The 121,896-nt window shown below is 40.3% G+C and overlaps 1 protein-coding gene, 2 non-coding genes and 1 pseudogene across 3 annotated transcripts; 2 read left to right on the top strand and 2 right to left on the bottom strand.

The window, feature by feature from the left end:
* Positions 1-39,696: 39,696 nt before the first annotated feature.
* LOC103695798 (vesicle-associated membrane protein 721-like) lies at positions 39,697-46,483 on the bottom strand. The gene is made up of 5 exons (XM_088714206.2): positions 46,128-46,483; positions 40,560-40,701; positions 40,352-40,472; positions 40,143-40,205; positions 39,697-40,053 (listed from the first exon to the last, which is right to left on the bottom strand). The coding sequence occupies exons 1-5, from the start codon at positions 46,315-46,317 to the stop codon at positions 39,907-39,909; spliced, it is 663 nt and encodes a 220-aa protein (XP_088570332.1). The 5' UTR covers positions 46,318-46,483; the 3' UTR covers positions 39,697-39,906.
* A 29,135-nt stretch (positions 46,484-75,618) lies between these two features.
* Positions 75,619-121,430, bottom strand: LOC120104806 (uncharacterized; annotated as a pseudogene).
* LOC113461394 (small nucleolar RNA R71) lies at positions 103,865-103,971 on the top strand. The gene has a single exon (XR_003383643.1). It is a non-coding gene; the product is annotated as a small nucleolar RNA R71 (small nucleolar RNA).
* LOC120110712 (small nucleolar RNA R71) lies at positions 120,805-120,913 on the top strand. Its single transcript, XR_005511852.2, has one exon. It is a non-coding gene; the product is annotated as a small nucleolar RNA R71 (small nucleolar RNA).
* Positions 121,431-121,896: the final 466 nt, after the last annotated feature.

Genomic DNA, 121,896 nt, shown 5'->3' on the forward strand with positions numbered 1-121,896 from the left:
ATCCCGAGATCCCAACTTCCTCCCAACCTCCGAATCCGAACTCCACCCCATCCTGTTTCTTCCACGCCGAATCTCCCAACGTCTTTCTTCTTTCGACTTTATCTTCCCAGGATTCACAGCATCCAAACTTCTTCCCTTCCGTATTTTCATTTCCAAAAACCTCCACGGATCACATCCACAAATAGAATCCCCTGTTTCAAAATTCCATCCTCTTCCAGCAAATCCAGACTCTTCCACATCCTCCCGTGTCCCACGAACAAAACCAGTCCAGCTAAAGCCGCATCCATTCCGGGATCCACCACATATGAAGTCTCACTTCCAAACTCCTTACAAGTTAATCCTTATCCCCTGCATCCCAGCAGAACAGAGTTCATCCACGGGATGAATTCAAATCCCAGCATCCCATGAATCTAGCTTACATTTCGTTGTGATCCATCATCATCCAAAGATTTCCTCCCAGCTGCTTCATCCTCCCGAACTCCACATCATCCCCTGCTTTAGCGGAACAACCTTGCATCCGTTCCCTTCCGTCCGCATGAACCCAGCAACCTTCTTCCGGATTAATTCCCAACATCCCAGCTCCCCTGTTCCCAGCCGAAGGAAGTCAAACATTCAAGTCCAAGCTTCCTCTTCTTCCGGATCTCATGGAGCAGCCCAACGTCCTCCGGATCACATCTCCCCATTCCGTGGATCACGCCCCAGCTCATCTTCCCCATATCCGCGATTCATTCTTCCGATTCTTCCGGCATCTCCACATAGCCGTGAGACTCATTCCATCGTCCACGTCCTCTAAAATCTTTTCCCCTGCTTCTGAACAAGAACCAAAATCCTTTCAATACCATGATAAAGCTTCCCACGGATCACTTTCTTCCGTGCGCTCCCAGCCATCCCAACTTCCAGATCACCTCTCAGCTGTCCAACAACTCCAACGCATCCGAAGATCAGCACAAGATCCCAGCAAGACGCATCTCCTCCGCGTGGAAGCAGCGTCGGTTTCTTCCTCCCAGCAGCATATCAACTTCCGGATCGGCTCCAATCTTTATCCTCCGTCGTCCAAATCCTCTACGCACGCGGCAGCCGTTCCTCTACCCTTATCTCTTCACTCGGGAAGGCTATAAGAGGGGAAGGAGACAGATCCCATGGCAGCTTTCACAGGCCAAGTCCCACGGAAATAAAAGGAGGAGACAGATCCCATGGAGGGGAGGGGTTCGGTTCCATGGCTTCTTAGGTGACTTCCCATATAGTGCATAAGAGAGATACTGGTTTGGGCATTTCGGGAATTTCCATATAAAAAATGAAGTGATGAGGCAGAGGAAGCCGATCGTGATGGAAGCCCGTTGCTGTGCTGCTACTGCCGTCCACAACTATATGCAAGGCTGATCTCCTCTCTAGGGCCGGATGCAGCCCTAACAAAGGGACACGGGTTTTATATTTTGATTTATATTTTTGGAGTTGTATAAACCTTATTTTGCTTCTAATGAATATTTTATTTCATCTCATATTTAATTTCTGTGATTTTAAATATGACGTTTATACAATTGTTTTTCATGATCACTAGGTAAATATAAGATAGTCTATGCTTAAGGAAGATGCGATGTGCTGGCACCTTAGATTAGGGTAGACATTTCATGCTAACTAAAGATGGATTATGCCTAAATTACTTTTGTGAATTTCTATTGAAATGCTTATTAGGCTTGTAGCCAATTTGCATGTTTATCCAAGAATAAATTAAAATATAATTAATCCTTGTTCCGATGTTAGTGGTGAATTCCTTGCCCTAGGTTCCCCCAAACTGATCATTTTAATTGCATTTCTTCTTAAATTGCTTAGTTTAATAGTCTTCACAAATTCTCTTTTTCAAATATTTTTATTTTTTAAGAAAAATAACTGTACCCCAATCTCTGTGGATCGATACCCGTAATCACTATCCTACCAGATACGTGCTATTGCGTGGTCTTTAAAGTTGACTATCAATTTTTGGCGCCGTTGCCGGGGATTGCTAGCATAGTTGTTTTCCTTTTTATAAAAAAAAAAACTTTCAAAAATATATATATATATATATTTAAAATAAAATAAAAATATTTTCTATTTTTGTTACTTCCCCAGCCGAGAGCTCCTCCCTTCCCCCCTTTGGCCCAACCGAGCACCCCTATTATATAGAACTTCCCCACCCCTTGAAGCCGGCTGAGGATCAAAACGGTCGCGGGATCGATGGGTGCTGATCACGGATGGCTGGCTGATTCGGAATGCGGAGGGGAATCACAGACAGTTGCGTTGGGTGCTGGGGTCCCTGGAAATGGAAGGAGCCGCGAACGGACGCCTCGATGCATAGGATCCGACGAACGGGAGACGAGATGCTGCTGGCTTCACGGCTTGATTGTTGGGAATGGAACGCCCGGAACGGCTGCGGCTGGAACGCGGATTGATTGCAAACGCCGAAGACGAATGCTGATGGAAGAAGAGGCGGAGGTGGGGTCATCCGAGATTTGGGAATCTCGAATCCGGAGTAGACGCGGACGACGCGGACGGCCGGAATGGAAGCGGGAGGCTTGATCACGGAATGCTTCACGGCTGGCCGCGGGATCACTGGAGGAGCCGGGAGCGTGATCGACGGGAGGAGGAAGACGTGGATGCTGGGATGGGTCGCGGAGGAGGCTGGAGCCTGCTTTGACGCGGATGAGGCGGACGGGCACGGGACCTGATCTGGAAGATGGATGGCCGTGATGCACTGCGGGAGGAAGAAAAAGAACAGTGAATAGAGTATATTTTTCGTAACACTGTTCATATGAACAGTGTCATCTCGGAACACTGTTCATATGAACAGTGATTTCAGCATGAATAGTAATTTCAGGAATAGTCTTTTCAGCTATTCTTCATGGGATTTAAAAAGTTCTTTTTCTTTGTGATGAAGTGAGAGTGGGAATCTCTATTCCGGAAGAGTACGGCTGCTAATCCGAAAAGGAGGGAACACGGGGATCACTGTGAGATTGCACGCAGGCTCAGATGTTTGGGTGCAAATGTGCTTGATCTGATCATGGCAGGATTGGGCCCGCGCGGTTTGGGCTGTTGCTGGCTGGCACGCTGGGATGAGCTGAGCTCAAACCTAATGTTATTCGGTCTCTTGGATTACTTGCACTCAAACACAAATACAATGTTAATTAGTTAATTTTATTATTAATGATTAACTATAATACTAATTAAGATGGTATGATGATTGCACTTTTGTGCTCTCATCAAGGGCCACGCCAAGACTTTTTCCCTTCTTTTTTTTTGGCTGAAAGGAGGAATGGAAGAGGACCCTTGCTGCCGTATTTTCAAGAGGAAAGGAATGAGAGGAGGGGCCGCACGCCCTCCTCTTTTAATTCCTTGCGGATTGGAATGAACTCCAAAATTTTAGGAGCTCATCCTCATCCGGTTGTTTTAAAAGAGAGAAGGGGCGTACGCCCCTCCTTTCTTTCTTCACATAAGGGATCTTGCTCATCCGATGAATCTCTTCAGATGTGTTGGGTCACATCTTCTTGGAGAGATTTATCCCATGCCTAAGGGATAATAATCCCCTTTTAGAGGTTTTTCATGCCAAACCTCTTCAACACTCCCTCTATGTACATATTCTATGATAAGGCAAGCATCCTCTTAGATCTATCTCTATAGACCTTAATTCTCAAAATATAGGATGCATTTCCAAGGTCTATCATAGAGAATTTCTTAGACAACCAAATCTTGACCTAAGTCAGTACGGAAACATCATTCCCAATTTGAAGGATATCATCCACGTACAATACAAGGAATGCAATAACCCTCCCACTAACCTTCTTATAATCATATGGTTCCTCCTCGTTCTTGATGAAAACAAACGATTTGATTACATCATTGAAACGAGTGTTCCAACTTCGAGATACTTGCTTTTTGATGAGAGCACAAAAGTGCGACCTACATGTCACTAAAATTAGTGTTATTGCTAACGGATAATGATAAATTCACTGGATTAATATTATATTTAGGTTTGACACAGATTATCATAAATTAGAGATAAAATGCACATTGAGTACAAATTTAACTTCAGAAGAATCCCTTTCCAGACCCAACCCGGTTGAAGATCGGGTCGGGTCCGGGTCCGAATCGGGTCCAATTTTTCTGTGCTTTTGGGAAAGAATTTTGGGCAAATCTAATTTGGCCACATCATAACTATGAGGTGCTGGGTGACCCATGACTTGAAAGACTTGCAATTGACCTCTAGTCAGAACAGATGACCCGTGACGAACTAAGTCCATCCATCTACAAGCCAAATTTCATATCATACTATTTTTTTAATTATTATCTATATGACTAATTGGACGGAACTTAGTGTCTCCCAGCTCCCGATTCATCTTTCGTGATCCAAGCAGCCGCTGCCTCACAGCCATCCGCGTTTCCTTCCTTCCGCTTCAGCTCCCAGCATCAAATCCCCCCTCCCAGCAAAGCAGATCCCAGGCGCCCATCAAGCCGTGATCGTCTCCTCCGGCTTCAGCCCATCCTCCGCAATCACCGGCGATCCCAGCCGTGGCATCCGTCCCATCTCTTCCGCCCGTTTCAAATGCAGCCCATGATCCCAGCAAGCCGTGATCGTTTCCTCAGCTCCTCCCATCGATCCCGTGCCATGAACGCCCCCAATCCGGCACCCAAAGAAGGGAAGAGCAACGATCTCGCATCCGTGAAGGAAGCCCCAGCATCCTTCCTCTTTCGTGTGCGATCCCGGACGATTCGCCTCCTTCCAGTGCCCGGATCCGCATCCCCACCTTCCGCATGCGTCCCAAAGATCACGCGCCTTCCATCCGCGTCGCTGCCAGCTCCTCCCGTCGATCCCGCAGCCTCCGACGCCGCATCCGAGCTCCGCGATCACCATTCCTCCTAGGCCTATAAGAAGAAGGAGGCTAAGAAGAGGAGAGGGCGCTCGGTAGTGGGGTTTCGGTGGGGTTTTGGGCTAAGAAACAGAGGAGCTCTCGGCGAGGTGGCCGGCGGGTCCAAGAACGAGGAGGAGTCGGCTGGGTGTTGAGCCAAAGAACAGGGGAGAAAGAGGGTGGTCGGCTGGTCCGGGGAAGAAGAAACAGAGTGTTCATGCTCTGTTTTCAAACAGAGCATGAAATTTAAATTTAAAAAAAAAAATAAATTTTTTTATTATTTTTGTTAGTAATTGATAGGGTGCAATCCTCCGAGGTTATCATACCTCTATTGGGGCTCCTCACGGAGTAATCTCCAGAGCTTATTCAACAGGCATTCGGAGATTGACTGACGCATAAGGATTGTGTTTAGTTTACATTCAAGTTATTGCTATATAAAAATTTAAATTAAAAAAATAAAAATAGTAAATAAAAAAAAAATTTTGCTTGCTCATTTAATCAGTACAACCTAATGACATTGCATAAACTTTAAAAAAAAATATTGATTATTTGCTGCATTTAGTATTAAGCATTTGCATAAAATAATTTAAGGGCAAAACTCATTAAAAAGATAAGGTCGGGAAGCCATTACCTGTCCTTAGCCCAAAAATCACCACCTTGCATACTTATCCTAAGCCAAATTAAATTAAAATCAAATTAGACGTTGGCCTTAGGGTTTTCGAGCTCAATTAGGCTCTTGGAAAGAAGCGGCTGAAAGCCACTCCAGTAAGAATTTAGTAATTGGTGATGTCTAGGAAAGTTTTACAACAGTGAGAACTGTTATGGGTATTGTGGTATCGGTGTATCCCTTCTGGCACCACCACACACCCCGAAACTTTTCTGGTCACTGGTTACTGGATCGCTTAACTGGTAAGCTCAAGCTTAATCTGAAAGGGAGATTAGGAGCTGTCTAATCTAGAAGAGAATTTCAGAAACTTTTTAACCTGATAAATCTCTGTGCAACTAGATCAAAAGCTACTAAACCTTACTTAATTCTAAGACTAATAGGGTCAAATTATTGTGTGGTGTTGGTTGTGGTCATCTGTGTCTAGCCCTTCTCTTCTCTTAGAATTTCGTTTATTTTAGAAGTCAAATCTAATGAATTGTTGATAATGTATGCATGGTAGAAGGTCATTAAGGGATAAGTTAACCCCATTCGATCATTAGATTGACAGAACTTTTCATCACAACCTGCGAACTATAAACCAACCGTCAATCTCTACAATGGGTAAACATATCAGAACTTTGAATGAGTTGTTTGCACCCGCATCCGCTAGTCCCCCTACTTGCATAGTATTACCAATTAATAATGCAGCCCAATTCGAGATTCGTGCTGCAACAATAAACATGTTACCCAAGTTTCATGGGTTCGAGAGTGAGCAACCCTACATTCATCTAAACAAATTTTTGACAATCTGTCAAACGTTTAGAAATCAAAACTTAAATGAAGAGGGTATTAAATTAAGGTTATTTTCCATGACTTTAGAGGATCGTGCTGCTGCATGGCTGTATTCCCTTGCTTCAAATTCCATCACATCATGGGAACAACTATCTAGGAAGTTCATGGCCAAATTCTATCCCATGGTAAAAACTGAAAAAATTAAGGATGCCATCAGAACTTTTAGAGAAAAATCTGAGGAGGAATTTTTTCAACTTTGGATAAGATTCCATGATCTTTTGGTCAAGTGCTCGCACCATGGGCTTGACAAGGCTGATCTAGTACATTTCTTTTACAAAGGACTACCTCCGGCATATAGAAACATGATTGAGTCCATGCACAAGGGTAGGTTCATGAACCAAACCCTGGATCAAGCCTATGAATTTCTTGTTGACTTAGCCGAGAATGCCCAAAATTGGAGTAGCTATGGTGAGGAAGTAAATAGAGATGAGTTCGGGTCTAGAAAACCAGGTAATTATGAAATGAAAGCAGACCCAGAACTCAAAAATGTCATGTCCAATCTGGTGACTGGAATGAACAACTTAAGCAAAAAGTTTGATGCTTTCACTGTTTCCACTAGCTCGAGTTCATACAAAGAGCTAAATCCCATCATGAAAGTGGATCACGAGTCACATAGTTTATGTATCTTGGGTAATAGTTCTGAGGATCTAGTGGAGTGTTGTCCTAGTTTACCTAACATTAAGGCTGAGCAGGCAAATGCTCTAAACTCATATAGTGCCTTCAAGAAGCCCACTCCCAATTCATTCAGCCCAGTCTACCACCCTGATAATAGGTTCCACCCAAATTTCTCATACAAGCAAAATGAACCTATTCAGCATCAAGGTGGTCCACCAGGTTTTCAGAAGAATTTTTTCAGGATAGGTCCATCACAAATAAACCAATCATTGGCTCCACCTATTCCTACTTATAGTGCCCCTATCCCTCAGCAAACTACATCATTGGAAGCCATGATGGCTAACATGATGAAGCAGCAACAAGACTTCATCCAACAGCAACAACAGACCAACATGGCTCAAATCCAGACTAACCAATTCCATGCGCAAGCGATTGCAAAACTTGAGGTTAGTCTAAGCCAAATAGCAAACTCTCTAGGGGATAGAAAGAAAGGTGAACTACCTAGTCAGCCAGTGCCTAACCTTAGTAGGCAACAGAATCAAGGGCCGAGAGGCCAGTTTCAGATTGATTCTAATGGAAACCCTACCCATGAAGTTCAGGCAATTACCACTTTACGGTCTGGCAAACAAGTGGACAACAAGGTCCAACTTTCTGTACAAGAAAAAGAAGAAAAGCATGAACCAAACCCCACTCAGAAAAAGGCACAAGAACAGGGAACACAAGGAATAGAGGAGAAACCAATAGAGACGTACACACCCAAGGCTCCCTTTCCTAGTAGACTACAAGACTTAAAGAAAAAATCTCAGTACGATGAAATCATGGAAATCTTTAAAAATGTCCAAATAAATTTACCCTTCCTAGATGCCATCAGACAGATCCCCTCCTATACAAAATTCTTAAAAGACTTAACCACAGTGAAAAGAAAAACCAGTATTCCTAGGCAAGCTGTGATGGCGGCACAAGCCTCATCCCTTATTCAACAACAGATTGCCCCAAAATACAAGGACCCTGGTTGCCCCACTGTTGAAATTAAAATAGGAGAAACCATCATTCGGAGAGCCCTATTAGACTTAGGAGCAAGTGTAAACCTGTTACTCTATTCTGTCTACACCAAACTAGGTTTGGAGGAATTAAAGCCCACAAATATTATTTTGTCATTAGCAGATAGGACTGTGAAGTATCCTAAGGGAATTGTAGAGGATGTAATTGTAAAGGTAAATGAATTTTACTACCCCGTGGATTTTGTAGTCCTAGAAACTGAACCAGTGAAAAATCTAGGTAGTCACATCCCGGTAATCCTTGGTAGACCATTTTTGGCCACTTCAGATGCTGTGATCAGTTGCCGAAATGGGATAATGACCTTAGCATTTGGAAACTTGACCGTCCAACTCAATGTCTTTCACAGTAGTAATCAACCATCTGAGATGGACGATTTAGAAGAATTTCACATGATTGAAAACATAATCAGCAAGTCCTTTGAGGAATCAAGTTATTCTGATCTACTAGAAAGATGTTTGGCCCAATTCAGTCAAGATTGTGAGGAAGGAGAGTCGAATCAAGAGGTTAATGCATTGCTAGATTCCATTCCTGTAATGGATACTAGCAGACGGGCTACTAAATTTGAATCATTACCTATACCTGAATCCCAGCTAGTACCTTCAAGTGTCAAACCTCCCCAACTTGAACTTAAAGATCTGCCTGAAAACCTAAAATATGCATTTTTAGGGGACAACAACACCTTACCTGTTATTATTGCATCAAATTTAACTGAAGAACAAGAAGAGAAGTTGTTAGATATCCTTCAGAAAAATCAAGAAGCGATCGGCTGGTCTATAACTGATATTAAGGGGATTAGCCCTTCTGTGGTCCAACATAAAATCCATCTAGAAGAAGATGCAAAAATCTCTAGAGAACCACAAAGGCGACTTAATCCAATCATGAAGGACGTAGTTCGAGCTGAGGTCATCAAGCTTTTAGATGCAGAAATTATATATCCTATTTCTGATAGTTAGTGGGTAAGCCCAGTTCAAGTCGTACCTAAAAAGTCTGGCATCACTGTGGTGAAAAATGATCACAATGAGTTAGTCCCTACACGAGTTCAAATGGGATGGCGAGTGTGCATCGACTACAGAAAGCTGAACGCCATGACTAGGAAAGACCATTTCCCACTACCCTTCATTGACCAAATGTTAGAACGTCTAGCTGGCCACTCTCATTACTGTTTTCTTGATGGTTATTCTGGATATAACCAAGTTCCAATTACACGTGAGGATCAAGAGAAAACCACATTCACCTGTCCTTATGGCACTTTTGCCTATCGTCGCATGCCTTTTGGGTTATGCAATGCACCGGCTACATTCCAGCGGTATATGATGAGCATTTTTTCCGACATGGTGGAGAAATTTTTAGAAGTTTTTATGGATAACTTTTCTGTATTCGGATCTAATTTTAATAAATGTCTCCATCACTTGACCCTTGTTGTAGAACGATGTAAAAAGAAAAATTTAGTTCTTAATTGGGAAAAATGTTATTTTATGGTCCAATCAGGTATTGTTTTGGGACACATTGTGTCACAAAGGGGAATCGAGGTGGATAAAGCCAAAGTAGAATTAATTGCCAAATTACCACCTCCCAAAACTGTTAGGAAAGTCAGATCCTTTTTAGGGCATGTGGGTTTTTACCGCTGCTTTATCAAGAATTTCAGTAAATTGTCGAAATCCTTATGCGATCTGTTGGCGAAAGATGCTATTTTTAATTTTTCGCCGATTTGTATAACTGCTTTCGAAAGACTGAAGTCTGAACTAACCTCAGCACCCATCATAAGGTTCCCTGATTGGAATCTGCCATTTGAAATCATGTATGATGCATCTGATTATGCAATAGGTGTCGTCCTAGGTCAGCGAGCGGGAAAGCTTCCCTATGTGATTCATTATGCGAGCAAAACTTTGAATGACGCCCAACTTAACTATTCTACCACTGAAAAAGAGTTGTTGGCTGTTGTCTTTGCTCTTGACAAATTTCGTCCCTATCTGATAGGATCCAAGGTCCTTATTTATTCTGATCATGCCGCCCTTAAGTATCTTCTCACAAAGAAGGATGCCAAGGCAACACTCATTCGTTGGATCCTATTGCTTCAAGAATTTGATTTTGAAATACGAGATAAAAAGGGATCTGAAAATATTGTAGCTGACCACTTGTCCAGATTAATTGTTGAATCATCTAGAGAATCCATGCCTGTATCCGAGACCTTCCCTGATGAACAATTAATGATGATTTTCCATACCAATGTTCCATGGTATGCTGATGTAGTCAACTATCTAGTTACTGAACGAATGCCCAGTTTATGGACCAAACAAGAGAAATTCCGCTTCCTAGCTCGTGTGAAGTGGTATTTTTGGGATGAACCATACCTATTTAAATATTGCCCTGATCAGATCATCCGACGGTGTATCCCTGAATACGAACAAAGGAAAGTCCTTTCCTTTTGTCATGACCACGCTTGTGGTGGTCATTTCAGTGGTAAAAAGACGGCTGCAAAGGTTTTGCAGTGTGGATTCTATTGGCCCACACTATTTCATGACTCACACAAGTATTGCAAATCATGTGACCGATGTCAAAGACTAGGAAAAATTTCAAGAAAAAATGAGATGCCCCTGAATCCGATCTTAATTGTAGAAATCTTTGATGTTTGGGGTATTGATTTTATGGGTCCTTTTCCTATGTCATTTGGGCACCAGTACATACTCCTAGCTGTTGACTATGTTTCCAAGTGGATTGAGGCTGTCGCATGTAAGACCAATGATCACAAAGTAGTGATCAAGTTTCTTAAGGAGTCTTCGCTCGCTTTGGCACCCCTCGTGCTATCATTAGTGATGGGGGGAAACATTTTTGCAATAGAATTTTTAAAGCCCTTGCTAGGAAGTACAATATCACCCACAAGGTCGGTACACCATATCATCCACAAACGAGTGGACAAGTTGAGATTTCCAACAGAAAAATCAAGACCATCCTTGAGAAAACTGTCAATCCATCTCATAAGGATTGGTCCCTTAGGTTAACAGATGCATTGTGGGCATATCGTACGGCCTACAAAACACCAATTGGAATGTCCCCATATAGGATTGTCTATGGCAAGGCTTGCCATTTACCTGTCGAGTTAGAACACAAGGCCTATTGGGCAATCAAATGCTTAAATTTCGATCTTGACAAGGCGGGAGAACATAGAAAGCTTCAGCTCGACGAGCTTGAAGAAATTAGGAACGATGCTTACGAGTGGGTTAAGAAGTACAAGGATCGCATGAAGGTCATGCATGATAAAATGATTACTCGTAAAGAGTTTCACCAAGGACAAAAGTTCTTTTATATGATTCTCGATTACATCTATTTCCTGGAAAACTTAAATCTCGTTGGACTGGCCCATACACGGTAGAGAAAGTGCATCCGCATGGTGCGGTAGTAATATACAATACTAAGGATGGTAGGTCGTTTCAAGTCTATGGACATCGTTTAAAACCATACCTTGAATATCTGAGTCCAGAAGTCGAGGAGATACTTTTGACCGACCCTGTCTATTATGAGTGAATCGGAATTATCTGGCTGAAGATATAAAACTTAGCGCTCTTGGGAGGCAACCCAACATATAAATATTAATAATAATAATAATAATTAAATAAAAAAAATTCAATAAATTACTAACATGCAGGTTTGGGGGTTTGTGCCCCAATTGTCATTTTACCAACCCATATCAAGTAACTTCTCCTCTGTCGTATTACTGGTTTAAATTTTCTTTAACATTGAGGACAATGTTAGATTTAGGTATGGGAGTGAGAATATTTTTGATTTTTTATGCAATTAAAAAAAATAAAAAAAAAAGAATTTCAAATTTTTAACTCAAACTCTAATCTTTTTGGCTGTACAAACTAGGAATTGCTTTGATAATAGCTTTGAGTTAAGAAATATGATAGCAGTTCTAGCTTGAGTTTTCGTCCCACCTATCTTCTGCTAACATGATACAAGATGATTTAGCACCTACACGTAAGCACATGAATAGTGGGATATGTATACTTGCAACTAATATGAAAACTTTTAATCTTCAGGATAATTTAAAGTTATATATGTGATGAACACCCTAAAAAAAATAAAAAAATAAAATAAAATAAAATAATGAGTTTATTTTAAGTCTTCTCACTGACTAACCGGGCCTCTTGCCTGGCAAGCAGCGAGTGTTCCCGTAAAAAGATGAGGATGATTGAGATTAAACTCTGATTGACTAATTTGGCCTTGAAGCCTAGTTAACTTGAGTTATTAAGCCTGTTAGGATGTCTCTACACCTAGTGCCCTGAGCCATCTGGATCGGGAGTCATTAGCCTAACACTCGCTACATGGGTCAGCTAGAAAGCTTAATAAGGCTAGATATTGCACAAGTCATTCTTCTTAGCATTCAGTCTGATAAAAAAAATAATATAAATAAATAAATAACTAAATATGGGGTGTTCATTACCATTTAACTCTAGAAAGTTTTGAAAATTAGAGTGATCATGTGGAAGTAAGTGAAAGCCACTCATTTATATGATACTATCTTGCACCTTACTACATTCTTGACTTATTAGCAGAAAGATGGGGAGTAAGGGAACTTGAGTTAGAGTCTGCTTATATATGATAGCAATAAGTCTTTATTGTCCTTGCAATTCTAAGTTCATACAATAAAACTTATTCAAATTTTGAGTTAAAATTTAGAAATCCCTGACTGATGTTGTGGGTAACTTCACTGCAAACCCTCACGAGACAACACTCGTCCACTAGGGTAACCTAGGGATTTAAAGGCTTGTTGCACGTGCTAAATGCAATCGTGATTCCCTACGAAAATGGGTACATATCTTAGTTTTGTGTATTTAGCTTAAAAAAAAAGAAAAAAAAAGAGAGAGTCATAAGTTAGACTACATTTTTTTTTTGTGCCCTCATTTTATCGTTTGCTTGTTAATTGCTAGAGACTAGCAATAAGCTAGTTGGAGGGTGTGATGAGAGTACAAAAGTGCGACCTACATGTCACTAAAATTAGTATTATTGCTAACGGATAATGATAAATTCACTGGATTAATATTATATTTAGGTTTGACACAGATTATCATAAATTAGAGATAAAATGCACATTGAGTACAAATTTAACTTTACAAGAATCCCTTCCCAGACCCGACCCGGTTGAAGATCGGGTCGGGTCCGAGTCGGGTTCGGGTCCGAATCGGGTCCAATTTTTCTGTGCTTTTGGGAAAGAATTTTGGGCAAATCTAATTTGGCCACATCATAACTATGAGGTGCTGGGTGACCCATGACTTGAAAGACTTGCAATTGACCTCTAGTCAGAACAGATGACCCGTGACGAACTAAGTCCATCCGTCTACAAGCCAAATTTCATATCATACTATTTTTTTAATTATTATCTATATGACTAATTGGACGAAACTTAGTGTCTCCCAGCTCCCGATTCATCTTCCATGATCCAAGCAGCCGCTGCCTCACAGCCATCCGCGTTTCCTTCCTTCCGCTTCAGCTCCCAGCATCAAATCCCCCCTCCCAGCAAGGCAGATCCCAGGCGCCCATCAAGCCGTGATCGTCTCCTCCAGCTTCAGCCCATCCTCCGCAATCACCGGCGATCCCAGCTGTGGCATCCGTCCCATCTCTTCCACCCGTTTCAAATGCAGCCCGTGATCCCAGCAAGCCGTGATCGTTTCCTTAGCTCCTCCCGTCGATCCCGTGCCATGAACGCCCCAATCCGGCACCCAAAGAAGGGAAGAGCAACGATCCCGCATCCGCGAAGGAAGCCCCAGCATCCTTCCTCTTCCGCATGCGATCCCGGACGATTCGCCTCCTTCCAGCGCCCGGATCCGCGTCCCCACCTTCCGCATGCATCCCAAAGATCGCGCGCCTTCCATCCGCGTCGCTGCCAGCTTCTCCCGTCGATCCCGCAGCCTCCGACGTTGCATCCGAGCTCCGCGATCACCATTCCTCCCAGGCCTATAAGAAGAAGGAGGCTAAGAAGAGGAGAGGGCGCTTGGCAGTGGGGTTTCGATGGGGTTTTGGGCCAAGAAACAGAGGAGCTCTCGGCGAGGTGGCCGGCGGGTCCAAGAACGAGGAGGAGTCGGCTGGGTGTTGAGCCAAAGAACAGGGGAGAAAGAGGGTGGTCGGCTGGTCCGGGGAAGAAGAAACAGAGTGTTCATGCTCTGTTTTCAAACAGAGCGCAGTGCTTTGTTTGGTTTTTTTTTATTCTTTTTCTTTTTCTTTTCATGTTTAGTTTTATTTTAATTAAGAGCAATGTGTTGTTTTTAGTCTGAATTTTAATTGAGAGCAATGTGTTTTGAGTTTGAGTTTTAATTGAGGACAATGTTTTAAGTTTTAAATTTAGAAAATTTTATTTTGGTGGAGAGTTTTACTTTTGAGATTTTATTTATGCTGAAATTTTAATTTCTTTTATGCAATACATTAAATCTTCTTTTATGAAATTTATGTTTGCTTCAATCCTCTTAGTTTCATCCATTTTAATTTATGCCAAAGCTCTTCTTTGATTAGTTAAATATATAAATGCTCTTTGAATCTAAGTACATGTCTTCTAGTTAATTTTAATTAAAAAAATATTCTCCGGTAGACTAGAAAATCTATCAACATCCCCGACGTAATATTTTTGTTCTAATCAAAAATCGATTTTTAATCCGAGTGAACATTTTTATTTTTAAGCAACTCCAATCGCCTCCTTGTGGATCGACCTCTTACAACCACTATTCTTCGAGTAGAAAAGGTAAGAGTAGAATTAAATTAAACTTTGTTTGTCGGTTCTAACAACGATCTGTTTAGCGTATTTTTAAGTAAACAGGAATCGCACAACACTTTTGTCCATGGATGGACCTTTGCAGCTTACATACTTTGTGATCACAATCATAATATCACGATATGCTGCAACAACAAGCAATATTTGAATGTACTTCAACAATGATACAGGTGAAAAGTATCCTTATAATCAGTGCCTTCGCACTGACTATAACCTTTCGCCACTAGCCTTGCCTTATAGGTCTCTACCTAGCCATCCGAACTTAATTTTCTCTTGTAGATCCATTTACACCCAATAGGTACTATACCTTCTGGTGGATCTACTAAGGTCCAAACTTGGTTGGAATGCATGGAGTCCATCTCTGACTTCATCGCTTCCAGCCATCTCTCGGAATTGATGTCTAACATCGCCTCGTTGTAGGTATTAGGATCCTTACCTTGATCCCTATCTCCCATGAGGAACACTTCTTCTACATCCTCTGTAAGCATACCTAAGTACCTTTCAGGCGGACGGAAGATCCTACTAGATTTATGAGGTAGAGGAGGTACTATGTGTACTGGCTTAATATGAATAGGTTCTATAGGCACAATGACTCGTTGCTTTTCAGAGACTTTCTCTTAGAGCTCATTTTTCCTCCCACTACCTCTATCAAGGATAAACTATTTTCATGAAGATAGCATGTCGGCTCACACACACTTTGTGATCCTTTGGGATGTAAAAATTGTATCCTGATGACTCTTTAGGATATCCTATAAAACGAGCATTAATTTTTCTATCCTCTAACTTGTCCGCCTGTTGTCGCTTGACTTGGGCTGGACATCCCCAAATCTTGAGATAACCAAGATTCGGCTTCTTACCATGTCATATCTCATATGGTGTGGTAGGAACGGACTTTAGAGGGAACTCTATTCAATAAGTAAATAGCTGAAAATAGGGCATCTCTCAAAAGAAATAAGGGTAAATCAGTGAAGCTCATCATGGATCGGACCATATCCAATAGAGTCTGTTTTCTCCTCTCTGACACTCCGTTGAGCTGAGGTGTACCAGGAGGAGTCCATTATGAAACTATACCATTCTCTTTGAGATAATCACGGAACTCTCTATTAAGGTGTTCACCTTCTCGATTCGATCGAAGAACCTTAATGAGTCTTCCTGTTTATTTTTCTACTTCATATCTAAACTTTTTGAACCTTTCAAAAGTTTCAAATTTGTGTCTCATACACATATACATACCAAAAAAAATCATCGATAAATGAAGTAAAAATTACAACCCCTAGCCTGCACATCGAATGGGCCACACACATCAGTATGTATTAGGATAAGTACTTCAGTGGACCTTCCCTTATCCTACAAAGGATAATTTGGCTATCCTTTTCTTGAAGGCAGAATTCACAAATCGAATATGACTCGAAAGTCAATGAGCCCCAAAACCCATGTTTCTCCAATTTGTTTATTCTATCTTCTCCTATATGGCTAAGTCTGAGGTGCCGCAAATACTTCTGATTTATCTCATCTTTAGATCTTTTGGATCATATGGTATTCACTGTTTGCTCAGATACATTCACAGATACATCCAAATGTATGTGATAGAAACCGTCAATCATAAAACCACGTGCAACCAATTTATTTCTCAAATAAATGGAACAGTAGTCTTATAAAAATCTTTCTGTGCTAAACAAGATACAAAAATCAAATTTTTGCTAGTAATAGGTAACGGTTCCTAAGTATCCTCTTAATAATGAGCATATCTGACATACCTTCTGAAGATCTGTTACCCTTCTTGCTCTTCATGCTTCCTATGTATGTAGGACAGTTCCTCTTCCAATGGCCGTCTATGATGCAATGGAAACACTTTCCCTTGCAATCGGCCCTTTTCTTGAAACTTCCTTACTTGGCCTTTTCTCGATCTTCTACTTCTTCGCAGGCTTCTTCTTCTTCCAGGTAGACTCTCTCTTAGAAGTAGAAACCAACTCGACAGCGAGAATAATGCCCCTTGAACTCTTGAAGGTCCCTACGGTAGTTACCAAGTTATTTAACAATTCTGTTTTGGTGCATATAATCTTGTTCATATGGTAGTTTACTATAAACTGTTCATATGAAGCCAGAAGGGATTGCGGGATCAAATCCATTTGCAATTCCTTGTGCATGGTCATGCCGAGCTTCTCAAGCTCCTCTAAGTCTTTTATCATGGTCAAACTATGATTATGGACAGACTGCCCATCACGCATCTTGGCCTTGAAGAGCCTCTTGGACACTTCAAAACATGCTGCATGACTCTGTTCACCATACAACTCTTGTAGGTGATATAATATGTCCCTGGCAATCTTCATGTTCTCATGCTGGCATTAAAGTTCATTGGACATAGATGCCTTTATGTAGCACTTAACTTTATTGTCATTGTTTGTCCACTTGTCATGCGTCATACACTGATAGTGATCGGACGGACTGGTAACACAGGAATTTCATGGTCTAGCACATACCCTAATTTCTCACAATTCAAAACTATTTTGTAATTGCAGAGCTAGTCTTTATAATTGGGTTTGGTCAAACGGTTGTTCTATAGGATATGAGTTAAGAGTTCAGAAGCTGAATTTCTAATCCTCAGAGAGTAAAGATTCTAATTAGAATTTTGTACTTAAACTCTATTTGTTTTAGGGCCTTTTTAAAACAAATATACCTCCCACTATTTCCTCGAATCTCTCACACTCCTCAGGTAGAGAAACGAAAACCTTGCGACTCTAGGTTTCATGTGGGGTGCTACGGTCCCACCAATTTACATGCCACCTCACCTAACAGTTATTGGTGGCAAATAAACGATGAGTGTACAACTCTTGTACAATGCTTCTCAAGCAAGTTGTAGCGCTATCCGGTCTCTAAGTAATGAAGACCTCACCTAACAGTTATTGACCACATTCCTAAGTTAAGTCGGACCCACCGTATAACCGCAGAAGGAAAGCCGTCATTGGGTCCCTCACTTAACAGTTATTGGGCCGGGCCCAACCCCATCTTTACCTCTACAACATCTCATGCCTAATAGAGAGGTCCAGTCCCCCAATGCAACTTGCCCACTGTATCCGGTCGAGACAAATCAACACCGGAATGATCTTAGCAACTCTACTACGGTGGATGACCGCTAGACTTAATATTTTCGAGAAGATTTAATTTAGGTCTCTTTCATTTAATTATCTACATCTCATGTATATAATTATCTACCTGCTATGCATAGACATACACATAAACATCCAGGCATAATATCAACAATAAGACATAATCACAAAATAACTGGTGATGATCATGGATCCAGGATGGGGTCATAGTATAAGCACATGCACGTCAATTGGTTAGATCGTCTTCAACTCTTAACTCGATCTTGAGCAACCTTGATCCAATTGCGATCAACTCCTTGATCCATCTCCAATCAACCCTTGATCTTGATCCATGCAAATCGTGCTTGTAGAGGCATGCACCGATCAACTATTGACGTGCAAACACATCACAGATTACATCCTAGATAACTTTAAAAATTAAATAAAATTAAATAATAATTACAACCATTTTTTATGAGACACGCAGGTCTCTAATACATCAATATAAGATGCACGCAGGCATCTGAAAAACTGAATTACATGCCATTACATAACATCACAGAACATTGCAGAACATTTCAGCACATGTATAAGGGTTCATCCATGATCATCACCATATGCATCACATGCACAAATTATAATTTACAGATCTGAATATTTCATAGATTATGTCATCTCATGAGTTGCTGATCATGCAAGATATAATTCTAAATATTTGTAATCATTTTAACAAAGCAATAGAATCATTAATCTAAACACATAAAAATCAGCATGCTGAAAAAATCAGCAAACTGAAAATTCGACATGCAGAAAAATTCAGCAAGCATAATCTTTAAATTTTTAGATCTATTATGCCTTGATCATTTAATCCTAATCTTAATCTAGAAAAATTCTACGGGCAACAGAAGACATGCGCGAGATCCCGTTCATCGCATGAACATATTTTAAAATCGTCGTTCGTAGATAGATTAGGATTAAATACTTTTTACATGATTAGGAAGATCAGATCTTCACCTTGTGCGGGTAGATGAACACCACAAATCTGATGATCGTGGATTTGTTGGAAGATTTGCTTGAAGCCGCACACGCGTCCGGCCTTTACGGTAATCCACACGAGGCAGAGGACCAATCCAAACACCTGAATCTCCCTAGGGTGCTAGCTCCCTTGTAGAGATTTGTTTTGATGGCTGAAATCTTCTCTTGATCTATCAACTCTTTGATTGATCTTAAGAGGAAGAAGAAGGATGGATCAAAAGAAAAATAAAAAGCCCTTGCAGCCTTTTCTTTTTCTTGGAACCAAAGAAAATGGATGAAAGAAGGGATGCACGCCTCCCTAGTTTTTCCTTTTCTTTCACGGCTGAAACCAAGAGGAATAGGATACTGTTCATGGCTCCTTGGGAAGGGAAAAATTTTATCTCACGACTGCCCCTTTATCCTCCTTTTTAAAGGCATATGGAGCTCCTAGTTTTTAGGAGCTCCATCCTTATCCTTTTTTTTTTTCATTGATGTGGCTGAAAACCAAGAGGAGGGAGAGGGGTTGCTGTTCACGTCTATCCTAGGAGGAGAGGAGAGAGTCCAAAAAAAATCTCTCACGGCAGCGCCCCCCGCACCCCCCCCCCCCCCCCCCCCCCCCCCGCCTTTTTTTTTTTTTAAAGATTAGGATTGGAGCTCCTAAAATTTAGGAGCTCCATCCTTATCTTTATGCCCAGAGCCCTCCTCCTTTTCTTCACGTAAAGAGCCAAGGGACTCATCCTCCATCATGCCCGCCCGCCCCCACTTGATCCAATAAGTGGGGTTTGGGGCCTAATCCAAGGTGGTTTAATCCTTTTCCAAAAAGGACTAGGTGCACCTATTTGCATCCTTTCAAATTCTAATCTAATTAGGATCCAATTGAACCATGACTTAATTAAATTCTTCAATCCTAATTCAATTAGGAATCTTTTAATTAATTAGATTAAAATCAATTTGGACTTAAGAACTTCCTAATCTAATTAGGACTTATTAAATTTCAGTCCTAATCCAATTAGGACTTTAGAAATCCTACTCCAAGTAGGACTTCAAAGTAATTTGCCTAATCCAATTAGGATTCTTAGAATCCTACTCCAAGTGGGACTCGTGTCTAATATGATCAAGTCTAATTAATTAAATCTAATTAATTAAATTAAATTACAATCAACTTGCAATTATTCCTTCTTCAACTCACTAACTCTTAGTGGGTTTACTAATTATCAATCAAATTGATAATTATAAATTATTTGTGATTCCAAATCACAATTCAACCATCGGATCGGTCAATACCTTTAATATGTGTGACTCCATAGGTTCTATTCTGTCTGGTAGTGAGATATATTGCGATCTCTATCACAATATCATTGAAAACTCCTTTCAATGGGTTGGAACAATTCCAACTCAACTCACCAGGGATCATTGATCGTCAAGATAGTTCCTGTGACTCTCACCATCCGCCAGTGACACTTAGCAGCATGTAGTGGCAATCCAGCAAAATGAAATGATGAACCTCTAGGTGCAGTTATCGTATGATACAGTACTTCTATCGTAGATCCCTACAGAACAGAGGTCATGGATAACTCGTCAAACCCTATCGTCTGTCATATGTCTAGATTTATTCGACTTAAATTCGAGAGTGAAAAACTCTTTCTCCACTGTACGTACTGCTCCGGCCGAGGTCTTACGAACTCGGTCTTATAAATCACATAGGATCACTCCTTATCTACCAAGGTCGATAGATTCCTTGTAGGTGCATACCCTACTCCTACGGTGAACCTACTGCAGCCAATCTATACTACAAGGGCCAATATGACTAGAGATCATGTATATGTGTAGTCAAACTACAGTAACCTCACTGTGTATAGCCGAAGCACCGTAGGTCAAAGGACCAGTCATACTATTGCAACATCAAGCAAGTCACTGACGAGTGGATAGACATCCAAGTGACTTCTTGTATTGGTCACGCTCAGTACCCTTATTCTCTAACAAGCACCTGCACTATCACTTCAGTGTCCCTACATTGTAGACTCGAGTCTCGTCCATCCATAAGGAAAGCGATCTGTGCACTGATCTCATCGGATCGATCACCATCCTCATGATGATCCATTGATCAGGAGCATTTAGAAATTAATCACCAATGATACATAGCTTAAATTTTCAACTCTTGAGAATATGTATCATCATCTTATTAATTTCTTGGACGATTCATAGACACATAAATAATATGAATGAAAAAAATGCCCAACTTAATAAATTCATAATTAGGTCAAGTACAAATTTATATCGCAGAATAAAATAATGGGTCGCCCAAATTGGTTTCTAGGGCATACTTCTAATAGTAGTGACATAGGAAATGGAGGAATTTACATGATAACCCGCATCACAATAGAAGTAGCAGTAGCCAATCCTCCTTGGACTTGCTAACGTGTGGAGAAACATCTATATTTGTGAAATGATACTAGGGATGTCAATGGACGCCAAATAACTCAACATAATCTTAAACTAAGCCAAAATATAGGGATTAAGACCAAAAAATAGACCGAATAAGCTATTGGGTTAGATTTGAGTCTTGAAATTGGACCCAAAGCCTTGTCATGTTGGATTTGGATTTAGATTAATCATTCCTAAAAACCCAAAACCGATCGGTGCACATGCATATAAAACAATATATTTACATATGTTATGTATGTATATATGTTTATGTGTACATACATACATACATACATACATACATATGTATAGAGAGAGAGAGAGAGCAAGACTTGTCTACATTCAAGTAGATCTCCATCTCCAATCCGATCAAATTTACATTAGATAATGAGGATCCCACATCGATGATCTAAACAATTAGATGTGATCTACTACATCTAAACTGCTTACATACAAAAAATTATGTAATTTAGAGATCTTTAGCCTATTCATTAAGTGATCAAAAAATTATGTAATTGTGTGTAATAATTTAGAGGTGGTAAATTATATCCAACCGCTCAGATTATCGATTTTGGTTCTTTATTATCTAATCTAAACCTAACCAAATCTAAGTAAAAATCTACTCGAGTGTAGCCAAGTCTAGCTATATATATATATATGTATGTATGTATATGTATGTATGTATGTATGTATGTATGTATGTGTGTACATATGTATGAAACAGTGTGTTTGTATGTATGTATGTATGTGGGTATGTATTTGTGTATGTATGCGTATGTATGTCTGTACGTGTGCGTATCTATATATGTATATATATATGTATGTATGTGTGCATGTGTGTGTGTATGTATGTATGTGTGTGCGTGTATATGTGTGTGTGTGTATGCCTATATGTGCGTCTATATGTATATCTATATCTACACACACACACACTCATACATATATATATATATATATATATACATAAACACATATATATACATATACACATATATATACACATATATACACATATACATACGTATATATCTACACATATACATACGTATATATATCTACATATACATACACATCCATATACATATGCATACACATCTATATACATACACACACACACATATATATATATACATGTATATGTATATGTATATGTATACATATACATGTATATGTATATGTATAGATATACATATATATATACACATACATACATACATACATACATACATACATACATACATACATACATACATATATATATATATGTATGTTTGTATGCATATACATATATGTAGATATACATACATACATATAGACACACACACACACACACACACACACACACACATATATACACATATTGTAACAACCCAGGACCTCACCCAAAATGGCTAGCCGGAAGATATTATTTGGGTTCCTTGATCCTATATAAATACCCAAGATCTACCCAGCGAATAACTGATGTGGGACTATATACACGCCCGCACGGATCCTCACATACTCCCTCCGTTCAAGCCTTGACGTCCTCGTCAGGCTAAGGATTCAAATCTATTCAAATCTAATCACAAACACCACGATTGGCCCGTGGTCAGCCCCAATGAATCCGTGCTGCAGTATCCCCTAGTCCACATAGGTTATGGGCCGGATCCGCTCTGATACCATTTGTAACAACCCAGGATCTCACCCAAAATGGCTAGCCGGAAGTTATTATTTGGGTTCCTTGATCCTATATAAGTATCCAAGATCTACCTAGCGAATAACCGATGTGGGACTAAACACACGCCCGCATGGATCCTCACATACTCCCCCCGTTCAAGCCTTGATGTCCTCGTCAGGCTAAGGGTTCAAATCCATTCAAATCTAATCACAAACACCACGATCAGTCCGTGGTCAACCCCAATGGATCCGTGCTGCAGTGTCCCCTAGTCCACATAAATTATGGGCCAGATCCGCTCTGATACCATTTGTAACAACTCAGGACCTCACCCAAAATGGCTAGCCGGAAGGTATTATTTGGGTTCCTTGATCCTGTATAAGTACCCAAGATCTACCCAGCGAATAACCGATGTGGGACTAAACATACGCCCGCACAGGTCCTCACATACTCCCCTCGTTCAAGCCCTGATGTCCTCGTTAGGCTAAGGGTTCATTTCTATTCAAATCTAATCACAAACACCACGATCAGTCCATGGTCAGCCCCAATAGATCTGTGCTGCAGTGTCCCTAAGTCCACATAAGTTATAGGCCGGGTCCGCTCTGATACTATTTACAACAACCCAGAACCTCACTCAAAATGGCTAGCCGGAAGGTATTATTTGGGTTCATTGATCCTGTATAAGTACCCAAGATCTACCCAGCGAATAACCGATGTGGGACTGACATCCTCGTCAGACTAAGGGTGATCTATTCAAATCTAATCACAAACACCACGATTGGCCCGTGGTCAGCCCCAATAGATCCGTGCTGCAGTGTCCCCTAGTCCACATAGGTTATGGGCCGGATCCACTCTGATACCATTTGTAACAACCCAGGACCTCACCCAAAATGGCTAGCCGGAAGATATTATTTGGGTTCCTTGATCCTGTATAAATACCCAAGATCTACCCAGTGAATAACTGATGTGGGACTATACAAACGCCCGCACGGGTCCTCACATACTCCCTCCGTTCAAGCCTTGACGTCCTCGTCAGGCTAAGGATTCAAATCTATTCAAATCTAATCACAAACACCACGATTGGCCCGTGGTCAGCCCTATTGAATCCGTGCTGCAGTGTCCTCTAGTCCACATAGGTTATGGGCCGGGTCCGTTCTGATACCGTTTGTAACAACCCAGGACCTCACCCAAAATGGCTAGCCGGAAGATATTATTTGGGTTCCTTGATCCTGTATAAATACCCAAGATCTATCCAGTGCATAACTGATGTGGGACTATACACACGCCCGCACGGGTCCTCACACATATATATACACATATATACACATATGTATACACATATATACACACATGCATACACATATATACACTCACACATAGAAGCCGAGAAAACGCCTGCCGTGACGGAGAAAGGGAGCCACCTCCTGCGCTCTAGGGTACCTGCACAAAGCCTTGGCCGGGGATTCTGGCGAAGGTCCTCCGATAGCTAAGTTAGCAGTGTTTTTGGAGAGATTTCTGAGTATTTTTTATCCCATACCAAGGGCCTTTTCCTACCCTTTTTTATGGGGTCATGATCTCGATCGTTACCTGAAGTCTCAAGCCGAGCTGTGATCAGCTGGCCATTAGCTGGAGGCAGCATGAATCACGGAGATCAATCCCACGGGTGGAGGATTCGGAAGATATCTTTCCAGATTTGTTCTGAGGATCCATCACGTCATTCCAAGCAAAAGTGGTTGAGGGAGTTCTTTAATCGTTGCGTGCGCGCTCCCTCTCGAGGCATTATCTGATGGTACGCAAGGGGCCAATCATCAATGCCCTGCTCCCCAAGGCGGCCATCATAATGACCAGCCTTTAACACTACGATCCAGAAAGATCTGCTGAAGGAGCTTCTGGATCTGCCACGTGGCATGATCTGACCACTCGGCCACCCGGGCAGGCCAATTAGAGCCGTTGAGGTAGGCTATATAAGGCATTGGGGAGGAACCATTCCTTTTATTTTGGGGATCCGCGGGATCTTCGATGGAATCAAGGTTGACATGGACGAGGTCGGCTCGGCCTCGGGCCGAGGTTGGCTCGGCCTTGGGCAGGGTCCAAGGTCGGCTTGGGCTTCGGCAGGGTCCGAGGTCGGCTTGTCGGCAAGGTCCGAGGTCGGCTTGGCTCTTAGCGGGACCCTGCCAAAGTAGGGCAATCCATTTTGCCTCCCATCAAAATATGTATATACATATATACGTACGTACGTATGGATGTATGTATGTATATGTACATATATATGCATGTTTAATTGTACACACGTGTACTTGTCTATATGTGTATAGAAGTATGTATATATATACCTAATAATTTCTCTTTTTAATTGCAATTTAGAAAAACATCTTAATTTATTCCATTGAATTTTATCGGTCACTAATGATATGATTACTCAAAACCAAACTTGATTATCATAGAAAAACAAAAGAAAAAACCACGTGGCATCCTGACAACTTTTTACCGTTTTTCTATATTATTATTTTTCTCATGGTTCATATTTCATGATATAGTATTTTGGGTATACCATGAAAAAACAGTTCAAAAATATAAGAAAAAAACTCATTAAATATCTAATTACTACCTGAAACCTGACTGGATACCAGAACCTTTTGGATCTAATATTGGGTATGTGTTTCGAATTTTAATTGGGTTTGAATTTGGATCTAACACATGCAATTTGGGTTTGACAATGGATATGGCTAACCCCAACCCAAACCTTACCAGCTGAAACCCTAAATGAAACACCTGAGACCAACTGTATTTACTAGATAATTCGTTGCTTGCCTCTTATCGCAAAGATTCTTAAAAAAAGGAAGAAAAAGCAAATCAAACTTGACAAATTCCTACAAAATGGAATATTTAAATGAGAAGTTGCACTTACCGTAGTAAATATCATAGTAAAGGAAAAAATTATTTTAGGGTATGTTTGGCAGATTCCCTCCAAGAGATGGATGGAGAGTGTGCTACCAGATCAGCAGGAGAGATTGTGGCCCCATCCTAGCAGGGGAAAAAAGAAAAATATCAGAAATTTTATTTTTTAAAATCCATCACCCACCTCCCCTTCCTTCACCCTCTTCCCTGCCGCTCTTGATGGGAACTTCTCAAACGGATGTTTAGCCAGGATCAATATCATATGATAAAAAAAATTTATATATGTGCAAATGAGCCGAGTAGCTCGCAAGCTGCTCAAGCTCGGCATAGATCCAAGCTCGAATGGATTCACCTATTACCGAGTTTGAGTCGAGCACAAAAATCTCAAACAATGTTTTGAGTCGAACTCAAACAACAAAATACTTGGCTTAAAAGAACGCAAACCTAGTCAAATATATATACTTTTAATAAAATTATATTTTATTTATAATATATATTATTAATTTAATACTTTAAAAATATAATATTATGTTATATTTTGTTTTAACCATATTTTTTAATTATGACTACAGCTCAAACTCGAACTCGAGATCGCTCGGTTGATATGCGAGTCGAGTCGATTGCTTTTTTTTATCATATGAAATTCAAGCTTGAATATTAAGGCTTGATTGATCTTGAGTTGAGTTTCGAAACCGAATATTTTGAATCGAATTGAGCTCAAATATCTAACTACTCAATTTTGCTCAACTCGGCTCGATTGCATCCCCGACACCGTACATGCACATACGAGGAAAACATAGGACTAAGTTCCCAAAGACAAACATGTCAATCAATATCAGTTGTGGCCACGGTCCATTCAGCGGCAGCTCATATTGTTGCAAATGGAGGACCACGCGCTGCATGTGAATGCATGCAAACTCCACTACATAGGCCAATCATACTTAAGCCCCGTTTGGAGGAGCTTTTGGAAGGTTAAAAAGTACTTTCTGGCCTTCCAAAGTATTTTTAGATAAAAAATAGTATTTTTGTAAAAATTTCGAAAAGCTATTTTAGCTCCTTCAGAAAGCTGAAAATAGTTTTTTAAAAGAAGCTACATTTTGGAGCTCTCCGAAAATGCACTTTTAAGTCGCGTCGGAAAGCTTTTTTTTGACAAAAATACTTCCATTTAAAAGTTCTTGTTCCTCCCAAAACACTCCATCCCGCCGCCTCTTTCTCTCCCACCCATCCCCCTCCCTCCCCCTCTTCAATGCCACCCTCAAGGCTCTCTCCCTCTTCCCCACTACCGCCCCCGACGCCCTCCGCCTCTTCTCCCTCCTCCTCTCTTGCTCCCTCTCCCCTCGAGGAAGAGCCCGAGGGGGCCGCTGGCGCCGTGATCTGAGGAGGGGTCCTCCCCATGGTGGTGATCGCCAAGGGTACTGTCGGAGCCCCATCCTCCTCCATCGACACCGCCAGAGCCGTCGGGGGGTATGTCGCTGGAGCCACCGACGATGGGGAGATCCGGGGAGGTGAGGCTTTGGGAGAGGTTAAGGTTGGAGGATCGAGGAGAGAACAGAGAGAGGGAGGCGGCGTTGGTGGCAGAGGGATGGAGGGGAATGGAGGCGAGCTGGGGTAGTCCGGCAGGGAGGTAGTAGAATTCGGCGAGGTGGTTGGTGGCAGATTTGGAGAGAAACTTCGGCAAGGAAGAAGAAGAAGGAAGAGAAGAAAAAGAAAAGAAAAGGAAGAAAAAAGAAATTAAAAAAGGAAAAGGAATAGAAAAAAAGAAAAGAATAAATAAATAAATAAAAATATTAGTAATTGTTTAACCAATTTTATCACCTATCTAGAAAATTTGTTAAATAGATAAATGGTCATCAGAAGAGAGAAAAATTAATTTACACTAATAATTATAATATTTTATATATTTATTATTGTATTATATTATAAATATAATATAATATTATATTATATCATTATACATTGATATGCTATGTCAAATAATTTAATATTATATTAAATTATTATGCTATAGTATACAATATTATATTACTATATTATAATAATATTATATTACATTACCATAATATTATATTATATCATATATTTATGTATTAATACATATTATATTTTATTATACTTTGTTATATAATACTATGAAATATCCTTTATAGCCATTTTGTCATACCAAAAGTATTTTCACACATGGCGAAATGATACAGTGTTGCCCAAGGTGACAAGCCAAGAGGGGGGGGAGGTGAATTGGTTTTCTAAATTTTTCAATCCCTTAATATAATCAATTGATAAGTGAGTGGTTTAGTTAATATTAATTGAGTGCGTGTAGTGAAGTTAGAACAATACACAATACAAACATACAAGAAGTATAGTGGTTCGGTGCTCTCCTAAGCACCTACGTCCACTCTCCAAGCGTCCCCCTGGAAATTCACTATAATCCTGCGGATTACAGTTGGATTGTTTTTCAGGCTCACAATCAAAAAACCTTTACACTTTGGTTTTCCGGGATCACCCAAAACCTATGTTGGTTTTACGGGCTCACCAACAAACCTTCACCGTTGGTTTTACGGGCTCACCAACAAACCTTACAAAGTAATTAAAAAGAAAGAGCTTGAAACTCCTAGAAGAGCAAATATAACAATTTTATACTAATAGAAGAGATGAAAAAATAGTTATCGCTTTGAGGATGCTCTTCTCTTCTTTGCCAAGGTTACTTCACTTCACAATGGTTTGGTGGAGCCGTTGAATGCACACTAAGATTTCTCAGCCACCTCCTTTTTGAGACTTAAATGGAGAACCTTGACGAAAGATGCTAGGGTTTGCTTTAACTTGAATGAACTATTGATTTCTTGGCAAAAGATGCTTCCTCTAATGAATAGTTCACTTTAAATACTTGCCCACCTCTATTGGTCACTTTCCATTGGTTAGATTTGAAAAACTATCCATTACTAGCCGTTGGGAGGTCAAAAAGCACTTCCGCAGAATTAGCCGTTATGCCCTTGCCCGTGCTGCAGTCGACCCAAACTTTTCTGGGGTCGACTCAACTTACTGTTCATTAGACTTGGGGTCGACCCAACTCACTCTGGGGTCGACTCAAACTTTACTGGGGTCGACCCCTGCTATAGTGGGGTCGGCCTTCTCAGGAACCACAGAACCTTGCATTTTCGACTATTTTCACTGAGGTCGACTCAACCTTTCTTGGGGTCGACCCATGCTACAGTGGGGTCGACTCATGCTCCATTGGGGTCGACCCTCTCAGGGATTCCAGAGACGTGGTTTTTGAGCACATATCCTTGGGGTCGGCTCATGTTCAGTTGGGATCGGCTCCATTGGGGTCGGCTCAAGTGTTCCTGGGGTCGGCTCCATCTGGGGTTGGCTCTCTCAGTAAATTTTAGAGAATTGTTTTCTTGAGGCTTGAAGCTGGGGACAACTCAAAGATACAAGGGGTCGACTCCACTTACTGTTCATCTGTGCCATTTTTGCAGGGGTGTGCCAGATGGTTCCAAGGTGTGCCAGGGTCGACTCCACTTAAGTTGGGGTCGACTCAATCCACACTTTCCTGCATCTTAAGGTTAGACTAATTCATATAATCAATGAAACATATTTCAAGCAATTTTGAGTGTATGCCACGATAGAGCTACAAACCCTTAACAATGAAAATCACTGTTTTGCCCTTAAGAGTATATTTTACTTGAAACTTTGCTGAATTAGAATTAAGAGTTCTCTATCCCTTTTCTACTACAAATTTTATCTCGTTGTTAATCATTGGAAGACGTTTTGATCTCATTCTCTTAATATATCATGAATATATCGAGAGTGTCATATTCATTAGTGATGTATCACGTTAAACTGTATTATTAATTCGATATTCCCTCAATGATTGTGTTAATCATCGAAATAATACTATCATCCTCAATCTTCCCCTTTTTGATGATTACAAAACATTGAGCATGAGCAGATTGACACTTATAATAAAATTAGGAGTTTTATTTTAGAAAGTGCTCAAGTTGCTGAATTTCAGCTTTTCAAATTTGAAAGTGAAGACTCCCCCTCTTTCATCCAAATATTGCCAATTTGAACTTTTGATTTTCTCCCCCTTTCTTTTGTATTTTATGAGACTTCAAAAATTTGAGATAAAGCAAGAGATTCAGGTTATGTATCAGGGCATGAGAAGTATGTGCCAAATTCAGAAATTTTGTTTGAAAATTCAGACTTTCTTGTTTTGAAAATTTTCATTGTTACATATTGCTCCTCCTTAAGTGAATATTATCTCTTGCTATAATTTTCAAACTTATTTCTCCCCCTATATCGCAACTTCTTTCTTTTCTTACTTCTCCCCCTTTTTGTTATCATCAAAAGAATGTATAGCACTAGATAAGTAGAAGCAATAAATGATAAAATCCAAATTTCATTGATCAAAATGAAACATTGTAGTACACTAAGGCCAAAAGTACAATGTTCTTCAATTAACGTACAAAGTACATCAACAAAGTAAAATGCATATGAGAACTAAATAAATCCTAGGCACTAATCGTGATGGACTCTTGTAGTGCTATCAACAGGCCTAGGGGGAATCTAAGGGATGTGATCTAGTCTTCATCCTCCTAGCATAAGTGGCGAGGGGAGGTCTGGCCTGATGGGACTGAGTCTGTCGTGGACCTCTGTGAGCTGGGTGACTCAGCGCCGAAACCTCTGACTCAGCTGCTCGGGGCACATATGGACCATGAGCCTCTCTCTCTCTCTAATGCTGCCACCTGGTCTCTGAGGCCTCTAATCTCAGCAGTCATACTGTCCATCCTGCGCATCATGCCATCAGAGAGAGTCCTCACTTGAGCTGACACAAGCTCAGTCATCCTACTCCAAAACTTCTCTGTACATCCCATAGGTGTGGATGACGAAGGTCCAGCCTCTGAAGGTGCTGTAGGATGATCCGCAGGTATCTCAGGCTCAGCGATAGAGTCTCCAATCTCTGGTGCATCACCCTCCGGTGCATGTACCCCTGCACCTCTATGCACCCACTGACCATCCACATTCTCATAACCCATGCGCACTAGGGACCGTGCAGTGTAGGTGTCGGTAAATAGCAAATGCCTGGATATCTCTCCCTCCACACATATGTCATGCTGCCTGAATATCAGGATGAGTATCATACCGTAGGGCAAGGAGACTCTCGATTTGCATATGGCCTCTCGCATCTGCCTAATCATCATAGCTGGAAGATTCAGGGGAATGCCTTGAATGACATGCTCCATAATGGCCAAGTCACACTCAGATACATGATCAAATTTTCCACTCTTCGGAAACAATATCCGACTTATGAAGTTGTACAATAACCTCATCTCGGCTGATAGAGAGCTAGCTATTACATTTTCTGAGTAGTCAAAGTCATCTCTCTCAAAAATTATCTGTAGAGCCCTCAACTTGCTCTCTGGTTTTTCTAGTGTGGCTCTTTCGCAGGGAAGATGAAGCAACTCACTTAGGCTTTCCTCTGAAACACGAACCCGTACTCCTCGGACCTCAGACACAAGCCCTTCTGGACCGACTTTTAGAAAAGCATAGAACTCACGAACTAAGCCCGGGTAGGTCACTAAATCTAGGGAGCAAAGATACTCCCATCCTTATCTTTGAATCCAACCACCCAACCGGAACCCTTCTTGATCCAAAAATTTGGAATGGATCCTTCTACCCGTGGTTACCGGTCTTTCCGCATATTTAGCAAGTTGAACTGAGGGGGAAGGAGGTGGAGGAGGCTCCGCACGTGTCTCACCTCATGAAGAAACTATAGAAGACTCTCTAGGGCGCCCTTCTACAATGGTTAGCCGTGAAACCCTCCCGGATCTCTTGGTAACAACTCGCTTGAGTCCCATTTTTACCAAACCCTCACTTAGGTCTTGATCCAACGGCTTGGGGAAGCAATCTACTATTGTTTGGAGATGATTGGAAGGGATTGGAAAGTGGAAAATAGGATTTTAGGAAGAGGACAAAGGGAAATAATGCCCTAAAATGGCTCACGGGTCCCCTTTTAAAAATGGGGTCCCGCCGTTGGGTCGACCCCAGATTTTTCTTGGGTCGACTCAAGGAGGGGTCGACCCCATTCTGGTTCGGGTCGGCCCCAGTTCAAGCCAAAAGAATTTTTTTTTTTTTTAATTCCTCCTTCTTTCTGATCCTTACCAAATCTTTATGGGACATTGATATATGAGTAAGGAATCTATAAATAAATAATTTTACTAATATTTCATGGAATTTTCAAAATGGGAGGAGAGTATCATGAGACAACTTGTTCCTTTCATTTTTTTTTTTTTTAATCAAAGGGATCACATACGCCTAGTTCCCTTCTAAGCATGCAGAATCTATCCTCACTTAAAGGTTTTGTGAATATGTCAGCTAATTGTTTCTCGGTATATACATGCTCAATACATACATTCCCATTTTGCACATGATCTTTAATGAAATGATACCTTATTTCAATATGCTTGGCTTTAGAGTGCTGAACCGGATTTTTGGTAAGGTTAATGGCACTAGTGTTATCACACTTTATAGGAATGTTGTCTAGTTTGATTCCATAGTCCTCTAGTTGTTGCTTGAGCCATAGTACTTGAGCACAACAACTTCCAACAGCTATGTATTCGGCCTCAGCCGTTGACAATGCTACTGAATTCTGCTTTTTGCTAAACCATGATACCAAGTTATTCTCTAAGAATTGACATGTTCTTCTAGTACTCTTCCTATTTAATTTGCATCCAGCAAAATCTGCATCAGAATATGCAAGCAAGTCTAGACAAGAGTCTCTAGAGTACCATAATCCTATGTTTGTAGTTCCTCTCAGATATCTAAGGATTCTTTTGACAGCACTTAGATGTGACTCCTTCGGATCTAATTGGTACCTAGCACATATTCCCACACTAAATACTACGTCAGGCCTACTAGCAGTGAGGTAAAGCAAAGATCCAATTAAGCCTCTATAGAGCTTCATATCTACACTTTTCTCTTTTTTATCTTTGTCTAGTTTACTAGTGGGGTACATTGGGGTGCCTATTCTCTTGTGATTTTTATTTCCAAACTTGTTTAGTATTTTCTTTGTGTACTTAGTTTGATGAATAAAGATGCCTTCCTTAGTTTGCTTGATTTGTAATCCGAGAAAGAAATTGAGTTCTCCCATCATACTCATCTCGAATTCTTCTTGCATTAATCCAGCAAATTCTTTTCAAAGACTATCATTAGTGGCACCGAAAATTATGTCATCTACATATATTTGTACTACTAGCCAATTTTTATCTTTTCTCTTGAGAAAAAGTGTTTTATCTACATTTCCTCTACTAAAATTATTATTTAACAAAAAATTGCTTAGTCGATCATACCATGCTCTAGGTGCTTGTTTCAATACATATAGTGCCTTACGTAATCTAAATACATGATCAGAAAATTCATGATTCTCAAAATCAGGGGGTTGCTCTACATATACTTCTTCTTTTATATAACCATTTAAGAAGGCACTTTTTACATCCATTTGATATAATTTGAAATTCATGAAGCATGCAAAAGCTAGAAGTAATCTAATAGCTTCTAATCTAGCCACGAGAGCAAATGTTTCTTCAAAATCTATTCTTCTTCTTGATTGTATCCCTTAGCTACAAGTCTAGCTTTATTTTTTATAACTACCCCATTTTCATCTAATTTATTTCTAAAACTCCATTTTGTTCCAATTACAAAATTATGCTTTAGTCTCTCAGTTAATGTCCATACATTGCTTCTTTTAAATTGATTTAATTCTTCTTGCATAGCATTAATTCAATTTATGTCATTCTCAGCTCTTCATAAGTCTTAGGTTCTATTTGTGAAACAAAAACAAGATAGTCATTTAAATTTCTAAGAGAGGATCGAGTTCTTACCCCTTGAGATGGATCACCAATGATTAAGTCTTTGGGATGTCCATGTGCGTACCTCCATTTTTTTGGCAAGTCTTGAGATTATGGTGGCACACGATCATCTTCCTTTTCTTGATTTGGCACGTCATTAAGATTTAATTTTTTAAACTCAATAATTCCTGCATCATCATCAAAAGTACTTTCTCTCCTAGGAGACTCACTATCAGACTCATCAAAAATAATATTAATTGGCTCTTCAACTACAAGAGTTCTTTTGTTGAATACTCTGTATGTCCTGCTAGAAGTAGAGTATCCTAAGAAGATACATTCATCTGACTTGGCATCAAATTTACTTAGATCCTCCTTGCCATTGTTTAAAATAAAACATCTACACCCAAATATTCTAAAATATTTAGCAGTTGGTTTCTTATTCTTCCAAAGTTCATAAGGAGTTTTCTTTGTTATAGGATGTATTAAAACACGATTTAAAATATAGCAAGCAATATTTATGGCTTCAGCCCAAAAGTACTTTGGAAGATTTGACTCACACAACATCGTGCGTGCCATTTCTACCAATGTCCTATTTTTTCTTTCAACAACCCCATTTTGTTGAGGCGTTCTAAGTGCTGAAAATTGATGAGAAATACCATTTTCATTACAAAATTATTCAAAGTGTTGATTTTCAAATTCAGTTCCATGATCACTTCGAATTGCAATTAAGGTGAGCTTCTTTTCAGTTATGATATTTTTATAATATTTCAAGAATGCTGAAAATGCTTCATTCTTATGTACAAGAAATGAAACCCATGTATATCTTGAGAAATCATCTGCTATAACTAGTCCATATTTTTTTCCTCCTCGATTTGCAGTTCTAGTAGGCCAAAATAGATCCATGTGTATGAGTTCAAAAGGTCTAGTGGTTGATACTACATTTTTTGATTTGAAATATGATTTTGTTTGCTTTCCTAATGAGCATGGTCCACAGATTTTGTCTTTTTCAAAAATAAATTTTGGCACATCTTTTATCAAATCCTTTTTGACTAGTTTTGATATTAAGTCCATACAAGCATGTCCTAGTCTACGGTGCCAAAGCCAACTTGTTTCACTTTTCCTTTCTTCATTAGTGATTAAGCCTAATCCATTTTTCTTGCCTAAGTTATGAAGATCTATCATATAAATGTTTTCATGCCTATGTCCTATAAGTACAATACTATTATCTTTAGGATTTGTGATTATGTATACTGAAGCTTCAAATGTGACTTTGAGATCTTTATCACAAAATTGACTTATGCTAAGTAAGTTATGTTTCAGACTATTAACTAATAAAACATTTTCTATAAAAGTGGATGGAGTAATATAAATTTTATTCTTTCCAATGATAAGTCCTTTTTTCATTGTCTCTATAGGTTACCACTCCACCCTCCTTAGATTTCAAAGTGACAAATTGTTCTATGTCACCTGTCATGTGTCTTGAATAGCCGCTATCTAGATACCATCATCTATCCCTCTTATTAGCTGTAAGACACTCCTACAATCAAAATCAAGAATGTACTTTAGGTACCCAAACTATGTTGGGTCCTTTAGGGTTAGTACTTGATGTTCCTTTTGGAACCCAAATTTTTTTAAATTTTAGCTTACTCTTTTCACTCAATTTGTTATAATTGAACTTTCTAAAATTACATTCATATGCTTTGTGTCCTACTTTATTGCAGCAATGACAAGTTATATTTTTATTTTTGGCTTTCACAAATATGTTCTTTAAGTATTTTTGCTTCCTATTTGTTTTATATTCTAACCCTATTTTATTATATACAGCTTTTTGACTATCAAGAATCATATTTAATTTAGTTGAGCTAAGTGTAAACTTGTCCACTAAGGATTTGTATTTTTCTGCATCTTATTTTAGCTTGAAATTTTCAGTAATTAGACTTTTAGTTTCATTAGTGAACTTCCTACTTAATATTTCATAGTCATTAGATAGTTTCAGCTTTTCTTTGATAAGAGATTGATTTTCATCTTTTAGAACTTTATTTTTATTGATTAGCTTCTTGTGTTCTTCCATGAGTTCTAAAAATGCATCATGTAATTTTTCTACTGTAAAATCACATTCAAGTTCAAAATCTATCTCATCGTCATTAGCCATGTAGCAGATTTGGACCGTCTCTTGTTGATCTTCCTCTTCCGAACTTGACTCCTCACTTTCACTCCATTCAGCCATGAGGTTCCTCTTTTTAAGCTTTCTTGCCATCCATTTCAATTCCGGGCAATCTATCTTGAAATGCCCTGGCTTGTTACGCTCATAGCAAATTGGCATTTCTTTTTCTTTTTCCTTGTCCTTTCCCTTTTTCTTGCTCGAGCTACCTTTGAGGAAGGGCTTCCTTTTATGAAATTTTTTCTTCCCTCTTATAAATTTTCTGAATTTTCTTGCGAGCATAGCCATTCTTTCTTCATCATATTCCTCCTCATCATAAGACTCCTCTGATTCAATTTTCTGTTTTGGAGTTGTAGACTTCAAGGCAATGGTCTTCTTTTTCTTGACCTCCTCTTCTGAATTTTGCTTCATGGTCAACTCATGGATCATAAGTGATCCTAGAAGTTCTTCCAATTGTAGTGTATTGAGGTCCTTTGCTTCTTGAATTGCAGTTACCATGGCCTTCCAAACTCTTGGTAGTGACCTGAGAATTTTTCGCACTAGTTCAGAGTTAGTATAAGACTTTCCTAAACTCTTTAGTCCATTTATGATTTCCATGAATCGAGTGAACATTTCAGTTATGGACTCTGTGGATTCCATTTTAAATAATTCATACCTATGTACTAATATATTTATTTTTGACTTTTTAACCTATTAGTTCCTTCATGTGTGACCTCTAGTTTATCTCAAATTTTTTTCACGGAGATGCATGTAGATATTCTATTAAATTCATTTACATCTAGTGAGCAGTAAAGTACATTAATTGCTTTAGCATTTAATTGTGCTAGTCTTCTATCACTATCATTCCAATCCATTTCTGGTTTAGAAATGATTGTGCCCTCTATACTAATTATGGGTGTGTGTGGTCCTCTAGTTATGATATTCCACAAGTCATAATCTAGAGCTTGAATGAATATCCTCATCCTAGCTTTCCAATATGTGTAATTAGTGCCATTAAATAGAGAATGTCTATTTGTGGATTGCCCCTCGCTCATAGAACATCCTACTTGGGTTGTCATGATCTTTGACTCTTGATCGTGAGATCAACAAATACTATGAGAGCACCTTGCTCTGATACCACTTGTTGCCCAAGGTGACAAGCCAAGAGGGGGGATGAATTGATTTTTCTAAATTTTTCAATCCCTTAATTAAATCAATTGATGAGTGAGTGGTTTAGTTAATATTAATTGAGTGTGTGTAGTGAAGTTAGAATAATACACAATATAAACACACAAGAAGTATAGTGGTTCGATGCTCTCCTAAGCACCTACGTCCACTCCCCAAGCGTCCCCTTGGAAATTCTCTATAATCTCGCGGATTACAGTTGGATTGTTTTCCGGGCTCATAATCCAAAAACCTTTACACTTTGGTTTTCCGGGATCACCAAAAACCTATGTTGGTTTTATAGGCTCACCAACAAATCTTCACTGTTGGTTTTACGGGCTTACCAACAAACCTTACAAAGTAATTAAGAAAAAAGAGTTTGAAACTCCTAGAAGAGCAAATATAACAATTTTACACTAATAAAAGAGATGAGAAAATAATTATCGCTTTGAGGATGCTCTTCTCTTCTTTGCTAAGGTTACTTCACTTCACAATGGTTTGGTGGAGTTGTTGAATGCACACTAAAATTTCTCAGCCACCTCCTTTTTGAGACTTAAATGGAGAACCTTGATGAAGGATGCTAGGACTTGCTTTGACTTGAATGAACTATTGATTTCTTGGCAAAAGATGCTTCCTCTGATGAATAGTGTCACTTTAAATACTTGCCCACCTCTATTGGTCACTCTCCATTGGTTAGATTTGAAAAACTATCCGTTACTAGCCGTTGGGAGGTCAAAAAGCACTTCTGCAGAACTAGCCGTTATGCCTTTGCCCGTGCTGGGGTCGACCCAAACTTTTCTGAGGTCGACTCAACTTACTGTTCATTAGACTTGGGGTCGACCCAACTCACTCTGGGGTCGTTTGAGTCGACCCCTGCTACAGTGGGATCGGCCTTCTCAGGAACCATAGAACCTTGCATTTTCGGCTGTTTTCACTGAGGTCGACTCAACCTTTCTTGGGGTCGACCCATGCTACAGTAGAGTCGACTCAAGCTCCATTGGGGTCGACCCTCTCAGGGATTCCAGAGACGTGGTTTTTGAGCACATATCCTTGGGGTCGGCTCATGTTCAGTTGGGGTCGGCTCCATTGGAGTCGGCTCAAGTGTTCCTGGGGTCGGCTCCATCTTGGGTCGGCTCAAGAAAACTTGGGATCGGCCCTCTCAGTAAATTCCAGATAGTTGTTTTCTTGAGGTTTGAAGCTGGGGTCAACTCAAGGTTCTTTTGGGTCGGCTCCTCTCCTGGGGTCGACTCAAAAATAAATGGGGTCGACTCCACTTACTGTTCATCTGTGCCATTTTTGCAGGAATGTGCCAGATGGTTCCAAGGTATGCCAGGGTCAACTCTACTTAAGTTGGGGTCGACTCAATCCATACTTTTCTATATCTTAAGGTTAGATTAATTCATATAATCAATGAAACATATTTCAAGCAATTTTGAGTGTATGCCACGATAGAGCTACATACCCTTAACAATGAAAATCACTGTTTTGCCTTTAAGAGTATATTTCACTTGAAACTTTACTGAATTAGAATTAAGAGTTCTCTATCCCTTTTTTACTACAAATTTTATCTCGTTGTTAATCATTGGAAGACGTCTTGATCTCATTCTCTTAATATATCATGAATGTATCGAGGATATCGTATTCATTAGTGATGTATCACGTTAAACTGTATTATTAATTTGATATTCCCTCAATGGTTGTGTTAATCATCGAAATAACACTATCATCCTCATACAGCACTTTAGAAATATAGCTACCAAACAGTAAATAGCTTTTTATAAAAGCTCTACTTCAAAAAGCTCTACTCCCAACAGCTCTACTTTCAAAGGTTCTACTGCCAATAGCTCCTCCAAATAGAAACTTAAGCCAACATGCAGCCAGGACTACAGCCACGGAGAAATCATGCACCTGAGACAACTTAGCAACACCACGACACTCGAGACCACGAGATCAATCATTCATGAGAAGGAAATCCCGCTGCCGTATATATTTCCTAATAACAATAAAAATAATTTTAAAAGAACTAAAACTTATTAGGAAGTTATATCTAATAAGAAGTTCTAGTAATATAAATTTTTTTTTTCAAATTTTCAAAAAAATGCAGAGAGCCACATTATTTTTGAAAAGATGTGTATGGAACATTTAAACTCCATAGAATATCGTCGTTTTTGAAAAAGAACATATGAGATGTTTAAATTTCTCTAAAACTATCGTAATTTGCGAATCTCAGACCAACTTTTGTCTCCCGACTTGCTATTTACAAAACTTGCTATTCCTATTCCAACTTTCTATTTCATAGCTTTGTTTTCTATAACCTTCCTTCCACATTGGATAAGGTTAAAGTACAACCTGAATTTTTCTCAGATAGGCATTGTATCCTAAGATTAGTATTTCCAAGTTATACCTATGGTGGAGAAATAAGCATCCTTATCGAAAATTTCCCAAAAACGCCTTACCTAATAATTTCTTTGGCCACATTTCTTGTACATACCACAACACCTACATACCAGATGCCAGCACTGCTGCACAATCATCGTCACAACAAAATCTTAGATAGCAGATACTAGCAACCCAGGATACCACATAATGACCAAATCAAATAGAACAAGACCCTCCTGTACTTCTATCACAATAAATACTCCTGTATAGTCTATACATGCACAGATCTGAAATACTCCTGTATAGTCTATACATGCACAGATCTGAAATACATAAGCATTCCCATCACAATTCCAGAGAGACTATGAAATAGGATAGGGTTCATAGGGGAGAACACAACACTAGTCTATCACAAAAGCACCAACGTTTATATAGTACTGGCAGTAAAAGATACTATACCCTCACTCAGAAGGGGAGTGGAGGTGTGCATGGTCTCATGTGCATTTGAAGCCATGACAAACTGACAATATTATGATGAGGATTAGCGCAATGATAATGCCCAAGACAATAAGTTTTATCTTCATATTCTGCAACCACATCTTCCTCCTCATCTTTGTCCCATGTTGCCTGAAATCTTGAGCCTGCACATATGATTGAAGCACACAACCAGCTCCATAACTGGGAACCCACTAAAACAAATCCAAAATCAAACCACATATGATCTACAAACCTGTGAGCGAAGATTCTCTGTCTTGTCAACGAGGAGTTCAATTTTTTCCCCGCGTTCTAGAACCTGCAAAGGATGTGATGTTCACCACTAAAACGTTCAAGAATAATTATCACAAAAACCGAATATACGAGCAATTAAATAAGTGCAGAGGCAAGATAAGTATGGCAGAACTTACTGAAGCTTTTCCAGCAGCAATGTTAAAGACTTACCTTCTCAATGTTTTCCATCATAACTCCTTTGACTTCCGAAACCTCAGCTTTCACTTTTGCCAGCTTGCTGATCTCCTCCGGATGGTCCACACAATACTGCATGTGCTCTTTTAATTTGGGCCTGAAATGTCAGAATTTCAACACTTGGTCATATACACCACAAAACAGAAATCTATAATGTTTTGAACAGCAAGGAACAGAAATCTACCCAAATTCACGGTTGAGGCTGTTAGCTGAAGCAGTTGCAGCTTTTCCCCCACCATATCTTTTCTTAAAGTCTTCCTTAACCCTCTCCAAAAAGGCAATTGGAATTTGCCTGCCAGCTGACTCAACTGCAACCACACAGTATGCTACAAAATCCAAAAACAGGCAACTTAGCTACTCAAAGAGAAAAGACAATAAATTACAAAACTTTTAATCTTTGCAGTACAAGTAGTCCCAGTCAGAATTGGTTAACATCATAATCTTGTCCAAACTGCATATGTTAAATGCTAATTGTTTTACAGTGCTGAACTGCAAACACTATAGAATTTAAGGCTTGAAGTACAGGTTGTAGAAACCTACTGAAAATGTCAAGCACTAACAACAATATTGGAAAGCTTGTTGGGAACTTCAATAATTCTAGAACTTTAAGAAATCAAAAGTAAAAGCAACGGAGCAGAAAGGCAGCTGCAGTTCCAACTACCAAGAAAACAAAATCCAACCCCAATAAGAGAAGAGGCATTCCAACAAGACAAATGTAACTATTACTATTTTTTGAACCCTCCATTTTACTAACAGCATGTTGGAAAAATAGATACATCTACTATATTCTCCTGTTTATTTTTACAAAATACTTTTAACTACACATATCATTCCAAAGACATTGTCAAAACATTCAAGAAGAGTGCCTCCATTAGGCTTGTGAATGTTAAAGAAGAGCAAGGAATGAGCAACAGTAACTGCATGCAAGGCCCAACTTCACCATATTATAACCTGCCTTAAATTTTGAAAGTCAAACTTCTACAAATTTTACCATGAGGTTCCAAGAAAAATGATCGACCTCTTATATCAGATTTTTCTCACTTGCTTTTTGATCTTTATAAGTGTCACCTGTCATATATCAACTTACTGGTGATATCCAAGAAGAATTGTTACAGCATTTTAAAATATTTGCAAAAAAAAGAGAAAAAGCGAGAGAGAAAAGAGATTTTATTGCTCTATTCCTTCACATTCGGTACATGTCAGAGGTTATATATACGCATGTATAAACTTCATATAAAGAAAATAATATAGATTGGTATAGAATCACGCTAACAAAGAAAAATACTATGGGTGGTAAAGGTTGTTACGTGATTCGTAAAGCACTCTAACAAGATCATGCTAACAAAAAAATAATAATATAGGTTGATAGAGGATCACGCTAATAAAGAAAATATTATAGGTGATGCATGTTCTTACGTGATCCCTAAAATTATACTAAAATCCCCCCTCAAACTATCTTGTGCTCGGGTCTTCGAGGACAGGTGGCTACATCCGAGGGTGGTGGCGGCCACAACCTTGCTTCATGCATCGGAGGTCATCAGCCGTGCACTATCCTCTTTCCCTGAGATGGCCAGGGACATCTGAGTCTTTCATCCAGCTGAGTCAGCGACCAGATTTGTCTTCGTGTCCTAAAAGCCCCCACCCCCTTGCTTTCTTAAGGTAAATTTTGATGGTAGTACTACTAAGCATGGTGAGAGAGGGGTGTGGATTTTGTCATCAAAGACCACCGCTCCAGATTTGTGGCAGCTGGCAAACGACAGATTTTCGATACCTCTATCATAGAGCAGAGCTGCGAGCGGCATGAGAAGGCATCTCCTACACGAGGCGTGCTCTGGGTGCAGAGTGCATCCACCTGGAGGGTGACTCGGCCTCTAGAGCAGGTCCGCGAACGACATTTTGAGTCGGACCGGTAGTCCTTGCTCCCTGACATACGGCCGATGGCAGGCGAGTGTGGCTCCTTCAGAGCCACTTATGTTTACCAGAATGCTAATACAGCTGCTGACTGGGTAGCATCCTATGCGACGGAGCACTTAGAAAGTTTTCTTTGGATGAACCAGGCAGATGTTTCCTACTTGTTTAGTCAGCTTCTTATCTTGATTTGAATGGTTATACTCATTTACGTATGGTGTGAGGAGCCGGTGTGCCAAAAAAAAAAAACTCTTATCTATAATGATTCATATTCTATTTTTACTCTCATCTTTCCAAGTATACCAAAGTTTATAACTTGTTTTACCAACTTTCTTTGCTTGTTCTCCTATCCATTTAGCCTCTTTCAGGCAAACTATATTAACACTTCTCCAAGTCATTGCATCCATCAATTTCCATCATTTTCCTATCAACAACCCTATATTCCAAGTTGCTAAAGGTATCCTACGTTCTTGGACTAGCTTCTTCATCCACGGTCATCCATTAAAGTGTGAGAACCCTTACCTACTTCTCACCACATCCGAGAGCAGAAGTGGTGCATTCACTTCTGGAGAATGCCCTCGTTAACCCTTGTTCACTTTCACTATGCTCCGGTTCCAATGCAGGGCAACACTAGTACAATGCAACAACTAAGGTAGCCAAATAATGAATACAAAATCAACCTCAAAAACTTTTGAAAAATATTTTAGGCAAAGTCCTAAACTAACATACGAAATTATGCATAATATGTTGCCAAAAGCAAACAATCCAACATCTCCCCAAATGAAGTATTAGCATCAATCTTGTATGCTAATCAAATGAAAGCCAAGCTAATACTTAACAATATAAAATTTTAATAGAGAAAAGCTCTAACATACTATTTATTCGACCTACAAGGATCAAAAGTCCAATCTTCTATCAAGCTTTCTCCAAAAAGGCAACAAACACAACAAAGCTGAACACAACAAATTTTCTGCTCAACTTGCCTATGAACATCACTTTAAATAAGGTTGTCCTTTTGTGGACACAGCATAATGTTGTCTTATAGCATGATTAGTCCTTTCCACACAAATCATCAAGCTTTCTATTGTTAAATAAGTGCATCAATCTCTAAGCTTTTAGGAACTTTTGCAAAGGAAAGGAGGTTATAGAAATCTTGAACAGTTTGCCTCCTTGACCCATAGCAAAATTAAGCCATCACAAAATGGGTCTACTGAAGCTGCATCCATCTTTCCAGCTCATGACTATGCATTTTCTTCCTCAAAGAATTAAAACTCATCTAATGAGGAGCTAATTATATTTGCTGGTCCAATTTAAGCCATATGTAACAATTAAAAAATCATATAGAATTCTTGAAGCTCCAGGATATTCTGTTGCATTATTCATGTATAAAGGATAATTGTTGAAACTAGATGGCACACACCAACAGGGGATTCAAGACCCACCAACAACTTTAAAAGAAATAATCCAAAAAAAGGAAGATAATGTAAACAAAGAAGACTCTCCAATAAGATAGATTATGCGATACTTTAGCAAAAATGAGCAACTCCTGAAACAAGATTTTAAATCCCGTGGGATGAGACTGTCCCAATTTTTTCATGGAAAGGGATGCACAAGTGTCCCACTTTATCCCAACACTTAGGACAGGAGATATCCCAAGATGTGCTGATCAAGATGCTAGGATAGTAGTGGGACTGTCCTATCCCGACACACAGTATGGTACCCCATCCCAGTGTCCCATGGGATGTCCCACCAGGGCTTGAATCCTTGCCTACGTAGTTTACTAAATCTGACTTATGAAAATGAAGGAAAAGTTTGTCTAGTTATTACAAGAATATGATATCGTACTATTCATGCTAAACATGCCATTTTTTTACTTCCCTACTAGAAGATATTCGGTGCCAATGTTGGTCCAATAAATGGATGACAAAAGATATAGAAAGGTACTTAATGGCAGCCAAGTAATGAATAGGAAAAATATGATAGGAATCCTGATCTGAATTTGGCTAACCCTAAGGGTGTTTCCTGTAAGCTGGGGCCTCAAAAGGACATCCATTTACAACAATGCTTCACATTATATATCAGTTGTAGGACAAAAGGATGGAGGTTACTGACGTCATCCCTACAGTTCTTGCAACCAATTACTATTAATACATACCTAGGGTTCACACAAAAAAAGCATTGATTAGCAAGGTTGCATTTATAAAGCAAAGGTTCAATTTGTCACTTGAATTGCAATTTTAATAACCCAGTGTCACTATTGCATGTTTACAGTAAACCAAATAGAAATCAGAGGAATATCAGTACAATGATATAGAAGCTTGCCTTGCATATGCAAGACAGGTTAGATATCAAGCATTATTGTTTTTTATCATAATTTTTCATTTTGTAAATAGAATAACAGTTTGGTTTGCTTCATCTAATGGCAAAGTAACCAATAACTTTGAAGACCTGAAAGCATCAAAAACCAAAGGAATCCTGGAAAATTATTACCAAGTCTAAGCATGAAATGTACAATAATCTATTTAACAAGATAAACTCAGAAGAAGAAGAAGATGACAAGAACATATAAAATGAATTCTGGAAGGCTAGAGATATGGATGAAAGTAGGAGCATGAACAAAAGTGACTCAATAAAACAACAGGTTCGAATTTATATTCCTTTACTATGCATTCCTTCATTTCATGCCCCAACAATAGAGTGCCAATTCTGATTCTTTATTTTCAATTTCCATTTCATTCTGATTTTTGTCCCAAATTTTAATTCTTGCAAACCAAATATCCATTGTTCAGGAGATGCATTACTGCTAAGACACAATATGCACTACATATATGTCTGGTCAACTTCACACGACTCATTTGTCACCAGTAATATATCTAATATATGGTCCAATAGGAAAAACTCAGTGATCCAGCAAAACTATCTTTAGGTAAGCTTTACTCTAGACTTCAGAAGTAATATTAAAAGGAGGCAAGACTTTGCCTCTCATCTACAGGCTATAATAGAAATCTGCAATTCAGATAGACATCTCAAATCAAACCCATTGTAATGTGCTGCATGAAACTCGTACCAAAGGGGGAAAAGGTTACATAGCATGCATCAGTCCTCATGAACTTCAGTCCTCAATGATGTGGTCGTAAATACACAATAACAACTATTCTCTTTGGTAGCTCCTTCTTCGGTGAGGCCAAGCTAAATACAGCCCATCAAATATATATATGTATCAAGTGCATACATGCATGCATGCATGCATACATATATTAAATATGCTAAGTATTGACAAGTATAGCTAATATGCGATTTCTAAGAAACGAAGGAGATCATCATCCAATCTGTTCTCCGGACATCAGAAATCATACCATATTAATTTTGAAATGAAAAAAAGGAAAGAAACGAAAAATATGTAGTCCATCCCAAATTCTAGATATCATAAATCCTACCATATTAATTTCGAAATTTCTAGATATCACAAATCATACCATATTAATTTCGAAATGGGAGAAGAAAAAAACAGAGCATTTGGTCCATCCCAAATTTATAACTTTGGATCTAATAACAACGTGATAATCCAATATCAGCCAAAACACGTCATTTCCCTCAATCATGATCCTAAAATGCTAATAAACCAAATTTACCAAATCTAAACCCCAATCCCGGAAAAGGAAACCAAAAAAACGAATTCTATCTGATCCCACCCCAAATTTGTGCAAATAACAAGTAAAAACAAGCATTTAACCATACAGATCCGAGGATCGGAGGCTCGGAGCCAAAAATCACACCAAGAAACGAAATCCATTAGATGGGGAAACGAGGGCGAGGAGGGAGATCGATCGGGAGGGAGACTCACTGAATCCGTCCTCGACGAGGAAGTTGAAGGTGTGGCTGTCGCAGTTGTAGGTGAACTTGTTATTGCTGGCTGGGAGCTTCTGGAGGCATTGGGAGGCGATGCTGGTGAAGTTGCCGGTGAATTCCGTGTACTCCGCCAGGATCACCGCCCCCCGGGCCACGAAGCTGTAGATCAGCGTCTGCTGCCCCATCTCCCAAACCCTAACCCTCACCCTAAGCCTTACTCTAATCCCAGAATTCTTGGAATCACGGCGCGAGAGAGAGGAAGGAAGGAGAGGGGTGGGATACGGAATGGGACAAGAGGGAGGAGCGTCTCCTCTTTTCTCTTTCTTCGGACGGAGAGAAAGGAGTCGGCGAGGAAATAATTTCAAATTTATTTATTTATGCTGGGTTAAATTTTTGAGGCGGTAAAATGGAAAGCGGAGGCCTTCGGTAGCATCGGAGGCAAGCTGGGTGCATATATATATATATATATATATATATATATATATATATATATATATATATATATATATATATATATTAGATATTTGACATTCCGGTCTTGGAGCGGAGCTGAGCTGATAGCGGTATGGGCCTAGGTTATGCTCGGCAAGTGCTAAAAGCTAATGCGGTACAGCCTATGGGAAATTTGGCCACACTCATTGATGGGTTCAACGAACTGTTAGTGGTGCGGGAGGCCTTCCAAACTATGCATGTCTACAGAGAGGCTAACGGAGTTATGAATTAGGTGTGCCTCGTACGTGCCAATCACTCAAGAGTCAAGAGACACACTTTGGGTTAGAAAGAATGAGCTACCTAGTGCGCTTCAGGATGTATTCTATTTTGATTTTTTTGGATATATCTGTACTAAAATTGTTTGAATCATCCATTTCAGAAAAAAAAAATATATATTCAAAATATAATAAATTTTGATTAATATTTGATGTCACGTATTTTGCAATTATCCAAGCACGAATTTGAGGTCACAATTTTCTATTTTGTAAAATTTATTTGTCTAATAATTGGTGTAAAATTGTATTAATTTCAATCACCGGATAATTTCTAGTTGGGCATTAACTTCCAGAAAGAACTGAATTATAAAGAGATCTTATCTGAAATGCAATAAATTTTGACCGATATTTGATGACTCATATTTTGCAGTCACCCAACACAAGCTTGAAATGAATTTTTTTTTTGCCATATAAACTTATCTAAGGATATAAGCCTTCTGATAACAGATTCATGGCTGGATAAAACTTTATCTAATTTTTTTCATAAACATATTACTATAAGAGGGCGTTTGGTATGGAGTGATCGGCCTAGGATCAAGGGTTGTTGGTGGAGGCCTGAAGGGCCGAGTCATTCCTGCCGCTTGCCAGCGTGGATGCCTGGTGTTTCTGGCATGTGGGTCATACGTGGCGGAGGCCGGCTGGGTGTCGATCAAGTCGACTCGACGCGCTTTGCGCTACAAGGGCCCCTGGACGGTTGAGGTATTAGAGTAGCGCCTTCACTAACAGCAATTGCTTTTAGTGTAATGGTAAGCGCTCGGTCCTACAATTGGTATCAGAGCCATGAGGTCTCGAATTCGAGACCCAGGCATCGCGCTGGGGGGGGATTGTTGGCGGAGGCTTGAAGGGCCGAGTCAGTCCTGCCGCTTGCCAGCGTAGATGCCTCATGTCTCTGGCGTGTGGGTCACACGTGGCGGAGGCCGACTAGGTGTCGGTCGAGTCGACTCAAGGCGCTTTACGCTACAAGGGCCCCTGGATGGTTGAGGTATTAGAGTAGCGCCTTCACTAACAGCAATTGCTTTTGGTATAATGGTAAGCACTCGGTCCTACAAGAGTGATGTGGGTGGAAGTGATGAGATCACCGTGTTTGGTTGCGCCACGGTGATCCTACGTGGTGGTGATCCTAAATCACTTCCACTTCTCAAATCACCGCCCAACTCGGTGATGGGATACTCATCCTTGAGTTCGGAAATCCAAGATCACTCCAGGGCAGTAATCCTGAGTTGAAAGTTAAATGTAAAAATATCCCTCAATTTAGCAGAAAAATTGATATATCAATATACCATCAATATACTATGTCAATGTTATATATATATATAATTGTTGCCCAGAAGACAACCTAAGAGGGGGGTGAATTGGATTTTAATTAAATTTAGACTATTTAATTTACTTATGAAAGTTTTCTTGATTTTAAACAAATGCAATTAAACAATTTATAAGAAAGCAGTAAAGAACCAAAGAAAGACAAACCACAATACAAACATACAGAATTTTATAGTGGTTCGGAGCCAACTCTTGCTCCTACGTCTACTCCCCAAGCTTTTCTTGGGAGTTCACTATAATCCTCAGATTACAACCCAGTCCGATTCACGGGCTTAGACTATGCCTTCTCTTTGATTCAATCCCCTGATTAAATCAAGTAACAAGAAGTAGTTGAAAAGTATTTAAGACAATTACTAGTTTCTTGAAAAGCAAATAAAACAATATAAACTGAATCGTAAAGGGAAGAAGCCTTTAAACAGAATCCGCTGATGTAAGACTTGACTTCTCCTTTACTTGACCCTCTCTTGAATGCTCTGGTGGTTGAGGATCACTTGAATGAGCTTTGAATGAAAAGAGAACTCGGATTTCTCTAGGATTGCAATAACTCTTTCACTTTGCTTTGAATAGCTCTAACTTTTCTTTGGTAGGTGATTTTCTTGAATGCTCCCAATGGAACGTGTATTCTCTGTTCAAAAACACTTGGGTTCATCTCTTTTATCACTTCTCCCAGAGAACTAGCCGTTAGAGAGGGAAATAGAGCCATTCTGACATTTCTGGGCGTCCTGACACACTATTCGTTGGGATTCGAGTCGTCTCGCCAGTCTTCGAGTCGGCTCGGCTGAGATAGGAGTCGGCTCGAGTTTGTCTGGAGTCGACTCGAGATTGGGCTCTCCAAAAATGGTTCTCTGTCGACTCTTGTAAGAGTCGGTTCGTCAATGTCGGGAGTCGACTCACCCTTGACTTCTTTAAAAATAAATTTTTTGCTCTTTTTTGGGAGACGGCTCATGGAGTTATGGAGACGGCTTGTTCGTCCTTTCCTGTCTAACTAAAAATTATGCTAAACAGATCATTGTTAGAACCGACAAACAAAGTTTAAATTAATTTAACTCTTACCTGTTCTACTCGAAGAATAGCGGTTGTAAGAGGTCGATCCACAGGGAGGCGATTGGAGTTGCATAAAAATTAAAATGTTCACTCGGATTTGAAATCGATTTTTTTTTAATGATAAAAGAAAAACATTACGTTGGGGATGTGGAATGATTTTTAACTTGAAATTAACGGAAAGACAGTTACTTAAATTCGAAAAGCATTTATATATTTAATGGAAAAGAAAAGCCTTGGCATAAATTAAAATGATTGAAAAACAGTGCTAAGAAGATCAAAAGCCTAGAACATAAATTGCATAAAAGAAAATTTAATGTATTGCATCAAAGAAGAATTAAAAGATTGCATAAAAAAAACGAAAATTAAACTGAACCTAGAACAAGGATTTCATAAAAGAAAATTGATGGATTTCATAAAAAGAAAACTGATTACAAATAAAAATGGCAAATAGAGACCTAATACTCCTTCTACTTTGCAAATAAAATAAAGAAAATAAAACAAAAACAAATCTCTTCTCTCTCTCTCTCTCTCCCACGGTGGAAAATACTAATCCCCTCTTCTTCTTCTTTTTTTTCTTTCTTCTTCCCAAAAGAAATAGAGTACTCCCCTATTCCCTCTCCTTTGAACCAGCCGAGCCCTCTCCTCTCTTGGCCTCCACCCCCAACCGAGCTCTCCCCTCTTTGTTTCTCCTCCCCTCTTCTTATAGGCCCTTGGAGATGCGGTAGAGGCTGGATCAGCTCCGGAAGAGACGCGGACGGCTGACAATACGCGGAGTGAGGATGATAGTGTTATTTTGATGATTAACAAGCAATTATCTAGAGTATGTTATAAGTTAAATTGATACTTCATTTATAAGACTATTACTCTCAGGATATTTGTATAAATTGATATAGATACATTTCATTGTTTATTTGAATGAATCTAACCTTGAGATGCAGCAAAGTGTGAATTGAGTCGACCCAAAGGATGATTGGGTCGACCCCGGCACATCAAGAAATCATTTGGCACACTTCTGCAAAAATGGCACAGATGAACAGTGAGTTGGGTCGACCCAAGGAAAGCATGAGTCGACCCAAACATCAAGATCCTCAAAACAAGACAGAACAATGGTTCTCTGGATTCACTGAGAGGGTCGACCCAAGAAGTAGTTGAGTCGACCCAAGCTTGAGTCGACCCAAACCCTGAGAGGGTCGACCCAAAGGCAAGATAGAAAAGAAGACAGAAAATGGTTCTCTGGAATTACTGAGAGGGTCGACCCAAGAAGAAGTTGAGTTGACCCAAGTGAACTTTGAGTCGACCCAAAGAATGGTTGGGTCGACCCAAGGGAAGGAAAGCTGAATTTCAAGTTTCTGTGTTTTCTGAGAGGGTCGACCCAAGGAATGTTTGAGTCGACCCAAGTGAAAGTTGGGTCGACCCAAGGACAGGTTGAGCCGACCCAAACACGGGCTGAAGCATAACGGCTAGTTCTGCAGATGTACTTTTTGTCCTTCCCAAAGTCAGTAACGGCTAGTTTTTGAATTCTAACCATTGGGGCTTGTCCAATGGATGTAGGAGACTATTTAAAGTGGCACTATTCATCAGATAGAACAACTTTTGAATGGAATATCAAAGAGTACACAAGAAAACAAAAGTGCCCTAATCTTCTTCATCCAAGTGCTTCATTCAAGAATCAAAGAAAGGGGTTGAGCAGATTCAAAGAGTCATCAAGAGCTCCATCCTCCCTTGTAGAGTGAAGCATCCTTGACAAAGAAGAGAGAAGCCACTTCAAAGCGATAAATATTTTCTATACTCTTCTTTGTAGTTTATATTGTTTCATTTGCTCATTTAGGAGTTTAAATCTTCTTTCTTTATTTATTAAACAACTTGTAAAGGTTGGTTGGTGAGCCCGGAAAACCAACGGAGTAGGTTGATTGGTGAACCCGAAAAACCAATTGTAAAGGTTCGTTGGTGAGCCCGTAAAACCAACAAAGGTTTTTGGTGAACCCGGAAAACCAAAGTGTAAAGGTTCGTTGGTGAGCCCGTAAAACCAACAAAGGTTTTTGGATTGTGAGCCCGGAAAACAATCCAACTGTAATCCGCGAGATTATAGTGAATTCCCAAGGGGTCGCTTGGGGAGTGGACGTAGGTGCTAAGGAGAGCACCGAACCACTATACTTTGTGTTGTTTGTGTTGTGATTTGCTTTAGCTTACTAACCATCCATTTGACTTGAGTAAGATAGTTTAAATTTAAAAGAAACCAATTCACCCCCCCTTCTTGGCTTGTCACCTTGGGCAACAAGTGGTATCAGAGCAAGGTGCTCTAATAGTACTCATTGATCTCACAATCAAGAGTTAAAGATCATGACAACCCAAGTGGGATGTTCTATGAGTGAGGGGCAATCCACAAATAGACCACCTCTATTTAATGGCACAAACTACACATATTGGAAAGCTAGAATGAGGATATTCATTCAAGCTTCAGACTATGAACTATGGCAAATCATCACTAGAGGACCTCACACACCCACACTTAACATAGAGGGCACTATCATACCCAAACCAGAAATGGATTGGAATGAAAGTAATAGAAGATTAGCACAGTTAAATGCAAAAGCTATAAATATACTTTACTGCTCATTAGATGTAAATGAATTTAATAGAATATCTACTTGCACTACTGCCAAAGAAATTTGGGACAGACTTGAGGTCACACATGAAGGGACCAATCAAGTTAAGGAGTCAAAGATAAACATATTAGTACATAAGTATGAATTGTTTAAAATGGAATCTACTGAGTCCATAACTGATATGTTTACTCGTTTTACTGACATTATAAATGGGCTAAAGAGTTTAGAAAAGTCTTACTCTAACTCTGATTTGGTGCGAAAAATTCTCAGGTCTCTACCAAGAAATTGGGAGGCCAAGGTAACCGCTATTCAAGAAGCAAAGGACCTCAACACACTGCAGTTAGAGGAGCTTCTAGGATCACTCATGACCCATGAGTTGACAATGAGGCAAAATTCAGAAGATGAGGTCAAGAGAAGAAAGCCCATTGCCCTAAAAACTACCACCTCTAAACAACTAACTGAATCAGAAGATTCAGATGATGATGAAGAAATCGATGAAGAAGGGATGGCTGTGCTTGGGAGAAAATTCAGAAAATTTATGAGAGGTAAGAATAGGTTCCATAAAAAGAAACCCTTCCTTAAAGGTAACTCAAGCAAAGAAAAGGGTAAGGACAAAGAAAAGGAAAAAGAAACTCCCATTTGCTATGAGTGTAACAAACCCGGGCATTATAAGATAGATTGCCCAGATTTGAAGTGGATGGCAAGAAAGTTGAAAAAGAAGAATTTCATGGCTGAATGGAGTGAAAGTGAGGAATCAAGTTCGGAGGAGGAAGATCATCAAGAGACGGCCCAAATGTGTCATATGGCCAATGACGATGAGGTAGATTCTGAACTTGACTGTGATTTTACTGTTGATGAATTACATGATGCATTCTTAGAACTCATGGAAGAACATAAGAAACTAATTAATAGAAATAAAGTTCTAAAAGAAGAAAATCAATCTCTTATTAAGGACAAGTTAAAACTGTCTCATACCTGTGAAACTTTGAGTAGGAAACTTACAAATGAAACCAAGGATCTAATTGCGGAAAATATCAAGCTAAAAGAAGATGCTGAAAAATATAAATCCTTGGTAGATAAATTTACACTTAGTTCTACCAAATTAAATATGATTCTTGATATCCAAAAAGCTGTATATGATAAGGCTGGTTTAGGATATAGAACAAATAGGAAACAAAAATTCTTAAAGAACATTTTTGTAAAAGCTAAAAGTGAAAATATTACTTGTTATTGCTGCAATAAGTTAGGACATAGAGCATATGAATGTAACTTTAGAAAGTCCAGTCAAAACAAATCAAGTTATAATCAAAAGATTAAATTCAAGAAAGTTTGGGTTCCAAAAGGAACATGGAGTACTAACCCTAAAGGACCCAACTTAGTTTGGGTACCTAAAGTTTCTTCTTGATCTTGATTGCAGGTGTGTCTTACAGCTGATAAAGTGGAAAAACGATGGTATCTAGATAGCGGCTGTTCAAGACACATGACCGGTGACGTAGATCAATTTGTCACCTTGGAATCAAAGAAAGGTGGAGTAGTAACCTATGGAGACAATGATAAAGGGCATATCATTGGAAAGTGTTGCCCAAATAGACAACCCAAGAGGGGGGGGGGGGGGGGTGAATTGGGTTTTAAAAGAATTTAGCTATTTAAAACGTTGTGGATGACTAATTAATGCTTTACCCAGATGATTAATTAATTGCTATGTGCTGTGAATGAAATGAGAGTAAAGGAAAGAGACAAACAATCACAAACACAAGGATTTTATAGTGGTTCGGAGCTAACCTTTGCTCCTACGTCCACTCCCCAAGTCTCACTTGGAAATTCACTATAACCCCTTGGATTACAGCCGGTTGTTTTACAAGCTCACAACCAAACTTGTTGTTTTACGAGCTCACAACGAACTCGGTCGGTTTTCCCAGGCTCACCGACTAGAACCACCCCGATTGTTTTCCCGGGATCACAATCGAACCCTTACACACGTTGGTTTTACACTCGGCTCACCAACCAACCTCAAGACTCTTGATTCAATCCCCCGATTGAATCAAGCAAAGACAAGTTGTAAATAAAAGGGACAAACAGAAAACAAAGCTTCTCAAAAGCAGATAAGCAACAATATAAACAGAAGAGAAGTTAGAAGCCCTCAAACACGTTTGAGTTGGAGTTGAGTAGGGCTTCTCGAACTTCGGGTCTCCTCTTGAATGTGTGATCGACTTGAATGCAGGAGGAGGCTTCCTTAAATGCTGGGAAGAGGAAGTTGGATGGAGTTAATGTCGCTCTTCCCTCTTTTCCGTTGAAGAACAGATTGCAGAGATTGAATGCTTGATTTCTTTGAGTGGAATCGTTGTTCTCTGCCTTGCTACAGTCCTCTGAGGCTATTTAAGCCATCCCCCACGGAAACTAGCCGTTAGAGACCTTTTTCTGCCCGTTCTGCACACTCTGCACAACCTGACAATATGTCCGTTGGTGGGTCGGAGTCGACTCGCGCGATCAGGAGTCGACTCGGCTGTAGCAGGAGTCGACTCAAGCTTTTCTGGAGTCGACTCGGCAACTGTTCCGGATTTGAATTAAAGTAGCCTCTTCGACTGGGAGTCGACTCGCCAACTTCTGGAGCTGACTTGGCTTTTTCGGAGTCGGCTCATCCCATGAAGTCCGTGGATCTATTTTTGAATTTGGTCCACTCGAGTCGACTCGACAATCCTGGGAGTCGACTCGGCGCTCAGAGCCCGAACTCCCGATCTACTGTCTTTTGGCTCGTCCAGTCTTGGAGTCGACTCGAACTGTTCCGGAGTCGACTCGGCTCTCAGTTTCCGAAACTTAGTCTTCTGTGTTTTTAGTGAAGCGCTGCCTTGGAGTCGACTTGAGCTGTCTGGGAGTCGACTCGAATATCAGAGACAGCAAATTGGTCTTCTGTCTTCTTTGGGGTCGCGGTGTCTCGGAGTCGACTCGTGCAATGCGGGAGTCGACTCGAATCTCAGAGTCCAAAAACTGTCCTCTGACTTTTTCTTTGTGTACCGCTGAGAGTCGACTCTCGCTTTCTTTGGAGTCGACCTGCCAATCCTTGGAGTCGACTCGCGTTCCACAGGAGTCGACTCGAATCTCAGGGTCGAAAACCGCTCTCTGACTTTTCTGCTTGTAACTCCTTGGAGTCGACTCATACTTCTCCGGAGTCGACTCGGTAAACATCGGAGTCGACTCGCGCACTTCAGGAGTCGACTCGCTGACAGGTTTTAAGTTGATTCCTTCTGTCTGTCTGTCTGTTCTCAGTCGGAGTCGACTCATAATGATCCGGAGTCGACTCGAGCCCGTGCCAGTGATCCTGATACGCTTGGAGTCGACTCGTAATATCCTGGAGTCGACTCGAGTCTCAGACTTTGGTTCAAACTGACTTCTTAACTTATCCAAAATATCTTGAACCAAGTCTAGAGACACTTAGACAAGATTTTCACTGAAACACTCAATTGAATTCATTAGTAGACAAAAGATATACTCAAATGCTTTGAGCTCATCAAAATCAAATAGGGTTTTAATCAATCACTCCACAATCTCCCCCTTTTTGATGATGACAAAACATTGAGTATATGTAAAGTGAATTGCTCAATAAACAAGGAAATAAAATCCATAAATGAATTCAAATGTCTGGTAATTTAATTTATCCGAGCTTGAAAGGTGTGAAACAGTAAATTTTGGAGTTAAAGCACTCCCTTTCATTTGGAATTATATAAGCCTTCATATCATTCAATCAATTGTTTGGCTTATATATAATTAATGATTTAGCTTTCTTAAAAATTCAGATTCTTCCCCTCAACATATGCATTCTACTATGTTTTGATTCTCTGAATTTCCTTTTGGTATATTGAAGTTTTTGAATTTTAAATTTTGGTATTTAGAGGGAAAATCTGTCAATTTGTTCTTGATTTGGATTCAGCTAATCTCCGAATATCCCTTGAATAGATTCTGGAGATTACTCCATTAGGAGCCCCAACAGAGAGATAATGAGCCTCGAGGTACCAAATCTACTAAGAACAAATGTTTGTGTGTTTTTTAAAATTTTTTTTTCTTTTTAATGATTTTCATTGATTCCTTTTACATATTTTATACATATTTCTCTCCCTTTTTGTCATCGTATCAAAAAAAGGAGGTAAGCAGAACATACAATCAATCATAAATCAAATTGCACAGAAATGAAGATAAGATGTCTACTCATTGTATTGATGTGGATGTGAATACATTTGAGAATACAATAAGTAAAGCAAAACAGTACATGTCAAAATAAAATACAAAAAGCAGCTACGGTCTCCTCGAGGATGTAGCTCCTCCTCTCGAGGATGTGGCTCCCCCTCTCGAGGATGTATCTCCTCCTCTCGAGGATGTATCTCCTCCTCTCGAGGATGTGGCTCCCCGAGGCATGCGCTCCACGAGTGATTGGACCGCATTGGTGACGTTCTCTAACTGACGAATGATGGCCTGGATGGCCCTGCTCTGTGTCGTATCGAGCTCGATCACCGACTTCTGCAGTTGGTCCAGCTTGTCGATGAGCACATTCGACAAGCGCTCGGCCCCCTCGGTAGTGGTGTGCATGTCACGTCCTATGTCATCCCGCATCTGTCGAGTGGTGCTCGTGACCTCACTCATGCTATGGAACTGGGCCTGGATCAAGGTCCTCATGTTGTAGATCTCTTCCCGCACATGAGCCGTCATGTCAGTCACGGCCGTCAGGGAAGGGACCAACGCTGAAGATGGAGCGGGAGAGGGAGCAGGCACTGAACCTCGGAGCTCCCGAAGCAGATCCTCTCGCAGGTCTCTAACAATCTCCTGCCGCAACTTCCGGAGCTGCTCAGGAGCGATGCGGACCTCCATGGGTGGTGGAGCTGAGGAGGAGGGTCCGGCTGAGGTGGTAGGAGCAGAGGTGAAGGGAATGTCAGGGTAGTCAGAATCTGGCTCTGGACTGGAGGAAGGTCTGGTGGTATGTGTGGAGGTGGAAGACTTCCTAACCCATGTCCCCGCTACTTTCCGAAACCCCATCCTGTGTAGGGTCCCCACTCGCATGCGATCTGTCCATCGCAATACCTTAGAGGGTTCCCCCTCAGGAATGGGAATCTCGTACTCCCTAAACAAAAGAGTGAATAACATGCCGTATGGGAGAGTGAGCCTAGGTCTATCTAGGGGCTCACACAGATACCTATACATCATCTTGGGAAAGTTGATTGGGGTATCCTGGAGAATGTAGAACATGAGAGCTAGGTCTCTCTCATTTACAAAATCAAATCTCCCTGTCTTAGGGAACAAGGACCTAGACAGAATGCTCAGGAGGATCCGCACCTCAACTGGAAGTGAGCTAGCGGAAACCTCGTCTAAGGGGGACTGAGGAGGATAACCTAGTATGGCCATAAGGGCCTCAGTCCTATCCTCGGGGTGTGTGGGAGCCACCCCGACTTGTGGTAGATGGAGGATGTGGGCAATGATATCCTCCGAAATAAACAATGGGACACCGGCTACCGTGCCCTCGATACCCCCATCTCCCCTATGGACGGTACCGTAAAACTCTCTAATAAGGCCTGGGTATGTGGGGAGATCTAAAGTGAGGAAATACTCTAAGCCCTGGACACGCAATCTCTCACCTATGGTGAAGCCCTCCCGGGAGAGATAGTCGAAATCGACGTATCTCTCGGTGGAGACCGCCTTCCCGGCGCACGGCCTCGCGGGAACCGCCCTTGGCGGGGAACGAGCCGGAGGTTGTGGCCTCGCGGGATCGTGCCGAGCCTTGGAACGCCTCTCGGGACCGGCCTCGGGTCGGGACCTCTTCCGGACAACAGCTTTACGAGGCATAGTGACCTAGAATGGGGAAAATCCCTAATGGACGGTGAAAGATCGATGGAAAAGGCTTGGGGACGACCGGGGACGACCTAGGAGTCGGCTCTAGGGCTTGTGAACAGTGGCGACGGAGAATAGAAATGTTTTCGAAACGACGAAGTTAGGGTTAAAAAGTCGGATCCCGACTGCGAGTCGACTCCTCTGAGTCGCGAGTCGACTCGACCTCGAGTCGACTCCAAAGTATGCGCGAGTCGACTCCCCCTTACGAGCCGACTCTAAAACTTACTCGAGTCGTCTCGAACTTTGGCACGCACCTAAAAATCATGCTATGTTCGTGCCGAATGAGGGAAAATCACTAACTTATGATCTGATTTGATGATCATTGTAAAGATATTCTATATTAACCACAATCTAATCATCAAAATCAATGAACTAGTGGAAAATACCACTAGGATGGATCAATCACTCCTAATCCCCTCCTAAGCACACTAAATCTCTCTTCACTTAGGGGTTTTGTAAAAATGTCAGCTAATTGATCATCAGTGCAGACAAATTGTAGTGTCACATCACCATTCAGTACATGATCTCTTATGAAGTGATGTCTTATCTCAATATGTTTGGTTCTTGAATGCTGAATTAGATTTTTAGTTAGATTAATGGCACTTGTATTATCACAATTAATGGGTATTTTATCTTGTTTAATGCCATAATCTTCTAATTGTTGTTTGATCCATAAGATTTGAGCACAACAACTCCCGGCTGCAACATATTCAGCTTCAGCAGTAGATAATGCAACCGAGTTTTGTTTCTTGCTAAACCATGAGATTAAGTTTTCACCTAGAAATTGACAAGACCCGCTGGTGCTTTTTCTATCAAGTTTACATCCAGCAAAGTCTGAATCTGTGTATCCTATTAAGTTTAGGCTAGATTCTTTAGAATACCATAACCCTATATTCTTTGTTCCTATTAGGTATTTAAAGATTCTCTTTACTGCAATTAGATGTGATTCCTTAGGATTAGCCTGATATCTAGCACACACGCAAACACTAAACATGATATCAGGTCTACTTGCAGTAAGATACAATAAAGATCCTATCATACCTCTATATAGTTTCTGATCTACAGATTTACCTGATTCATCTTGGTCTAATTTGCATGATGAGCTCATGGGGGTGCTGATTGACTTGTTTCCCTCCATATCAAACTTCTTGAGCATCTCCTTGATATATTTGGCTTGATTGATGAAGATGCCTCCTTCAGACTGTTTGATTTGAAGCCCGAGGAAGTAGTTTAGCTCTCCCATCATGCTCATCTCAAATTCACTCTGCATCAAATCAGCAAATTCTTCGCAGAGGCGATTGTTAGTAGCACCGAAAATGATATCATCAACATAAATCTGTACTAATAGCATATCTTGGTTTTTCTTCTTTAGAAACAGTGTTGTATCTACATTTCCCCTAGAAAACTCATGTTCTAATAGAAATTTGCTAAGCCTCTCATACCATGCTCTTGGTGCTTGTTTCAAACCATAAAGTGCTTTGTTCAATTTATAAACATGATTAGGGTATTGATGATTTTCAAAACCAGAAGGTTGTTCTACATATACCTCCTCATTAATATACCCATTTAAAAATGCACTTTTTACATCCATTTGAAATAATTTGAAGTCCTTAGAGCATGCAAATGCTAGCAAAAGTCTAATTGCTTCAAGTCTAGCTACCGGGGCAAAGGTTTCATCAAAATCTATACCTTCTTCTTGATTATAACCCTTTGCTACTAATCTAGCCTTATTCCTTATTACAGTACCATTTTCATCAAGTTTATTTTTATAAATCCATTTGGTACCTATAATTGAATATTCAGTAGGTCTTTCAACTAGATTCCATACTTTGTTTCTAGTAAATTGGTTTAATTCTTCTTGCATTGCATTTATCCAATTTACATCTTTTTCAGCTTCTTCTATGTGTTTGGGCTCAAAATGAGAAACAAAAGCTAGATGATTATTTAAGTTCCTAAGGGATGCCCTAGTCCTAATAGGTTGAGATGGATCATCTAGAATTAATTCCTTAGGATGCCCGTGAGCATACCTCCAAGCTTTAGTTAGTCCATGATCCACAATAGCCTCTTGGCTTGATGATGCACCTTCAATTAATTTTTGATTATCATCTTGTAATGTCATCTCATCTATCTTTTCTTCAAGAATTTCAGCATCATCATCAAAATTAACTCTCTTGCTAGAAGAGATGTCACTAGAATCATCAAATACAACATGTATAGATTCTTCTATAACTAGGGTTCTTTTATTAAAGACTCTATAGGCTTTACTAGTTGTAGAGTAACCTAAGAATATGCCCTCATCAGATTTAGAGTCAAATTTACCTAGATTATCTTTTCCATTGTTATGAACAAAACACCTACATCCAAAAACATGAAAGTAGTTTACCTTTGGTTTTCTGTTTTTTCAAAGTTCATAAGGTGTTTTCTTTATAATGGGTCTCAATAGAACTCTATTTAATATATGACAAGAAGTATTAATGGCTTCTCCCCAAAAGTATTTAGGGAGGTTACTTTCACATAACATAGTTCTAGCCATTTCCTCTAGAGTTCTATTTTTCCTCTCCACAACTCCATTTTGTTGTGGTGTCCTAGGTGCAGAGAAATTATGGGTTATCCCCTTTTTACTACAAAACTCATCAAATAACTGATTTTCAAATTCAGTTCCATGGTCACTTCTAATGGCTATGACTGAAGAATCTCTAGCATTTGTTACTTCCTTATGGAACTTTCTAAAAACTGAAAAAGCTTGATCTTTATGTGCTAGGAACATAACCCATGTGTATCTAGAATAATCATCTACAATGACTAGACCATATTTATTTCCACCTAGACTAGTGGTTCTAGTTGGTCCAAATAGGTCCATGTGTAGTAGTTCTAGAGGTCTAGAGGTAGAGACACACTTTATAGATTTAAATGAGTTCCTAGATTGTTTGCCAAATTGACATGCTTCACATATTTTATTCTTTTCAAATTTTAATTTTGGCAAACCTATCACGGAATCTCTTTTAACTAGTTTGGTTATTGTGTCCATGCTTGCATGACCTAACTTACGGTGCCATAACCAACTAGCATCATTATCCTTAGTTTCATTAACAACTAAACATTGGTTATGTTTGGCAAGAGCTTCAAGGTCTACAACATACACATTCCCACGTCTAATTCCTTTAAAAACTAAACTATTGTCATTTGGGTTTGTTATAATGCATAGTGATGGTTTAAACATAACATCATAACCTTTATCACATAATTGACTAATGCTTAATAAGTTATGCTTAAGACCATCAACATATCTAACATTATCAATAAAAGTAGAAGGGATAATTTGAACTTTACCAATACCAATGATGTGACCTTGGTTGTTGTCTCCAAAAGTCACAGCACCTCCCTTCTTAGCTTCAAGGGTGAAAAATTGATCCTTGTCACCCGTCATGTGCCTTGAGCAGCCACTATCCAAGAACCAGCAATTTTTGTTGACCTTGGCTGCAAGACACTCCTACACAAGCAGATCATATAATCTTAGGTACCCAAGTTTTCTTGGGTCCTTCATGGTTAGTCATATTGGTTCCTTTTGGAACCCATACCTTTTTAATTTTTCTTTTAGTTTTCCTTTTCCTATAGTTAAATACATTTGCCTTATGTCCTACAGTTCCACAACAAAAGCAGATTACTTTCTTAGTTTTGCTTTCTCCAGCTTTAACAAAAGAGTTACTAAGAAGTTTTTGCTTATTTTTAGGTTTATATCCTAAACCCGCTCTATTCAATACCGCTCGTTGACTATTAAGTATCATATTCAATTTTTCTGAACTATATGTAAATTTTTCAACCAAAGGTTTGTATTTTTCAAGTTCTTTAGTTAGTGTTTGATTTTCTGCTTTTAGATCATTTAGTTCTTTTGTGAGATCCTTGTTTAAGATTTGTTTATGTTTTTTAGGTTCTAATGTTTCTTTATTCAGCCTTTCATTTTCTTTAGTTAAGGTATTAGTCTTTTGAGTTAAAAGTTGGTTGCTTGTCTTAAGTTCTATATTTTCTTTGGTGATTAATTCCTTATCCTTAACTAATTTATCGTATTTATGTAGGTATGATTGATTAGCTATTTTTAGTTCTTTATTCTTAAGATTTATGGCCTTATATTCTATCATTAATTCATTAAATGCATCATAAAGTTCATCAAATGTAAAATCTAGATGCGATTCGGACGTTACCTCATTTTCATTGGCCATGAAGCAGAGATTGGCCTTTTCTTCTTGTTCATCATCCGATGATGATGATGATGAGTCCGAGTCCGATAGGGTGGTGACGAGAGCTTTCTTCTTCTTGTATTTGCTCCCTTTCTTTAGTAAGGGAAACTCAGCTCGAATGTGCCCCGGTTTCTTGCACTCATAACACCCAATCCCCTCACTTTCCCTTTCCTTACCTTTATCCTTGCGGTAGGAATTTGAGGGGCCTCTCCTTTGATGATAGGACTTCTTGTGGTTGATGAATTTTCTGAACTTGCGCACAAGAAGAGCCTCACCATCATCTCCCTCAAGCTCTTCTTCTTCACTGCTGCTGCTGCAAGACAAGTCTTTGTTAGATGAAGTAGATTTAAGAGCTATTACCTTTTTCTTATGGGAGGACTCTTCTTCGCTGTGCTGCTTCATTGTTAGCTCGTGGGTCATTAGGGATCCAAGGAGCTCTTCAAGTGGAAGCTTGTTCAAGTCCTTAGCTTCTTGGATTGCCGTCACCTTGGCTTCCCATGACCTTGGTAGACAGCGAAGAATTTTCCTGACAAGATCACTGTTAGTATAATTTTTGCCAAGGCTTTTTAGGCCATTGACAATGTCAGTAAACCTAGTGAACATGCATGTGATTGTTTCATTAGAATCCATTTTAAATAGTTCATACTTATGAACCAAAATATTTATTTTGGATTCTTTGACTTGATTCGTGCCCTCATGGGTCACTTCAAGTCTGTCCCAAATCTCTTTTGCAGAATTGCAAGTTGAGACCCTATTGAATTCATTTCTATCTAAGGCACAGTAAAGCACATTCATAGCTTTAGAATTTAGTTGTGCCTTTCTCATGTCATGCTCATCCCAATCCTTTTCTAGTTTGGGTACAGTGACACCCTCTACATATATGGATGGGATGTATGGCCCATTTACTACAATGGTCCACATCTCATAATCTTGGGCTTGGATGAATATTCTCATCCTAGCCTTCCAATATGAGTAGTCGGATCCATTAAAGAATGGGGGTCTTTGGGTGGACTGACCCTCAATGTGGAAAGATCCAAATGGGGTTGTCATTTTGATCTTTGACTCTTAGGGTAGAAGAGTTTAGGCTCTGATACCACTTGTTACCCAGATAGACAACCCAAGAGGGGGGGGGGGGGGGGTGAATTGGGTTTTAAAAGAATTTAGCTATTTAAAACGTTGTGGATGACTAATTAATGCTTTACCCAGATGATTAATTAATTGCTATGTGCTGTGAATGAAATGAGAGTAAAGGAAAGAGACAAACAATCACAAACACAAGGATTTTATAGTGGTTCGGAGCTAATCCTTGCTCCTACGTCCACTCCCCAAGTCTCACTTGGGAATTCACTATAACCCCTTGGATTACAGCCGGTTGTTTTACAAGCTCACAACCAAACTTGTTGTTTTACGAGCTCACAACGAACTCGGTCGGTTTTTCCAGGCTCACCGACTAGAACCACCCCGATTGTTTTCCTGAGATCACAATCGAACCCTTACACACGTTGGTTTTACACTCGGCTCACCAACCAACCTCAAGACTCTTGATTCAATCCCCCGATTGAATCAAGCAAAGACAAGTTGTAAATAAAAGGGACAAACAGAAAACAAAGCTTCTCAAAAGCAGATAAGCAACAATATAAACAGAAGAGAAGTTAGAAGCCCTCAAACACGTTTGAGTTGGAGTTGAGTAGGGCTTCTCGAACTTCGGGTCTCCTCTTGAATGTGTGATCGACTTGAATGCAGGAGGAGGCTTCCTTAAATGCTGGGAAGAGGAAGTTGGATGGAGTTAATGTCGCTCTTCCCTCTTTTCCGTTGAAGAACAGGTTGCAGAGATTGAATGCTTGATTTCTTTGAGTGGAATCGTTGTTCTCTGCCTTGCTACAGTCCTCTGAGGCTATTTAAGCCATCCCCCACGAAAACTAGCCGTTAGAGACCTTTTTCTGCCCGTTCTGCACACTCTGCACAACCTGACAATATGTCCGTTGGTGGGTCGGAGTCGACTCGCGCGATCAGGAGTCGACTCGGCTGTAGCAGGAGTCGACTCAAGCTTTTCTAGAGTCGACTCGGCAACTGTTCCGGATTTGAATTAAAGTAGCCTCTTCGACTGGGAGTCGACTCGACTTGTCCCGGAGTCGACTCGCCAACTTCTGGAGCTGACTTGGCTTTTTCGGAGTCGGCTCATCCCATGAAGTCCGTGGATCTATTTTTGAATTTGGTCCACTCGAGTCGACTCGACAATCCTGGGAGTCGACTCGACAATTCTGGGAGTCGACTCGGCGCTCAGAGCCCGAACTCCCGATCTACTGTCTTTTGGCTCGTCTAGTCTTAGAGTCGACTTGAACTGTTCCGGAGTCGACTCGGCTCTCAGTTTCCGAAACTTAGTCTTCTATGTTTTTAGTGAAGCGCTGCCTTGGAGTCGACTCGAGCTGTCTGGGAGTCGACTCGAATCTCAGAGACAGCGAATTGGTCTTCTGTCTTCTTTGGGGTCGCGGTGTCTCGGAGTCGACTCGTGCAATGCGGGAGTCGACTCGAATCTCAGAGTCCAAAAACTGCCCTCTGACTTTTTCTTTGTGTACCGCTGAGAGTCGACTCTCGCTTTCTTTGGAGTCGACCTGCCAATCCTTGGAGTCGACTCGCGTTTCACAGGAGTCGACTCGAATCTCAGGGTTGAAAACCGCTCTCTGACTTTTCTGCCTGTAACTCCTTGGAGTCGACTCATACTTCTCCGGAGTCGACTCGGTAAACATCGGAGTCGACTCGCGCACTTCAGGAGTCGACTCGCTGACAGGTTTTAAGTTGATTCCTTCTGTCTGTCTGTCTGTTCTCAGTCGGAGTCGACTCATAATGATCCGGAGTCGACTCGAGCCCGTGCCAGTGATCCTGATACGCTTGGAGTCGACTCGTAATATCCTGGAGTCGACTCGAGTCTCAGACTTTGGTTCAAACTGACTTCTTCACTTATCCAAAATATCTTAAACCAAGTCTAGAGACACTTAGACAAGATTTTTACTGAAACACTCAATTGAATTCATTAGTAGACAAAAGATATACTCAAATGCTTTGAGCTCATCAAAATCAAATAGGGTTTTAATCAATCACTCCACAGAAAGGGTAAAATTTTCATTGCTCCATCTATTTTTATAGAAAATGTCTTATTAGTTAAGGGTTTGAAACATAACCTTCTTAGTATAAGTCAATTTTGTGATAAAGGGTTTAAAGTTACATTTGAAGCATCCGTATGCATAATCACTAATCCTAAAGATAATAGCATTGTACTTGTAGGACAAAGGCAAAGAAATATTTACTTAGTAGATCTTCATGAGTTAGGCAGGAAAAATGGTTTATGCTTAATTACTAATGAAGAAAAGAAAAATGAAACTAGTTGGCTTTGGCATCGAAGATTAGGACATGCTAGTATGGAATTAATATCAAAACTAGTTAAGAAGGAATTAATAAAAGATGTGCCAAAATTGATCTTTGAAAAGGACAAAATATATGGACCATGTTCATTGGAAAAACAAACTAAATCATCTTTCAAATCGAAGAATGTAGTATCAACAACTAGACCATTTGAACTCATACACATGGATTTATTTGGACCTACTAGAACTACAAGTCTAGGAGGGAAGAAATATGGACTAGTTATTGTTGATGATTTTTCAAGGTATACATGGGTTTCATTTTTGGCACATAAGAATGAAGCATTTTCAGAATTTTTGAAACTATATAATAATATCATAAATGAAAAGAAACTCACCTTAGTAGCAATTCGAAGTGATCATGGTACGGAATTTGAAAATCAACACTTTGAAGAATTTTACACTAAAAATGGAATATCACATCAATTTTCAGCACCTAGAACGCCTCAACAAAATGGGGTTGTTGAAAGAAAAAATAGGACATTGGCAGAAATGGCACGCACAATGTTGTGTGAATCAAATCTTCCAAAGTACTTTTGGGCTGAAGCTATAAACACTGCTTGCCATATTCTAAATCGAGTTTTAATACGACCTATAACCAAGAAAACTCCTTATGAACTCTGGAAGAATAAGAAACCAACTGCTAAATATCTTAAAGTTTTTGGATGTAGATGTTTCATCTTAAACAATGGCAAGGAGGATCTAAGTAAATTTGATGCCAAGTCAGATGAAGGTATCTTCTTAGGATACTCCACATCTAGCAGGGCATACAGAGTATTCAATAAAAGAACCTTAGTAGTGGAAGAGTCAGTCAATATCATATTTGATGAGTCTGATAGTGAGTCTGCTAGGAAAGAAAATATTGTTGATGATGATACAGGAATTATCGACTTTGAAAAGTTGAATATTGATGACGTGCCAAATCAAGATAAGGGAGATGATAGCGTGCCACCACAATCCCAAAACTTGCCAAAGGAATGGAGGTATGCATATGGACATCCTAAAGACTTATTCATTGGTGATCCATCTCAAGGGGTAAGAACTCGATCATCTCTTAGGAATTTAAATGATTATCTTGCTTTCGTTTCACAATTAGAACCTAAGACTTATGAAGAAACTGAAAAAGATACTAACTGGATAAATGCCATGCAAGAAGAATTAAATCAATTCAAAAGAAGTAATGTATGGACATTAACTGAAAGACCAAAGCATAATTCAGTAATTGGAACAAAATGGATATTTAGAAATAAATTAGATGAAAATGGATTAGTTATAAGAAATAAGGCTAGACTTGTAGCTAAGGAATACAATCAAGAAGAAGGAATAGATTTTGATGAGACATTTGCTCCTGTAGCTAGATTAGAGGCTATTAGATTACTTCTAGCATTTGCATGTTTCATGGATTTCAAATTATATCAAATGGATGTGAAGAGTGCATTCTTAAATGGTTTTATTGAGGAGGAAGTATATGTAGAACAACCTCCAGGTTTTGAGAATCATGAATTGCCAAATCATGTCTTTAAACTACATAAGGCATTATATGGATTAAAGCAAGCACCTAGGGCTTGGTATGATCGATTAAGCAAATTTCTGCTTAATAATGACTTTAGTAGAGGAAATGTAGATAAAACTCTATTTCTCAAAAGAAAGGACAAAAATCTATTAGTGGTACAAATATATATAGATGACATAATCTTTGGTGCCACAAATGATACTCTTTGCAAAGAATTTGCTGATTTAATGCATGGAGAATTTGAAATGAGTTTGATGGGAGAACTAAGCTTCTTTCTAGGATTACAAATCAAACAAACTAAAGAAGGCATTTTCATTCATCAAACTAAGTATACAAAGGAAATACTAAAGAAGTTTGGGAATGAAAATCATAAGGGAGTAGGCACTCCAATGAATCCTACTAGCAAGCTAGACAAGGATGAAAAAGGGAAGAGTATTGATATCAAGCTCTATAGAAGACTAATTGGATCCTTGCTCTATCTTACTGCTAGTAGACCCAACATCGTATTTAGTGTAGGAATATGTGCTAGATACCAATCGGATCCTAAGGAGTCATATTTAAGTGCTGTTAAGAGAATCCTTAGATATTTAAGAGGAACTACCAATATAGGGCTATGGTACTCAAGGGACTCCTGTCTAAATTTGCTTGCGTATTCAGATGCTGATTTTGCCGGATGCAAATTAGATAGGAAGAGCACAAGTAGCACATGTCAATTCTTAGGAAATAATTTAGTATCATGGTTTAGCAAAAAGCAGAATTCAGTGGCACTGTCCACAGCTGAAGCTGAATATATAGCTGCTGGTAGTTGTTGTGCTCAAGTATTATGGCTTAAGCAACAACTAGAGGACTATGGAGTTAAACTAGATAATATTCCTATTAAGTGTGATAATACTAGTGCCATCAATCTTACTAAAAATCCAGTTCAGCACTCTAAAGCCAAACACATAGAAATAAGGTACCATTTTATTAGGGATCATGTGCAAAATGGAAATATATGTATTGAGCATATATGCACTGAAAAACAATTAGCCGACATATTTACGAAACCATTGAGTGAAGATAGATTCTGCATGCTAAGGAGGGAATTAGGCATATGTGATCCTTTTTATTGAAGAAATATAAAAGGGAGCTAGTAGTCTCATGATAGATTCTTCCAATTTCTAAAATCCCATGAAACATGAGTCAAATTTGTTATCAAGAGATTCCTTACTCATGTATCATTGTCCCATAAAGAGTTTATAAGGATTGGAAGCAAGAAAAATTCTTAGAAGCAAAAAGAAAGAGAAAAGAAAAAATTCTGCACTTGGATCGACCCAACCCAGAATAGGGTCGACCCAACGTTGAGTCGACCCAACGTCGGGACCCCACTGTTAAAAGGGGACCCGAGAGCATTGTTAGGGCACTGTTTGCCCTTGTCCTCTTCTGAATACTCTAATCCCCACTCTCCAAACTCCTCCAAACTCCTCCAAACAGTAGATTACCTTGAGATCTTAGAGAAATGGGACCCAAAAGAGCCGTAGCCAAGAGATCCGGAAGAGTCACACGGATCCAACGGGAGGAAAGGCAACCTACGGAGCCATCTACCGTGTCTCCACGACGTGAGGCACGTGCGGAGGCCCCTTCTCCTCCTTCCCCCTCAGTGATACTTGCAAGATTTGCGGGGAGACCGGTTACAACGAGGAGAAGGATCCATTCCGAGTTCTTTGATCAAGAAGGGTTTCGGTTGAGGGAATGGATCCAAAGGCAAGGTTGGGAGTATCTTTGCTCCCTAGACGTGATGATCTACCCCGGATTGGTTCAGGAGTTCTATGCCTTCCTCAAAACTGGTATGGGAGGGCTTGTTTCGGAAGTTCGAGGGGTTCGAGTTCGAGTTTCCGAGGAGAGCTTGAGTGAGCTACTTCATCTACCCTGCGTAGGAGCCACTCCGGAAAAGCCTGAAAACAAAATGAGAGCTCTACAGTTGATCATGGAAAATGAGAACTTCGACTTTTCCGCGAAGGTAATAGCTAGTTCTTTTACTGCTGAAATGAGATTACTGCTCAGTATAATAAATAGAATCTTATTTCCAAAGACCGGGAGATTCGATCTCATCACAGAGCGAGATCTAGCAGTGATGGAGTGTATGATTCAGGGGATTCCCCTAAATCTTCCGGCCATGATACTGAGACAGATGAGGAAGGTGATGTGCAACTCCAGGGTATCACTACCTTATGGTATGATACTCACCTTGATTTTTCGACAGCACGGTTTAGCTCTCGAGGAGGAGGCATCCAAGAGTCTGCATCATACTGACACATACACTGCACGGACACTTATACGCATGGGATATGAGAAAGTGAACGGGCAGTGGATTCACACTGGAGCAGGCATTCAGGGTGAGGCACCAGAGGGAGATGCACCAGAGGATGAGGATGAGGAGCATATGGATCATCCTACTGCACCTTCAGAGGCTGGACCATCATCATCCGTTCCTCCGAGAGATACGGATGAGTTCTGGAGCAGGATGACTGAGCTCATGTCAGCTCAGGCGAGGACTATCACTGACGGGCTGACGAGCCGATTGGACGCCCGATTGGACGTCATGTCTGCTGAGATCAGTGATCTGAGGCAACAGATAGGAGCACTCCGGAGAGAGAGAGACCCATGGACCATCTGTGCCACAGGCTGCTGAGTCAGAGATTTCGGCACAGAGTCATCCAGCTCGTCGTGCTCCACGCCAGACACAGTTCACCAGGCTCGACCTCCCCTCGCCACGTACACTAGGAGGATGAGGACTAGATCCCAGCTGTTAGAGTCTCCCTAGGCTGATCTTAGCATCTATGTTTAGAGCCTAGGCTAGATATATAGTTCTCATATGTATTTTGCTTTTATCATGTATCTTTAAACTTTGATTCAGGAACATTGTATCTGTTTTTGTTTTTGGCATGAATGTATGAAAATGTTCCCGTTTTGATCAATGAAGTTTGAAGTTTGGTATTTATTGCATCTTTTCCATGTATCTTTTTGATGATAACAAAAAGGGGGAGAAGTAAAGAAAGAGTATTTATTTTAGGAGAAGTAAAGATCTCAGGGAAGAAGTAAAGATATTGTTTAGAGTAAATAAAGTAACAAAAAGGGGAGAACTAAAGATATCTTTAGAGTAAGTAAAGAAAGAATAATAAGAGCAAAAGTAAAGAAAGTTAAAGAAAGGAGAAGTAAAGAAAAAGAAATAAGAAGTTATGTAAAGAAAGAGAAATAAGAACTTATGCAAGAAAAGAGAAATAATTGGGCAAACAAATTGAAAATCATATAAGAAAGCTTATACATCTAAGGGGGAGCAATTTGTAACAATGAAAATCATCAAATCAAAAATTTCTATCAAGTTTCAGAATTTGGCACATATAATTTCAGAATTTGGCACGCACCTCTTGCACCCCGATACATAATCTGAAACTCATATTTTATCTCAAATTTTTGAAGTTTCATCGTTAATGAATTATAAATGAAAGGGGGAGCAATTCAAAAAGTCAAATTGGCAACATTTAAATGAAATAGGGGGGGATTTCACTCTTATATATGAAAAGCTGAAATTCAGCAAGTTAAGCCCTTTCAAAAACTGATCTTAAAGACAAGTATCAATGGGCTCATACTCTTTATTTTGTAATCATCAAAAAGGGGAAGATTGAGGATGATAGTGTTATTTTGATGATTAACAAGCAATTATCTAGAGTATGTTATAAGTTAAATTGATACTTCATTTATAAGACTATTACTCTCAGGATATTTGTATAAATTGATATAGATACATTTCATTGTTTATTTAAATGAATCTAACCTTGAGATGCAGCAAAGTGTGGATTGAGTCGACCCAAAGGATGATTGGGTCGACCCCGGCACATCAAGAAATCATTTGGCACACTTCTGCAAAAATGGCACAGATGAACAGTGAGTTGGGTCGACCCAAGGAAAGCATGAGTCGACCCAAACATCAAGATCCTCAAAACAAGACAGAACAATGGTTCTCTGGATTCACTGAGAGGGTCGACCCAAGAAGTAGTTGAGTCGACCCAAGCTTGAGTCGACCCAAATCCTGAGAGGGTCGACCCAAAGGCAAGACAGAAAAGAAGACAGAAAATGGTTCTCTGGAATTACTGAGAGGGTCGACCCAAGAAGAAGTTGAGTCGACCCAAGTGAACTTTGAGTCGACCCAAAGAATGGTTGGGTCGACCCAAGGAAAGGAAGGCTGAATTTCAAGTTTCTGTGTTTTCTGAGAGGGTCGACCCAAGGAATGTTTGAGTCGACCCAAGTGAAAGTTGGGTCGACCCAAGAACAGGTTGAGCCGACCCAAACACGGGCTGAAGCATAACGGCTAGTTCTGCAGATGTACTTTTTGTCCTTCCCAAAGTCAGTAACGGCTAGTTTTTGAATTCTAACCATTGGGGCTTGTCCAATGGATGTAGGAGACTATTTAAAGTGGCACTATTCATCAGATAGAACAACTTTTGAATGGAATATCAAAGAGTACACAAGAAAACAAAAGTGCCCTAATCTTCTTCATCCAAGTGCTTCATTCAAGAATCAAAGAAAGGGGTTGAGCAGATTCAAAGAGTCATCAAGAGCTCCATCCTCCCTTGTAGAGTGAAGCATCCTTGACAAAGAAGAGAGAAGCCACTTCAAAGCGATAAATATTTTCTATACTCTTCTTTGTAGTTTATATTGTTTCATTTGCTCATTTAGGAGTTTAAATCTTCTTTCTTTATTTGTTAAACAACTTGTAAAGGTTGGTTGGTGAGCCCGGAAAACCAACGGAGTAGGTTGATTGGTGAACCCGGAAAACCAATTGTAAAGGTTCGTTGGTGAGCCCGTAAAACCAACAAAGGTTTTTGGTGAACCCGAAAAACCAAAGTGTAAAGGTTCGTTGGTGAGCCCGTAAAACCAACAAAGATTTTTGGATTGTGAGCCCGGAAAACAATCCAACTGTAATCCGCAAGATTATAGTGAATTTCCAAGGGGTCGCTTGGGGAGTGGACGTAGGTGCTAAGGAGAGCACCGAACCACTATACTTTGTGTTGTTTGTGTTGTGATTTGCTTTAGCTTACTAACCATCCATTTGACTTGAGTAAGATAGTTTAAATTTAAAAGAAACCAATTCACCCCCCCCTCTTGGCTTGTCACCTTGGGCAACACGGAGGTTGGATCGGTTGGGCGGATCGCGGAAGGGAGGCGCGGACTTCCTTCTTTGGGCCATGGATGCGGGATCCCGGGAGGAGAATCAAGAGCGGTGGGGACTCGCTGAAATGGAAGATGCCACGATATGCTATGGCGTTGATCACGGAAGATGAGGACGTGCGGACGGCTGTGAGTCGGGCATTGCTGGGATCATGAAAGAGGGAAGTCATCCGGGATCTTTGCTGGGAGGAGCCGTGGAGGAGATGGACGCATTGATACTGGGAATCCGAAAAAGGGTGGAGCCAAATGCGTCATGGACAACGGGTGGCTGAGATGCTGATCTGGTGCGGTTTCTTGATGGCGAGAATTGGAAGAAATGAAGGCCTGCGAGATCGCTGGGAGCGTGATCGACGGGGTGACTTGCTGGCACGGTGGCTGGCACGGATGCGGGACCACCGGGATCACGAAAGAGTTGGGGTGCTCGAGGACTCGTTGACGGCTTGCTGGAAATCACGCCTTGCTGGTTGCTTCCTTCACGGATGGCTGGAAGATGAAGAGGATGGCTGGATTATGGGGAGGCTGATTCGGGAAGGGAGCTTGGATCAAGATGTGCTGATTTTCTTCTTCTCGGAAAACAGGATCATGGCTTGATCGTTGGGAGGAATGCATGGATGCTGGGATGGATTGCTTGCGGAAGGAAGGAGGCGCTCGGATGCTTCACAGGCGTGGGAGCTTGATCTGATCACGAGATGGACGACTGTGATGACGGCGTGATCCGTGGGATGCTAGGAGGGCTCGTTGACGATGCGGACGGAGTGGATTTATTTGGGATGTTGATGATTGGCTGGGCAGATGGCCGAGAAGAAAATGATCGCGGGGCCTTGATGCGGGACTGATTTGGTAGGTGACCTGATGGACGGCGCAGGATTTCATGCTTGCATGGCAGCTGGGGAATTTGTTGAGCTCGAGCTGCCGGGCATTGGGCTCAAACCCAATGTTATTCGGTCTCTTGGACTCCTTGCACTCAAACACAAATACAATGTTAATTAATTAATTTTATCATTAAGAATTAACTATAATACTAATTAAGGTGGTACGATGATTGCACTTTTGTGCTCTCATCACACCTCCCCAACTAGCTTATTGCTAGTCTCTAGCAATTTAGTGCGAAAATGATAAAAGTGCAAAAGTGTTATTTATTATATAAATATACTAAGATAAATACTCACTTTCGTAGAGCATTACGATTGCACTTAGCACGTGCAACAAGCCGTTAAACTCCTAGGTTACCCTAGTGGACGAGTGTTGTCTCGTGAGGGTTTGCAAAGAAGCTACCCACAAACTTCATTAGTTAGGGATTTCCAAATTTTAACTCAAAATTTGAACAAGTATTATTGTATGAAACTAGAATTGCAAGGACAATAAAGACTTAGAGCTATCATATTTAAGCAGACTTTAACTCAAGTTTCATTACACCCCATCTATCTGCTAACAAGTCAAGAATGTAGTGAGGTGCAAGATAGTATCATATAAATGAGTGGCTTTCACTTACTTCCAACATGATCACTCCAATTTTCAAGACTTTCTAGAGTTAAATGGTAATGAACACCCCGGATTTATTTATTTATTTATTTATTTTTTCATTAGACTGAATGCTAAGAAGAATGACGTGTGCAATATTTAGCCTTATTAAGCTTTCTAGCTAACCCATGTAGCGAGTGTTAGGCCAATGACTCCCGATCCAGATGGCTCAGGGCACTAGGTGTAGAGACACCCCAACAGGCTTAATAACTCAAGTTAACTAGGCTTCAAGGCCAAATTAGTCACTCAGAGTTTAATCTCAATCATCCTCACCTTTTTACGCGAACACTCGCTGCTTGCCAGGCAAGAGGCCCGGTTACTCAGTGAGAAGACTTAAATTAAACTCATTATTTTATTTTATTTTATTTCTTTTTATTTCTTTTTTTTCTTTTTTTTGATTAGGGTGTTCATCACACATATAACTTTAAATTATTCCGAAGATTAAAAGTATTCATATTAGTCGTAAGTTTACATACCCCACTATTCATGTGCTTACGTGTAGGTGCTAACTCATCTTGTACCATGTTAGCAGAAGATAGGTAGGACGAAAATTCAAGCTAGAACTGCTATTATATTACTTAACTCAGCTATTGTCAAAGCAATTCCTAGTTTGTACAGTCAAAAAGAATAGAGTTTGAGTTAAAAATTTGAAATCCCTCTTTTTTTTTCTTTTTTTAAATTTTAATTTAATTGCATAAAAAAATTAAAAATATTTTCTCCCCCATACCTAAATCTAACATTGTCCTCAATGTTAAAGAAAATTTAAAGCAGTAATAGGATAAAGGAGAAGTTACCTGATATGGGTGGGTAAAGTGACAATAGGGACAAACCTGCATTTTTTTTTGCATAAAAATATTTACATGTTGGGTTGCCTCCCAAGAGCGCTAAGTTTTATGTCTTCAGTCAGACAATTATAATTCATTCATGATAGACAGGGTCGGTCAGAAGTGTCTCCTCGACTTCTGGACTCAGATACTCAAGGTATGGTTTTAAACGATGTCCATTGACTTGAAATGACCTACCATCCTTAGTATTGCATATTTCTACCGCACCATGCGGATGCACTTTCTCTACCGTGTATGGGCCAGTCCAGCGAGATTTAAGTTTTTCAGGGAATAGATGTAATCGAGAATCATATAAAAGAACTTTTTGTCCTTGGTGAAACTCTTTACGAGTAATCATTTTATCATGCATGACTTTCATGCGATTCTTGTACTTCTTAACACACTCGTGAGCATCGTTTCTAATTTCTTCAAGCTCGTCGAGCTGTAGCTTTCTATGTTCTCCTGCCTTGTCGAGATCGAAATTTAGGCGTTTAATTGCCCAATAGGCCTTGTGTTCTAACTCGACAGGTAAATGGCAAGCCTTGCCATAGACAATCCTATATGGGGACATTCCAATTGGTGTTTTGTAGGCCGTTCAATATGCCCACAATGCATCTGTTAACCTAAGGGACCAATCCTTTCGAGATGGGTTGATAGTTTTTTTCAAGGATGGTCTTGATTTCTCTATTGGAAATCTCAACTTGTCAACTCGTTAGTGGATGATATGGTGTACCGACCTTGTGGGTGATGCTGTACTTCCTAGCAAGGGCTTTAAAAATTCTATTGCAAAAATGTTTCCCCCCATCACTAATGATAGCACGAGGGGTGCCAAAGCGAGCGAAGACAGACTCCTTAAGAAACTTGATCACTACTTTGTGATCATTGGTCTTACATGCGATAACCTCAATCCACTTAGATACATAGTCAACAGCTAGGAGTATGTACTGGTGCCCAAATGACATAGGAAAAGGACCCATAAAATCAATACCCCAAATATCAAATATTTCTACAATTAAGATTGGGTTTAGGGGCATCTCATTTTTTCTTGAAATTTTTCCTAGTCTTTGACATCGGTCACATGCTTTATAATACTCGTGTGAGTCATGAAATAGTGTGGGCCAATAGAATCCGCACTGCAAAACCTTTGCAGCCATCTTTTTACCACTGAAATGACCACCACAAGGGTCATGACAAAAGGAAAGGACTTTCCTTTGTTCGTATTCAGGGATACACCGTCGGATGATCTGAACAGGGCAATATTTAAATAGGTATGGTTCATCCCAGAAATACCACTTCACACGAGCTAGGAAGCGAAATTGCTCCTGTTTGGTCCAAGAGCTGGGCATTTGTTCAGTAACGAGATAGTTGACTATGTGAGCATACCATGGAACATTGGTATGGGAAATCATCATTAGTTGTTCATCCGGAAAAGTTTCTGATACAGGTAAGGATTCTGCAGATGACTCAACAATCAATCTAGACAAGTGGTCAGCTACTACATCTTCAGATCCCTTTTTATCTCGAATTTCGAGATCAAATTCCTGGAGCAATAGGATCCAACGAATGAGCCTTGCCTTAGCATCCTTCTTTGTGAGAAGGTACTTAAGGGTGGCATGATCGGAATAAACAAGGACCTTAGATCCTATCAGGTAGGGATAAAATTTATCTAGGGCAAAAACAACTGCCAACAATTCTTTTTCAGTGGTGAAATAGTTGAGTTGGGCGTCATTCAGAGTTTTGCTCGCATAATGAATAACATGGGGAAGCTTCTCTACTCGCTGACCTAAGACAGCACCTATGGCATAATCGGATGCATCACACATGATTTTAAAAGGACGACTCCAATCAGAACACCTTATGATGGGTGCTGAAGTCAATTCAGACTTCAGTCTTTTGAAAGTAGTTACACAAGTTGGTGAAAAATTGAAAACAGTATCTTTGGCCAACAAATCACATAAGGGTTTTGATATTTTGCTAAAATCCTTGATAAAGCGGCGGTAAAAACCCGCATGCCCTAAAAATGATTGAATTTTTCTAATAGTCTTAGGAGGTGGCAATTTAGCAATTAATTCTACTTTGGCCTTATCCACCTCAATTTCCCTTTGCGACACAATGTGTCCTAAAACAATACCTGATTTTACCATGAAATGACACTTCTCCCAGTTAAGAACTAAGTTTTTCTCTTTACAGCGTTCTACAACAAGTGTCAAGTGGTGCAGACATTCATCAAAATTGGATCCAAATACAGAAAAATCATCCATGAAAACTTCTAAAAATTTCTCCACCATGTCGGAGAAAATACTCATCATACACCGTTGGAATGTAGCTGGTGCATTGCATAGCCCAAAAGGCATGCGACAATAGGCAAAAGTGCCATAAGGACAGGTGAATGTGGTTTTCTCTTGATCCTCACGTGCGATAGGGACTTGGTTATATCCAGAATAACCATCGAGGAAACAGTAATGGGAGTGGCCAGCTAGCCGTTCTAGCATTTGATCGATGAAGGGTAGAGGAAAATGGTCTTTCCTAGTCATGGCATTAAGCTTCCTATAGTCGATGCATACTCGCCATCCCGTTTGGACTCGAGTAGGAACTAACTCATTGTGATCATTTTTCACCACAGTGATGCCAGACTTTTTAGGTACGACTTGAACTAGGCTTACCCACTGACTATCAGAAATAGGATATATAATCCCTGCATCTAAAAGCTTGATGACCTCGGCTCGAACTACGTCCTTCATGATTGGATTAAGTCGCCTTTGTGGTTCTCTAGAGATTTTTGCATCTTCTTCTAGATGGATTTTATGTTGGACCACAGAAGGACTAATCCCCTTAATATCAGCTATAGACCAACTGATAGCTTCCTAATTCTTCCGAAGGATACTTAACAGCTTCTCTTCCTGTTCTTTAGTTAGATTCGATGCAATTATAACAGGTAAGATCTTGTTTTCTCCAAGAAATGCATACTTCAAGTTTTCGGAAAGGCCTTTAAGTTCTAGTTGTGGAGGTTTGACATTGGATGGCACTAGCTGGATTCCGAAACAGGCAATGATTCAAACTTGGTGGCCCATCTGCTAGTATCCATCACAGGAATGGAATCTAACAATGCATTAACCTCTTGACTTGACTCACAATCTTGACCAAAATTAGCCAAACATCTTTCTAATGGGTCAGAATAACTCGACTCTTCAAAAGAACTGCTAATTATGTTCTCAATCATGTGAATTTCTTCCAAATCGTCCATCTCAGTTGACTGACTACTACTATGAAAAATATTGAGCTGGACAGTCATGTTCCCAAAGGCTAGAGTCATTATTCCATTTCGGCAACTAATCACAGCATTTGAAGTGGCCAAAAATGGTCTACCTAGGATCACCGGGATGTAAATTTCTGAATTTTTTACTGGTTCAGTTTCAAGGACTACAAAATCCACAGGGTAGTAGAATTCATTAACTTTTACAATCACATCCTCCACAATTCCTTTGGGATACTTCACAGTCCTATCTGCTAATGACAAAGTAATGTTTGTGGGCTTTAATTCCTCCAAACCTAGTTCGGTGTAGACAAAATAGGGTAATAGGTTTACACTTGCTCTTAAGTCTAATAGGGCTCTCCGAATGATGGTTTCTCCTATTTTAATTTCAACAGTGGGGCAACCAGGGTCCTTGTATTTTGGGGCAATCTGTTGTTGAATAAGAGATGAGGCTTGTGCCGCCATCACAGCTTGCCTAGAAATACTGGTTTTTCTTTTCACCGTGGTTAGGTCTTTTAAGAATTTTGTATAGGAGGGGATCTGTCTGATGGCATCTAGGAAGGGTAAATTTATTTGAACATTTTTAAAGACTTTCATGATTTCATCGTACTGAGATTTTTTCTTTGAGTCTTGTAGTCTACTAGGAAAGGGAGCCTTGGGTGTGTACGTCTCTATTGGTTTCTCCTCTATTCCTTGGGTTCCCTGTTCTTGTGCCTTTTTCTGGGTGGGGTTTGGTTCATGCTTTTCTTCTTTTTCTTGCACAGGAAGTTGGACTTTGTTGTCCACTTGCTTGCCAGACCGTAAAGTGGTAATTGTCTGGACTTCATGGGTAGGGTTTCCATTAGAATCAATCTGAAACTGGCCTCTCGGCCCTTGATTTTGTTGCCTACTAGGGTTAGGCACTGGCTGACTAGGCAATTCACCTCTCTTCCTATCCCCTAGAGAGTTAGCTATTTGGCTCAAACTAACCTCAAGTTTTGCAATCGCTTGCGCATGGAATTGGTTAGTCTGGGTTTGAGCCATGTTGGTCTATTGTTGTTGTTGGATGAAGTCTTGTTGCTGCTTCATCATGTTAGCCATTATGGCTTCCAATGATGTAGTTTGCTGAGGGATAGGGGCACTATAAGTAGGAATAGGTGGAGCCAATGATTAGTTTATTTGTGATGGACCTATCCTGAAAAAATTCTTCTGAAAACTTGGTGGACCACCTTAATGCTGAATAGGTTCATTTTGCTTGTATGAGAAATTTGGGTGGAACCTATTATCAGGGTGGTAGACTGGGCTGAATGAATTGGGAGTGGGCTTCTTGAAGGCACTATATGAGTTTAGAGCATTTGCCTGCTCAGCCTTAATGTTGGATAAACTAGGACAACACTCCACTAGATGCTCAGAACTGTTACACAAGATACATAAACTTTGTGACTCGTGATCCACTTTCATGATGGGATTTAACTCTTTTTATGAACTTGAGCTAGTGGAAACAGTGAAAGCATAAAACTTTTTGCTTAAGTTGTTCATTCCAGTCACCAGATTGGACATGACATTTTTTTAGTTCTGGGTTTGCTTTCATTTCATAATTGCCTGGTTTTCTAGATCCGAACTCATCTCTATTTACTTCCTCACCATAGCTACTCCAATTTTGGGCGTTCTCGGCTAAGTCAACAAGAAATTCATAGGCTCGATCCGGGGTTTGGTTCATGAACCTACCTTTGTGCATGGACTCGATCATGTTTCTATGTGCCGGAGGTAATCCTTTGTAAAAGAAATGTACTAGATTAGTCTTGTCAAGCCCATGGTGCGGGCACTTGACCAAAAGATCATGGAATCTTTTCCAAAGTTGGAAAAATTTCTCTTCAGATTTTCCTCTAAAAGTTCTGACGGCATCCTTAATTTTTCATTTTTTACCATGGGATAGAACTTAGCCATGAACTTTCTAGATAGTTTTTCCCATGATGTGATGAAATTAGAAGCAAGAGAATACAGCCATGCAGCGGCACGATTCTCTAAAGTCATGGGAAACAACCTTAATTTAATACCCTCTTCATCTAAGTTTTGATTTCTAAATGTTTGACAGATTGTCAAAAATTTGTTTAGATGAATGTAGGGTTGTTCACTCTCGAACCCATGAAACTTGGGTAACATGTTTATTGTTGTAGCCCGAATCTCGAATTGGGCTGCATTATTAATTGGTAATACTATGCAAGTAGGGGGACTAACAGATGCGGGTGCAAACAACTCATTCAAAGTTCTGATATATCCACCCATTGTAGAGATTGACGGTTGGTTTACAGTTCGCAGGTTGTGATGAAAAGTTCTGTCAATCTCAGGATCAAATAGGGTTAACTTATCCCTTAATGACCTTCTACCATGCATACATTATCAACAATTCATTAGATTTGACTCCTAAAATAAACAAAATCCTAAGAGAAGAGAAGGGCTAGACACAGATGACCACAAACAACACCACACAACAATTTGACCCTATTAGTCATAGAATTAAGTGAGGTTTAGTAGCTTCTTAAATCTAGTTGCACAGAGATTTATCAGGTTAAAAAAAATTTCTGAAATTCTCTCCTAGATTAGACAGCTCCTAATCTCCCTTTCAGATTAAGCTTGAGCTTACCAGTTAAGCGATCCAGTAACCAGTGACCAGAAAAGTCCCAGGGTGTGTGATGGTGCCAGAAGGGATACACCAATACCACAATACCCGTAACAGTTCTCACTGTTGTAAAACTTTTCTAGACATCACAAATTACTAAATTCTCACTAGAGTGGCTTTCAGCCGCTTCTTTCTAAGAGCCTAATTGAGCTCGAAAATCCTAAAGCCAACGTCTAATTTGATTTTAATTTAATTTGGCTTAGGATAAGTATGCAAGGTGGTGATTTTTGGGCTAAGGACAGGTAATGACTTCCCGACCTTATCTTTTTAATGGGTTTTGCCCTTAAATTCTTTTATGCAAATGCTTAATACTAAATGCAGCAAATATTCAATGATTTTTTTAAAATTTATGCAATGTCATTAGGTTGTACTGATTAAATGAACAAGAAATTTTTTTTTTATACTATTTTTTTTATTATTTTTTTATATAGCAATAACTTGAATGTAAACTAAACACAATCCTTATGTGTCAGTCAATCTCCGAATGCCCGTTGAATAAGCTCTGGAGATTACTCCGTAAGGAGCCCCAATAGAGGTATGATAACCTCGGCAGATTGCACCCTATCAATTACTAGCAATAATAATAATTTTTTTTAATAATTTTTTTTTGATTTAATTTTTTAATTTAAATTTCAAATTTCGAATCTCAGAATTCAAATAATTTTTTTAATAATAATTTTTTTAATTTATTTTTTTTGAATTTTTTGAATTTTGGAATTTTTTTTTAATTTTAGTTTTTTTTGAATTTTAGATTTCGAATTTCAAATTTCAGAATTTAATAACTACGAAATTATTAACTAGAATTATCAAAATAAGAAAAATTAATAAAAATAAAAATAAAAACTTACTACCGGAGTGCGTTCACTCCGGACATCCAAAATTCGATTTGATCTTTGTGATCGTTCTTGCTTCTCGATTTGCCTCCCCGGCAACGGCGCCAAAATTTTGTTCGTCCTTTCCTATCTAACTAAAAATTATGCTAAACAGATCGTTGTTAGAACCGACAAACAAAGTTTAAATTAATTTAACTCTTACCTGTTCTACTCGAAGAATAGCAGTTGTAAGAGGTCGATCCACAGGAAGACGATTGGAGTTGCATAAAAATTAAGACGTTCACTCGGATTTGAAATCGATTTTTTTTAATGATAAAAGAAAAACATTACGTTGGAGATGTGGAATGATTTTTAACTTGAAATTAACGGAAAGACAGTTACTTAAATTCGAAAAGCATTTATATATTTAATGGAAAAGAAAAGCCTTGGCATAATTTAAAATGAATGAAAAACAGTGCTAAGAAGATCAAAAACCTAGAACATAAATTGCATAAAAGAAAATTTAATATATTGCATCAAAGAAGAATTAAAAGATTGCAAAAAAAACGAAAATTAAACTGAACCTAGAACAAGAATTTCATAAAAGAATATTGATGGATTTCATAAAAAGAAAACTGATTACAAATAAAAATGGCAAATAGAGACCTAATACTCCTTCTACTTTGCAAATAAAATAAAGAAAATAAAACAAAAACAAATCTCTTCTCTCTCTCTCTCCCACGGTGGAAAATACTAATCCCCTCTTCTTCTTTTTTTTTTCTTTCTTCTTCCCAAAAGAAACAGAGTACTCCCCTGTTCCCTCTCCTTTGAACCAGCCGAGCCCTCTCCTCTCTTGGCCTCCACCCCCAACCGAGCTCTCCCCTCTTTGTTTCTCCTCCCCTCTTCTTATAGGCCCTTGGAGATGCGGTAGAGGCTGGATCAGCTCCGGAAGAGACGCGGACGGCTGACAATACGCGGAGGTTGGATCGGTTGGGCGGATCGCGGAAGGGAGGCGCGGACTTCCTTCTTTGGGCCACGGATGCGGGATCCTGGGAGGAGAATCAAGAGCGGTGGGGACTCGCTGAAATGGAAGATGTCACGGTATGCTATGGCATTGATCACGGAAGATGAGGACGTGCGGACGGCTGTGAGTCGGGCGTTGCTGTGAGTCGTGCACTGCACCGTCGAAAATACTTCTCTGTCTTTTTCTGTTGGAGTCGGTTCGAGCTATCTAGAAGTCGACTCGGGCATTGCACCGTCAAAAATACTTCTCTGTCTTTTTCTATTGGAGTCGGCTCGCTCTATCTAGGAGTCGACTCGCTCTATCTAGGAGTCGACTTGGGCACTGTCGTGTTGAAAACACTTCTCTGTCTTTTTCTGTGGGAGTCGGCTCACGCTATCTGGGAGTCGACTCGAGGATGTGCCAGTCAACAAATTTGCCAGAGATGTCTCGTGAATAGTAGGAGACGACTCGAGTGCAGACCAAAGATAAAAATGGTTCCAACACAAGGAAAAACAAGTCTTAAGGTCCTTAAACTATTTTCTAATGAATCTCTTTCAATTCTAATAGTATTTATGCCTGTAATACTCACTTGAATTCATTAGTACAATAAGAAGTATACTCATGTGTTTTGGGCTCATCAAAATCAAATAAGGAATCAACAATAATATTATGTTGATATTATATATTATGTTAATGATATATATTATATTATAATATATTACTAATTATATTATTATCATATTATTATTGAAGGATAATTTTAAATTATAGTAGAAATATATCTTTATATTTTGTATTTATATAATAAAAATATTTAATATATTACTCCTATTTACCTTATTTTTCTAATCAAAATAATTATTAGTATTAAAAAAGTCTATTATAAGTATAAATAAAAATATTAATTCTATAATGAAAAATAACAAATTTTTATAAGATTAATAATTTGTAGGAGTAATAAATATATTTTTACAGAATATATTAATAATTAATATATTGATAAATATATTAATATTTTATTATAATATATTTTATATGATTAATAAATATATGATAAGGGATACTAAAAGTAGAATATGTGACAAAATTATGGAGCTATTATAGAAATTAGCATATTGACTTACATTTTTTATTCATAAGAATCAAAAACACATAAAAAATCTATCTAAGATATATTAAGGGTATTTATGGTATTATGTGGTCGGTGATCTTGGATCTCCGTACCATACCAAACAAGTTACTCATGGATATCCAAAGATTTTTAATCACTGGACCATGGCTTACCAAATACATTGATCTTAGATCACTGGGATCAAATCATCCCAGCATTCGAATCACCAAGAATCTTAAATCACCGTAGTGATCCTGTTGGCATTACCAAACACTCCCTAATAAAACTGATAAATCAAGAGACTGGTGAGAGTAATGTTACAGCAAATTCAAGAAAGATTCTCTTGCCACATGGCCTAAAGGAATTGGCGTCACTCATTTATTTAACATACGCATGGTTTGACAATTATTAATTTGCCAAATCTCCATTTATTAGCTTGATGGACTTACAAGCGTCTAAGAAGCATTTTCCTATTTCTAATGAAACAAAATTTAAACTTGACCAAACTGCAAAGGAATATTGGCCTATATATTACATGTCTTACATTTAATGCAAAGCTCATTCATAAATATTGTTGAATTCCTGGTTTTCAAAGTTGAATGACTGATTCTATATTTGTTACTTTATGTAACAATAGAAAATTTGGTATAGTTTATTCTAAATATACTTAATTCTTATTCATATATAAAAATAGGTCAATCAAAAGAGAAAGAAGTCTAGCGAGCACATGACTTTATTAAAGAAAAGAAGGGAAGGGGAAGAAATGTCCAAATTTAAATTCGTAATTGCATAACTAATATGTTCAAACCCTTTCAAGGAAAAGAAATATTATAAAGATAAACTGAGGTAAATAAGAGCCATAAACTAGAAAATAATAAGAGTCACAAGATGGTGGTGGTTCCATAGCAAGCGTGCATGCCAGAAAAGCTTGTTGGGCCCTCAAAAGGTAAATTACAAGTCAGTTGGATTCTGTGATCGCACGAGAAAGCCACCAGTATTGGATAACTGGAAGGAAGATAAAAGCATGGGTTAGGCATCTTGACTTTCAAGGCTCGTTACTATGACACCGTCGGAAGAGGAGAAGGCAGGGTGTGGCCACGCTACGAGTTACTCTACTACTGTTGATAAAGTAGAGCTTATTTGTTTGTTTGTTTAAAAGATAAAATTTGTTTGTTTGATAGAGGAGAAAAGGTAAATTTTTGTTTGTTTGCTATTGATAAAAGTAAGAATAAAATTTGTTTATTGATTGGTGAAAAAAGAGCTCTCTGATTAGATTGTGTTCTATTATTTATACAATACAACTCTAAAACTATCAAATAATCGCTAATAACCAGAGTTGCAATTTGATAGAGGGAAAAATGGATCGTCCAGCCCACAACTAAAAGGCCGTCCAATTTCGGCCCAGTAAACATCAATGACGATCGGCTGAATCTTCACTTCGGCCCAGGGCCAGCTCGTCCTCGGAACTCCGCCGAAAGCTCCATCAACTCCAGACATTCGCCGACTCCCCTGACCAAGCTCGGGGTACCTCCAGACAATCGCCGACCCGCCCCGACCAAGCTCGGGGCGCCAACCCCAACGATACGCTCCGACTCTCGAGCTCGGGGCGCTCCATCGAGCACATCTCGAAATCTAGGGAAGCCGAGCTACTCCCAACACCCACCAAGCTGACCTCGTCAATCGCATAACGCGACTACTTAACGAGCTCGGCCTCGCCAACGACCACACCCATGTGCGGGCCTACGCCCATCTACGTGGCCGTACTCCACCACACTACCGTGTCATGTCTCCATAACCGGCCAACAATAGTCAGACGGCACCTTGACTACTCCGGCCATACCCTACCGTGACATTCAACATCCTATCGTTTTCGAGAACGGGCTGTACCGCACGTCACCAGCCAGCCTGAGCTGCGCGTCATCCAGCTCAGAGCCACGCCCCCTCTGCCACCTGAGCCACTCCACCGAGGCTATAAATAGCTCAGTTAGGTAATTTCTAAGAGACTTTTGGCTGGACCAACTTTACCCCACTCTAGCTTGATCATCGGAGGGCCCTCACCAGAAACACCGGTGAGGCTTTGTGCAGGTCCGCAGCCGTCGCGTAGGAGGTGGCTCCCGTCTTTCCCTTTCAAGCACCGACAGCTCCCTCGGCTCCACCGACGTGGTCACCCTCGGGCCAAATTTGAACCACAACATTTTTGGTGCTAGAGGAAGGGATAGAGTCGTGATCACAAGGATAATGAGCCAAGGGGCCCCAAACGCGTCGAGCAGCTGGGAATCAGTGCCGGACTACTCTCTCTAAAGTCCACCTCCTACATCGCACGTCCCTACAGAACAAACCTCTCAAATCCAGCCAGAGCAGTTTTACCTGCTCGCCCAACAAGTCCAAACCCTGGCCGTGGTTATTCAAACCCTTCATCCGGTCGGAGTTTCATCAACTACTGAACTCGACAGGAAGGTCGAGGAAGCAGGGCGACAAATCCAAATGCTTTAGGATCAGGTCGCGGAACTCCGTGAGGAGTGTCATCGATCAAGGAGCAGGTCCCCTCGAAAGTCTAGGAGATATCTCTCCCACCGAAGTTTTGAGAAGTATACTCCTCAAACGTCCTCCCGGGCCGAAATCCTCACGAAAATCGAGGGTTGCGGCTACCTCCAATCTCCTCCGAAGATGTGACCATCCAAGTCACGAAAGCGTTTAGGCAAATACTGCTGCTTCCATAGAGATCACGGCCACGACACAGAGGATTGCTATCAGCTCTGTGATAAGATCGAAGTGATCGTCCGCCAAGGCCATCTGAGCCGGTTCGTTGGCGGGTCAGCCGATAGAGCGAAGCTTGATGGGAAAACTTTGGGACCATCTGACGGACCCGACGACGGACGCCCCAGTGCGGACACTACCAATACCCTGCCTATGAGTCTCACGTTGATGCCGCCCTGGCCCCAAGGGGTCGAGAAGAGGCCACGCTCACCGGCCCGAGGCTGGTGACCCCAAATGTAAATTACTCTCCCAAGGAAGGACCTTAGCATCCTTCAGGTTAGGGCTTTCTCCCTTAGACCGTAATCTAATGAAGTTATTTTCTGAAATTTTTCCTAGGCATCTCTGAAGTATCCTAGGAAGCTCGACGTACGTTTGGCATCCTGGCAGCGCGAGTTGTATGCCGACGACTTTATAAAGTCGCCCCCGGAGCTTGCCTCGGGGCGCCCTACAGGACTTAGCAAGGGCCCAGGGGTCTCGCAACTGTAGATTCCATCTACAAAGTCACCCTTTGAGCTCGGCTCGGGATGTCCTGCGGCATCAACGGGGAGCCGAGGAAGAGCACTCCCGTCCGCAGGATTCTATGAGTCCGCCCCTAATCTGAGTGGGGGGCATTTACAAAGTCACCCTTTGAGCTCGGCTCGGGGTGCCGTGCGACGTCAACGAGGAGCCGAGGAAGAGCACCCCTATCCACAGAATTTTACAAGTCCGCCTCTGATCTGAGTGGGGGGCATCTACAAAGTCATCCTTTGAGCTCAGCTCGGGATGCCTTGTGGCATCAACGGGGAGCCGAGGAAGAGCACCCCCGTCTGCAAGACATTCGGATAGATATTTATCCCCGAGCCTATTATTTCCGAGGTGGCTTCGGCTCTCGAGTGGATTTCTAAGTCTTGGGTTGGCCTCGGCCCTCGAGTGGATTTTTACACTCAGGTAGATGTTTATCCTCGAGCTTATTATTTCCGAGGTGGCTTCGGCTCTCGGGTGGATTTCTAAGTCTCGAGTTGGCCTCAGCCCTCGAGTGAATTTCTACACTCGGGTAGATGTTTATCTCCGAGCCTATTATTTTCGAGGTGGCCTCGGCTCATGGGTGGATTTCTAAGTCTCGAGTTGGCCTCGGCCCTCGAGTGGATTTTTGCACTCGGGTAGATGTTTATCCCTGAGCTTATTATTCCCAAGTCGGCTTCGGCCCTCAGGTGAATATCTACTCTCAGGTGAATGCTTATCCCCGAACTCGCCTATGCTCCTGAGTTAACAAGAGCCCTCGGGCGGGCTTCTATCCTTAAGATAATTTACGATTGTTTGTCTTTTGCTCTTCCGGGCAAGGCTTAAAGCGGCCTGCACTATTAAATAAAGAGCTACGAGCTCGCCTCACATAAGGTTTATTTTCAAATTAGGGGTGTACCGAACCCGAAGATCCCTGCAAGTATTAAACGCAACCCCTGTTATGCGAGATGGGCCCGGATCTGGGTCACATAATTGATAGTCCCTAGACTCTACCACAAGTGCATGGGTCGTGACAAGTAGAACAGGGTAAAAAGAGTATCGTTTCCACAAGGAGGTGATTCAAGTACCAATTTAAAATTTTCCTAAATTATTTAGATGACCCCAAATTGATGTGACTGACTGCAATTTTTTAACCAGAAAAATCAAATATGAAAGGTTCCTAGGGCTTGGATTTCATCAATTGAATTCCTTTAATAAATTTAAATCTGATTGTTAATATTGTGCTAATTACAATGTTCGAATCCCTTTTTTTTATGTGATATCCTCTTTCAAGGCATAACACCTATACCTATATTAATCCTATGTCTACTTTCGTGATCATAGAAATAAATATAAATTCATTATGATCTATGAAATTCTTGAATGTAGGTCACAAGGGTGTGCATTTATTTCTAAACTACACCGCCAATGTTTGATAAATTCACCAACTAATATTGAACTTCAACTTTCGTTACTTCATTCAACATCTTAAGCATGCAATTCATGGCCAGTAAATTGCAAGAATGAAAACCGAAATCATCAAATTGAAATTAACAAAAGATATTCAATACAACCATACTCAATTCATATCAAAAATTCAATGACTACGTCCTAGCCCTAGGATAAGAAAACTAGCAAATCATAACTAATAAATCAATCCAATTATTTCTCAAATATAAATTCGCATTCAACATCCTTAATAACAATTCTTCAAATAAAAAAAAATATCAGAGAAAAGAAAAGAACTCTGTATTTGCAAAAATCCTTCGTTCCGTTCTTTCTCCCAGAATTTCAGCTTTTTCTTCCTAAAATTCCTGGCTTTTCTTCCTCTCGGAATTCCAGATTCTCTGAGTTTTTTATCTGTTGGCTGAAATCCAGAATTCTAGGCTGATTTTATGACTCGACTTCCAGCTAGATTTAGAGCACCAAAACAATAAATCTGGAGTCATACCCTTCATGAAAGTTTTATATCTAGTTCTTAGCTTTCCAACGCACCTGGGTTTGCTTTATTCTGACTTATAGAACTCCAGATATAAGCTGAAAACCGAAATAGGGACTGGGCTGCAGTAAAATTCTGGACAGATTCGGACTTCTCTGATTCGGATAAGTTTTGGACTTCAAAACGGCAGAACTTGGTTTTGTGATCTTCATAAAAGTTTTAGGTCTACGTCTTATCTTTCCAGCAAACTAAACAACACATGAAATGGAGGTTTGTATCTCCAGTTAGAACCCAAAAACCAAATAGTGTTCTGGGTTGACTAGACCAGCCCAATTTCAATCAATTCAATAATTAAACACCTGCAAAATACCAAGAATTTTCAAAAATTAAATAAATGTAAAAGACACCTAAATTCTAGACAAATGAGCTAAGAACATACAAAACACTCTAAAATAAAACAATTAAGACTAAGAAAATGTGTGAAATAAATTTTCACATCAAATACCCCCAAACTTGAATGTTTGCTTGTCCTCAAGCAAAAGAAAAACCATAAAAACAAAGGACAATAACCATAGTCAGGCTCAACCCATCACACCCAAAGGACCTATCATGCAAACATCAAATCTTCAACTTAGTATATAAACAATAGCAAATAAAGAAAAACTAAGCATACTCACATTCTCTAGATCAAATATCCATAGATAATTCCAAACTCAATCATATTTATCATGCGGCCAACACAATTGAATCATGTAACAACTCAACCTGCAATCACCCCTTCTCACTACTACAAATAAGGTAGAAAACTAGAGAGTTTTTTTTTTTTGACGAATTATTCTTTGTCTTTAAGTTGTCACTCGCCTTTTGACGCGAATACAAGCATTTGTGATGGATGCACCCGGTTACTCAACAAGACACACACTTAAAGTACTTTTGCATACTCATATTTCAAGTTGTTGTTTGACATAAAAGTAAACATCGGTAATGAATACCCCTAGTTACTAAGTAACTCAAAATATTGGAGTAGAAGAACTTTGTACACATATATTTATTCGACTGTCTAATCATTATCACTCTATTTACTTAAACCCTGTTTAGGACTAGATCAAGGGGGATAATCACAAGAAAAGCATCACACTCATCTTTTATGCATAATCACACAACTCATACAACTTTGCAAAGAAAGATGTACTTCAATAATCCCAAAAGAAAACAAATATGCTTACTTTTGCTTTATAAGATATTGCCTATCCTAAATCAAAATTCAATGCTTAAACACAATAAAGAACCCAAAAGTGTAATGTTGATCCTAGATAAGTCTCACACAAGTGCAAATGCATGTTCATTTCTCCTAATCTTTCGCATAAAAATTTGGTTTGGAAGACATAGATATGATCACCAATTAACTTGCATGAAAGTGAACAAACCAGAATTTCAAAAAAAATTTCTTTCTCAAACAAATATAACCAACACTAGCATTCAGCATAATCAAATATCCACTCCCCCAAACTTAATTTTTACATTGTCCTCAATGTGAAAGCAAAGAAAAATGGAAGACTAATACTCCCCTTTTAGCAAGGCTGAACACAACGAATGTCCGATTGAATTGAACATGAACTAGCTTCTTGCTTGATTTTTCCAAACCTACACAACACAACCAAAAAGAAAGGGGTCACAACAATAATTATTCAAAAACTTAATAAAAACAACAATTAACACATATAACAAAAGACAAAAGAAAGGAATTTTTTTTTTTTGGGTTGCCTCCCAAGAAGCGCTTGTTTACAGTCATTAGCTTGACTTCCACACCATCAACCATAGGTAGGATTCTTCAAAGAGTAAATCCCTCCTTTAAGAACCACATTACTAGCAAAATAAGGCTTCAAACGCTGCCCATTAACCTTGAATGCACCAGTGACCTCACTACGCACCTCAACAGCACCATATGCATACACTTTTGTTATCGTGAATGGGCTAGACGACCTAGAACGAAGCTTGCCTGGAAATAATTTAAGTCTTGAGTTGAAGAGTAATACTTGCTGCCCAATTTCGAAGTTTCTAATTTGAAGATGTTTGTCATGCCAATGCTTTGTCTTTTCCTTGTAAATCCGAGTATTTTCATAAGCATCCAACCTAAACTCCTCCAACTCACTTAACTGTAACAATCTCTTTTCTCCCGCAGCTTTCAAATCCATGTTCGACTCCTTGATTGCCCAATAGGCCTTGTGTTCCAATTCCACTGGTAAGTGACAAGACTTTCCAAAGACAAGTCTGTAAGGAGACATACCCAAAGGTGTCTTGAAAGCTGTCCTCTATGCCCAAAGGGCATCATCTAACTTATTCGCCCAATCCTTTCTTGAACTGCTCACAGTTTTCTCCAAAATTTGCTTCAATTTCCTATTTGCAAGTTCCACTTGCCCATTTGTTTGAGGATGATAGGCAAGTGCCACCTTATGAGTAATCCTATATTTCTTCAACAAAGCCTCAAATGACCGATTACAAAAATGGGAGCCTTCATCACTAATAATAACTCTCGGCACACCAAATCTTAAAAAAATATTTTCCTTCACAAATCTCATCACCATCTGAGAGTCATTAGTCTGCATTGCAGTAGCTTCAACCCATTTAGACACATAATCCACTGCTACCATGATGTACTGATTGTTGAAGGAAGAAGGAAATGGGCCCATGAAATCAATTTTCCATAAATCAAACAGTTCAACCTTCAGGATATTGGTCAAGGGCATCTCATTCTTTTTTGAAATGTTGCCAACCCTCTGACATCTATCACACATGCTCACATATTGTCTAGTATCTTGATACATGGTCGGCCAGTAAAAACTAGACTGCCATACCTTTGCAACTATCTTGGAGGTACTGAAATGTCCACCACACTCAAGGAAAAGCAATGGTCAAGTATATCCTGCATCTCATCTTGGGGCATACATCTTCTAATCATTCTATCTGCATAGTGTTTATAGAGTAGCGGTTCTTCCCAAAGATAATGCTTCCCATCCCATAAAAACTTTTTCTTCTGATGATAGCTCAAATCAGGGGGAACAATGCCACTCACCAAATAGTTCACCAAATCAGCATACCAGGGGATGACTGAAACTGCCAACAACTACTCATCTAGAAAGCTTTCATTAATGGGCACCTCATCTGCTTTTGACTGCCCCTCTAATCTAGGCAAGTGATCTGCCACCATATTCTCCATGCCTCTCTTATCTCGAATCTCAAGATCAAATTCTTGTAACAACAGCACCCACCGAATCAAGCGTGGTTTGGCATCTTTCTTTTTCAGCAAGTACTTGATTGCTGAATGGTCCGTATATACGATCACCTTGGAACCTACAAGATAAGATCAAAACTTGTCAAAAGCAAACACAACAGCAAGCAATTCTTTTTCAGTAGTTGCATAATTCAACCATGCAATATTTAAAACTCTACTAGCATAATATATAACATGCAACTTCCTGTCTTTTGTCTGGCCGAGAACAGCACTCAAAGCAAAATCACTAGCATCACACATTAGCTCAAAAGGCAAACTCCAATCTAGGGCTGCCATAATTGGTGCTGATACCAACTCTTGCTTCAACCTATTAAAAGCATTCAAACAGTCCTTATCAAAATCAAACAGTCCTTATTCAACAGATTATAAAGAGGTTTAGAAATTTTAGAGAAATTCTTAATAAAATGCCGGTAAAATCCTGTGTGACCAAGAAAACTTCTACTCCCTTAACATTTATAGGTGGTGGCAATTTTTCAATAATTTCTATTTTTGCTCGGTCTACCTCAAGGCCTCTTGCTGAAATTTTGTGGCCTAAAACGATACCTTCCTGCACCATAAAATGACATTTCTCCCAATTCAAGACCAAATTGGTCTCCTCACAGCGCTGTAAAACTCGAAACAAATTATCTAAACAACTTTCAAAAGAAGATCCAAAAATAGAAAAATCATCCATAAAAACCTCCATGATCTTTTCAACAAAATCAGAGAAAATAGCCATCATGCAACGTTGGAATGTAGCAGGTGCATTACACAAACCAAAAGGCATCCTACGAAATACAAAAGTACCATAAGGACAAGTGAAGGTAGTCTTTTCTTGATCTTCGGAGGATATAGAAATCTGATTATACCCTGAATAACCATCTAGAAAACAGTAATACGCATACCCAGCAAGTCTCTCAAGCACCTGATCAAGAAAAGGTAAAGAAAAATGATCCTTATGGGTAACACTATTAAGTTTCCTATAATCTATGCAGACCCTCCACCCAGTTACTGTCCTAGTGGGAATTAATTTATTATTTTCATTATGCACAACAGTCATCCCACCCTTTTTAGGTACTACCTGCACTGGACTAATCCATGAACTATCAGATATAGGATAAATAATCCCTGCATCTAACCATTTAAGAACTTCAGCCCTAACTACTTCTTTCATGTTAGGATTTAACCGTCTTTGATTTTCAATAATAGGTTTATGGTTATCCTCCATTAAAATTCTATGCATACACAAGAAGGGCTAATTTCTCTAAGATCTGATATAGTCCATCCTCTAAGATCTGATATAGTCCATCCTATGGCTTTTTTTCTCAATCTCAAAATACGTATCAATTTGTCAAGTTACTCATCAGACAAAGAAGCACTCACAATCACAGACAAAGCATTATTCTCACCTAAAAATGCATACTTGAGATGTAAGGGCAATGGCTTCAACTCCAGAACTGGTGCTTGCACATTAGAAGGGAGAGAGGGTGGCTTACCTTTGCCGATATCCTCAAAATGAATACCTCTCTTCTTCGGCTTAGGACATGTAGCCTCTAATGCACACGCCACTTTAGCAACCTCTAGATTATCATCTTTAAATGTCCCTGCACTCACTAAACAAGTCTCAAGAGATTCTTTAGTATTTTCAGCCCTAAAAACCTCTCTGGTCGACTCATCTACAATATCAACTCGAAAAACATGATCAGTAAAAGAAGGATATTTAGTAGCTTCAAATAAATTAAACTCTACCTCTTCTTCACAAACCTTCAAAGTCAACCTACCATTCTTAATATCTATGATAGCTCCAGCTGTGGCTAGAAAGGGCCGGCCTAAAATGATAGGGATCTCGGTGTTTTCTTCTATCTCTAAAACAATAAAATCAACTGGAATGATAAACTTCTATACCTTGATCAGCACATTCTCAAGAACACCCAAAGAATATTTGACCGATCGATCAGCTAGCTGCAAAGAGATGGTAGTAGGCTTCAACTCCTTCAATCAAAGCTTCCTAGACACAGATAAAGGCATCAGTGAAACACTAGCACCTAAATCACACAAAGCTCTAGAAAAATCAACATCACCTATAGTACAAGGAATAGAAAAACTCCCTGGATCTCTTAGCTTTGGTGGAACTAGATAATGGCACTGCATTCCTCCATCAAGACAATGGTCTCGAAATCTTCCAATTTTCTCTTCTTAGACATGTTCTCCTTTAAAAATTTTGTATATGCAGGAATTTGTGCTAAGGCATCTACAAAAGGAATATTAATGGCATAATTGTAGATCCGTTGAATTGGCAAAGGCAAAATGAAAAATTTTGGTATTTTGATGTGACTTAAATGGGGTTTGGTTGGCTGAGACGTTAGATTTGAGACAGAGAGGGAGAGGAGGTCTCAGGCGTGAAGGAAGGAAGAAGAAGAAGAAGAAAAAGAAGAAGAAAGAAGAAGAAGAAGTGTCGGTCTCCTTTCCCTCGGTGCAAGAACCCAATCCTCCGAAGAACAAGAGGTAAATACCCATCCCTACCGAGTCCCCTAATAGAATTGAGGCTGTAAAGAGGTTAGATAGGGGTTTTAGAGGTGGTTAAAAGAGAGGAAATCGGAATTCAACAAGGTTCTTCCGAGACTGCGGAAAATCTATGTCGAAGTCCTGACTTTAGCGAATTGTTTTGGGGGCCAAACGACCTCCGATAGTAATGCATTTTACCTCTTTGGAATCCTCCATGAGTGTAAAATGTTAGGTAAAAATTTCATAAAATTTGGAGTTTGAAAAGTGGATCAAACCCAGGATGAAGTGACCGGCTGTCGGTACAGGTTACTGTTCATCCAGGAGGGGAAAATAAGGGATTTCATGCCATAATAGGGTATTAAGCCTAGATTAGGCTAAGAGGGACCTTGTACTCATGCAAGGGAGTCCCTAATACACATAAATGGTGATTTAATTAATAGAAAAAAAAAGAGGATTTAGAGAAGAGGGAGTTAGACTTCAACAAAGTTTTTTCGAGACTGCGGAAAAACTGTGTCGAAGTTCTAACTTCGGTGAATTATTTCAGGGGTCAATCGGCCTCCGATGATGATATATCTTACTATTTTGGAAACCCCTATGAGTGTAGAACTTTGGGTATAAATTTCATGAAAATTGGAGTTTGGTATGAGATTCAAATCCGGGATGAAGTAACCAGAGGTCAGCCCGGGTTACTGTTCATCCGGATGAAGAAAGATGAAAAAAATGGTGTTAGGTCAACTCAAAGTAAGCCGGAGTCGACTCAGGGCTGGTGGGGTCGACTCTCTTAGGAAAATTCTAGAGAGTGGGGATTTTCGGCTCTGTGCTTGGGGTCGACTCGGGGTAAGCTGGGGTCGACCTAAACGGGGGTCGACCCAAGGTTTAGTAAAATTTTGGATTAGAAGAGATTTGATCCTTTCGCACACCTTGACCATATGGCATTGGTCCAAGGTATGTATGGGATACTCTTGCATCATGATTTATATAAGTTGAAGACTTATTTAATAAGAATAAAGGGAAAAAGAAAATATGTTAATTAAGGGGGGGAGTTGTGTCAACAGAAACTTTTATGTTTATGATTGATATATAGATAATAGGCCCTTGATACAAGACTAAGAGCATGATTAATATATGTTTCAGTAGGCAAGAGGCTAGGAAACAAGAGAAAGAAGTTCCCTACTGCCTACTGTAGATTTTTGAAGGCGTATCGAGGTCGTGCCGGATTGACAGGTGAGTGGGAGTTTGTACTTTGCACCATGAGCACATTCCTTATTCATTTTCATGAATGTTGCCAAGTGTGACTTGATTCCACCTGAGCTTATTGATTAATTATTGTGGTAGATTTCTCTATGTTTTGTTCTCCATGCTTGATTATTCTGTACATGCATTTGAGGAAACATTAAGAGGAATTACGAGGGATAGATGAGTAATTAAATTCGTTCCGAATTGTGAAATGACTTCTTTTGTAAATTGATTTCATTTTCTCTATTTCAAAGACTTGTAGAGCCCTTCTTATGGTATATTGAGTTGCATTGTACTCTCATGATTCCTCACTCCCAACCCTGATATTAGTTATGATTGGGTCGTGGTCTAGTGAGTGGTAGTCTTGATTATACTCCTTTTTAGCAGAGTATTGGGAGGGTGCATTATGGCATTTATGTATTGCTTGGCAGTATCTACAAGACACCTATAGTCGATGGGGTTAGACATCGGCCTGTGTGCACATAATAGCCTTCTGGGTGGGTGGAGCCCAGTCCCTTCCTAGGAGGACACGGCCCTAGGCGTAGGATCAGCCGGTCCTACGACTTATATTCTGCTTGCCGCCGGGCATAGTAAGACCCCGCGAGGTGCAGTATGGCTTTCCGCGGATGTAGAATTTCCGCGAGGTGCCGTTTAGTATATAGATGTGAGATGTTTCTATGGATTTCTGATCTGGATACTGGCCAGCATTTACATGATCAGTGTGGTGTCTTATCCTGCATATGCATGTGACAGTGGGGAGTTGTTATGGTTCGCTTGGAGCGTAAGACCCACCTCCCGACAGCTGTCTAGTGATAACTTCGCATATTGACATCCTAATTTATATATTGGTGTGGTGTCATATTCTATACATGCATATGGCAGTAGGAAGTTGTTGTGGTTCGCCTGGGGCATAAGACCCACCTCCCGATAGCTATTTATCAATGTTTCAGCATATTGACACCCGTTTTGTATGTTCCATTATTATGATCTGTCGAGCATATTCATGAGTAGCATATATGTTTACTTGATTATTCCATATGTGCTCCAGTTGAGTTAATTGTGATTATGGTGATATTGATGATTTACTCCATATTCTCCATGTTGAGTTATTGTTCATCTTGTTATTGATCTTGAGATTTCATCTCGAGCCATGATTATATTCTGTCTCATATGCATAGTACTCACTACTCCACTCACTGAGTATTCATATACTCACTCTCCAGTTTGGTGTTTTTGATTGCAGGGCAGGTATTGTATAGAGAGGAGCAGGATTAGTGATTGCCTGCTAGCTGTGCCGCTCCATAGTATAGTATAATGTAGATAGAAGTTTATACATTTTGGTGTATTATAAACCTTCTGTTACACATAGTGTATAGTTACAGTCATAGATCCTGTTGTGGATATGGGTTTGACCATGGATGGAATGGAAACCAGATTTTTATACAGATGAGTTATATGCCTGTGATGATGTATTGATATATATTGTCCAGGTTCATTATATGACAGATTATGTGATTGCTGCTCTGACATGTAGTGTTGTTGTATGTATTGAGATAATCCTGACGGGTCATCATAGGAAAGGTGATCATTTTGTGCATGCATCATGCCAAAAAATTTTAGAATTTATTGATGATTGATAGGTAGTAGGGTTCTACGTGGTGGCTGGTGGCCTTATGCCTACCCGCACCCTAGGACCGTCGCGGCGGCCCGTCGAAAACGGGGCGAGGGTCGTGATAGAAGTGGTATCAGAGCAAAGGTTAAGAAGAGTCCTATCAGAGCAATAGGGTGAGTCAGGATTAAGTATAGGATTATACTATGGAGCATAGGGTTTTTTTTGTATATTATTTTATGAGTCATTTACAATTCAGTAAGATATATTTGGGGATAAGACTTAAGAGTTCTTTTTTTGGCTCTACTTGAGATAAAATTTTATATCATTCAGTTTACAATCAAGATTTGTATTTTGATAGAAAGTCAATTAATAAATTCGGAGAATATTGATCAGAGTTGTACAGCGAAAGTATAGTGGATCGAGTCAATTTGAATTGGTCAAAAATATTGACTGTGATGGGAGACTAGATTTTTCAATAATGAAGATTTGTGTTAATAAAAGAAGGTGAATATTGTAGATTCTCAGATTAATTATGATATGACTATGTGATCTCTCTGATAGTTTTTGCTATTTTTGCTATGTTAAGAAATAATTTATGTAAACTCATTATAAATTCTTGACTGCTAGGTAGCCGTGAACAATATGGAGGATGAAAGAGAAATAAGGGCACCTTCCCCGGACCCTGATAGCCAATCAATTTCACAAACTACTCCACACTCCATAGCAACCCAGGCAGACCTGGCAGGAGTGTACCAGTTAATGGCACAACTGCTTGAGCAACAGCAGCAGATGCAGTTGGCTGCCCAACCTGTACAGCCGATGGATTCCTATTACGAGGGTTCCGTAGGCTGAATCCACTAATGTTTGATGGTGGATTCAATCCCATGACAGCTGAGACCTGGATCAGGGAAATGGAGAAGATGTATGAGTTACTCCAATTTTCCGAGGAGGTAAAAGTCAAATTAGCTACCTCTATGCTAAGGGGGAGTGCTGATTATTGGTGGACTGCTATGAAGACAGCATATGAGGTCGACGGAATGACCTGGGAAGATTTTAAGAGGGTATTTTATGCTAAGTATTTTTCGGACTCAATCAGGCAAATAAAACAGAATGAGTTTTTATCGCTGTCTCAGTCCGAACATATGACTGTCCTAGATTATGCAAATAGGTTCGAGGAGCTGAGTCGATTTTGCCCCCAGTTTATGGAGGACGATATGAGTAGAGCCAACCGGTTCGAACAAGGGCTTAGATACAGGATCAGGTCCCGAACATCTTTACAGATAATTTCTAGCTATAAGGATATTTTGGACAGAGCTTTGAAAGTGGAGGCTGAATTAAAAAGATCTGATAGAGAAAGGGCTCACCTGATGAGATATAGATCAGCTAGAAGTCAGAGTGGCAAGCCATGGGATTTCAGGGGCATTTCAATTCAAAAGAAGCCCAGGGCCCGCACTTACTCTAGCAGATTCCATAGTGGGCCCTATATGAGGAGAGCGAGGGCATGTTATAGTTGTGGGCGGACTGGACACCTGGCACGTGATTGCCCGTACAAGAGGAGGAATGAGCTCGGCCCTCCTGTACCTAGTGACCAGAGGCCAAGAAGCAATGCTCGAGTTTTGCACTGACCCACCAAGGTGCTAGTGCCAATGACTGGGTGGTAACAGGTATATTACCAGTCAGCTTGATTGATCCCTCTATTTTGTTCGATTCTGGCACTATGCATTCCTTTATTTCAGTTAGTTTTTCTAAATAATTACACTGCATATTTGAGAAACTAGAAGAACTATTATATGTTCCTACACCCCTATAGAAAACAGTAATTGTTGACATTAGTGCAAGAATTGCATAATTCAAATAGGGGTAGGAGAGTTAGCGACAAATCTTATATAACTTGACATGCAAAACTTTGGCATCATTTTAGGAATAGGCTGGATGTCTCGGTACCACACTCATATTGACTGCTACAGTAAAAGAGTGATATTCTAGATACTTGAAGAACTAGGGTTCTTCTTTCAAAGCCATGCACCCGTGTAATGTAATTCATCATTACATTAATTTCTGCCCTGAAAGCTATGAAGGCATTAGGAAAGGAGTATAAGACTTATTTAGCATGTGTAATAGATACCTGAAAGGAGACCAAATTGGAGGATATTCTAGTAATGAATGAATACCCTGATGTTTTTCCAGAAGATCTTCCTGGTTTGCCACCAGAGAGCGATTGGATTTGCAATTGATTTGATTCCCAATACCACACCAATCTTCAAAAAAAAAAAAAAAAACCCCATAGAATGGCTCCAACTGAAATAAAAGAATTAAAGGAAAAGTTACAAGATCTGCTTGATAAAGGCTTCATTCGACTTAATGTGTCCCCTTGGGAAGCTCTAGTATTGTTTGTAAAGAAGGAAGATGGAGGTTTGAGGTTATGTATTGGTTATCGAGGATTGGACAAGGTAACAATAAAGAACAAATATCTTCGGCCCCGGATTGATGAATCTTGTAAGATGATTGGAATTGATAAAAATTATGCCTTGTCTATACACTACTCTCCAGAAAAAGCTAATGTTGAGGTAGATACACCGAGCAGAAAAACTTCTGATAGTATTGTTACTCTACTCACCTCATTGAGTAATCAGGTAATTTACTTTTTTAAATTCGAGGACGAATTTTATATAAGGGGAGAGGATGTAATAACCCCCCAAATTTTTTTTTATATAAAGAAGGATAGAATAGTCCTTAAAAATTGATATAAGGGGTAAAATTGGAAGGAATCAAAAGTTAATGGCATAACAGTAGATGCGTTGAAGTGTTAGGGGCAAAATGGGAAGGAATCAAAAATTAATGACATAATTGTAGATCCATTGAAGTAGCAAGGGCAAAATAGAAAATTTTGGTGTTTTGATGTGACTTAAATGGGGTTTGGTTGGCTGAGACGTTGGATTTGAGACAGAGAGGGAGAGGAGGTCTCAGGCGTGAAGGAAGAAGAAGAAGAAGAAGAAGAAAGAAGAAGAAGAAGTATCGGTCTCCTTTTCCTCGGTGCAAGAACCCAATCCTCCGAAGAGAAAGAGGTAAATACCCATCCCTACCTAGTCCCCTAATAGAATTGAGGCTGTAAAGAGGTTAGATAGGGGTTTTAGAGGTGGTTAAAAGAGAGGAAATCGGAATTCGACAAGGTTCTTCCGAGACTGCGGAAAATCTGTGTCGAAGTCCTGACTTCAGCGAATTGTTTCGGGGGTCAAACGGCCTTCGATAGTAATGTATGTTACCTCTTTGGAATCCTCCATGAGTGTAGAATGTTAGGTAAAAATTTCATTAAATTTGAAGTTTGAAAAGTGGATCAAACCCGGGATGAAGTGACCGGTTATCGGTACAGGTTACTGTTCATCCAGGAGGGGAAATAAGGGATTTCATGCCATAATAGGGTATTAAGCCTAGATTAGGCTAAGAGGAACCTTATACTTATGCAAGGGAGTCCCTAATACACATAAATGGTGATTTAATTAATAGAAAAAAAAAGAGAAAGGATTTAGAGAAGAGGGAGTTGGACTTCAACAAAGTTTTTCCGAGACTGCAGAAAAACTATGTCGAAGTCCCAACTTCGGTGAATTATTTCGAGGGTCAATCGGCCTCCGATGATGATATATCTTACTATTTTGGAAACCCCTATGAGTGTAGAACTTTGGGTATAAATTTCATGAAAATTGGAGTTTGGTATGAGGTTCAAATCCGGGATGAAGTAACCAGAGGTCAGCCCAGGTTACTGTTTATCCGGATGAAGAAAGATAAAAAAAAAATGGTGTTGGGTCAACTCAAAGTAAGCCGAAGTCGACTCAGGGCTGGTGGGGTCGACTCTCTTAGGAAAATTCCTGAGAATGGAGATTTTCGGCTCTGTACTTGGGGTCGACTCGGGGTAAGCTGGGGCCGACCTAAGCGGGGGTCGACCCAAGGTTTAGTAAAATTTTGGATTAGAAGGGATTTGATCCTTTTGCACACCTTGACCCTATGGCATTGGTCCAAGGTGTGTGTGGGATACTCTTGCATCATGATTTATATAAGTTGAAGACTTATTTAATAAGAATAAAGGGAAAAAGAAAAGATGTTAATTAAGGGGGGGAGTTGTGTCAACTAAAACTTTTATGTTTATGATTGATACATAGACAATAGGCCCTTGATACAAGACTAAGAGCATGATTAATGTATGTTTCAGTAGGCAAGAAGCTAGGGAACAAGAGAAAGAAGTCCCCTACTGCCTACTGTAGATTTTTGAAGGCGTATCGAGGCCGTGCCGGATTGACAGGTGAGTGGAAGTTTGTACTTTGCACCATGAGCACATTCCTTATTCATTTTCATGAATGTTGTTAAGTGTGACTTGATTCCACCTGAGCTTATTGATTAATTGTTGTGGTAGATTCCTCTATGTTTTGTTCTCCATGCTTGATTATTTTGTACATGCATTTGAGGAAAAATTGAGAGGAATTACGAGGGGTAGATGAGTAATTAAATTGGTTCCAAATTGTGAAATGACTTCTTTTGTAAATTGATTTCATTTTTTCTATTTCAAAAACTTGTAGAGCCCTTCTCATGGTATATTGAGTTGCATTGTACTCCCATGATTCCTCACTCCCAACCCTGATGTTAGTTATGATTGGGTCATGGTCTAGTGAGTGCTAGTCTTGATTATACTCCTTTTTAGTAGAGTATTGGAAGGGTGCATTATGGCATTTATGCATGACTTGGCAGTATCTACAGGACACCTATAGTCGATAGGGTTAGACATCGGCCTGTGTGCACATAGTAGCCTTCTGGGTGGGCGAAGCCCAGTCCTTTTCTAGGGAGGACACGGCCCTAGGCATAGGATCGGCCGGTCCTACGACTTATATTCTGCTTACCGTCGGGCATAGTAAGACCCTGCGAGGTGCAGTATGGCCTTCCGCGGATGTAGAATTCCTGCGAGGTGCCGTTTACTATATAGATGTGAGATGTTTCTATGGATTTCTGTTCTGGATATTGGCCAGTATTTACATGATCAATGTGGTGTCTTATCTTGCATATGCATGTGACAGTAGGGAGTTGTTGTGGTTCGTCTGGGGCGTAAGACCCACCTCCCGACAGCTGTCTAATGATGACTTCGCATATTGACACCCTGATTTACATATTGGTGTAGTGTCATATTCTATGCATGCATATGGCAGTAGAAAGTTGTTGTGGTTCGCCTGGGGCGTAAGACCCACCTTCCGATAGCTATTTATCAATGTTTCAGTATATTGATACCCGTTTTGTATGTTCCATCATTGTGATTTATCGAGCATATTCATGAGTAGCATCATTATGATCTATCGAGCATATTCATGAGTAACATATATGTTTACTTGATTATTCCATATGTGCTCCAGTTGAGTTAATTGTGATTGTGGTGATATTGATGATTTACTCCATATTCTCTATGTTGAGTTCTTGTTCATCTTGTTATTGAACTTGAGATTTCATCTCGAGCCATGATTATATTCTGTCTCATATGCATAGTACTCACTACTCCACTCACTGAGTATTCATATACTCACTTCCCAGTTTGGTGTTTTCGATTGCAGGGCAGGTATCGTATAGAGAGGAGCAGGATTAGTGGTTGTCTGCTTGCTATGCCGCTCCATAGTATAGTATAATGTAGATAGAGGTTTATACCTTTTGGTGTATTATAAACCTTCTGTTATACATAGTGTATAGTTACAGTCATAGATCCTGTTGTGGATATGGGTTTGGCCATGGATGGAATGGGAACCAGATTTTTATACAGATGAGTTATATGCCTGTGATGATGTATTGATATATATTATCCAAGTTCATTATGTGACAGATTATGTGATTGCTGCTCTGACAGGTAGTGTTGTTGTATGTATTGAGATAATCCTGACGGGTCACCATAGGAAAAGTGATCATTTTGTGCATGCATCATACCAAAATTTTTCAGAATTTATTGATGATTGATAGGTAGTAGGGTTCTACGTGGTGGCTGGTGGCCTTATGCCTACCCGCACCCTAGGACCGTCGTGGCGGCCCGCCGGGAACGGGACAGGGGTCGTGATAGCAAATTACCTTTTCCATGAGAATTGATGGAATTGGCTAACTGCCCCAATTGCATCTCCACATTTCTATTGGAACTCGTCAACTGGTCAACCTTTGCTTCCAGTCTCTCAAATCTCTCTGAACTGGCAATGGCTAACTTCTCAATAGAAATCTCCCAAGACTGCTTACTTTCTGGTTGGGATGGTCTTGGTTGGAAATCAGGAGGATGGAGAGGTCTAGAACTGCTACCTTAGTTACCTTGATCTTTCAATGAAAAGTTGGGATGATTCCTCCAGCCTAAGTTGTATGTGTTGGAGTAAGGGCTGTTCTGCTACTGCTGCCTATTATAATTAGACACAATTGAACCTGCATACAATCAGAACTCATGTGAGCTCCTCCACAGCAATCACAACTCAATACGGGACTAGAAACAGAATTCACATTACCCAGCTTACCAAACATTTTTACCAGAGAATCAACCTTGGCATTCAACATGTTTATGCCATCTACATCATACATACCTAAAACTTTCTTAGGCATACCTCTTTCATTAGACCACAAATAATTGTTAGAGGTCATTTCTTCTAACAACTCATATGCCTCTTCGGTTGACTTACTCATTAAAGTACCTCCTGCAGTTGCATCTATGGTAATCCTGACTGAATGTGTTAATCCATTATAGAAAGTATGTACAATCAGCCAGTTTGTAAGACCATGATGTGGACACTTCCTCTGCAAATCCTTAAACCTCTCCCAGGCTTCATACAAAGATTCACCATCAAACTGAGCAAAACTGGTAATATCATTTCTAAATTTGGTGGTCTTACCTGGGGGAAAATACTTACTCAGAAAAGCTTGTGACAAGGCATTCCAGGTGGTGAAAGAGTTAGGCGTTTTGGAATTCAACCAGGCTTTGGCTTTATCCTTTAGAGAAAATGAAAAAAGTCAGAGTCGAATAGCATCATCACTAACTCCATTCATCTTGATTGTATCACAAATCTCCAAAAAATTGGCAAGGTGTGCATGTGGATCCTCAGCAGGTCCTCCACCAAACTGCTCCTACTGCAACATTTGGATGAGACCAGGCTTAATCTCAAAATTATTAGCATTGACTGTAGGTCTCACAATACTAGGTTCAGCACCATTGACATTCGGCACGGCATAGTCACTCAACAACCTTTTATTCTGGTTATCTTGGTTATCTGTCATGGCTACTGCTTGTTTTTGCTTTAGCTCTAATTTTTGTTGTTTTCTTAATGCTCGTAGGGTTCTTTCAATTTCTGGATCAAAAGGCTCAATTAGCTCACAGTTTCATGGCATACACTAAATATAGAAAACGTAAACTAACAAAAAGAACAAAACAGTCTAAATTAATGCAGAAAATTATTTATATTGATATTAAAAACAATCTTCCCCGGCAACGGCGCCAAAAACTTGATAGTTCCTAGACTCTACCACAAGTGCATGTGTCATGACAAGTAGAACAGGATAAAAAGAGTATCGTTTCCACAAGGAGATGATTCAAGTACCAATTTAAAAATTTTCTACATTATTTAGACAACCCCAAATCGATGTGACTGACTGCAATTTCTTAACCTGAAAAATCAAATATGAAAGGTTCCTAGGGCTTGGATTTCATCAATTGAATTCCTTTAATGAATTTAAATCTAATTATTAATATTGTGCTAATTACAATGACCGAATCCCTTTTTTTTTATGTGATATCCTCTTTCAAGGCATAACACCTATACCTATATTAATCCTATGTCTACTTTCGTGATCATAGAAATTAATATAAATTCATTATGATCTGTGAAATTCTTGAATGTAGGTCACAAGGGTGTGCATTTATTTCTAAACTACACCGCCAATGTTTGATAAATTCACCAACTAATATTGAACTTCAACTTTCGTTACTTCATTCAACATCTTAAGCATCCAATTCATGGCCAGTAAATTGCAAGAATGAAAACCGAAATCATCAAATTGAAATTAACAAAAGATATTCAATACAACCATACTCAATTCATATAAAAAATTCAATGACTACGTTCTAGCCCTAGGATAAGAAAACTAGCAAATCATAACTAATAAATGAATCCAATTATTTCTCAAACATAAATTCGCATTCAACATCCTTAATAACAATTCAGCAAATAAATAAAAAATATCAGAGAAAGGAAAAGAACTCTGTATTTGCAAAAATCCTCCATTCTGTTCTTTCTCCCAGAATTCCAGCTTTTTCTTCCTAGAATTTCCGGCTTTTCTTCCTCTCGAAATTCCAGATTCTCTGAGTTTTTTCTTCCTTATCTCCTTCCATTCTCGTCGTATCTACTGGCCCTCCTCTTCTCCCAACCGATTCTCCTTTTTTTTGAATTTTGAAATAGATTTGCCCCATTTCTGTTGGCTGAAATCCAGAATTCTAGGCTGATTTTATGACTCGACTTACAGCTAGATTTTGAGTACCAAAACGATAAATCTGGAGTCATACCCTTCATGAAAGTTTTAGATCTAGTTCTCAGCTTTCCAACGCACCTGGGTTTGCTTTATTCTGACTTATAGAACTCTAGATACAAGCTAAATACCGAAACAGGGTTTGGGCTGCAGTAAAATTCTGGACAGATTCGGACTTCTCCGATTCGGCTAAGTTTTGGACTTCAAAACGGAAGAACTTGGTTTTGTGATATTCATAAAAGTTTTAGGTATACGTCTTATCTTTCCATCAAGCTAAATAACACATGAAACGGAGGTCTGTAACTCCAGTTAGAACCCAAAAACCGAACAGTATTTTGGGTTGACTAGACCAGCCCAATTTCAACCGATTCAATAATTAAACACCTGCAAAATACCAAGAATTTTCAAGAATTAAATAAATATAAAAGACACCTAAATTCTAGACAAATGAGCTAAGAACATACAAAACACTCTAAAACAAAATAATTAAGACTAAGAAAATGTGTGAAATAAATTCCCACATCAATAATTTGGATCTTGATATCCGAGCATGGAGCCGAACAAACTCAAATACTCGTTGAAAGAAAAGAAATGTTATTGATATAAAAAAGCCGAAGGCCGAATACAAGGGTACCTGACCTCGTGGTCAGAAGAATTACAAAGGGCCTAAACGGCCAGCCTTACAAGAATAAGGATAAAAATTAATCGACATGGACGACATCCACATTAGTGTCGGCTACGGCTTTCGGCTCGGTTGCGACCTCGGGAGCACCGTCCCCTCCTGCTTCAGTGGCTTCATCCCCAGCGCCGGTGTCAGAAACGACTGATGATACCACCCTGTTGGCAACTTCGAGGGCAATCTCCGGCTTAGCCTCGCCAATGGCTTAGACAGCGTCCTCTTCCACCTCAGCAGCCCCATTTAGGTTTGGTTCAAGGCCACTGAGGTAGACTCCAGGGCAGAACTGCTAGACTTGAAGACGACAATTGTCGAAACCTAGGACCATAGTAGCAGCAGCCCCTTCTGCCAGTTCGGCGAGATACTCCTCTGACTGATGAAACTTCTCGACGGCCTCACGGGCATACAATTCCACCAGGACCTCGAGCCGCCAAATCTTTAGCTCCCGCTCTTCCACCTCGCCCTGAAGGCAGGCCAGAGCGGCTTCGAGCTCGAAAATACGGCTCGCCGAGGAGGAGCGAGCTCGGGAATGCTCGGCCTCCATGGCGTGGATCTGAGCTAGTTTATCTTTTATTACGGCCTCAGAAGCACGCACCTTCTTCTTGGTCTTCCAAAGCAGCTGTGCAGTGGCAGCAGCTCTCTCTTCGGCTTCACGCCGCTGCCGCTCAACGGCTGCCGCCCGATCTTCGACCTCCTGTCGACGCTGTGCAGCAGACGCCGCTCGGCCTTCAACCTCATGTCCTTGGAGCTCGGCACGCTCCGTTCTCAACCGGAGCGCCTTCACCTCCTCCCGGTCGGCGAGTATGTTGGACGTCAACACGTCGATCATGTGAAGAGACTGGCATGGAAAGAGAAGAATCAACAAAAGTTAAACATCTACAAAAGAAACAAACGAGGGACAGAAGGACGACATTACTTATCCGTACACTCGCCGAGTAGACATGATGGATGAGGTCGCCAAGGTCGTCCTCCATCAATGCGCGGTCGCACGGAAGCATGATGCTGCGCACAAGCCCGCGAGCAACCTTTTTCGATCCAAGGGCCGAATCACCCTTAGGTACGCGCCATGATGGTTCTCCGCCGGACTCGGGAAACATTGGCTCAATCCTCGCCAAGGCTGGAGCTTCGGAGAAGGTTGCAGCCTCGGCGCATAATGAGACCGTGGGGGGATTGAAGTCCTGGGCCCACGCCTCAGCTCAGAATCCGGCCCGGATGGCTGGGTTATCGCAGCGATTTCTGGGCCTTGGTCGGTAGGTGCGACCGCCGCTTGGATGGGAGGATCTTTCCCAATCGTCGACTGGGGCACCTCGGCCTCTTCTACGAGCCCCCGGCTAGGTTCGACCATAGAAGGGGCGACAACCTCGGACTCTCCCTGCTCGACCTCGAGGCTGGAAGCGACTCTTGCCTTCTTTGGCCTCCCCTCAAGACGGACCCCTTCGTAGGGCTGTTAATGAACCGAGTTGCTCGGGCTCAGCTCGATAAAAGCTTGGCTCGGGCTCGGCTCGTTAGTCAAACGAGCCCGAGCCCAATATGAGGCTCGTTTACACCCGAGCCCGAGCAGTTCACGAGCCCAAACAAGCTCTAGTCTCCCACTGAAAAATCTTATTTCAGTACCATAATTCATAAAAATCTGACCACATAGAGAAAAATAGCCTGTTATCGAGCCCGAGCCCGAGCTCGAGCCCGATTATGAGCCCGAGGTCGGGCTCGTTCTGAAGCTCGTAATTGAAACAAGCTTTACGAGCTCAAGCCCGAGCCTTTGCTTTGTCAAGCAAGCCCGAGCTCGAGCCCAATACAGAGCTCGTTACCGAGCCCGAGCCCGAGCTTCTGTGAAACGAGCCGAGCCGAGCTCTCCCAGGCTCGGGTTCGGCTCGGCTCATTAACAGCCCTACCCCTTCGGGGGCAACCTGTTAGATGTATGCCCTAGAAGCCAATCTGGCGGACACATTATTAATTCTGGGACATAAATTTGTACTTGACTTTATTATTATTGAATAATAAATGGGCATCTTTTCATTCATATTGTTTATGTGTCTATGAATCGTCCAAAAAATTAATAAGATGATGATACATATTCTCAAGAGTTGAGAATTTGAGCTATATATCATTGGTGATTAATTCTAAATGCTCCTGATCAATGGATCATCACGAGGACGGTGATCGATCCGATCAGTGCATAGATCGCTTTCCTTATGGATGGATGAGACTCGAGTCCATAGTGTAGGGACACTGAAATGATAGTGCAGGTGCTTGTTAGAGAACAAGGGTACTGAGCGTGACCAAAACAAGAAATCACTTGGATGTCTATCCACTCGTCAGTGACTTGCTTGATGTTGCAGTAGTGTGACTGGTCCTTTGACCTGTGGTGCTCCGGCTATTCACAGTAAGGTTATTGTAGTTTGACTGCACATATACATGGTCTCTAGTCATATGGGTCCTTGTTGTGTAGATTGGCTGCAGTAGGTTCACTGTAGGAGTAGGGTATGCACTTACATGGAATCTATCGATCTTGATAGATGAGGAGAGATCCTATGTGATTTATAAGACTAAGTTCTAAGACCTTGGCCAGAGCAGAATATATAGTGGAAAAGAGTTTTCTACTCTCGAACTCAAGTCGAATAAATCTAGACATATGACAGACGACGGAGTTTGACGAGTTATCCATGACCTCCGGTCTGTAGGGATCCACGATAGAAGGACTGTATCATACGATAACTGCACCTAGAGGTTCATCATTCTATTCTGCTGGGTGGCCACTACATACTGCTAGGTGTCACTGGTGGATGGTGAGACTCACAGGGATCATCTTGATGGTCGATAATCCCTGGTGAGTTGAGTTGAAATTGTTTCTACCCATTGAAAGGAGTTTTCAATAATATTGTGATAGAGATCGCAATATATCTCACTACCAGTCAGAATAGAACCTATGGGGTCACACACATTAGAGGTATTGACCGATCCAATGGTTGAATGTAATTAGAAATCACAAATAATCAATTAGATTGATAAATGGATAACCCGCTAAGAGTTAGTGGTTGGAAAAAGGAACAATTGCAATCGGATTGCAATTTAATTTAATTAATTGGATTAATTAATTGAACTTGATCATGAGTTCTACTTGGAGTAGGATCCTTGGAGTCCTAATTGGATTAGGATTTCAAATTAAATTAGAGTCCTACTAGGAGTAGGATTTCTTAAGTCCTAACTGTCTTAGGGCTGAAATTTGAACAAGTCCTGATTAAATTAGGATTTTCTTAAGTCCTAATTAATTTTAAATTTAATCTAATTAATTTCATGACTCCTAATTGGATTAGGATTGAAGAGTTCAATAGAGTCATTGTTCAATTAAATCCTAATTAGATAGGATAAGGAGGAAATTGAAATGGGTTCATAAAAATCCTATTTTGAATAGGATTGGACTCATGAAATGAACCCAAATTAAATCACCCTTTAATTTGATTAAATGGTGGATTTAATTGGACTTGAGGGAGGGGTCCACGCCCCTCCCCTTGATTCTTGCGCGAGAAGAAAAGGAGGGGGCTATGCCCCTCCTTGCTTGCCACCTAAAGGGATAAGAATGAGTTCCTTAAAAATAGGAACTCATCTTTATCCCTTAAGGCATTAAAAGAGCATGGGAATTTCGGCCACTATTCAAGGTTTTTCCTCCTCATTCCAGCCGTGAGCATCCTCCTCCATCTTCCTCCTTTGAGCCGCAATCAAGAGAAGAAAAAGGAAAGCCTAGGACGCCCTCTTTCTTCTTCATCTTAGTTCAAAAAGAAGGAAAAGAAAAAAAGGCTGCGCAAAGGCATTCAATCTTCTTCCTTGGTTCTTCCTTCTTACTATTCCTCTCAAGCCAATCAAAGGTTGATTCAAAGGAGAGGACTTTAGCCATCAATAGCCTTCTCTGCAAGGGAGCTAGCACCCCGGGAAGATCCAAAGGCTTCGATCGACTCATTATTTCGTGTGGATACCCGTAGAGGCCGGACGCGTGTGCGGCTTCCACTGAGCCTTGATCAAATACCACGTAAATCAGATTTGCGGAGACCATCTACCCGCACAAGATGAAGATCTGATCTTCTTAATGATTTTAAAATGGTTTAAAATAATTTAATTTTAATATATCTACAAACGAAAGGTTTTAAAACACGTTCATGCAATGAACGGATCCCGCATATGTTTTTCCGCTGCAATCTGAAAATTATTTCAAAATTTTCATGGCATATGAGGGATGCTAACACAACCCTCTTCTTCTTATATATGGCCATCAGCGTCTTGGTGTTGAAGATCATCCCTGCAATATCTGTAGACAAAAATTCTTATCAACATCCCTGACATAAAAGGAAAAGAATGAAAAGTCAAACTATTCTTACCCTCGGGACGAGCCGAGCTCAGGCCAAGATTTACTAGGGCCTCCTCACTGAGCAGGTCGGGGAGCCGAGGAGTTTCTTTCAGCCCGAGCAAACTATCCAAGGTCTTCTGCTCGGACTGCGACAACTGCGGGAGCCTATTGTTTACTGAGGCCAACGGAAAGCTCCAGGTCGGATTAAATCCCTATGACCGCTCGGAGGAGATATAAAAGAAATTATCCTTCCACCCGTAGATGGAAGTAGGCAGGCCCCCAAATAGCTTACGGCCTCCTCGAGGGAAAAAGTACCACCGCCATTTATCTACAAGGTTGTCTTTTAATATAAAGCTACTCCTGAAGACATTCACCAAGGGGGGAGCCGTGTGCCAGGCAGAGGGTGAGGAAGTCGATGATTAGCCTCCATGAATTCGGGGCAAACTGCGCAGGCACCAGACCGTACGCCGTCAAAAGCTCACCCACAAACCCATGCAGAGGAAATCTCAGCCCTGCTAGGAGTGTATCTACGTACACTTGACCCAACCGCTAGGTGGGTTGGTGACTCGGCCTTCGAGGTCCGGAAGTTCAAGCACGAACTCCGGAGGAATGAAGAATCGGTCTCGGGGCTTGAACCGAGCCCAGATTCTTGTCGGTCATGAGCGAACCTGTTTCGTACGGGCTTGGGCCCACCTCAAGTTCAACCTCTTCCACCTCGAAAGAGGCTGGAGCTCGTGATGGACCTACATCGAACATCGATGCCCTCGTCGGCGAGTCCATTGCTCTGGTCTTAATTATAGAAAAAAGGAGGGAGAAGACGAAAGACTCTCCGAGCGACCGAAAGAAGGAATAAAATGCCTACCCGAAAGCTCACTAGAAAGGGATGGACAGGCGGAGAAGGAGAATGACTCTCGGAAGAGGAAATCAACAAGTGGCGCAAAAGCTAGCAGAGGGCTCCTAAGAATACCCGGAAGAAAGCTCCAACACCTCGGCAACAACGGATGAAGAAAGAAGATCAGGAGCAGGGGGAGGGTCAAGCAACGACCCTACGACCCCTTTTTCAGGCCTTATATAAGCCACTGCATTGGCTCTGATCGGGCAACCTAAATGATCATACGGCCCAGGATTCGCCACGTGGTGAGCTATAAGACGACCTCAACAAATCTCTCCAAATCACCTCACTAAATACTGATCATTATGGGGGACGCTTCGAAGCTCGAAATATTGATGATTGACCTCCCACCTTCCGCCGGATGAGACATTTCAGAGAAAGGAGCATTAATGGCCGACTCCTCATGTTCCGCCAGATGGAATGCTTCGGGGGACGGAAAATTAATGGTCGAAACCCTCCTCATCCCAATCCAACAACTCTCCAGAAAGGAACGCCCACGTGGAACCCTAAAAAATTTTCATGGCGAATTCCATCCCAGAAAATCTAGTAGCTCAGATGTCCCAAGTCCGACGTTGAGCTCTCGGCCAAGAAGTGCGCCGAAGCATATCCAGTTCAGTACGTGCCTCTTTTTGCTTATGTAACTAAAGCACTAGACGATCAGGAGTCTGACTACTTCCATCGTCCGAGCAACAAGGCAACTCGACCTCAAAAGTGGGGGGCAAATGATAGAGGAAAAAATGGATCGTCCAGCCCACAACTAAAAGGCCGCCTAGTTTCGGCCCAATAAACATCAATGACGATCGGCTGAATCTTCACTTCGGCCTAGGACCAGCTCATCCTCGGAACTCCACCGAAAGCTCCACCAACTCCAGACATTTGCCGACTCCCCCGACCAAGCTCGGGGTACCTCCAGACAATCGCCAACCCGCCCCGACCAAGCTCGGGTGCCAACCCCAGCAATACACTCCGACTCTCGAGCTCGGGGCGCTCCACCGAGCACATCTCGAAGTTTGGGAAGCCAAGCTACTCCCAACACCCGCCAAGCGGACCTCGTCAATCGCATAACGCGACTACTTAACGAGCTCGGCCTCGCCAACGACCACACCCATGTGCAGGCCTACGCCCACCTACGTGGCCGTACTCCACCACACTACCGTGTCATGTCTCCATAACCGGCCAAAAACAGTTGGTGCTTTCGAAAAATTGCTCTCCCAAGTGCAGGAGATTCGCACAAGTAATATAACTCGGGAGTCCGAGGTCGATTCCTCAGGGAACGATCTAAAGATTATTAGCGTAATTTTTAGATGTAATTTTCAGTTGATTTTCAAAAGTTAAAAGCAGAGGATTAATAGATAATTAAACAAAGTTCAAGAATATAGAGAAGGCTAGGGATCCGGAATCCTCCTTAACAATATTACTTTCAATAAATAAACTCGGTGATTCTTGATTAAAGATTAATAAGATAGAGTAGTTCTAATCATGGAGTATACAATCTGAAAACATGAATTCAACATCTAAGTATTTGTCGTGCTGGTTACGTCTACGACAAATCAAAAATCGAAACAATCCATGCATCAATACATATATAAACCATAAAAGATCTATCAAATAAATAAATATTCAAGAATTCAAAACATACCAATAGATATAAAACAATTAGAATAAAAGATTAGAGTATACTTGATGAAAGCAACATGACAAGGATTCATCCATCACCCTTTGCCAAAGGAATTAGCAAGCCATTACAAACATCAACATCCCTCCCTTTCTCACTCTCTATTTTTTCTTCTTTTTATTTTCGAAAACAGGGCATCCCCTGTTTCCTTTCTTTTTTTCTTTTTTTTTTCGTTTGAAACCAATAGGCCCGCAGCCCGACACCCCCCTGTTCTTCTTCTTCAATGGCTTCCCTCCTTCTTCCTCTAATCGGAGCTCCCCCTTTCAGATCAAAGGCCTCCTCATATAGGCTAGGATTCCCCTGATCGCGCGTGGAGGAGATTGCGGGCGGATCCGGCGTTGAGAACGGACGCCGAGGATCGTGCAAGGGAGGCTGAGGTCTGGGAGATTCAAATGGATGAGAGCTGCGGCAGGATCTTCGAATGCTGGGAGGCGTGTGAAACGGGAGGAAGAAGGGGCGTTGATCGGGATGCTGGAGATGGAAATGGTTGCATCCCTGGGGAGAAGCTCGGACGGACGCCATGGATCACTCGCAGGAGGCTGATCGCGGGCTGAAATCACGGAAGAGGTGGAGGACTGCTGGGAGGAGGCACTGATCGCTGGCTCGGGCGGACGCTGTGGGATTGCTGAGAAGATGCCGCGAGATCGACGGGAGAGAGGCTCAAGATGATGGCGCGATCGTGGGAGGCTTGGTCGCGGGCGGATGCTGCTGGAACGGAGGAAGAGCAGATCATGGATGCAGAGGTGATCGCGGGGGCTTCACGGACGCTTGAGATGCTGCTCCTCGGACGTGAATCTGGGTATAAGCTGATCCGGAGACTGAAGATTTGCTGGGAACGAAGGCTGGCTTGATTCGCGGAGAGGATTGGGCGCGGAAGGAAACGGACGGGATGAAGATGGATCCATCGTGGGACGCTGGAGGTTGAGCCCTGTTTTGAGAAAGTTAAAAAAACGTGTGGATTCGGTTGGAAGCGATGAGCCGTGAGCTGAGCTGGGATTAGCTTGGACCGTGGACGCGGGATTGGGTTGATCACGGGAGATGGAATATGGGATTTGGACGTTGAAGCGCGAGCTCCTTCAAATGGACGCCTGAGATTGTGCACGGGAGCCGGGATGCGTGGATGCGGCCGGATTGGGGCTTGTACGCTCGGGCTCGCTGAATAAGAGTCATGTACTCTATTCTGCAGTTGGGAAGATGCATTCTTTTTAGTTGAATTTATCTAAAATAATGATAAAAATTACAATAAGTGCTAAGGATAATATTTAATCGTGCAAATGTTAACACCTATTATTTATCATTATTTTGCTAGTATTAAGTTAAGTTAAATGGTACTTAGATCGCACTTTTGTGCTCTCATCATACCCCCCAACTAGCTTATTGCTAGTCTCTAGCAATTCAGAGTAATTAATAACATGAGAGTACAAAAAGTGTCGGTTGACCCTTTGATGTTTTATTAGAACTAATTGTATAAAATTAAGTTAAGTACTCACTTTCGTAGGAATCACGATTGCACTTAGCACGTGCAACAAGCCGTTAAACCCCTAGGTTACCCTAGTGGACGAGTGTTGTCTCGTGAGGGTTTGCAGTGATGTTACCCACAAACATAATTCATAAAATGCTATATAATGAAATCTAAGTTAATACACACGTGATATATATATTTTTCTCAAGCTTGGCAACTATCAAAGCAAGGGGAATACTAAAGTGTAGTATGCATAAACAGAATGACTTTCTTAGAGCACTAATACCTCCACCACAACATGGTACCGCTTGAATTTTAGGTGCACTACTCAAGTTCGCAAGTGTTTACTACAGTTTATTAGAACCTGATCTATCAAATTTTCAGAATATCACATGTTGTCTAAATTCGTCAAGAATGGTTCGTATGTAAAGAAAGAGCTATCAATCCCAACTAAATATCCAAAGTACACAAAGGTCCAATACAATGGAGTCAAACCAGCCATTACCACATGTCACTGGGTTCAGCCCGACCAACCCTATTCATGCTTTTTTTTTATATATATATATTGGAAACACATATGGTGATTACAATAGTCCAACCCCCTTAGGCTCTAGCAAGGTCCATGTAGCGAGTTTTCGGCCAATGACTCTTGATCCAGTTGGCTCAAGGCATTAGGTGTAAACACCCCTCGGGCTTAATTACTCAAACCAAACTACGCCACGAGGTTAGACTTGTCATCTCCTCATTTATTTATTTATTTAATTTTTTTTTTCAAAATAGAGAAGGTAAACTGAACCATATAATGTGACTGCAACGTGACTATAGGTCAACCAAGATCGGAACATAAGGCACTTAGATGATCTAGCCGGGGTATTCAACCTCGATCTTTATGTGAAAACCAAATCAAGAATCTTATAGTACGGACAAGGATACTCGTACTTCTTTTACAGATATAGCTTAATAAAAATGCATTAAACAAATGTGAACTCCTGAGGCCTTCCTATAATCATTAAATACATGTGCGGGGATCTAATAATAGGTCTCTAATCAGTCATAGTACGCATGTATTCCTTGCCTTAATAGTTGCACAAACTCAATATGAAAATACATGTGCATTTGCTAAAAAAAAAAGAATGCAAAAACTTTTTTTTTTTTTTTTTTTTTGCAAAATACTTCCCTCCCCCCAACTTAAACATCGCATTGTCCTCAATGTAATAGATACAAGAAAATTATAATGAAAGACAGTAGAGAAAATAACATTGGATTCCTCCTTGAGCTGTTGATATCCAGAAAATGAAACCTACAAAACTAGAAAAATAATCCTAACTAATATACACATACCTTTGCCTTCATGTTCAGTCATAAGAACGCTCCCCCAAGAAAAAGGAGTCTTCTTCATCTGCAAAATTCTCAAGAAAAGGTTTAAGTCTGTGTCCATTTACCTTAAAAATTCTACCATCCCGTGGATTCTCAATCTCAACCGCCCCATGTGGAAAAACAGTTTTTATAATGTAAGGACCTGTCCATCTCGATCGCAACTTACCAGAAAACAGATGTAAGCGGGAATCATATAAAAGAACTTTTTGCAAAGGTTCAAAAGATTTTTTTAAAATTGATTTATCATGTAAGATCTTCATTCGTTCTTTGCAAATTTTAGCATTGTCATAAGCATCTCTGCGAATCTCATTAAGCTCGTTTAATTGCAATTTTCTAGCTAGACCGGCATCTTGTAAATCAAAATTCAATTTTCTAATTGCCCAATACGATTTATGTTCTATTTCTACGGGCAAATGACACGCTTTTCCGTAGACTAGCCGGTAGGGAGACATGCCAAGATTGGTTTTGTATGCAGTACGATAAGCCCATAATGCATCTGATAGTTTCAAGGACCAATCTTTCCGTGATGGGTTCACCGTTTTCTCTAAAATACGTTTGATCTCTCGATTGGCTAACTCTACCTGGCCACTGGTTTGCGGATGATATGGGGTAGCAATTCTATGGGTGACACCATATTTTTTCAATAAGATTTCGAAAGGCTTATTACAAAAGTGTTTTCCACCGTCACTAATTATGATTTTAGGCATCCCAAATCGTGAAAAAAAATTTTCTTTTAAAAACTTCAGGACATGTTTGTGATCATTGGTCTTACAAGCAACAGCTTCTACTCATTTGGACACATATTCGACACCGACTAAAATGTAATCATATCCAAAAGATGGTGGGAATGGGCCCATAAAATCGATGCCCCAACAATCGAAAATTTCGATTAATGGATTGAAGAGGCATCATTTGCCTACGAGTTAGACTTCCAATACGTTGACATGGATCACATGTTCTGCAGAACTTGTGGGCATCTTTGAACATAGTAGGCCTATAGAAACCACATTGCAAGACCTTTGCAACAGTTTTCTTAGAGGCAAAGTGTCCACCACAAGCATCAGTATGGCAGAAAGAGAGTACGCTTTGTATATCATGATCCGATATGCATCGTCTAAAGATTTGATCATTGCAATATTTAAATAAATAGGGTTCGTCATAGTAATAATTCTTTACTTCGCGCAAGAAAATTTTTCTATCTGTCGACCCCCAATGCTCCGGCATCCGGCTTGTAACAAGAAAATTTACAATATCTGCATACCATGGTATACTAGAAAGTACAAACAACTGCTCTTCAGGGAATGAGTCCTTGATGAAAAATTGTGGCACTAAATCATGAAAAACTAATCGTGATAAATGGTCAGCAACTACATTCTCTACTCCTTTTTTATCTTTGATAGTGATGTCAAATTCTTGGAGTAGAAGTATCCATCGTATTAAGCGTGGTTTGGCCTCTTTCTTATCCAACAAATATTTTAGTGCCGCATGGTCCGTGAAGATAATAATAGGAGCACCAAGGATATAAGAGCGAAATTTATCTAAGGCAAATACTACTGCAAGCAATTCCTTTTCGGTGGTAGTGTAATTCATTTGAGCATCGTTTAAGGTTTTGCTTGCATAGTAAATGACATATGGCTTATTATCCTTGCGTTGTCCTAAGACAGCTCCTATTGCATAGTCGCTAGCGTTGCACATAATCTCAAAAGGTAATGACCAATCGGGTGGTCGAACGATGGGTGCAGTGCTAAGCATAGACTTTAACTTCTCGAATGCATCTTGGCAAGTTTCAGTCCAATTGAACGGTGTATCAAGGGATAGGAGATTACATAATGGTCGAGATATGACACTAAAGTCCTTGATGAATCTCCTATAAAATCCGGCGTGACCCAAAAATGATCTAACATCTCTAACCATCTTGGGTGCAGGTAGCTTAGCAATTAAATCAGTCTTAGCTCTATCTACTTCCATGCCCTTCGATGAAACAATATATCCTAAGACAATTCCCTTTGGCACCATGAAGTGGCATTTCTCCCAATTCAGTATCAAATTCTTTTCCATACATCGAGCTAAGACAGCTTGTAAATGTGACAAGCAATCATCAAATGTGTCGCCAAAAATGGAGAAGTCGTCCATGAACACTTCCAAAAATTTCTCGTTCATATCTTCAAAGATGCTGAGCATGCATCTTTGGAATGTTGCAGATGCATTACACAACCCGAATGGCATTCGTCGGAAAGCAAATGTGCCAAAAGGACAAGTGAAGGTAGTCTTCTCTTGATCTTCTGGTGAAATTTCAATTTGATAATATCCCGAATAGCCATCGAGAAAATAATAGAAATCATGCCCTGCAACTCTCTCCAACACCTGGTCTAGGAAGGGTAGAGGAAAGTGATCCTTTCGTGTGACCAAATTCAGCTTTCGGTAGTCAACACACATGCGCCAACTCGTCGGGACACGAGTTGGAACTAGTTCACCTTGTTCATTTTCTACTACCGTCAAACCCGATTTCTTAGGAACGACTTGAGTAGGGCTTACCCACTTACTGTCGGAAATTGGGTAAATAATACCCACGTCAAGCAACTTGAGGACTTCTGCCTTAACCACATCTCTCATTGTAGGATTTAACCTTCGTTGCATTTGCCTTGTGGTTTTGGCATTATCCTCCAAATATATCCGGTGCGTGCAAATTAAGGGGCTAATTCCCTTCAAATCGGCAATAGACCACCCTAAGGCTCCTTTATGATTCTTTAAAACATCAATTAATTTTTCTTCTTGGTTATGATCAAGTCCAGACGAGATGATTACAGGAAAAGTATCTTCGGGTCCAAGAAAAGCATACTTAAGTTCCTTTGGTAAGGGTTTCAATTCGAGCTTGGGTGCTTGCTCATGGGATGGTTCTATTTTCACCTCTCGAGGCGACAATCTCTCAAATTCTCCTTCTTTTGGTCTCCACCCATTGACCATCTTGATATCTAGATTATCCACAATAGGTGTGACTGACAAATTATTACCATTGGTTCCATTAGGACACCAATCAATTAAGCTATCATTGAATGGGTCGTTAATTGCTTTAGCTAACAAATAATCTTCTGCGATGGTTTCAACCCAATCAACCTCCTTACTCTCTTCGGAATCATTGGGTTGTTTGCACACATTAAAAATGTTCAGTTCTAAGGTCATATTACCGAAAGAAAGCTTCATGACGCCATTCCTACAATTAATCAATACATTAGAAGTTGCAAGGAATGGACGTCCTAAAATGACCGGAATCTGAGACTGTGAGTTCGAAGCCAGATGTGTGTCCAATACAATAAAATCGACGGGAAAGTAGAACTTGTCTACTTGGACTAATACATCCTCGATAATCCCCCTTGGAATTTTAACTGACCTGTCAGCTAATTGCAAAGTGACGGAGGTTGGCTTCAACTCACCTAAACCAAGTTGCTCATATACAGAATATGGCAATAAATTCACACTCGCCCCTAAATCTAACAATGCTCGCTCTATCCTAAAGTCACCTATGATGCATGAGATGGTTGGGCAACCTGGATTTTTATATTTAGGAAGAATGTTGTGCTGCAAAATAGCACTCACATTTTCAGTTAAAAATGCCTTCTTCTTAATATTTAATCGGCGTTTGACAGTACACAAGTCCTTCAAAAATTTGGCATATAAGGGTACTTGTTTGATTGCATCAAGAAGAGGTATGTTGATCTTTACTTGTTTAAAAAGTTCAAGAATTTCAGAATTAGGTTCGAGCTTTTGCAACGGCTTTAACCATTGTGGAAAAGGTGGAGGAAAAGGACATTCAACTTTCTTAGTAGAAGTTGGGACCTCAACTTCTTCTTTGTCCCTTTCATCAACTTTGGGAGCATCAGAATTAGAAGTGACCTGCGGTCTCAATGGGACGGTTTGATCAATGACTTTCCCATTACGCAAAGTCATGATGCTTTTTGCATGTTCTGTATGCGAACTAGAGGGAGCCGTATTATTACTACCGTGCACTTGTGGGTTAGGTTGGGGTTGAGCTGGAAGCTTACCCTTCTCTTGGGTACTTAGGACGGTAGTCAACATTGACAATTGGTTCCTTATGTCTTCAAAATTTCGAGTATTTTGAGCATTGATATTAGCTTGACCTTGTAGAAAAGTTTGTATGCATTGCAAGGTATCCTCGATATTTGGCTTTTGAGAAGGTGATGGTGCATAAGTAGGATGTGCAGGTGGAGGAGCTGAATGGTGTGACTGTTGAGGATGATCGTTTCTCCACCTAAAGTTTGGATGATTCTTCCAACCAGGGTTATAGGTATTCGAGTATGGATCGTTATAAGACTTTTGGTAGGAGTTCATAGCATTTGCTTGATCGTGCAAGGCTTCTTTGAATGCCGGTATGGTGGGACAATCAGTAGTAGTATGACCCGACATATCGCAGATACCACAACACTCGTTTCTAAGCTCTATAGTCTTGACAGGCTCAACCTTCCTAAGCTCAATTTCTTCTACCTTCCTAGTGAGGGCTGCCATTTTAGCGTGAAGATCATCCTCAGTTCTGAGGTTGTAAAGGCCTCCATGTACAGAGCTAGTAGGCTTAGGCAAAGACTTGTTGTTTCTATCCCCGTTATCCCAAAGTTGGGCAGTCTCAGCAAGGGAATCCAAATACTCCCATGCCTCATCAGATTGTTTTTCTAAAAATCTACCATTGCACATGGTCTCTACAAATTGTTTCAACTATGGAGATAAACCTTCATAAAAGAAGCTAATGGTTCTCCAAGTTTCGAATCCGTGATGAGGGCATGAGAGAAGAAGGTCTTTAAATCTTTCCCAACATTCATAAAATGTTTCATTATCTTTTTGTTGGAAATTGCTGATATGTCTTTTCAAAAAGTTAGTCCTTTGTGTGGGGAAGAACTTCTTTAAAAATTCTCTCTGCATATCTTGCCAATTTCTTATTGATCTAGGTCGCAAAGAGTTTAGCCATGTTTTGGCCTTATCCTTTAGAGAGAAAGGAAACAATGTCAACTTGAGGACATCCTCGGTGACATTTGGCACTCTAAATGTAATGCTCAATTCTTCAAAAACCTTTAAATGAATATACGGACTCTCGGACTCTAACCCGTGGAACTTGGGCAGCAATTGGATTACCCCGGATTTGATGTCAAAATGTCCTACATTATCAGGAAAAATTATGCATGAAGGCTGACTAGTCCTAGCCGGTTGTAGGTATTGTCTTAGAGTCATAACATGGGGTTCTCGTTCTCGATTGTGGTGACTCCCCGCATCTTCATTTAAATCAGCCATCTCACAAGGTGTGAGATACTGCGAAGAAATTTCAGGGGTATGTCCTAAGGGATGATCTAAAGTTGTACGACTTAATCGACCGGTGTCGTCCCTATTCCACTTTAGCATGCAAAATATTTTCCTCTTTTTTTTTCTTTTTTTTTAAAAAAATAAAAGAAAATAAAAAATAAATATAAGTACCAACTAAAGTTACCCTAAAACGATATCCTAAAACAAAAATTTTATTCACAATCAAACATGCAACAAAACATTACACCTCAATTTCCAATGTTTTTCTTAAATTTCTAGACAGCTCCTAACTGGTTTGAAGAGGACACCTAAGCCTCCAATCCGGTCTAATGAACCGAGTTGACCAGGTAAGCTCCCAGGTAAGTGGAGGGGTCACGATGCGTTCGCAAAGGTCCCACTTAAAACCCACTTGCCTCGAACAGATGAACTGTCTTCCTTATAGGGACAAAGCTTGCCTAGACATCAACTAAGCCACAGAGCGAAATTGGTGCAACTTTCGGTGGTCTTCGTCCTATTGAGCTCGAATGTCCTTAGGGGCCAACGTCTAGTTGATTTTAGTTAA

Source organism: Phoenix dactylifera, chromosome 18 (assembly GCF_051530095.1).
Source record: "Phoenix dactylifera cultivar Ajwa chromosome 18, Ajwa_hap1_PhDact_Kaust_v1.1, whole genome shotgun sequence".
Classification (NCBI taxonomy): domain Eukaryota; kingdom Viridiplantae; phylum Streptophyta; class Magnoliopsida; order Arecales; family Arecaceae; genus Phoenix; species Phoenix dactylifera.

Bases quoted from the DNA above. Each gene is read 5' to 3' on its own strand.
- LOC103695798 (XM_088714206.2), bottom strand. From the start codon at position 46,317: ATGGGGCAGCAGACGCTGATCTACAGCTTCGTGGCCCGGGGGGCGGTG. The intron at 40,702-46,127 runs GTGAGTCTCCCT...TGGATTTTGTAG, and splicing joins CCTCGTCGAGGACGGATTCA to CATACTGTGTGGTTGCAGTT. The intron at 40,473-40,559 runs GTAGATTTCTGT...CTGACATTTCAG, and splicing joins AGCCTCAACCGTGAATTTGG to GCCCAAATTAAAAGAGCACA.